This window comes from Xenopus tropicalis, chromosome 5, assembly GCF_000004195.4.
Source record: "Xenopus tropicalis strain Nigerian chromosome 5, UCB_Xtro_10.0, whole genome shotgun sequence".
Lineage (NCBI taxonomy): Eukaryota > Metazoa > Chordata > Amphibia > Anura > Pipidae > Xenopus > Xenopus tropicalis.
Genome location: NC_030681.2, coordinates 85,445,746 through 85,560,993, shown reverse-complemented (window position 1 = coordinate 85,560,993; position 115,248 = coordinate 85,445,746). Strand labels below are relative to the sequence as shown.

The following is a 115,248-nucleotide window of genomic DNA, read 5'->3' as shown; positions in this document are numbered from 1 at the left end:
AGCAAGAAAAGGCTAGGTGTCTTGTTTGGTAACCTGCGATCACTTCACAATGAAAATGTAAACAAAGCGCTTGCATGCTTAGTGCTAACGTCATGATGCCAACGTTATGAAGCAAGTATCGATGCACATGACACGATCAAGGCACTGGGGGACAGTGCGCACATGTGTCGCACATGTTTAAGGAGATGCTTTTTACACTGAGTGGCTATGAGATTTAGTGTTGATAAATGTAAGGCTATGCACCAGGGATAATGGAAAAGGAATCCTTGTAGATAATAAACCTACAGGCAAGCACTGCCAGTCAGCAGGCATGCTGGCTTTAGTTTAGTTTTTTTAGTTTAAATTGCTTTTAGTACCAAGTTGATCCAGGGACTGGAAGAATTTTTTCCCCTCTGAGGCAAATTAGAGAGGCTTCAGAAGTTGTTTTTTGCCTTTCTCTGGATCAACAAGCAGTTAGGCAGGTTATATATAGGTTGAACTTGATGGATGTTTTTTTCAACCTAACTTACTATGTAACCTCTCTTGGCAAGGAATTCCATAAAATAACTCCTCCTAATATTTACATTTTACAAGATGATCATAACTTGTTAGCTAATTTCATTTGATTCATTTATTGTAAGCTCTACGGGCAGGGACCTCCTTCCTACTGTGTCTCATACCACATGGTACTTATTCCCTGTGCATTTATATATATTTATTGTATTTATTATAACACTTGTCCTCCCTGTGTGTAATTTTGTATTTATAAAGCGCCCTTGTGGCGCTTTATAAATAAAGTTATACATACTTACATACATTTAATAACATTTTCTGATAACACTGCTTTGCTAAAACTAACATTAATTGACTTTAAAGAAGTAAATCATAGATATACCCTCTTTACATAGGGGGAATTCACAAAAGTGGAGTTAGCCTGTTTTTGGAGTAAAAGTGGTGAAAAAACTGGTGGAAAACACTTTCTCCAGATTCACAAACAGAAATCCGCCTAAATTCCGACTTAACCACCACTTTTCAGTTTTTGGTGAAAGAAAGACAGTTTACAGACACTTTTGTGAATTAGTCGTTTAGATGACATTTATACGACTTTTTACCAACATTTTTCCTCAACATTTTCAAAATGGAGGAAAGCTCAGTGTAACTTTTTACCTCATATTTGCATTGTTATGCTAGTTTTAGCTTAATAAATGAGACAATAATAACATTTTGAGTGAATATATTGTATACATTTTTATTTAAAGGAAAATTAAAGCTTCCCAGGCAAATTTTTAGTTTTAGCAGCAATGCCCCCTCTTTAATCACTTCACTGACACTTGCCCCAACTTATCTGTGCCCCTATAGCATATCCAGAACGACAGAGCTTCTTAACAGAATTGGCCACCTCCTTTAGCTGTGCCCCTTCTGTTCCCAGCAGCCATCTTGGTGATCAGCAAACAGCACATGCACACTGGCACTCAAACTGGGATATTGGGGTACAGGGTTGGACTGGCCCAATAGGGCACTGGATAAAGACCTGGTGGGCCCTAGTCCTGTTGGACCTCTTTTCACCGGCATGTTGGTGTGTGGGATGGATTGCTGTTGACCAGTAATAAGTAGGGGCTGGAGGAAAAGGTATTTAGACCTTTAAATCTTGTTACAGAAGTGGAATTACACAGAAATATAGAAAAAAATGATGTACAGTTTCCCTAGGCAAACTAAAATTACCTCTCAGTAAATGCCCCAAAGTGAAATGACAAATGGCATATGAAATGCAAAAACCTGCTGCTAAACTCATTATCCCAAGGCTCCTGTAGATGTGGGACTGGGTTTGATGGCAACAACAGATTTACTAAGAGCTAAAGACAAATGTATTAAAAAAAAAAAATGTCTGTAAAATGACAAATTCATAAAAGTAGAGATAAAGGTTTGTGAATAAGGTGAAAAATTCGACAAATCTATCTCCACTTTTAGTTTGTCTCAATATCAGCACTTTTTTGAATTCCCCCCATAGAGTGATATACAGCATAAAGATACACATTAGTTGATGTTTAAAAAAAATAGCTTCAACCAAATTCAGCCTTTTGGGGTTTTTTTTAAGTGTCTGAGGCCTTTCCATGAAACACAAATGTGCCTGTCAATGCTTATATTGTCTGTGATGCTATGCTAATGCTGTATATCATGTACTGGTATTTTTCTATGAGAAAGACAAGAGCATTTAGAGAAAAATATAGGCAGAGGTGAGGGGGAGTAGAAACTTAAAATAGGCAGTGTGTTTTTTGACATGTAAGTGCAAATCAAAGTTGTTTGGGATTATGTGTGAGCTAGGGTATATATTTTGGCAACAACAAATATTCAGTGTACAATACAAACATATGAACTGCAGATAAAATCTCAGTATTCTAAATGCCAAAAAACATACAGACAGCTTAACTGCCTGCCGATGAAACTGTGTGTGGATGTGATAGGGACCTTAAGGTAGTCATACACGTAGCAATTCCGATCTTTTGTGTGACCATTTTCATATTTAAAAATAAGAATTATTTGCTTATAATGGGTCTATGGGAGATGGCCTTCCCGTAATTTGGAACTCTCTGGATACGGGGTTTTTGGATAAGGGATCTCATACATGTACTTTCAAAACTAATGGCTTACATGAATATTTAAGCTGTAATTGCCTTTTTTAAAGAATAAGTACACCTTTTTCCTGTCTCTAAAATGACTCTAAATAGTGCCTTGTATAACATACCTTTTTTCTGCATTTAGTCTTGTGTAGATTCTATATCACAAGCAGCTTAACTTCTGCTTTCTTAGCTACTCTGTCCCCTTTTCTTTTCTAAACTCTCTTTCTCTCTATGGCTGTAAATATGGTCATAGAGGCGTCTACTGTGCATGCCTAATTGATTTCCATTGAAGCAGAGGCAGCAAGCATGCACAGTAGACACCTCTTTGACCATCTTCAGTCAAAGAGAGGAGAGCGCAGCAAAGAAAAGGGGGTGGAGCTTTACGCTAAAGCAGGGAGTAGCAGAGAGACCTGAGGGGGTGGAGCTTTACACTACAGTAGGGAGTAGCAGAGAGACCTGAAGTTGAGCTGCTTGTGGTGCAGAATCTATATGAGACTAAGTGAAGGGAGAAAGATATTTTATTCTGGGGGCTGTATAGCATATTTATAGAGGCTTTTATGATAAAAGGCACCCAGGTAAAGGAATTGTTTATGTAAATGATTGTGAACAGATTATAAAAACCCACCTTACCAATGTGATCAAATCATGCATTATCAGTTAATAAATTGCAGCTTTTTTGTAAGTCCAGTTAAGTGCAGTACTTTTCCCTTTTTCTATTACTGTTAATTTGGGTTAAAAAAAATGTAACCCCTCAAAACAAACCCCAGTGCACATAAATTACACATTACACAGACCTATCTATACACTAATTTTTTACATGCACCCAGGTGTAAATAAAAGTAAATAGTTTGAGATGGAGCAGTAGAGAATATATGTATACATTAATATAAAAAAACAAAAAACAAAAGATAAAATCTGCTTGACATTTTTTTTTTATTTGTGCAGAACAGTCATTAAATGTGCCCAAGAACAACTGCTGGAATGACCCAGTTTTAACCTGCTCATGCAGAGCAGATTTTATATAACAACAAACTGGTTTAACCACTTTTGATAAGAATGATAATTTATTGTTGCTATTTTCACAGCTTTTACTGCTCTCACTCTACAGGCAATGGTAAGTGTAAGGGAAATGTACTGATGTTTTATTGCAGTGAATAATTCGGAGTATAGTACAGGTATAGGACCCATTATCCAGAATGCTCGGGACCAAGGGTATTCCGGATAAGGGGTCTTTCCGTAATTTGGATCTTAATACCTTAAATCTACTAAAAAAATCAATAAAACATTAATTAAACCCAATAGGATTGTTTTGCATGCAATAAGGATTAATTATATCGTATTTTGAATCAATTACAAGGTTCTGGTTTAATTCTACATAGAAAAAGGAAATCAGTTTTAAAATTCTGAATTATTTGATTAAAATGGAGTCTATGGGAGACAGGCATTCCGTAATTCGGAGCTTTCTGGATAACGGGTTTCCGGATAAGCGGTCCGATACCTGTACTTTCTGCAATATTTTGTATAAATGCAGTTCTGTATTGTACACTTGGTAATTTAAACTTGCATGTCATAATGAATTGCAATAAACCTTAGGGGTCTGGACTGTAATATGAAAAGATTTTAGTTATTTTATTGTTTTAATTATTATATCCTGTATTTTCGACAAATATAAGAAATACATCTAACTGGCCAGAAAATAAAAGGCCTTCTTTATGCTTTCTAAGCAATAGGTGCCTCAGCCCTTATTTAACAGGGTCTTACCTTACCTGAGTAACTAATTAATTAATACATGCCTTTTCTTTTGAGAAATCAGTAATACTAATCTATACATATCAGCAATTTTCGCTGTGTAATTTTCGGGGTCCCTAAAAACTTTCACAGTGAACCTGAGCTTAGCACTCACTTTTGCCTATAACTACCTCCTAGTAATTGGTAGACATCCTGTTGATCATGAGAGGTTCATTGTGTAGCCACTAGGCAAGCTAGGCATCCAAGCACAGAACAGATGAGAATGAGAAAATGTGTAGTCAGGTAAATGGGGTCAAGCTGATTCCACATCTACAGTACAGAATCGTTTGGTCAAAACAGGTAAAGTTTAGGGCAGGCACTGATGAAAAAAAGTCGAAAAAGTGATGAAAAGAGTCGAAAATTGTAATCACAAGCAGATTAGAAAAGTACACTCATAAGGTAGTATGACTAGACCGATCACAAAGAGTGGAGATCAGGGTTTTTTAAATATCCAGTGAGCAGTCAGAGACAGTGGGCTCATTTATAAACACTGAGCAAATTTGCACCTGAGCTGTAACCCATGGCAATTATTTGGTTTCATAATTCAACCTGCCGCTGGCTGAAAAAAGTCAGTTACTGATTGGTTGCTATGGGTTACTGCCACTGTTCCCTCTAAGCTGTGTGCTCATGCGAGTGCATGCAAATTTTTAGACCAGCACACATTGGTGCACACAAGGAATTTTGTGTTAAAACATATTATTTTGCACTGCACACACCAGCTTCTTAACATAGTAACATAGTAAGTTGGGTTGAAAAAAGACATACGTCCATCAAGTTCAACCATAATGCCTATACCTAACCTGCCTAACTACAAGTTGATCCAGAGGAAGGCAAAAAAAACCCCATCTGAAGCCTCTCTAATTTGCCTCAGAGGGGAAAAAATTCCTTCCTGACTCCAAGATGGCAATCGGACCAGTCCCTGTATCAACTTGTACTAAGAGCTATCTCCCATAACCGTGTATTCCCTCACTTGCTAAGAATCCATCCAGCCCCTTCTTAAAGCTATATAATGTATCAGCCAGTACGACTGATTCGGGGAGGGAATTCCACAACCTCACAGCTCTCACTGTAAAAAATCCTTTCCGAATATTTAAATGGAACCTCCCTTCTTCTAAACGGAGTGGGTGCCCTCGTGTCCGTTGGAAGGACCTACTGGTAAATAAAACATTAGAGAGGTTATTATATGATCCCCTTATATATTTATACATAGTTATCATGTCACCTCTTAAGCGCCTCTTCTCCAGTGTAAACAGACCCAACTTGGCCAGTCTTTCTTCATAACTGAGACTTTCCATACCCTTTACCAGCTTAGTTGCCCTTCTCTGGACCCTCTCTAGCTCAATAATGTCCCGTTTGAGCACTGGAGACCAAAACTGAACAGCATATTCTAGATGGGGCCTTACCAGTGCTCTGTAAAGGGGAAGAATAACCCCCTCCTCCCGTGAATCTATACCCCTTTTAATACAGCTCAGAACCTTGTTTGCCCTTGCAGCTGCTGCCTGGCATTGCTTGCTACAGCCAAGTTTATTATCTACAAGGACTCCAAGATCCTTCTCCATTATGGATTTGCCTAGTGCAGTCCCATTAAGGTTATACGGGGCTTGCATATTTTTACATCCCAGGTGCATGACCTTACATTTATCCACATTAAATCTCATCTGCCACTTAGCTGCCCAGATTGCCAGTTGGTCAAGATCCTGCTGCAGGGATGTCACATCCTGGATAGAATTGACTGGTCTGCAGAGTTTTGTGTCATCTGCAAACACTGATACATTACTCATAATACCCTCCCCTAAGTCATTTATGAACAAATTAAACAAAAGTGGACCCAGTACAGAACCCTGAGGGACCCCACTGAGAACCTTACTCCAAGTAGAGAATGTACCATTAACAACCACCCTCTGTACCCGATCCTGTAGCCAGTTTTCTATCCATGTGCAAACGACTTCACTAAGACCAATAGACCTTAGCTTAGAAAGCAGTCGTTTGTGGGGAACGGTATCAAATGCTTTGGCAAAATCCAAATAGATTATATCTACTGCATCCCCACTGTCCAGCTTCTTACTTACCTCATCATAAAAAGCAATTAAATTGGTCTGACATGACCTGTCCTTCATAAAGCCATGCTGATTACTGCTCATAATGCCATTCTCCACTACATAATTTTGAATGTGATCCCTTAACAAGCCTTCAAATAACTTGCCCACCACGGATGTCAAACTTACAGGCCTATAATTGCCAGGCTGAGATCTTATTCCCTTTTTAAATATGGGAGTGACATTCGCCTTCTTCCAATCACTAGGTACCATACCTGATGAAAGAGAGTCTGAGAATATCAGAAACAAGGGCCACTGCAATTCTGCCCCTAGCTCTCTCAGTACCCGAGGGTGTATTCCATCTGGCCCAGGTGCCTTGTTTACATTTATCGTGTGTAACCCTTTAAGCACCATATCCTGTGCCAACCACTGTATAGTTGGAGCTGAGGCAACAGTGAAGCTATTGGGTGAGACTTGGCCCACTGGCTCCTCTACTGTATACACAGAAGAAAAGAACTGGTTAAGCACATCTGCCTTTTCTGTATCCGCTGTAACCATATTGTTATTATAACTCAATGGGGCCACACCCTCAACCTGCATCTTTTTACTATTAATATACTTAAAAAACTTTTTGGGGTTAGTCTTGGCCTCGGCCGCGATGCGCTCCTCATTTTCTATCTTTGCCTTCCGGATTGCTGTTTTACAACACTTGTTATAGTGTTTATATTCATTAAACGCAGCTACTGTCCCCTCTGACTTATATTTCTTAAAAGCTTTCCTTTTTTTCCCTATTAACTTCTTTACCTCAGAGTTAAGCCACATGGGGTGATTCTTAACACTTCTACTTTTTCTTATTAATGGAATGAATTGAGAACAGTAATGATTTAATATCATTTTAAATGACAACCATTTCTGCTCTGTATTTTTATCAGAAAACATAATGCCCCAATCTATGCCCTGAAGCGCTGCCCTTAAGGAGCTAAAATTTGCCTTCCTAAAATTCAGTGTCTTTGTTGCCCCCGTGTAAATTTGTTTCCTGCACCAAACATCAAATGAAATAACATTATGGTCACTATTACCCAGGGGTTCAACCACTTGCACATTTGCTATACGTTCTGGGTCATTAGAGATCACTAGATCTAGTATAGCATGGTTCCTGGTTGGCTCCTCAACAACCTGTGACATAAAGTTGTCGTGCAGCAAGTTTATAAACTTGTTCCCATTTACTGTCCTGGCAGTACTATTGCCCCAGTCAATATCAGGGTAATTAAAATCCCCCATTATTATCACTTGTCCCAAACTAGCAGCCTTTTCTATTTGCAACAGGAGCTGGGCCTCCTCCTCTTCGCTTACATTAGGGGGTCTATAGCATACCCCTACAATTAGCTTGGTAGATTCTTTACTATCTGTGAGAAGCTCAACCCATAAGGATTCAGCTCCCTCTGTTACCCCCATCACTTCCTCCTTAATATTTGCTTTTAAGTCGTGCTTAATGAACAGACACACTCCTCCTCCTTTCCTATTGCCCCTGTCCCTCCGAAACAATGTATACCCCCCAATATTAACAGCCCAGTCATGAGACTCATTCAACCAAGTTTCAGCAACACCAATCACATCATATTTCCGCTCCAACGCCAGTACCTCCAGCTCTCCCATTTTACCAGTCAGACTCCTTGCATTGGTAAACATACATTTAATACTGGTTCCGGCGTGAGAATGACGTGTAAACAACTTATGGGCCTCCCTGCCATTATCAGTATCCCGAAGCAAGTCTCCTCCCCCAATTTTCCTTACTATGCCCACTACCTCATCTATCCTGTCTACCACAGAATTTCCCGCTGCACCCTCCCCCCCCACTCCTAGTTTAAAATCTCCTCCAACCCTCTAGCCATCTTTTCCCCCAAAGCAGCTGCCCCATCATCATTGAGGTGCAGCCCATCCCTGGCAAAGAGCCTGTAGCCGATTGAGAAATCAGCCCAGTTCTGGAGAAACCCAAAGCCCTCCTCCCTGCACCAATCTCTCAGCCACGCATTAATCTCCCTGAGCTCCCGCTGCCTTCTTAATGTTGCTCGTGGCACAGGTAATATCTCTGAGAAAATTACCTTGGAAGTCCTCGCCCTCAACTTTGCACCTAGCTTTTTAAAATCGTTCTTGAGGACTTCCCCCCCTCCTCTAACTTTGTCATTGGTACCTATGTGTACCAAGACCGCTGGGTCTTCCCCAGCCCCTCCCAACAATCTGTCCACTCGTTCCACCACATGCCGAACCCTAGCACCAGGCAAGCAACACACAGTTCGGCATGTAGGGTCTTTGCGACAAATTACCCTATCCACCTTTCTAATAATTGAATCCCCTACAACTATAACCTGCCTTCCCTTCCTAGCACTACTCCCCCCACCTGTATTAGAGGTGCCGGCTCCCAGGGTGCTCTGAGAGTCAGCCTGCTCCATACACACCAGCTCAGAGCTGCCTTCCCCAGCATCTTCACCTAAAGCGGCAAATCTGTTGGTTTGTACAAGCTTTGAACCAGCCCCCCTACCCTTGTGTCCCCTACTGCCCCTCTTAACTGTTACAAATTTGTCTCCCTCATTAACCTCCACTGTCCCTTCTCCCCCCCCCCACTACACCGGCCCCTGTCAGTGGTTGCTCAGTGAGCCTCCTGTTCTCCCCCATGTTTGCAGCTGCCCTCAGTGCTGCCAGTTCCCCCCTTAGATTCTGCACCTCAGATTCCAAGAGGAAAACCCACCTGCATCTCTCACAAGTAAATGCTGCATGGAACTGCTGCTCCAGGACCACATACATGCGACAAGATGCACACTGAGTAACACCAGCAATCATACTGCAACTCATATTGCAACTGGGTACTTACAGTCTCCCGAGTGCAATCCCTTGTATAGTGCCTTTTAAGTTTCCAACGCCTTTTTTGTTTTAAACGCCTGCTATACACTTAAATTTACATGCAACACTCGCTAGCAGCTCCCAAACTCGCTGTGCAGTCAGAAACTTATTGAGGTTCAAACCAAACAGCCAAATGTCTGTTGAGAATTTACCAGATTTACTCCTCCCCCTTAATTAGTATGCTCAATCAGCCAGGTAGCACTTACAAGTCACACAGCAGTTAGTTAATTGCACTTACTTTCTCCTTTCAACCAGCACTCCCAGCATGCACAGTAAACCCCAAACGCCTTTTTTGTTTGCACACACAGTTACAAAAAGTGCTCACAAAAGAAATAATTTCCGTATGGGGACCATGGACATTTAAAGATAACTGGATTTACTAGTGAGAAAACTGTCAAGTTAATTTTGTAGTACTTTGTTTTGTTCCTTTTAATTCATCCTTTGGCCCCATAATTCACCAAATCTGGGACCACTTCTCTCCTTTTTCTTTCTCTCCCTCTTTTCTCTTTCTGACGCATACATGCTGTTTGATATGAAAATGCTTCACTTTGATATCCATTCTGTAAAAGTTAAAATGCAAATAAAAATTATTGAAAATAAATTATTTCATCATGCAGCCAAGAAAAAATTAGAGGGAACATTACTTACTGCCCATGTGAAAATTTGCCCAGCTTCTATAAATAAGCCCCAGTGAGGTGCAAACTGGGGTAGTTAGTACAATATAGTGACAGGGCTTTCCATTATGAAAAATGCATTCACATAGGGGCACATTCATGAAAACACGAGTTCGAATCCCGAATGGGATACATTCAGATTGGATACAATAATTTCTTAAGGTCGCAAATATCACAAATATGCTTACAAAAAAATCGTAGTAGTCACAATAATATCGTATTGTCAATCCGAAAGTCACAAAATTTTTGTACTGAACGATCGTAAAATGCAGGAAAACCTTTCCGAATTTGATCCTTCTGTGCATGATTTTGGAAGCCTCCCATAGGAATCAATGGCACTGTGCAGCTCCAACCTGGCCCAAGGAAAGTCACGATAATGAAGCTTGAATAAATCCGAAACTTTTGTACACGGCGTTGCACAAATTTTGTCACAAAGTACGAAAAAGTTGCGGAAAATACACTCGGAGGGTTCGTGGATTAGTAAATCTCCCCAATAGACAGGACCAACCCAGCATTTTCTCTGCAAGTGTTTTTACACTGGTTTTTGCAGTCTGAGTCTGACATTAGCCTTTTGGCTTAATATATATACTGCCCTCTTCAGCACTAGAAATGTGTATGTGTTTAGGAGGATAGCACTGCAATTTTACTGAAATTTTATGGTGGCATGGTCTGGTGGTTAGCAATACTACCCTAAAGAAATGAGAGCTTAGACTGCTCCTATTTAAACAAACAGTTCTTCATTTTATTGATATGCTTTTTTTGTTAAATGGGTGCTTATAAGTTAAATATTGTTCTCTTTTGCATAACTCCCTTTATTGCTTGTTTTAAGTTGCATAGTATCTCTGTCCATCTTATCTACTAATTCCCTAGCTTCTTTGATCACATTTGGATCACACCCCTTTGCGTAGTTACACATCCTGGATGGAAAGGGGTTGTATCTTTTTTTTTGGTTTTCTAGCTTCACCCAATCAATGGATTTGAGTAATAGGTGTTTTCTTATATTTTAACTGAAAACAAGATTCTTGTCAGGCTTCTTTTTCAAGAGCATTAATGCTTAGACACTGCTGACCTAAACCATAGCAGATATATTGTATGTATGTATAACTTTATTTATAAAGCGCCACAAGGGTACGCAGCGCTGTACAATCTTACAAAATACAAAATTACACACAGGGAGGACAAGTGATATAATAAATACAATAAATAAATAAATATATAAATGCACAGGGAATAAGTGCCATGTGGTAAGAGACACAGTAGGAAGGAGGTCCCTGCCCCGTAGAGCTTACAATCTAAGTGGTTTGGTAACATACAGGCACAAACTGGAAGGTAAGAGTACACCAGGTATGGGCATTTGCCCTTAAGCGCAGGACTAGGCAAAATAATGTTTTAGTGCTCCAGAAGGTAACTGCTGATCTTTTTCTTAAAGAGAGTGGGTGAGTGTTCCCTACGGAGGGATTCAGGGATAGAGTTCCAGAGGTAAGGAGCAGCGAGATAGAAATGTTTAAGACGAGAGAGCACAGTGGGTGTGGATGGTGTAAAAAGATGGAGGCTCTGGGAGGAGCGGAGGAGACGACCAGGAACATGCAGGGAGTCCAGTGAAGAAATGTAGTGAGGAGCAGAGGAGTGAAGGGCTTTGAATGTTAGCAGAAGGATTTTGTATGCTATCCTTTGCTTAACAGGCAGGCATGCAAGAGAGCTTAAGTGAGGCTGAACAGGTTCCCTCTTCGGAGAGAGCAGGAGGATCCTGGCAGCAGAGTTTAAAAGTGATTGCAGGGGAGAGAGGTGGGAGTCTGGGAGGCCGGTTAGTAGGAGATTGCAGTAATCTAAGCGGAAAAGGATAAGGGCATGTATTAGTGTTTGTAGCTGTTACTTGTGAAAGAAAGGGGCGTATCTTGCCAATATTGCGGAGGAAAAAACTGCAGGTTTTTGAAGTGTTATTAATATGGTTAGAGAAGAAGAGTGACTGGTCAAAGATAACCCCAAGGCAGCGTGCAGAATTTACAGGGTTGATGGTCATGCCATCAATAGTAATGGTGAAAGGAGGAGGAGGGCCAGGTTTGGGCGGGAAGACCATGAGCTCTGTTTTAGCTAGGTTAAGTTTGAGCTGGCGTTGGTTCATCCAGGAGGAGATAGCCAGGAGGCAGTTACCAATCTGGGTTTGAAAGTCAGTGGTTAGTGCAGGGGTGTCTAAATATATTTGGATGTAATCTGCATATAAGTGATATTTAAGATTGTCACATCTAAATTCCAAGTGAGTTATCAGGCCCAAATGTTTTTTAGTAACCAATTCCAGCAAATAGGATTTGCAGGGCTACTAGGAAGACTGTGACCAAGTAAAACGAATAAATTAATCCAGACCCACTTATTGCCTAACATGTACTGGCACCCACAATGTCCAAAAGTTCTAAAATCTGTCATGAGCCATATTGCATAGCTGGACTGGCAGTTGAGGATTGAACTGTAGGAGTTATAAGCTTCAGGCCTTCATAAAAAGGAGGCCCTGAAGTGACCATTTTGTACAGAATATTTTAAAATGCACACAAATCTATTGCAAATTGAAATAGCAGCATTCTGAAAAAGAAACGCCCTGCCCACGCCCTGCCCCCCAATGGCCCCTCCCATCAGTAAAAAGGACACACAGACCTTGGTAGCCAGGGCCCCCTAAAACAGTGGTAGCCCGGGCCCCCCTAAAACATTAGTAGCCAGCATCTCCCCAGCATCCTCCAGTTAACCCCCCTCCCTTTTCCTCCAGCTCCTCCCCCTCAGCATCCTCCAGCTCCCCCCCAGCGTCCTTCCCACTATCCTCCAGCTCCCACCCCCCCAAGCATCCTCCAGCTCCCCCTCGCTCCCACCAGCATCCTCCAGCTCCCCCCCAGTGACTTCCTGCAGTTCCCTCCTCTTGATATGTACCCCAGCTCCTCCCAGCATCTCCAGAGCTCCCCCTGCATTCTCCAGCTCCAGCCCCCCCCAGCGACTTCCTCCAGCACCCCCAGCGAATTCCTCCAGCTCCCCCCCAACCAGTAACTTCCTCCAGCTCCCTCCCCAACAGCAACTTCCTCCAGACCCCCCCAGCAACTTCCTTCAGCTCCCCCCAGCAGCGACTTCCTCCGGCTCCCCTGTGGCTTCCTCCAGCTCCCACCCAGCGACTTCCTATGGCCGCGTCCTCTAGATCTGTGCCCGGCTCCCCGCTGCATCTGCACCTTTTATATGGTTGTGCCCCGTGCGTACAGACGCACAGGGCGCAACCAATCAAATTTCCCGCTGCCCACCAATGACAGGGCCTGTAGTTCTTTAAAGGGGGCCCGAGCTAAAAAAAAATTGTATCACGGCCGGGCCCCTTTTAAAGTGAAGATATCCTGGGACAACAGTCTCCCCTGTGCCCCCCCTGATGGTGGCCCTGGGTCCAAATACCACCAAGAAGCTCAGAGTTATGTGTGCAGAGAAAGTAAAACAGTAAAGGTGTAACAACTACTGTAGCAAAATAAAGTTCAAGTGGTTCATGAGTTTCAATTAAAGAATTTGGCAGGTCCAATTTGCCATATTTTGGCTACCATGGTTACAGGAAGACATGTTAGTAATTTTGTAGGGTTGGCTATATGTAAAGTGTAAAATCGCTGGAGTTCAGGAAAAATTACTGCATTGCCAGAAAAAATGGTCAGCCAAGGTGTCTGGGTGCCCTAGGCCACCTGGCCAGACCCCACTGCACACGTAGTGAAGATGCAGGATGGAGTAACGAGTGGCAACAAGCAGGAGTGGGGGGGGGGGGCGAAGGTCTTGGCTATGGGTAGACAGCAAAACAGTTACATGGCTAGTGCCCTAGGCACATTCCTCTAGTGCAGTGCTGTCCAACTTCTATGGTGCCGAGGGCCGGAATTTCTCTAGCATACATGGTGGAGGGCCGCTAATGGAAGCCAGTTTTGACCACTCCCCTTTTTGAAACCACACCCACTTCAAACCACACCTATTTTATCACAATGGTGGTAGCACAGCAAAATCCCAAATGCTTGGTCCTTACTGAGGGGATATCAACCATCATTCATATGTGAAAGAATTATGTCATATTAAGATATACCCTTAAATTCCATATGCCTCCTCCTCCCCTGTGGATAGCACAGCAACCCCCATTACATAATTACACACCTTAGGGACCATTTAATGGCTATTTCCAACTGCTAACAAACTCCCACAACAAACCCAGGGGCGCTTCTGCCATGAGGCGAGTTGAGAAACTCGCCTCAGGCGGCAGAAGCGCCCCAGTTATAAGGGGCGGCAAAAAGCCGCTCCTGGTAACTTTAAGAGCTGAATTTCCGAGCAATTGCGCTCTCTGCACTAGCGATCAGACCGCCCTCAGACCCGCTCCTGCGCTGGAGAGGTAAGCGCTGGGGAGCGGGGGGGGGGGGGGGGCGGCATCCAGGAGCCGCCTCAGGCGGCAAGAGGGGCCCAAACGCCCCTGAACAAACCCCTGCCAGGTTCACCTCCCACAAGCAGCATAGGGCAAGCAGAGTATGGCACACACAGGCAGCACTCTGCCTGTCCTATGGTGTCTGTGTGTGCCATACTCTGCCTGTCCTACCCTGCCTGTGGGTGCCATACTCTGCCTTCTCTATGCTGCCTCTGTGTGCCATACTCTGCCTGCCCTACCCTGCCTGTGTGTGCCATACTCTGCCTTCTCTATGCTGCCTCTGTGTGCCATACTCTGCCTGCCCTACCCTGACTGTGTGTGCCATACTCTGCCTGCCCTACCCAGACTGTGTGTGCCATACTCTGCCTGCCCTACCCTTCCTGTGTGTGCCATACCCTCCCTGACCTATGCTGCCTGTGTGTGCCATACTCTACCTGCCCTATGCTGGCTGTATGTGCCATACTCTGCCTACAGTACCTATGTCTGAGGTGTGAAGAAGTGAACAATGGGAGTGATTACAGTCTGAGCCTGAGGTGTGAACACTGTAGGGGGTGAACAATGCAGGTATTAAAAGGTGTGAAAAACACAGGGGATTACATTTTTAAACAATACAGAGGGATTATATTAAACAATACAGAGGGAAGCCTGAATCTGAGGTGAGAACCATGCAGGGGGCCAGTTAATCTCAGTACTGATACCATTTAATGCTTACTCAAAGGTAAGCCATCAAAGCAGCCAGACAGGTGGGGGGCCACACAGAGGGGGGCCCGCGGGCCGCCAGTTGGACAGCACTGCTCTAGTGCCTATCCCTAGTTCCTGCCCTTCTAATAAGTAACTAGTGTGAATTGGAAAATAGTGAAATTTAATCTTGGCCACACACTAGCCCACACACAATTGCTGATTGATGCTCAAAGCAAATCTGACAAACAATAAACATATTTTGCTGTAGCTAGGTAAGATGATGACCACATTGGTGGCTTGAGGGTTGCATCTCTAAATCTCTGAACCCACCATGTCTGGAAGCAAATAGTCTGATTTAATCTGATTTAGATTCAGATGATCAGGTTGAATAAAGAGATTTGCATGTCATTGGATCATATCAGAGCCTTGCTCTATCTTCAGACCCTCAGGCTAAAGCAGAACTGTATTTTGTAGTCCTATTGCAAACATGTTCTCAGCAGTCACACCAAAATCTGCAAATTTTACATGTCCTGTGTAACTGAATGGGATATTTGATGGTTTGAAAAGTACTTGAAAAAAAAAATTACTCTTTTTAGGAAAGAAAAACTGGGAGGGAGAGAACAGCAGAAAACATGGCAGATAAACTAATTGCAACAGGAAAAGTTGTGCTGACCCTAAACATTTTTAAATTATAAAATGGCATACAAAATAAAAAACAGATTTGTATGCCATTGTGCAGTTTTGGTGCATAAAATGTTAATCTGCAGAAGAGCCTTTTGAACCTTGCATCCTCTGGTGCCCCCTAGTGTAAGATTTTTGACTATATATAATAATATAATTTTAATTATCACCCCTCTTACTAGGGTTCCGGTTCTTTTGAGAAGCAGACAAATAACCCACACCAATAAGTGTATATTAAAATGAATATATTGAGTAGCAAATCAATGGATTGTTACAATTAAAAGATTAGTTAACACAACACAATATATTTACATTATTTACAATTACAAATTAATCACAAATGAGGGCATCCAAGATGAATGATTTCTTACACTAGGATAATTATCTGAACCATGTGCAAGCTAGGGAGCATCCATTGGCATTCCTACGTGACACCTATTTACTAGCCTCATGAACACAGCACGTCTGGATGCAAACAGCACTGTACACCTACATGATATATTACAAATACAAAATGTGGAAGAAAAAAATCAACAACCTCTAAAGCCCTTTAAAGTTTCAATTACTGTAGTATGAGCACACACTTTCTTGCCTTTTTGGACTCTTTAGTGTCTGGTCGCTGCGAAACCCGCCTCAGGTGGTAGTGCCCCCAAATTTCCTTTTTGTAAACCAGAAATTAGGCTCTGCTAGGGCAGAGCACTAGTTTTGCATCCGTCCCCCCGGACTCCCTGGCCAACATGCTTTTTTCTGGGTTGGACTATATCTTTCTGACCATTCTGTGATTGTTTTTTTCTGTTTTTACTACCCCTTCAATCCTTGTTTACCAAGGATTTGTCATTGGCCCCTGCTCTTCTCATTCTACATCATATTTGTAGGTAATTTAAAGTCCAATGCCACCTTTATGCCAATGAAAACCATTGCCTTACTGCTATCTGATTCTGGATGCCATTATTAGCACTATTTATACATCAAACTGATTTCATTGTTCTTCTCCTGTACCCGATATTTAATTCACAGTTAAAAGGGCCCTGATACCCACAGCTTAAAAACTGTATAATAAAAGTTATTTGCATATTTTGCCTGCCCAACCTCTATGCCTTGGACACTAAGGCAGGGCAGTCAATTATTTTTTAGTCTCCATTCAGCTGGGCCAGAAGGTAGGCAGAAGAGGCACCTGCCTAGGGTGCAACAGTGGGTGGGCGTCAGGCAGGTACCTCTTCTTTTACTTACCCCAATTTCCTTGCCATTTGCCCCCTCCACACATCCCCCTCCAGCATCCCCCGCCATTGTCCCCCATGTGCACGCATAAGTGTGTTCGCTTGCACATGCACCCACGGGAGGGGGCGGGACAAGCTGGCTGGGTTGCCTAGGGTGCCCAGCCTGCTTGGCTCGGCACTGCCATTCAGCACTTCCTAGATGTCACTGTACTCCTTACATCCCCCTCCCTGCATACAATCTATAATTGTGTAGCCTGTGCATGGGAATGGACATACACTAGATTTGGGAGTCATACAAAGTTTGCCGTAATAAGTGTTAAAGAAAAACTAAAGCTTAAAGTGGACCTGTCACCCAGACATAAAAAGCTGTATAATAAAAGTCCTTTTCAAATTAAACATGAAACCCAAAATATTTTTTTTATTACCACATCCATACCCATTATAAAAGCATTATAAAAATCCCAGCTGTCAATCATATATTGCCTGCCCCGCCTCTATGCCTTAGGCATAGAGGTGGGGCAGACAGTTACTTTCACTTTCAATTCAGAACTTCTTAGATGTTGCTGCACCCCTCACATTCCCTCTCCCTCCTCATCATGTAATTATGTAACCAGTGCATAGGCATGAGCATCAGGTCCCTCCATACTGGCACAGAAACAAGATATAGGCAGGATGCAATGCCTGCTTTGATAAGTGTCCACAAAATGGCCCCTGCCTGCTTGCTGCAGTTGTGAATTCCAAGGCTGAAGAAAATAAGATTAAAATAATGTATATAGTGTAAGTAAAGTTTATTTTGCTTGCCAAACACAATAGAAACCAATTTGAAATTATTTTTCAAGGTGACAGGTCCGTTTTAAAAAGTAGGCTAGAAATGCTAAACATGACGTTTTTAACAGTGCAGATCTGTGCCTCTGAAGATGCCCCAGTAGCTCCCCATCTTATTTTCTGCTGCCACACTGAACATGCTCTGCGCTGCTTTCAGTTACTAAGCTTAGGCACTGATGCACAGTATATTGTATATACAGAATATAAATGCTATGGCTGATTATTAATTCAGATTTGCATTGCATGGCAGCTCAAAAACCAATGCCATTTATATCAGAATGTAATAATTAGCCTTGTAGCATCAGCTTCTATGACATATTAACCTCATCTTTTGCTTGATAATTTATGACGACCCCTAAGCTTAGTTTTCCAACAGATGCCCAAAGCACAATAAGCATGTGAGTGTCACAGACACTCGTAATAAAATCCAAGATGGTGACCACCTGTGTTGAAGGCCTAATTCATTACTGTTATAGAGATTTGGAAAATGTAGCCTGATGCAGGCTGAGAGACACCATCAGATTTTATCTTGTGGGATAAAGACGCAGCATGTAGTGTTCCCTTCTGACAGGCGTGTTGTGTCGGGTGGCAGTCCTTTCATGCAGTTTACACGTCAGATTTTTCTATTAGTCCCATTATATTTTGACCCATGCAAACACATCTACCTTGTAGGATGTATTTTGTTGATCTGACACATCCTACAAAATCTCCACTGTAGCTTAGCCCTAAGAGACAAAGAAAAGTATGTGTTAAAGTCTGACAAGTCTCCAGTTGGTCTATTTCAGCCAGAAACAATATAGTTACATAGTTACATAGTTACATAGGGTTGAAAAAAGACCATTGTCCATCAAGTTCAACCCATCCGAGTAAACCCAGCACACAACCTATACTAACCAATCTATACACTCACATACATAAACTATATATACAACCAGTAATACTAACTGTAGATATTAGTATCACAATAGCCTTGGATATTCTGCTTGTTCAAAAACTCATCCAGGCCCCTCTTAAAGGCATTAACAGAGTCTGCCATTACCACATCACTAGGAAGGGCATTCCACAGTATCCACAATATCTCAAACTTATTTTTCACGTATCTGGATTTGTGCAGAAAAGTTGGTACTTAACGTACCATATTTTGTAAAGCCTTATTTTCAGTGCTCACCTGCCCCTGTGTGGTGTTTGCGCATGCAGGGGGAGACGAATGGGGGGGGCCTTGGGGCATCCAGGTTAGAAATCCCGCACTGCCCTTCTTTCTGTGCTTCCATGCAGTGGAATGCAGAAGAACGCCACCGTAGAGGAGGAAAGAACCAAACGTGGTATTCAGAAACATAATTATGCAGTGTCGGACTGGCCCACAGGGATACCAGGAAAACTCCCGGTGGGCCCTGGTGTAAGTGGGCCCCCTGATTCTAACAATTTGGCCTAATTCATGGTCATTCACTATTTCTCTATGGGAACAAAGAGACTAAATATAAAGAATATATTATAGTATGTAAAGGTAAAAAAAACTATGAAAATATAGAGGTTGACTGAGAAGTGAATGAAAAATAGTTTGGAGTGTGGGCCCATGGTTTAGGATTTTCTGGTGGGCCCCTGGCATCCCAGTCTGTAATTATGTATGAAATCAGGTTTACTAAACTACTGGAAAAAGAACCTAATTTACACAATTCTTTGTGCATTACCGCAGAATTGCCTCTAGGCGGAGCCGCAGTATTTGCCGGAGTAGGTACTAAACCATTTGCTCCGCTAGAGATCGCTACAGACGCATTAAGGATCCATAAGAGGGAAAGGGAAGTTCACCCTATCTTGGTGGCAGACATACGCTTATGTATCGATCTCATGTATAGCTACTCACCCCCACACTTCTCTTGCTGGATAGGGAAAAGCACAGACACCATAGGCAGCGGTAACGCTTCTCTGTACAGATGTGCCAGCTTTCCAGGCTGCCCCGATGAGTGCTGCGCTGCCTGAGTGCATAGCAACAGGTAAGCTCCTGGGGATAATACGTGCCCTTATATTGTTGTTGTGCAGAAGTGAAAGTGCATTGTCAGGCAACTCCCACCCACTAACCACGCTGTTAGCGCTCGGCACCTGTGCGTCTAGGCACCAGCTTTGGGCAAGCTCTGCGTCAAGGGGCTGATTGGTGGCACCTAATCATGGAACTGCTGTTGAGAAGCCAGTCAGGGCTATTGGTGTTAGTGCATGGTGGTTCTGCTGGGCTTGTCTGTGTTGCTAATGTGAAAAAAAAATCATGCTTACGTATGGGTTTCTTCTAAACAAGTATCATACTAAATATATAAGCCGTATGTATTATGTATGTATTCTATTAGAATAACATTATTATATTAGTCAAGTGGAGCTGCTGATATAGAAGATTGCTTGTTTATATCTATTTGGGAACTGGGTTGGGTTTAGAGACTTGTTTGTTTAATAACCCAAAAATCTATCATTCTTAGCAGTGATATCCATTGACTGATGGCTGACTGAACCTTGCTCCAGTATCCTCTCTGGATGTGCACTGACTGCTGTGTGGGGTGTCATTTACATGGGTGCAGGCAGATTTTATGTTAGCATTTTTGTGGCAAATGTAAGCATCATTTGGCTTGTCTATAGTAATTGGTATAATGTTGCCTTTAATAGGAGTTGTACTTGTATTTAGGGCTTTCATGGCATATTGTAAGGGGGTTTTTTTGCCGTGTCTACTATTCTGAAGCATTCAAACACTTCCTGAAATCTAATCTTTCTAAGGAAGCACCAGATTTAACCACTAGATTCACTCACCTGACCACTTTGAACTTTTTCCACTCACCCTACATGCAGCTCACTGAGCACACTCAGACTTATGTATATGACTAGTTTTTCTGTTACCTGCCAGGTCTGTCACTTGTTTCATTTTACTTCTGCTTTCACATTGTGACTTTGCCATCCCAACATTTATGATGACAAAGTGGACACAATAGGCTTATATCGAACTGTTAAAATGTTCACAATCCAGATGTTATCAGAGCCAACTACCAGCTTCAGTTGATTATGTTGGTGAAATGTGTTGTAGAATCACCATTTGAAACCAAATTGGTTAAACCGTGAAAAGGGCAAAGTAACCCGGTGTGTGTTATCTTTTGTTATCCATAATATACTAGACTAGACTAATAGATGATAACTGTACATTGGTTGACCAGATTTTGCTTAATTATCTTTTAAATGTATACATCCAGCCTATTAGCTTTACAGTAAAGGTATCATTATTCCTCCAGTATAGCATTGCTCAGCATTATAAGTCAACCAGAGAGATGATGCAGGAAAGTATGCAGTTAGTTTGCACCCACCTTATGTTTTTTCTAATGCTGCTGTATTTTATTACGTTAAAGCATTGTCTGGTTTTCTTTACTGAGAATGGATATTAACTATATACTAAACCCCCTAAAAAACGTAGGTCTCTATAAAAATTTATCACACAAAATAGCTTATACGTAAAACCCTGCTTCATATAAATATACCATTTTCATACAAATTTAGTTTTTTAGTATTATGTGCCATTGGGTAATCCTAAACAAAACATTGCCATTTTAAGAATTAAGGGCCGCCTCCTGGTATCATATATATATATATATATATATATAGTATTGTTACTGGGTGTATAGTTTTCCTGTACCTGACATCTCCAAATGGGCTCAACTGGGAGTTAAAACATTAGGCAGTGTAGTCTCTGGGGGGGAATGTAAAAATTATGACATGATAAGGCAAGAGATGCGGCCCCCCACCAGATATGAGGTTTAGGTATCTGCCTGCAGTCTTTAATGTGCAATTTCCCACTAGGTCAATAACACTAACTGAAACAACCTTAGAGGTCTGCCTACATAGGCAAGACCTAACTAAGCCATTATCCTGGCTATATGCTTAACACTTAAAAACAAATATAGCTAGAAAGCGGTATTTTATATAATGAACTTACCAGGATATAGGTTCAGCCTCTCTTTTCCTTTAAGCTTTAGTTTTCTTTTAATACAAATCCTACATATAGAGATAATTAAGAATAAAAGTAGTAAATTGGCATTGTTTATTTAAAGGTCCAAAATTGTGGGCTTGTTTTGCCCCTGCCCCTGCTTACCCTCCAGGGTGCTAGTACCCTGTTGTTCCCCTGTATAGAGGAGAAGGAAAGCTGCAGCTTGTATAAACAGGGAGACAATAACTTCCTGCTGTTCTTTTAGCTAAACTCACTTTAGTTTATTGATTGTGTCTGTTTTTTACTGTTCCTTAGTAAGATTTATGGTTAACTAAATGTTACACCAATTGTGTTGTTTAAATCTTTTCCAATAAAGCAATAATAAATTAATTTGATTTCATAGTGGCCCCCCCAAATCCCTAAGCCTCTGAAGAACAGTGCCTACTTTTTATTTCCAGGTCATCTTTTGCTTCTCGTTTTTGAAAGGAAGGAAAATATTATTTTATAAATCTCACCAGTTATGCTACTGAACAAACAAATGTATTTGCAGATGGTTTAACTCATGTGGGTTTGTACATACCACAGCCTTATACAGTTTGTTTAACTTACTAAATTCTGTATTTTAACACTCTTCATGAAGTTAACACAGTAATTTTATATGCTGTACATTAGTTTAGCATACTAACAAAGTGTGCCCAAATTAAATGAGAACAAAACTGTTTATTTTTATGACTATGAAGATTTTCATTTATGCAGGTCATGGTATATCTAGTATAAATAATTCTAAAGCAACTGGACTTGTTAAGTAATCATTGAAGACGTTTCACTACTCATCCAAGCAGCTTCTTCAGTTCGATGAAATAGATGAGTCGATAAGTAGTGAAAGGTCTTCAATGAGTTCAGTTGCTTTAGATTTGTTTATTTTTATATGTTTAAGCCCCTTCAGAAGCCCCCCCCTTCCCAACTGTACCATTTACCCTGCCGAAGGCAGCCCCTCTGCCTTATGATTAGAAAAGGTAGGGCACTGCAGTAGGATTGGCCACTGTCATGTCTAAGTACGTGCTGGTCAACAACCAGGACTAATTGCACTGGAAGTCAGGACCAGATTGGCTTACACTGTGCACATTGCTGTTTGGAGATCTCAGATGTTTTGTGAATTAAGCTACTGAAAATTTAAATTTTTTTGTCCGTATATTGCAATATAGTCAAGATGGGCAACTATGTCACAAAATGTATAAGGCTTATGTTGTGTGAGGCGCAGCCTTGGCTTTTCTCTATGTGTTTTCTCTGCAAGCCAAATGTGGTCCCCTCATGTCATTTTTACTGGCCCGGCTGGCAAAATACCAGCTAGGTGGCAACCATAGGTAAGGTCTGAGGACATGTTAGGGAAGCACTACCAAAGACTAGTGATGGGCAAAATGTTTCGGCAGGCATGGATTCGCGGGGAATTTCTTTGTTTCGCCATTGGCGCCATTTCGCAAATCTTTTGGTAAAGCGAAACAGGACAGATTCGCTCATCACTACCAAAGATGTGCTCTGCACACCCCTACTCTCTGTTGCATTAATCTCTCTCTCACATTCAGGTTATTAGCCTGTGTTCAATTGTATTCAAGAGATTAGGGGTTAGGTAAGAAAAGTTTGCCCTGGAGCAGTAACTCGTAGCAACCAATCAACAGGTAGAATCTACTGGTCACCTGTTTGAAAGCAAACATCTTATCGGTTGCTATGGGTTACTGCTACTGTTCAAACTTAGGGGTAATGTAATAAAAGGCACTAAGTTTGCCCAGGAGCACTAACACATAGCAACCAATTAGCTTGAAGTATTTGCTGTCCACCTGTTTAAAAGCAATCATCTTATTGGTTGCTTTTGGTTACTACTCATGGGCAAACTTAGTACCTTTCATTACATATGGGGGTTAATGCCTTTTATTACTTATGGAGGCATGTGTTTGTAATCATCATGACATGTCTAAAAAGCAGATTTGTGGGAATAGCTACCAATGGATCCCATCAGAGTAAAAGGATTCAGTGCGCAAACTTGTAGATGTAAAGAATACTCAGTCCTGTTCCTAGGGAAGCTATGCATCTGCATTTATTTGTTTGTGGGCATACAAATAAGTCATCTTGCATTAGTGCTGCTCATTCTTTGGGGTGGTGACAATACAATGATTGGGTGGGAGATGCATTGTTTTAGTGGAGTCTATATACTGATACCTAAACTACCATCACAAAAGCCTTTATGTTTCCCCAAGTCATCCAAGCCACTCTTAAAGGCATTAATAGAGTTTTGCCATCGCAGTATCACCCAAAAGGGTATTTCTCAACCTCATTGCCCTCAATGTGAAAAACCAACTAAGCAGCTTCAAATAAAAGTTCTGTTCCTCTAACCTAAAGGGGTGGCCTGTGGTGCTTTGATTGTCCCCCACTATCTGTCTATAATGTCCTCTTATGTAGCTGCCCTGCCCCATACAGTATGTACCTACATAAACCCGACTGAGTAAAAGTGAGCTCCCATGCCTGATGGTAAAATGCAAAGCTGTGCAGTTGGGTTTGTGGCCACCATAATCACCATTATTTACAAAGTAAATGGCAAGACAGAACAGTTGACATATACAGACAAACATTTCACCAAAATAGATGCACAGTTACAATTGTATGTTAATGCCTTTAAGAGAGGCAGAGAACTGAGAGATGGTGAGGTTAATCAGCGTGGTGGAAGTTTCTGTTGGTCAGTATAGTAATAGAAAGTGCATAGTGAAAGATGGAAAACCATTAGGTAGTGAATGTGTAAGCGAAGAGTAAGGGGTTTAGGAAGATGGTCAAGTTTCTGAGGGCATAGGTTATGGGCTTAAATTAAAAGGTGAAAAGTTCTGGATGCTGTAGTAAGAGGTAATGAATGAGGTGGAGAAAATGATAGACCACAGGTTTATGTCTTATGGTGTACTTGGTCATTAGAGTGGTAATGTTTGGTAGTGCAACTTTGTTATAAATGGGAACAAAAAAAAGTGAATTCTATGCAGGTTACTGGCAGAGAGGGACAGTATTTATGTAGCAGGAGGAAAGGTGTATACATTAGTTACCCATTTTCAATTATTTTAAAATATAGTTGCTATTGAAAGAATTATAAATCTTTACTTACCATTCTCTGCACCTCACTGACCACTTGTACCACTGAAACAATGTTGTATTAGTCTTCGCTTCTGCAGGCCAAGACTCCTTTCCCACAATACATTGCACGCTTCTATGATATCCCTTCTTTACAGGTCTTTTCACCACAGAATTATAAGGCACTGGGGAACTGAAGCATTGGCTGGAATGGAGATGACTACTAGAGAAAAAGAGGACTGAATAAAAGGTACACAATAGTTAAAGCGGACCTGTCACCTTGAGAAATAATTTCAAATTGTTTTCTATTGTGTTTGGCAAGCAAAATAAACTTTACTTACACTATATAAATTATTTTAATCTTATTTTCTTCAGCCTTGGAATTCACAATTGCAGCAAGCAGGCTGGCACCATTTTGTGGACACTGTTATCAAAGCAGACATTGCATCCTGCCAATATCTTGTTTCTGTGCCAGTATGGGGGGACCTGATGCCCATGTCCATGCACTGGTTACACAATTACATGGTGCGGAGGGAGGGGGAATGTGAGCAGTGCAGCAACATCTAAGAAGTTCTGAATTGAAAGTGAAAGTAACTGTCTGCCCCACCTCTATGCCTAAGGCATAGAGGCGGGGCAGGCGTTACATGATTGACAGCTGGGATTTTAAAATGCTTTTATAATGGGCATGGATGTGGTATTAAAAAAATTATTTTGGGTCCCATGTTTAATTTGAAAAGGGCTTTTATTATACAGCTTTTTATGTCTGGGTGACAGGTCCACTTTAAATAATGACACTTTTATTTATGGGGTAATTCAAAACAGCTCTCATACTGATGTTTTTAGGCTAGGCAGCATTTGATAAAAAGTAATATGACTTTAAAGCTTTGGACCACTAAACACAATAATATTTTTCTCAAATTTAAATATGCAAATTAAGGTTAAGTCTCTGTTTGCCTGAACTTTTGTGGAAGATGCAGTATTGAGCCAAATTGAAAATTCTCTACATTTTGGGAAAAAAATGGCAATAGCATCTGAAAGTATATTTTGCACACTGCCTATGCCTATATGATCACTTGTATGTTTATCCAATGATGTTCTTTGCACTGCTGATCATGCCTACCGATCCACTGAATGATTGAAAATGTGTTGAATCATTAAAATTAATCAAGTGCTGCCATTAGCCTATCAGTGTTGTTACATAACCATATTACACTTTTTTTTTCCACCTCTTTTTTTTCTTCACATCATACCAAACAACAAACCCTAATATAACTGTTATCATATTGGATAATTAAACTTTTAATTTTTTTGAAGTGGAAAGTTTTTTGAATAAGCTTTTTAAAAATGAGGAAATTATTGGAAATTTATAGCTTCTCTTTTTTTTCTAAGGCAGTTTAGAGTTTTGTGCATTTCTATTGGCAAAGTGGGTTTTAGTGCTTTTTTGGGATCAGTTTAGAGTACTAAACACATCAATGTGGCAAAACAGCAGATCTTGTGTTAAAAAGACAGTTTGACAATTTTAAACATACGTACAGAACTCCAATGATATCACTACCATCTATGTAGATTGGACAACCCTATATTAGTCTCAGCCAGTGCTAAAATACCACGATAAGCTAAAATATCTATGATCCAACAAGATCACACCATAAATAAATGGTAATGGTGGGGCAGTAAAGCCAAAATGGTTCTACAGGTGGTCACCTTACATTTTGGTAGTGAAGGTCCTCATGGATGGCTGGCTGTTTGTGTAATGTAACCTTCATGGTGTGTGCATGGTAAATAATAATACAAATATTAGTAACTAAAGACAAACTAAATCACTTCTTTAGTCACTATTCTAGAAATGCAATGCAGGAAGGCTGACTTGGTTCTTATGCCATCTGATTGTGACCTGGGGCTAACCTTTGCCATTCCCCACAGCTCAAGCTTCACGATAGTAAGCTCTGAGGACTGTGTCAGGAATCATCCACAAGTGACTCTGAGCAGCAACAAAAGTCATCAAGTAGAAAGAAAAAGTTGTAAATAAGTCATGCGATGCTTGCAATTCATGCAATGCTTGGAACACATAAATGATGATGTTTTACCCTTCAGCATGTAGCATATTTATTGGAACTGCAGATCCAGATACGTTTGGTGAAATACAATCTCCTTCCTTTTGGAAAAAATGTTGTTAATGTTTTTTTCTATAATTGCAATCATGTAATAAGAGCTTAGTAGGCCTGCGGCTGTAGGTGCTGCCTGAACAAAGACCCTACAGTTTACCAGTAAGTATGGAGAGATGACAGCAGAGGACATAAATGATTGCCACCGCACTGCACACAAGACTTCTTTGCTTCATAGGAAAATATTTCAGTAATTTAATTATTTTGCAGAATAGGAATATATCCAAGTTACTTACACTACTGATCCCTATCTTGACAAGCAAGTTATTTACACATGCTTATTTTTCCAGGTCTCTAGTTTCATGTATAAACTTTCTTCTCTTGAGAAGTTTTAGTTGCTTGCAATAGTAAGCTGCCATAGTATACTAACTGAAGTTCTGGCAGGGAAAGAGAAGACCAGGAACCTATTGTGTTTTGATAGACATACCTTGTGTATAAACATAAACAATTTTTTTTTTCACAAAAAATTTACAGGCAAGTCTAACCAAAGTAAAAGCTGGTGCTGGGGGATTATGTAATTAGAGGTGCAAAGTTTACTACTAATCTAATCACCTACAGTGCATTTCATTTGTTGCTATGGGTTACTACACCTGGGCAAACTTAGTGCCTTTTATTACATATGGGGGCAGAAAAAAACACTGTAGCTCTTGCTGTTTGCACATATGCAAAGATGAAACAATTTCACTCTTGGGTCCACTTATTAGGTCATATAAACACAGCGCAGCAACATTTTTTTGGGCATGCCCATTTTTGCGACCACACCCCCTAAATACCACTACCATTTGACTAAATTTGGCAGGTTATTTAAAGTTTGAACACATTTCTGGGTGTTTTGGGGTCCTGTTTTATGTGTTATTACAGTTTTGCTAAAAAAAAGTGAAAATGCCTTTTAGGGCTCTGGCACACGGGGAGATTAGTTGCCCGCGACAAAACTCCCTGTTCGTGGGCGACTAATTTCCCCGAGTTGCCATCACCTGCCATCCCACCAGCGAAAATGTAAGTCGCCGGTGGGATGGCACACGCGGCGGCGCGATTTTGGCAAATCGCCGAAGTTGCCTCGCGAACAGGGAGATTAGTCGCCCGCGAACAGGGAGTTTTGTCGCAGGCGACTAATCTCCCCGTGTGCCAGAGCGCTTAAGCTGCAAGTCTCAGTTCCCCCAAGAGACCTCTTAAGCTTATTAGTTACAATTGTATCTCAGTGCAGGGGGCTTTTTACCTTTCTGGGCTCTCTGCCAAAAGCCCACTTATTTAATTAAAAGGGAGAAACAATGTTTCTAAGTGCAGGTGACGCTTGTTAAGTTTTCTGGGCTCTCTGCCAAAAGCTACTTTTAATTAACTTCAGTGCAGGAGATCAAAGGGAAATGAGGGACATTTCAGTAAGAATCCTGGACTGCGGGTTGAGCTGTCAAAAGAGGGATTGTCCCACGAAAATTGGGACATTTGGGAGGTATGATACAGCATAATTCTGCTAATCTTTTTGGTAGGCAGATCATATTTTCTCTTGAGATGTACAAAATAAAAGGCAGACTGCAAAGTGCAAAATATTGGTGCGATTGCCACAGGTCTCTGATCTTTGTTTAAGAGCACAGAGATGCCAGCAGGAATAACAACACTGACTGCTTTTATTAGCATTGTATTCATGAGTATTGGGCAGGGTGAGGCATGTGGACATTGGGCCCCCCCCCCCCCCCCCCACTGATCCCCTAATTTGTGTGTCATGCAGACAAGTTAGGGAGTGGTGGCAGATGCAGGCAGCAGCTGGGTCCTGTACATGCCGCCTGCCCTATGACCCCTATGCTTGGGAAGTTTGCAGATTTCAGCCAAACTGGCTACTTGTGGGCCAAATTCAACAAACATTCTTAGAATCCTATGGGATAGCAGTCAATCTGTTTGGGCAAAAATCCAGTCTGCAGAGATGGAAAATATTGCTGAAACTTGGTACTTGTTAACAGTTGTAATGTCATGATACACACAAAAAGAGAAGATGTTAATTGCAGAGTTTATTAACAAAACCTTAGCTCTGGTCTAAATGGCTGCATTACTAGAATAACTGCATGTATAGGTCTCCTCACTCTCTTGCACCCCCTAATGTCAGCAGTGCTGTACAACAATACACAGCCATACATTGAAAGAACATAACATATCCAGGAAGGCCTTCTGTTAAATACCACTGCACATGTTTCTAATACCCAAAACTGCAGTATAAGACTCAACAATCAACTTGTGCATTGCTTATTTATGTTTACTGTGATTATTCTACTTACATACATGCAGTATCTCTGAACAGAAAACACTCTGGGATGTCGAATAGTTGATGTGCTGTGTATGTATATGCTAGAAAATAATGTTGTTATTGTATGAGTCATGCTGTACCTGTGTTTTAATGTCCATTAAGTATTTCATGTTTCTGATTTCTTTGTGCTAGTGCTGTTTCTAAAAACCAGAACAACACTTCATTCCCTCCTGACTGTTAAAATCCTTTTTGTCTGCCATTATAACAGTTTTACTAGCTAACTGTTCTTTTCTGTCTAATACTATATATAGCTAGTTAAGAATATCAAATTTTAGATTATTTTAGAAACTAATAGATGACTAATAGGGTACAACACTTAACACATACATATCGACATGTATGGGATGCATTATCCGGAAATCCATTATCTAGAAAGCTCTGTATTACAGAATGGCCATCTTACATAGACTCCATTTTAACAAAATAATTTTATTTTTATTTTAAAATTTTCTATGTATTGATAAAATAGTTGAAATACGCATAAAAACTTTTAGCAAGCACTTTCCCGCTTGCCAAAAATATCCGCCCTATGCCTAGTCTGCCATCAGCCTTAGTAGACTTAAGGTATGGAGAGCCAAATATATATATAAATATGCTCTGGAAAACATATGTAGGGATTGAACTTGATGGGCTTCTGTTTTGTTTTTTTTGCAACCCAAATTATAGTTATTTTGGGCTGAAAAAAGTTATGTAACTGTAGGTCTTTTTTTATGTTTATTTTAGATTTTGGAATAAATAAACCATAAATTCTGTTTTGCCTGGATAATTTTAATAGTGATTTATTTGTTGATTCGGTGTGATTCCATGTGTGCCTCGATGAGATGGAATTTCAAGTTATCCAGAAATAACAGCAATTCTTCATAGAGAAGGCGCTGCTTTGGAAACCATCCTCGTACACAATAGGGCCATATGAAAGCCTTCTTTGACATGTAAATCGGAGCTGCCTTCTGGCCAGCTTGTGTAGGATTAATGCTTTGGGTACCGCAGATGTCCTGTTGTTGTACTGTTTGCAGCCTCTGTGTCGAAAGGATATCTTGGTTATATGCTATCTGGAGCTTTTGGTGCCAAAACTCTACCTCTGTGTAAGTAACATTTATTTACTCTATTTCATGGAACAAGCAGGTTTTAGAATTGTAACTTACCTTACTTTGGTAGCAGTGTGGTATGCAAAATGTTATGTTAACATTTTGGGCTGGTTGCATTTTATCTTTGTAAAAAATAGCATATTCTGCCTCGAACATACCTAATAGCATAGTTTATATCCTAAGATAGTGAAAAGTGAGACTGGTGCTCGTACATTCTTCACAGAAAGGCTTTTTTATTGAAGATTAAGTTCAGTTAAAGCATTATGGAGAAAGTAGTATTTCATAACCCAATGAGGTTGTATATTGTATGACAGATACTACTAAGCACAGAAAAGGGGTACCTTGGCTTCACAAATTAAGTTTAGAAATAGAATTAAATATTACTGAAAATTAGGTTCACTCCTCCCTTTGAATATTTATTCTGGCAATGGGTTAGCAGAATAGTGCATCTGATTTGGGTCTTAAGCCAAATTCTGACTTAGTGGAGTTTTAGCAGAACAAGCTTTTTGTGTAGAAATCCCTTATGGGTGGTTGCAGACACAATAAATTATTTCCTTTCCTTTAATGATCTTGGCAAGGATTTTTGCTGTTTATAACATAAATGTATGGACAGTATGGTACACTGAGAAATGCATTGATTATTTTTTGGGTTTCAGCCACTGCACTGCACAGGATTGAACTCATTGTTTGATTAATGGATTTATTGACCAATTTATTGTCTATTGAGGCAGTTGCCATTCAGAAAAACAACAGAATGTGAGACTGTCCCTGAGTGTTTCATGCATTCATGCATGTCTCATATGACCTATGGGGGCATGTGTGCTGGTTTGGGGGGTGGACCCTCTTTTTTATTTGAAAAATGCAGGGTAAAAAATGAAAAACATAGAATTTATATGGGATAATATATCCCCCTACTGTGCATTTCATGAGTAAGGCCCAAGGTGTTCAATAGCCAATGCTTTTGGTGTGCTCGGGCTCAGATTTGTGTATGGACCACCTTCCCTCTTCACCTACCACCTACGGGTGGGCGATATCGGGAGAATCCAGGGTAATTCGATCGTTTGGCCCTGGGACCAAACGATCAAATTATAATGACGGGCATAGGCAAAGTCAGTCTGGGAACCACATCAACGAGCCGATGCAGTCCCCAATCCGACTAGATTTTCTTACCTGCCCGATCGAGATCTGCCCGATTTCAGGCCAGATATCGGTCGGGCAGGCCCGTCCAAGGGACCGATATCGGCAGCTACTATCGACCCATGTATGGGGACCTTTACTGGCCTTCAGGGTCAGCTTTTGAAATATCTAGTAGAGCAAATAAACTTCCACCTTCAATCACAATCACACCCTAATCATGGACCTTTGATCCAGTGGCACAGTAATTTGATTTTAAATCATGTTTATACATGGTGGAAAAAAAAATTCCCCCTTAACCGGAAGGTACCAAGCATTTCGGATAATAGAGTAAGGCATTTATTTGCTGAAATGTTTGTTGTCTGTGGTTTTGGTTTAGGGGAACATATATATATATATACATATATTGTATATATATACTGTATTTATATTATACACAAAGAGAAATGTGTGCATAGGAAGCCCAACCTGAAGCGTCCAATCTCAAACTGCAACACTACAAGAAATATTTTGGCAGCTGAAGTCACAATTTTGGCATTCCTTATCCATAGTGGTTAATTAAGAGCATAAGTCAAGGAATGTTCAACTTACACTTCTCCAGATGTTGCTAAGCTACAAGATAGAATCCCCTGACAATCATATGCAGCATCCCACAGTTACATCGAATAATGTACACTAAATTTAATTTAAATTGCTTTAAGGCTATAATGCCTTTCCTGCTTACCTAGTTTGTTTATGCACAGAAGTGAATGCTTATCATCCTCCTAAAAGACAGTCTTTGTTTTTGAAGGTCATGTTAAACTCTTCTGATCTATATGATTGCTTTAGAGCAGTAGTAAGCAGGTTGCTTTAATTTAAAAAATGATACATATTACTAAAAATATATTGCGTTCTCTATGTTCAGAAAATTCTGTGTTTATTTTTTAGAGCTAAACAGGCAGGGGTGCTTCTGCCATTAGGCGAGTTGAGAAACTCGCCTCAGGCGGCAGAAGCGCCCCAGTTACCAGGGGCGGCAAAAAGCCGCTCCTGGTAACTTTAAGAGCCGAATTTCCGGTTTTTAAACTGGAAATTCGGCTCTTCTAGTGCAGAGAGCACAATTGCGGCATCCAGGAGCCGCCTCAGGCGGCGATATGTCCAGAATCGGGCAAAAAGGGAAACTGAAGCTACTCCATATTTGGTCCTTGTGAGGTAGATATTTAGATTATCAGTATACAGTTCTCTCCTTTCCCTCTTTGCTGTGACTGTTTTGTTAGCAGAAGTCCATTATGCAGGGGGATTATCTGTCCACTGGTATAGTTATGTGTTGGTTACAAGAACCATGACGGGCCCCCTATGCCATCCTCCACTAAGGAACCAGCACCCACATAAAGACTGCACACTCTGACTTATCTTAAAGGAGAAGTAAAACCTAAAAACAAATGTTTATGTCATATTTAATATACTGAACTTACTGCACCAGCCACAGTTTCTCTATAACAGTAATGATTCAGGACTTCCGAGTTATGCACAGGGGGTCACCATCTTGGATTTTGTTAGGAGTGCCAGTGACACTCACATGCTCAGTGTGGTCTGGGCAGCTGTTAAGGACCACACTGGTTCTTACTGGAGGTTTACATATCATAAAAGCTGATGCTAAATTATAATTGTTTAATTCTGATGCTAACTGCACTGGTTTCTGAGCTGCCATGTAATTCAATTTAAATTAATTACCAATCAGTCTTTATTGTGACTTTTATATTCTATATATAGAGTATTTTGACAGTCAGTCCCTAAATTTGGCTAAATGACAGCAGCACAGAGCATGTGTTGTGAAAGAAGATGAGTAGCTACTGGAGGTATTTTAGGAATTGAGTCATTGCTAATGACTGTGGATGCTTTGGCCTGGTACCAAAACTAAAAACACATACCAGCATTTCTAGCCTACTACTTTGTAAGCTTTAGTTCTCCTTTAACTGTCGGATCATCCAGGAGCATGTATTCGGGCGAATCCGAATCCTTCTGAAAAAGGCCAAATCTTGGCTGAATCCCGAACCGAATCCTGGATTCGGTGCATTCCTATTTGTTTAGTAAACCAACCCAGCGTGCAAGTTAATCCACAGGTTAACCCCTTACATCACTAGACTGTAATTGTCTTCAAGGACCGAAATTTTTTTTTAATTTCCCTGTTTAGCTCAAGAACAGATTTTTTTGTGACTTTAGTGCTGCCTAGTATTTGATGTTATACACTACAGCTGTGCTTTCTTCATGCCATTTCTGCTGGGTTACTTGTAAAATACTGTAGCCTCATATTTAGACATTCTACTTATTAGAATAGATAGGGCACGTATCGTAAAAAAATAACATACATATGTGTGATCTGAAATCACAAGATTTCCCACCTGTTTGTGACTCTAAATGGGTCCATTCTAATGAACTGCGGTCGACAAAATGTAAAGCCCATCTGACCCTAACGCACCTGCTCCAAACCAAGACACCTGTATTTATGTACCTGGCCCTCCCCATCCCATCTCTGACTTCACAAATACAGGCTGCTGGAGGTGGAAGCTGGGCAGAGTAAGGATGTGGGTGGGGAGGGCACAAAGGAGAGCTCAGCTTGATCTCGTACATGACCCACAAGTACTGTTTGAAGGTGAGCCATATCCCACCTGACCCATGGGTAAAACTGCAGGTCCTGCAGGTTTCAGATCGGCCCACACATCACTAGTCCATTGTAGTAACTTCAGTAACTTTATCTAAGAGAAGACCCTGAAAATTACACTGAAAATGAAATAATAGGTTCACCCAAGAACAGTTTTTTTAACATAATGAAGGTAATTCGGAGTCTCGCCTAAAGGTAAGTAATGCTGGGCCGGGGGTGCCTTTGGGTACACTTTTAAAAAGAAAAAAGTTAATGGTTAATCCGATGGATTTTATGGGAGTGTGTAAGTATCACTTTAAGGCCTATTTTAAATAGAGAATGTACTGTGAGATCTTTTCCTAATGCACTTTGTTGCTTATTTGTCTACTTTAGTAATTAAATCAAATTCTTCTGTGTCAAATAAGGTTAAAAGAAGATTATTGCAGGTTAAGCTTGAGTTTAATGCTAATGTACAGTGATATCAGCCTTACACTTAGCTCATGCTGACAGAAAGCTGTCAAGATGGCGTGAAGAAATATTGAAAGCGTTATGTTCTCATCCATATTTATGTGATATAACGATTTAGGTGCTTCACACATTGCCATAAGATAAAATATGCTGTATTACGTAACCTATCCCATCAGACTTTCATCTTGCCTTTCAGTAACCATGGATACTAAGTGGGATACCTGCCACAGGCAGAACTAATTTGTTGTCTGATAATGCTGTCTGCTAGACACGCAGAGGTTATGTGAGGGCGTATTGTACTCTATAAAACCACAGGTTGTTTCTTAGTTTAAAAAGAAATTACAGAATAAGCTGTCTGTATTGTCCTTTCAAAAGACCCTTCCTATGAGGTTCAGACACTCTTCTGTGTGGACGGGAGAGGGTGATGTTCAGGAGCTGAACCCAGAGTGAGAGGAACAGAATTTTCTCTGCATTGGGATATTCTACCTGGATATTGGTTCATCATCCCTGAGCCAAGATATTATTTGTTAATCCAGTAGGCTTCAGCAATACAAATAAATCCAAATGCTTCCCTCACTGCTGTGGATGAAATATAATAACTTTAGCAGAAGCTAACAGGACTGTGTATGTCTACAAATAAGTATGTAGTCCTACTATCGGCTGTTCCTGTTATTCAATTAATATAGGGGTCACTGACCCCAGAAGACAAAAAAATTTTATTTCTTACCTTCCTGTTCAATCCTTTGCATATTCATATTCCAGTCTCTTAGTCAAACCACAGCCTGGTTGTTGGGATAAATTAGACCCTACCAACCAGATAGCTGCTGAAATACCAAAATGGAGAGCTACCAAACAAAAAGCTGAATAAATGAAAAACCACAAGATCAATTGCAAATTGTCTCATAATATCAATATCTACATCATACTAAAAGTAAAAGTAAAGGTGAACTACCCCTTTAAGTAAAAACTCAAACCAGATATTTGAGGTTGCAGGAAAAAAAGTCACACACCAGCAAGAATCACCTTGTTCCATTCATTTTTAATGAGGCTGAAAAACATAAATGTTTAAGGCTGAGAGCACATAGGGCGTACAGTCTACATCTCTCCCCCTGCATTTTGCGCAAAGACAGAGAGAAGCAGATCTACACCTGTGTGTGTTGCTCCACTGACAGGTACAGCATTTGCCCGAGTGCAGATACATGAAAGCATGCATTCTCAGGCTCTGTGTAGTTGCAAACATGCCAAATCTGTGTCTGTCAGAGGAGCTACACACAGTAGCATATAGGAGCAGATCAGCTTCTCTCCTCTTGTACAAACACAGGCCAAATGAAGCAGACCATAAGTCCTGTGTGTACTCAGCCTTAAAATAAATGAAAACTGGATGAGACCATTCCAGTTCACTTCAATAGACTCTTGCTTTTACTTGCTAAGTGTTTCTGACAACCTTTTCTTTCTTTTCCTTAAAAAATCCCTACTATTCAAGGTTTCAAAAAATACTTGTGCAAGTGTTTTATCTCAAATCGAGAAAAAACACAAACTTGATTTTTGACAAATCTGCCCCTTAGTGTGAGAGTTGAATGCCTATATGTTATAGATATTTTATATAGCAAAATGATTGTTATTTGCCTTATGTATAATGTTATTAGTATGCAAGAAAGAGAAAAGTAATAAGAAGTGCAGTAGTTTTTTATTAAAAAAAAAAAGTGATATTCCTATAGGAGGCCCCTGATTAAATTCTGAAATAATAAAAAAAAAGGAAGCGTAAACGTCCCTGACCAAATCCATGGTTATTCTCGTTCAGTTGCCCTTAAGGGCTCTGGCACACGGGGGAGATTAGTCGCCCGCGATTAACTCCCTGTTCGCGGGCGACTAATCTCCCCGAGTTGCCTACCCCTGCCATCCCACCGGATGGCAGATGCGGCGGGGCAATTTCAGGGAATCGCCGAAAAAGACTCGCGAGTCTTTTTCGGCGATTTGCGCGAAATCGCGCCGCCGCGTCTGCCATCCCGCCGGCGACTTACATGTTCGCCGGTGGGATGGCAGGGGTAGGCAACTCGGGGAGATTAGTCGCCCGCGAACAGGGAGTTTTATCGCGGGCGACTAATCTCCCCCGTGTGCCAGAGCCCTAAATGCTAGTTGTTTATTAAGAAATGCTTTTTACAGGATAGAACCATCATCATCATTTATTTATAAAGTACAGCAAGTTACGCAGTTCTTTACATTAATGTATAACGAACAGAGGTCTTACAATAATTTAGCAAACAAGACAAATAGAGTAAAAAAAAAAAAAGTAGGATCAGAGAGCCCTATGTGAAGCACTTACAATCTTAATAGGAACCAGTGAAGCTAGACAGTATAGTCGACTTTTACATAAGCTCTCCCTTCCAATTCAAAGAATGCTCTGTAAAGGTGGCCACACATGTGGTGATTTGCGATCAGTACAATCAGCCACACACCGTCAGGGCTGAAACAGGCAGATAAGGAGGTAGAAACAATAGGATTTCTACCTCCTTCTGCCGATTCAGCGCTGAAGGCAGATTTTGCTCAGGCGCCTTCTATGGCGCCCGCTCAAAATCTTTTAACTGGCCCGATCGGGGGGTCCGACCGATACCAACAGCTTCCTGCGATATCGGTCGACTCGCTGACTTGCCATACACGCACCAAATATCGTACGAAACGAGGTTTCATACGATATTATCGGTGCGTGTATGGCCAGCTTAAGGCTAATGCCAGACACGGCTGATTCTCAGCCTGCAGATAAACACAGACTGAGAATCAGCCCCTACACTGGCATCAGCCTTTCCCTGTGCCTGCTCCCAGAGCCAATGCTTCGACCCAGGTGACGGCACATGGAGCAGATTTTGGAGGTCCACCACAATGTCTCCAGGAGCAGGAACAGGGAAAGGCTGATGCCAGCAAAGGGGCTGACTCTTGGCTAGTGATGAGCAAAAGTTCTTGGTAGGGATTCGGTTTCAGCATTCAGTGCATTAGCATTTTTAACTCTTCCTGATCCTAAATTACCATATGCTAATTAGGATTTGGTTCGGGATTCGTCAGAACCCAAAAAAGTGGGTTCTGTGAATCCCAATTTCTTGCCAGGTTTTGCCATAGACTCCAATGGCTGTAAAAAAAGGTTTCACGGTACCATATATGGTCGCCAAACAAAAAAACACAATGGCAGAAGTGATTGCAGTTTAGTAAACTGGCTCTGGAGTTATTTCTGGCACAAGTCATTATCGCATACTATTGTATTTTATTAAACAGCAGTATGTAAATGGTCTATGATGTCTTGTTTGCGCCTCCACTTAATAGAATTCAAATGCTTTCTGGGTGCTCTGCCAGAGATAAGTGTAGCTCTTGCCTAGGATTAGCCTGGGCTATTAATTATTTTTGAATGAGCAAAGGCAAATAATTGTTCTCATAATCCATTACAGACTGTTTGTTTTCCTTTGCTTAATGGGGGGAAATTAGTGTCAGCTGCTGTATTAAGCATGTTAAGCCCTTATCATGTAAATTCCAATTTGTTTTCTTTGCTTTGTTCTTTCTTTCCTTATTCTGTATTTACCAGTGTACTCAGCCTCTCTTCTTACAAGCATCCCCCAGTGAAGCTTTGTTTCAAGATTTTACTGGAAAGCTGGCTTTGTAGTGGAGAGCTTTCCCAAGGTGCACTTGGATTAAGATGAGTACTTGAGTTGTGGAGGATGCCTGCAAAGTGTACACATTATAGCAGGGCCGGTTTCTAGTAATGGCGTACCACTGTTGCTACAATTTATCCTTCCTTCTAGCAGTGTAGAGACACCAACCTGTTTTTAAAGATTTTTTTGTGCCTCTTGGGCACCTGGCCATGCCCCTGATCATGATTCCAACTTTACAAACTGTTACTTGCTTTTTGAGGTAATTTGGGTATGTTTTTAATGCTTTTCAATGGTTAACTGTAATTCTGATGCAACAGCCAACGAGTAACTGTGCAGTTATTTCATGTGACCAGGCTAAAAATCCAAATTCGACAATTCAACTTGCAGAGTTCATATAGAAGTGAGGGAGTGAAATAGGGTAAGATTCTGTATGAGTTCATATGTCTTCTAGTATGCGTGATAGGTTCTTAGATGAGAAGCTTGAGCCATTGAGTCCCAAAATGGCCCCCCGCACCGGGGGCTTTCTCCTGGTGTAGTTGGCATAGGACTCTCTGGGAGCATTGTTTGGCCAAAATAGTATTTTACAGTGATAGGTGACCTTTAAATAACCAAAACCATAATAATAATGTCTGCTGAAGTAAATCATTATTAAGGCATTGGCCCCTCTAGGTTCGGCATTAAAGGAGAAGGAAAGGTAAAAATCACTGGGAGGTGCCAAATGTTAGGAACCCCCCAGTGGGTTTAGTTGATTACCTTTTACCACGGGCTGGTGCTCTTGTTAAGAGCACCAGCCCGTGCTCACCAGCCTGTGCTCATTGCAGCGACTGTCTCCTCTTCCTTCTTTCTTCTGAATCCTCAGGCCGACGCATGTGCAGTAGAGTGGAAAAGGCGATTTTTTTGTTGAGTTTAGCTTTTTACTCTACTGCGCTTGAGCAAGTGCATGAAGACAGAAGAAGGAAGAGGAAACACTCGCTCACAGGTACCCTGGGCTGTGAGCGAGTGGGTAAAACGTAAGCGATTAAAGTCACTGGGGGTGCCTTACATTTTGGCACCCCCAGCCTTTTCTTCTCCTTTAAATCAGATGCCCTGAACTTGAGGATCCAAACTTAAGGATCCAGTTAGTCTCTCTGTGCATGATATTAAGTGCAGGCTTCCAAGATAATCATAAATGGAAATTTAAAGCCTTCTTGTTTGATAAAGTAAAATAACGGGGAGATTATTGAAAACACATAACTAAATAACCTGCCGACCTGTCGTTCTTTGTCTCATTTGTGCTCTTTGCCTCACTGCCACAGAGTAAACTTCACTAAATAGTTTCTTTAGTGTAAATGATTCGAAGCATATAATGTTGTGTCCCTATAAAAACATCTCAATAATGATCATGTGGAAAATGAATTAGCCATGCAAAAGCTGACGTCATCTCAATGGCTAATTGAAAGTATACTGAATGAAGTAAATTTCCCAACAAAACCTTGTGTAGATCGGATAAAGAAAGTTTATTTTGCATATTGGAGCGTGACGTCTCTTTAGGTCTGCATAGCACTGAACTGCCTTGTCAGCAACCAATTACTTGGCACTCTTCCATGTTTTCTTTGTTACAACTTTATTAAACTCATTTTTTTTCAGCAGCATTTGACACGAAAAGCATGTTTGTAATATGAACTGCAGAAATCTCTGATCTCTGCAGCTGCCTGCTGTTTGTGTAGCTCAGATTTACTAATATTAAGATATTCACTTGACTCAATTTGATCAGCTGTTTGGTGGATACTCCCATCATGCTCTGGCTGTCTGCACACAGACTTGTCAGCTTTTTTTTTTTATTTGCCCCATTTTCCATTCACCTACAGTTCTACTCTCTGCTAATCTAACACGGCAATCTGGAAGGCAAACATAGAAAACGAGGAGCCCATTGTGGCAGAGGCTAAGACTAACCCCAGGCAGCAGATTCAAGGGCAAAAAAGGTTTGATCTGTATTAAAATGGGCATAGAATTGTGGGAGGAGGGGGTTATTCTTCCACTTTACAGAGTGCTGGTAAGGCAGTTGGGGTCATTTACACTGAAAAAGTGGTGATAAGATGAACTTTGTATAACTATATAAGGGGGTCATATAATAATCTCCCTAATGCTTCATTTATAGGTAGGTCTTTCCAGCAGACATGAGGGCACCTATTCCAATTAGAATAAAGGAAGTTCAGTCTAAATATTTTGAAAGGGTTTTTTTTACAGTGAGAGCTGTGAAGTTGTGAAATTCTCTCTCTGAATCAGTCGTGCTGGCTGATGCATTAGAGAGTTTCAAGAAGGGTTTGAATGGAGTGAGGAAAGTGCGGAAATACAGGGTTATGGAATGTAGCTCATAGTACAAGTTGATCCAGGGACTGGTCCAATTGCCATCTTGGAGCTTGGAAGGAATTTTTCCACCTTTGAGGCTAATTGGAGAGGCTTCGATGCCTTCCTCTGGATCAACTAGCAGCTTGGCAGGTTATAACTTACTATGTTACTATGTTGCAAATTTATAATGAATGTATTTTGCAAAGTTGCTTTAGAGTTATATTGTCTTTTTATTAGCCAGACTTTTATAGTATTCCTTTTGCTTTCTTTATGCAAAATTATATATATGGTTCCCTGCCTTATAGTATTCTAGAATTGTACTTGGAATAGTTTTATGGTTGGTGGAGTATATAATGAATTATCAGAAGCAGCACAGATGAATGAATGGAGCCCTGTAGTGCACAGTTCATTCTGAAGGGAGAGTGAATGTATCCCATTCAGTAAGAAGTTTTTTTAACATACAATAAATACTAGCATATAAAGAGAGTAATAACTTGGAATCTCAAGCCAATTAAATTTTCTGACACTCAAATTTCACCCACACATATTTGGTTAAACACATAAAAAAGATCAGTGAATCAGGTCTGGCCCCGTTAGCTTACCCCCACACCAGTGGTTTTCAGTGTTTTCCGTTCAAGCCCCAATTTGAGGTTCCATATTTGGTTAGGGCCCCCTAGCTCATAACAAAGTTACAGATATGTAAAAACTTTTATATTAGCCCTTTATTTATAGTTCCAAAGATATTTAGAAAAGTAATAATAAAACAGTACCTCGTACTTATTGGAGGCAATAATATTGGGTTTATTCAATGTTAAATGATTTTCAGTAGACTTAAGGTATGGTGTTTCCAATAATCAAAAGACCCCTATCCAGAAAACCCTGTTGAAATATTCTGGATAACAAGTCCCATACCTGTTTATATGTCAGTCACACATATATAGGAGGATACACAACATGGCAATGTAATGCAGGATACCATTCTGAGATTGCTTTTATCAATTGGAACACTTGCTCCAACATCACCTCCACAACTATTTGTTGGGAGCACTGGGTTTGGTATGCCTAACATCACTTTGTGGAACGCCAGATGCTATGTAAAGTGATTTAAAGGTTGGTGCCATGGTACTTTTATATCCTTCAGTGTGCAAGGAAGTGAAACCAGCATGCACATCATGGTGTCTTGGTGTGCTTGCTGGATCAATGCATTTGACATGGAGGCATGCATATAAACTTTTAGGTTTTCAGTCTTACTGAAATGCTAGGGCCTGCTAGGGAAGTGATGCTTGCTTAATGCTTGGTTGCCCTTAGGGCTCTGGCACACAGGGAGATTCTCCCCGAAATGCCATCCCACCGGCGAGAATGTAAATCGCCGGTGGGATGGCATACGTGGCGCCCGATTTCCCCCAAATCGTGGAAGTTTCCTCTCAAGGCATATATTATAGTGTGCCTTCAATAAAAGCCACGTTGTTCCATATGTGGGGCTCAAGTTATGTCCCTGACCTGGAGGTATTCTGTTAGTATCCAGTATGTAGGATTTATGTGGCTCGTAAACATGATGGAGGCAAATAATTTTTTTGAAACAATCAAATCCTAAATGCTTGTTTCTTGAGATAACAAAGTTCTTACATAGAGCCAGGCAGAAATCTGTGCCAGCATGCTTCTGCATTCTGGCTCACATCTACACATTCCATGTCTTTGAGTACACCCCAAAGTTTTACTAATTATTCTGTGTAAAGTTGGAAACCATACAGAAAGGAATTTCATATATACCTCCCACACCCTTCTTTCTGGCAGTTTATCCATGTATGAAGTGTTTTGTTTTTCATTTGTTCCTTTCAGTTTGTTCAAAGCATGTATCAATCTCCTCAACAGAGGGCTCATTTATGAGTGCAAGAACAGTTGCAGTTATGCAAAAATAGATGCAGCCATTGCGTGCATTTACTCCACTCATTAATGGTATTTGCATCCAAAGATGCTCCTTGCTCTTCCCTGTAGTTGCTAATATGAAACATAAAGTGCAGCTCTTCTTTAAAGGAAAACTATACCCCCAAACATTGTAGGACTCAATAAAAATAAATCGCATAAAACAACTCATATGTAAACCCCTGCTTCATCTAAATAAACTATTTTCATACATTTTCATAGTAGTATGTGCCATTGGGTAATACTTAATATAAAATTTTAAGTATCTAGGGCCAAACCCTGAGATCATACAATTCACGGTGCACACAAACAATCCAAGGGCACACATACATGTTAGGTCACATTGGCCAATTAATGGTAAAAGTTCTGTCTTTTACTCCCACACTACTTCCTGAAGAGTTACATTATTTCTGGTCATATTATCTCTGAGGGAGCACCCAGCCCATCAAAAATGGTGGCTCAATGTAAAAGATGTAAAAGAGCAATGTTTATTAATATATATCTTCAAGTTTGATATAAACTATCTGTGTATAAATATATATATATATATATATACTGTATATATCTGTATGTATATATGTTTATATAATTTAGTGTGGGGGTATAATTTTTCTTTAAGCAGTCATGGGATAACGCACAAGCCCCTTGAAATTCTACATGCTATCCATGCGTAATTTAAGAGCAATATCCCAAATCTGGGAGAATATGGCGAGTACCTATAAGCATCACAGACAAATCTCAGATTTCATTAGCCTCTTTTCTGTGCCTTACAGTTACTAAAGGTTAAAACGTTGTCATTCATTTAAAGGAAATAAAATGTTTGCCAAAGCACGCTGTCTTTGGTATTTTGCCAGGAAAAACAGAGCAATTGGTCAAAATCCAAAATGCCACTCATACAACAACTTTTCTAACAAAAGTGAAATAGAGATTCTGTGAGGATTTTATTTTTCAAACTTCCTATAAAAAAATAAATGTTTCCTACTGTTTACTTTATACATAATTCCCTAAATAAATAAAACTGTCTTGTTTATATTTCCTCTGCATATATAAATTCTAAATTTGTCTTTTTTTTAATCTAAAAACAGTGTGCATTGGTAAACTCCAATTTATGTATCACATATAGTACTTTTCAAAATAGAATAGGTATCAATTAGATACAGTTTCATTATCTAAATTAGAACTCATTTACTAACATGGGCATCACAGTAGTAATTCTTTGCAACCAATGAGAGATTTTCTTTCATATATAAGTTAAATATTGTACATTAAAGTGTACTCACACTTTGTTACATTCTCTACATCTTGTTCCAATAAAATGTCAAATGACAATGCATTGTGAATTACTTAATACAGTCCAGAGACACTTATAGTACAGGAGTTATGTCCTTAGACTCTGGAGTACAGGGGGTGCAGATGTGAACACCCCTTTAGTGTTCATTTAGAGAACACATAGGGGCAGATTTACTAAAACTCTATAATTTCTCATTTTTTTTTAATGTTAAAATTTGAGCAAACTCATTTCCTCGATTGTCTGGCACTTACTAAAAGAAATCTGATCTAAAAAAGTCTGTGCGAGAAAAAGTAATGTCACGGGGGTGGGGCTATGTCAATGTCTATGTCCTAAATTGGGAAACCTGGCAGGAAATTTTACCCGGACAACCCTTCCGGAAACCAGGCTGTCCGAGTCAAAACCTTAGTCATAAGGTAAGAACAGGACCCCAGTTTGCCCCTACATCCTCCAGTGCCCCATAACTTGTGTGTTTAAATGACAAGCAAGTTAGGGGGCGGGTTGCGGAACATGCCCCCCCCCCAACCTGCCCCTTATGAATACAGTGCTAGAACGCTGTATTCATTGGGGGCATACAAGTATTTTGTGGAGCACAAAAATTGAAGGGGTAGTTGACCTTTAAGTTACCTTTTACTGTGTTTTATATATGTGTGTTATATTTTGCAGTTTTATTTGTTTATATTTTCCCACTTTGAAACAAAGGTCACTAACAAAAAATAGATTGCTCCATAAGTAGTACCCTAGCAACCTAGCATGCGTGAACCCCTCCAACCCCCCACGCGGCCGCGAGCGCGCTTGCACAAACATTTAAAGTCCCATACGGAGCAGTGGGGTGAGGTCCCCATTGCTCCATATGGGAGCCCCTAATTTTGTGCTGCCCTAGGCCCGGGCCTTTGTGGCCTCACCACAAATCCAGGCCTGCTTTCTCTCCCAACAATGCACTGGGGCATCCAGCCAATCGGGTTCCTCCCCAGTCTGTACCCGGGCGGGATGATGAGAAACAGGGGAAAGAGTTCTCTGGTCCCCCACATACGTCATACTAAAAGCTGATCTAAAAGTGAACTACACCTTTAATTTAAATAGACAGGCCACAATACCCTTAAGAATTGGCCTGTTGAGCGTTTGGGATAACTTTGCTTTACCCAGTTACAAGCAACCAGTCAGTATACTGACAATACAACCTTTGTTGTTTGGTTATCAAAGTCGCAGCACAAATGCTCATTATGGGAAAAACAATATCTGTTTTATCAGGTGTAGCAACATATAAGAAATATAAGAAAACAGAAAGTAATGGCTGATGACACAAGTGCACCAGCATGTATATAAACTTAATATGGTTTTTTTTTCATGGAGAAAAATCAGATTTATTAAAGCATGCATGAGCTCATTAAGATATTGAATAAATCAGTTTCCATCTGTTTTTGCATTACACAGTGCTTAGCCCATGTGACTGTGTGGGAGAATGATTAGGGCTATTTTATCAGAAAGCTCTCGTTCCTTTAGTGGCACATCATGTTTCTGGGCAAGGCAATTAATAGGTCCAAAGGTGGGCGACAAAACCCTCAGAATTGTTTCCATTTTATTTAAATGGCAGTCTTCTACAATTGTTGAGAAAGAAATTGGGAAATGCAGCTGGGGAGCATTCCTGAGTGTTTTCTCGTCCCTGAAGCTTTTTTCTGCTCTGAGACAAAATGTCATTGCTCTTATTTATTTAAATAAATAATGTTTTTTGATTTCAGAAACATGACAACATTTTTTTAACATTCTCCTGAGATCTGTTGAGATCTAAATTAATTGGAAGGTAATATTTGCTAATAGGAAAGTGCTATTGCACCCAGGAAACGCTGCACCATCCTGCACTGAGGTTAAGATTAAAAGCCAGGTCTCTGTGCAGAGAGCAGCATTGGGGGCGCAGGCCAGCCCTGTCTTTACCGCCTGCCATGTGCTTCTTACTTGTCCTTATTAATGCCACATCAGTTTTTCCAATTAGCCAAATAACAGTAGAGATATTCCAAGAATTTGAAGAGCTATTTTTCAAGCTTGAAAGGTTAACAAAGCACAGCAGTGTAGCTTAAAGATTATAGAGCTCATTAACAATGCACCAAGAAGTGTGCAACCTGCAAAAATTCCACACTCGGCCAGACATGTAGGCATCCCCCTCCAGCCCCCTACCTTGTACATCATTCAGAGGTGCAAATTAGGGAATGACAGGAGGTGCAGATTACCTCTGGGCTGAGCTGCACCTTCTGATGCTGCTCTCTGCTCTTAGCACTGAATTTTTCTTCCGGTGCAGAGAGCAACAACCAGCGCCGGATTTCATATCCGAGCACCCTGAGTCCGCCCCCATTCGGCCTGTATTCTTGCAGGCCTTAGTGCTTCAGCACTTGCACTCCTAGGGAAAGTAAAATTACACAATTATTTCCATTTAGCCATGTATTAGTCTCTTACATGGCTAAATGGAAATAATTGTGTAATTTTACTTTCCCTAGGGGTGCAAATGCTGAAGCACTAAGGCCTGCAAGAATACATCCCGAATGGGGGCAGCCTCGGGGTGCTTGGATATCAAATCCAGCGCTCAAAGGGTTTGACAGGTTAGCATAGAACAACAGCACAACTTGAAGGCATATGGAGACTATTTTTCATTTGTAGTATTTCATCTGTCAGTAAACCCCAGATTCTGTGCTCTGTAGACAAGCCATGCACATACGAGCAATACTGACAAAACAACAATGTGGCAAATGTATAGTGGCCTGCCGATCCTGACCAATGAACATGTATATATACAGTGGAGGAAATAATTATTTGACCCCTCACTGATTTTGTAAGTTTGTCCAATGACAAAGAAATGAAAAGTCTCAGAACAGTATCATTTCAATGGTAGGTTTATTTTAACAGTGGCAGATAGCACATCAAAAGGAAAATCGAAAAAATAACTTTAAATAAAAGATAGCAACTGATTTGCATTTCATTGAGTGAAATAAGTTTTTGAACCCCTACCAACCATTAAGAGTTCTGGCTCCCACAGAGTGGTTAGACACTTCTACTCAATTAGTCAACCTCATTAAGGACACCTGTCTTAACTAGTCACCTGTATAAAAGACACCTGTCCACAGAATCAATCAATCAAGCAGACTCCAAACTCTCCAACATGGGAAAGACCAAAGAGCTGTCCAAGGATGTCAGAGACAAAATTGTAGACATGCACAAGGCTGGAATGGGCTACAAAACCATTAGCAAGAAGCTGTGAGAGAAGGTGACAACTGTTGGTGCGATTGTTCGAAAATGGAAGGAGCACAAAATGACCATCAATCGACCTCGCTCTGGAGCTCCACGCAAGATCTCACCTCGTGGGGTGTCAATGATTCTGAGAAAGGTGAAAAAGCATCCTAGAACTACACGGGAGGAGTTAGTTAATGACCTCAAATTAGCAGGGACCACAGTCACCAAGAATCATTGGAAACACATTACACCGCAATGGATTAAAATCCTGCAGGGCTCGCAAGGTCCCCCTGCTCAAGAAGGCACATGTGCAGGCCCGTCTGAAGTTTGCCAATGAACACCTGAATGATTCTGTGAGTGACTGGGAGAAGGTGCTGTGGTCTGATGAGACCAAAATAGAGCTCTTTGGCATTAACTCAACTCGCTGTGTTTGGTGGAAGAAAAATGCTGCCTATGACCCCCAAAACACCGTCCCCACCATCAAGCATGGGGTTGGAAACATTTTGCTTTGGGGGTGTTTTTCTGCTAAGGGCACAGGACAACTTATTCGCATTAACGGGAAAATGGACGGAGCCATGTATTGTGAAATCCTGAACGACAACCTCCTTCCCTCTGCCAGGAAACTGAAAATGGGTCGTGGATGGGTGTTCCAGCACGACAATGACCCAAAACATACAGCAAAGGAAACAAAGGAGTGGCTCAAGAAGAAGCACATTAAGGTCATGGAGTGGCCTAGTCAGTCTCCGGACCTTAATCCAATAGAAAACCTATGGAGGGAGCTCAAGCTCAGAGTTGCACAGAGACAGCCTCGAAACCTTAGGGATTTAGAGATGATCTGCAAAGAGGAGTGGACCAACATTCCTCCTAAAATGTGCGCAAACTTGGTCATCAATTACAAGAAACGTTTGACCTCTGTGCTTGCAAACAAGGGTTTTTCCACTAAGTATTGTCTTTTTTTGTTAGAGGGTTCAAAAACTTATTTCGCTCAATGAAATGCAAATCAGTTGCTATCTTTTATTTAAAGTTATTTTTTCGATTTTCCTTTTGATGTGCTATCTGCCACTGTTAAAATAAACCTACCATTGAAATGATACTGTTCTGAGACTTTTCATTTCTTTGTCATTGGACAAAATTACAAAATCAGTGAGGGGTCAAATAATTATTTCCTCCACTGTATATATATATCATCTGACTGTAGCTGAGAAGGGTGGGAGCTACAACATGGACCTGGCCACTGCTCCTGTATAAACTATAGTTCCCACCCTTCCCAGCTACAGTCAGGTGAAACTCAGTCCCTTGTTAAATATATATTGAAGCACTATAATTCTTTATGAATCAGATAAAAGTGAGTGTGGGACTGGCCGAATCAGGGGTGACTTTGACAGAGTTGGCCAGCTTGAAGTATATTGCAATATATGGACAACAAATCCCTGTTTAGCTTAAAGGAGAAAGAAAGGCAAAGTCACTTGGGGGTGCCAAAAAGTCACTTGAGGGTGCCGACCGCTGGCATTTTCAGAAAGGGAAGCAGGAAGGAAGAAGCGCTGCGCTCCAGGTACCCCGGGCTGGTGCTGTTTTCTCCGTACAGGGGCACACAAGGTGTATACACAAGGTGTATAATACAAGCTATTTACATATTGTGTATACAGAAAATGAACATACGCAAAGAAATGCCCATACAAATATCAAACATTGTGCAAAAACTATACAAGGATGAAACACACAGTGGGGATATAGAGAAACATGGTAGAGTAAAAACACACAGCCCGTGTCCTTTTTTTTTCCTTTATATATTTTTTTCTTTTTTCCTTTATGTTTTTTTCCTTTATATATTTCTTGTAATAATGCAAGTTAATTAAATAAGTTAATGCGGTTGGAGAAATGCCGGTGTCAGCCTGCACTGGTGGTGTAATTTCAATTACCTTTTTGGGCTTGTCTTCCATTATTTGCTCAGCACCCCCTTTGATGTTGCTCCCAGTGGTCTCAAAGTAGAGACACAGTTTTACTCCAAGCAAAGCCACCTGCAGTTTTGCAGTCCACATGCACAGCTCCCAATTGTCCCTCTTTTAACAGCTCAGCCTGCAGTCCCCGATTCTTACTGAAAAGTCCCTCATTTCCCTTTGATGTCCTGCACTGAATACAAAAAAGATACAAATTTAATTAAAAAGGAGCTTTTGGCAGAGAGCCCAGAAATCTTAACAAGCTTCACCTGCACTTAGATACATTGTTTCTCACATTTAATTAAATAAGTGGGCTTTAAAGTCCCATATGGAGCAGTGGGGAGAGGTCCCCATGCTTGCCCCTACATTTTTGCTGCCCTAGGCCCGGGCCTATGTGGCCTCTCCACAAATCCGGGCCTGGATACAATTGTAACTAATAAACTAAACAGGTCTCTTGAGGAAAATGAGACTTAAAGGCTACAGCTTTAAGGGCAATTTCAACTTTTTTAGCAAAACTGTAATAACACATAAAACAAGACCCCCAAAACGTGTTCATAACCTGCCAAATTTAGTCAAATGGGAGTGGTATTTAGGGGGTGTGGTCGCAAATGGGCGTGTTCATACAACTTTTGCCATGCTTAGTGCTGCATTTGTTTTTGTCCCTCTTTCAATTTTCAAAATGTTGGGAGGTATGCACATAGGGCTACCAAATAGCCTATCACAGCCCTGATTTGCCATCTTCAAACCTTTTTTAATGCTTGTGTGGCTCACCAAAACTTTTTACATCTGATTGTGGCTCACAAGTAAAAAAAGGTTGGGGATCCCTGCTCTAGGCCTTAGCTGTCTGAGTACTGCTGCAGCCATTTGGACAGCCCTGCTTCAAAGGCATTCTTTAGTGGTCACATTTTCTGCACTATTCTTTATTCCCTGGCCTAATTGTTGAGACTGAATTATCAATTTTAGCTTTTCTAATTTGTCAGTAAGTTATATATTAATATTTCTAGACTGGCAATGTCAGCAGGCTGTGCAATACTTTTATAGCTGCATGTAAGACGATTTATAGTCAAACTTAGAACTGCTGTACTCTTTTACATTAGCCTCTGAGCAGATAACTTAGAAGATAACTGAAATGCCAAAACAGCAATTTGACAAATGAAAGATAAAGATCTCTGTAGTGAAATGCAATCTTTATAAAATCGATTAATCATACTTACAGCTAATTAGATGCACTTAAATGAAATTATATGACTTACTTTATTAAATGAAGCAATGTAATATATGGAAGAGAATTGTTAACCATATCCCTAAGACCTCATGTAATTTCATCTCTCTACAGAATTACATTTTTTGTTACTATTCATTTAGAAGGTCAGAATGGTGCTTGTTTGCACTACAGCAGATTTTAAAGAATAATTTATCTGTTTGTGTTATAGTTCTAGTTGATGGTACAAATACTGGACAAGGTTCTCATAATAGGTGAAAGTTTTATTGCCATTTTGTAGCTGTTGACTCCTTCTGCTTCACCTTGTTTTAAGAAACCCTGGCCAAAAGGTATGTTCTGTATAAAACTGTGTAGGGAATAGGAATGTGTTTCTAGCAAACTGAGCTATTTGCATTTTTATTAGCAGCTTTAGAATTATAGAAAAATATAAAAAATAAATATGTACTGAGAAATCACACCTACATTTTATCCGAGGTTTCCTGCTTTATCTATACATAACTGACCTAAGATAGCATCCTAGTGGAGACTAATTTAAGTCTTAAACAGCCCATGCCATCTACTATTGACTAATGGAGGCTACTGACACTTCTGATACAGACTGTTTTTATTTTGATATAATGCATCAGAGAGGCTTCAGGTCAATAACCACCTGTTCAAGCGGGGTTTCCCCATCCAGGCAAAGGGGCGGCATGTGTGGGTTTTTTTTTTTTTAATCAGTGGTGGAGAATTTCCTCAGTGCCATTAGACTTTAATCAAATGATGACATTTGAGGTGGAAGACCCTGATACATCAAGTTTACTAAAAGTTCACATCAATAAAGTCTGTGCACCCTGATCTGTATCCTATAGATTTTGGATATATTATCTAGAATGCATGGAACCTGGGTTTTCCTGTGAGGAGGTCTTTTTGTAATGTTAGTCATTATACATTAAGGCAACTAAAATCATGTAACCCTTTCCTTGCAGTAGATTCTAGAATTGCCAGTACTAACACATATTCTAAGGTTCTGGATTACATTTTATTTAGTGCTGGGTTGTAAAGTGCCTGGAAATAAAAACAACAATCGGCTTCAGCTTCCTCTGCCCCCTTTCTGTATGTCTTATCTCTTTCCATCCTGTAATTGCCTCCAAAGTCTCCCGACTTCATTGCCTCCTCTTGTCATCTTTGCTCACAACTTGACCCTAAACCTTCTTCTCTGCTTAAACACTGTGCTGCAGAACTTACTCATACTCACATCTTCAATTCTTTCTGGCTTCTGGAATTTTCCCCTCTTTGTTCAAACAGGCCTGTCTTAAAAAAGACTATACTGGACCCGTTCTGTTTTTCTAATTACTGTCCTGTCTCGCTTCTACCGCTTGCCTTCAAAATCCTAGAACATATTGTGTTCTCCCGTATCACTAATTTTGTTAACATTCATAATCTGTTGTACCTCCTGCAGTCTGAGTTACAAATCTTTGTTACCAAAGCCAAAGGTCACTTCTCTATACTAATCATATTCGACCAATCGCTTGCATTTGATATGGTCGACCACTCCCTCCTAATGCAAATTCTGTATTCAATTGTGATCCAGAGTGCATCTTGGATCTCTTCTTACCTTTGTAACCAAACCTTCACTGTCTCTTATGCTAACAAAACCTCAACTGCAGTTCCACTGAATGTAGGGGTACCGCAAGGCTCTGTACATGGGCCATTGCTATTCTCCATCTACATACCATATTTAGGAGATCTCATCTACTCCTTTGGCTTTAATTATTATCTGTATGCTGATGAAATCCAAATATACTTTTTGACCCCTTAATTAACAGCTGAAATCATGACTCAAATCTCTAACCGTCTCCTAGCAATCTCCAGTTGGATGAATCAATGCCACCTCAAAGTGAACCTAACAAAAACTAAACTGATCTTCTTTCTGCCTAAGCCTGGTCCTACTCCCCCTTTACTATATCTATTGTCGACTCGGCACATTGTTGGGGGGGGGGTGACTCTCTCTCCTTCTCTGACCATATTAACACCACTGTCAAAACCTGTTTCTGATGCAATATTGCCAAAATCCATCCCTTTCTTTCAACTGTAACAGCTAGGATGCTAATGCATGCTCTCGTTCTATCCCGACTAGACTACTGTAACCTGCCACTAGCTGGCCTCCCCAACTCTCATCTATTCCTCCCTACAGTCTGTCTTAAATACTACTGCCAGAATTATCCTCCTCTCATTAAGGAGAGTTCAGGCCCTTCCCCTGCTAAAGTCCTTATCATGGCTTCCCATTAAAACAAGAATAACTTACAAACTCCTTCTCTTAAACTTCAAAGTCCTCCATTCCTCTGTGCCTCACTACATCTCTTCTCTTGTGTCTCCATATGTTCCTGGCCGGCTCCTCCGCTCCTCTCAAAGCAACCACTTGGTGCAACCCTACTTCTAGTGCTGTCTCCCGCCTTAAATCTTTTGCAGTTCCCCCACAGTGTCTCCCACTGTAACCTGCACTAATACCCTCCTATTTGTGTCCGTATTTTACTCTCCCATTTAGATTATACGCTTTACAGGGCAGGGACCTCCATCCTCTTGTCTCTTTGATTCTTAACTTATTGCAACTGTACCTTATATTTATTTGTATTTATTTTCATACTATCTATTATTTTAATAACCCAATGTTGTGTTAATTTATTGTTTTACTGTAAAGAGCTGTGTACATAAGTAGCGCTTTATAAATAAAGATATACATACATACATACACTGGTGTTCAGAGTGACTAGTGAGAACTTATCTTATCTTTAAAAGGAGGGTGAGTGGTCTGTAAAAGGCAAAACTCTGTCAGTCAGCTGTTAGGAAACATGGGAAACATAATGGTTTGCATTTTCTAGCGACAAGGAGGGCTTTCATGTGATTCACATAAGAGTCAAGCACAGGGTGTGATTTGGCACCATTGCTAAAGGAATTAAATCATGAGTGCCATCTGTGCAATTGTCCTTAATGGACATTTGCAGCCGTTAAGTAAAGCAACCAACAATAGGGCTTAATAATGACACAGAAGGCAGGGTGCAAAATGCCCAAAAAGGGGTGCAATTCCAATCTTTTTTGTTTTTGCACTATGCAAATTGCTCCTAACCTAAATTAATTTTCACACATCTATGGCAAGTGGTAAGTGCCAACAGTGCGCTCTGCACAAGGTGCAGAGTGGAGCCAGATTCCAGAAAGAGGTGCCCTCTGCATAAATACTAAGGGGCCTGCTATTGTGCCCCTTGTGCTCTTTCCGTGGTCACCATAAATGAGCCCTAATATCCTTAAATTAGCAAAATATCAGTTACTGCATTTCTTTCTTTTTGTGCTGTTTAAAGAGTGTTGTAAAGAGTGTTGTATCTGATTAATTTCAGCTTTATGTAACTGGATCACTGAAAGCTGCCAAAAGGAAAATTCTTCTTTAGAACATGACAGGACTCACAAAGTATGACAAGTAGGGCATGGCAACTAAGCTTGGCTTCACATTAGAATAAAGAATACTTTTCTAAGAGTTACGATGAGAAGAGAAACACTTCATAAACCTTTTAAAAGTTATATAATATGGAGTACTAATATAAACTGGTTACTGTTTGAAAAGGTGTATATTGTATTTTATGTTGATAATGTTGCAATGGGAAAAATATTTACACCAGCACACCCTTACCTCCTCCAGAGAATTACTACTTGGTGCACAGCCTAGAGAGTCGGCACTCTCCACACAGTCCGGTCAAAATATTTCAGCCAGCACAGCAAGTAAAGTGCAAGCAGGGCTTAGCCCTTCGTCAGGCATACAGACACACAGCAGTGCACATGATTAAATAGTCACAACATTAACATATGTGATTGTTTGGTTGATATATTAACCTTTAAAACACTCTAAAAAACTTTATCAAAATTGTGCAATACATGACACAAAAATTTGATGAATTATATTATACAGAATTAACCATCCTTCCCAGTATTCAGTGTCCATAAGTGAAACCTCCATAAGCAAGGCATAATTCAAACAATGGGTATAGATCTGCAAAAATGAAAACTTCTGCAAATGGTATTGGTAAAAAACTATTTCCAGTTTAACAATGAGTTTTATTTGCAGCGCCAAGGCTGCGCAATGGGTGCTAACATGGCACCCATCTATGCCAATACATTTATGGATTTTATTGAAACTACACATATCTTGGTGGGTGAATATGCTCAGTATATTCATACCTATGTAAGATATGTGGATGATACTTTTTTAATCTGGACAGGTACAGCCAGTAAACTACATGATTTTGTGGAACATCTCAATAATGTACATACTACCATAAAATTTACGTTGGAGTTTCATCCTAATACTTTTTGGACGTAGATATAATGTACATGAATAATGAATTTGTGACTACTGCATATTGAATAAACACGCAAGGGCTAAGCCCAGCTTGCACTTTACTTGCTGTGCTGGCTGAAATATTTTGACCGGATAATGTTGAATTGCCATTTCTGAATAAAATACATTTCTCCAAATGTTCTAAATGTGCGAGTTTTAGAAACAGTAAGCCCTATTTTAAATTGCAAGGCAAATGCAGGGTAGTAAAATGGATGCAATATTGAGTGTGTATTGACACCATTTATGGCAGAGGTTCTCAAACTTTTTATGCATGGGGCCAGTTCATGGTCCCTCAGACTGTTGGGGGGGGCGGATTTATGTCCTCCCCCCATGTCCTCATACTATGGCCCGCTCCCCACTGCTTCCTTCAGCTCCCCCCTGCGTCCTCCCACACCCCGCTGCTTCCTCCAGCTCCCCCCTGTGTTCCTCTTGCTCCCCGCTGCTTCCTACGGCTTCCCCATGCGTCCTCCCACTCCCCGCTGCTTCCTCCCACTTCCCCTGTGTCCTCCCACTCCCCCCTGCGTCCTTGTGTCAGATCATAGTGGGGGCCGGGTAAGTTACCTTGGGGGGCCATATCCGGCCCGCAGGCCGTAGTTTGAGGATGCCTGATTTAGGGCTTTTACAGATTAGTGTATTTTACTACGTTCCACTGCACTGGTAAGGGATCCATTATCCGGAAACCTGTTATCCAGAAAGTTCCGAATTATAGGAAGGCCATCTCCCATAGACTCCATTATAAGCAAATAATTCTAATTTTTAAAGATCATTTCCTTTTTCTCTGTAATAATAAAACAGAACCTTGTACTTGATCCCAACTAAGATATAATTATTGGAGGCAAAACAATCCTATTGGGTTTATTAATTTTTAAATAATCTTTTAGTTGACAAGATATGGAGATCCAAATTACAGAAAGATCCCTTATCTGGAACCCCCCAGGTCCCGAGCATTCTGGATAATGGGTCCCATACCTGTTCTGTATATAATACAACATTTTTTAATGGGCTGACAAATTCTGCATGTCAGGTTTTTAATTGTTACTGGAACCCAGAAGGTTTGAAACACAATAATTGCATCTCTCTTTTTGGTTTTGAAACGAAGCCTGAGATTAGAACTTTAGTTACAGTATGACTGCACAGAACTGCACAGATACCATTGATGTGTGTATTGTTTTACCTACACTTACTGTGTTTGTTTCTTCTTAGGATAAAAAGATGGCATAAATCCTGCTCACTGAATGTGTTCCATCCCCCAAGCCTGTAACCTCTGCACTGCTTTGGGAACTGTGTTTATGAATGAACAAAACACCTGGCCCCAGCTTGCCCTGAGAACTTCTCTACTAATTCATGAGCCAGCAGGATGTGGCCGCTGTGCTTTCAGAACGCCTCCTTGTAGCTGCATACAAAGGCCAAGCGGATAATGTGGTGCAGCTTATCAACAAAGGTGCCAAGGTAGCAGTTACCAAGGTAACAGGAAAACTTTTTTTATGTGGATCCTGTTAAATAGTTTCTCATCCATTGTGTAATGTTCTAATCAGAACCTAAGGCGTAATTTCTTTGCTTGCCTGCGTGCATTCCCAAACTGTCATACTTTCTCTTTTCTGGGAAGTGAAACCAGGCAAATAGCAGGGCAGCCTGTAGTTGGCAGATATAGAAGAAATGTAATAGTAGATGTGAGAATGTGGTATTGCAAGTTTTTAATGGATTATGTTGACAGCATTTCCTTCACTAATCCTAATTTATAGAACTTTGCTGCTGGTTGCAGTGCAGATTTCCAATAATGAATACAAACGGCATGCCCTTTCTGTCAGAATAAGTACAAATCTGTACTTCACATGGAACAAAATGCAACTGGTGCGGCTAAGTACCTGCTTATTATCTGGAAAGTGACTCCATTCCATGCAAAGTAAAGTTTATACTCACCTTACTTCCTTACGTATGGAAAATTATGTGAAATTGTTTCTATTGGAGCCAGATGTAAAACTTATGATGGCATGTAACTGCAGTGATAAGTTCCTTAAAGGAAGTAGTACAGTAGTACAGTAGTAGCCAATAATAATAATACACTAAGGAGCACATTTATTAAAATGTGAAATTAGAGCTCACCACAGAGCTCCCATATAGATTGTAAGCTCTACGGGGCAGAGACCTCCATCCTCTTGTGTCTTTGACTCTTAACTTATTGCAACTGTAACTGTATCTTGTATTTATTTGTATTTATTGTTATACTTTGTATTTATCTATTATTATCTTATTAACCCCCTGTTTATATTAATGTATTCTACTGTACAGCGCTGCGTACATAAGTAGCGCTTTATAAATAAAAATATACATACATACATACAAAAAAAATACCCATTCTCTATTTATTCCTATGGCATTTTTAGAGGCCTATTTATCAAATGATGATTTCACCCATTGATAAGTAAACTTCTAAAAATACTATAAAAATAAAAATAGGTTAATTTCTGGGGGGGTGAGCTCTGATTTCACACTTTGATAAGCCACCCACCTACCCCCTCAGGAGACATATTGTGTGAAAATTAAAAACGCCCCAGTCCATTACATGCTTTTAAATATAGAAGGAATGTAAGGCTAAGTCAAAACGCAAAAAAAAGTGCCAAAATGTTAGGCACCCACAAGTGACTTTAATTGCTTACCTTTTACCCCGGGCTGGTGCCCCTGTTCAGGGCCGAAACTAGGGGTAGGCAGAAGAGGCAGCTGCCTAGGGCGCAACGATTGGGGGGCGCCAGGCAGTAGCCTCTCCTGCCTACCCCTAGTCTGCAATAAGCTTTGCGTCGCTGTGCATCGCACATCACTGCCGAACCCCCCCCCTCTCGTACTGCGCATGTGCGTCAAACAACAGGGGGCGGGGGTGCGCGGTGCAGGGGCGAGGTGACCGACCGGGTAGCCTAGGGTGCCCGGTCGGCTCGGCCCGCCCCTGCCCCTGTTAGGAGAAAACTGCACCAGCCCGGGGTACAAGGTAAGTGATTAAAGTCACTAACATTTTGGCACCCCCAAGTGACTTGGGCTTTCCTTCTCCTTTGAAAAGTAGTGTTTCAGGTTGATTTATTGAAATTTTTCTCCCACCCATCAGTCCCACCCACTTCCTGCTACCTCCTTTCCCAGACTGTGCAGGAGTTCCGGTGGCACTCATAGCTCGCTGCACTGTAGGATAGGACTACTGTACAGCATTGTGTACATAAGTAGTGCTTTATAAATAAAGATATACATAGGAACCAATCAGCAGCTAGGCTGACCTGATATAAACCTGTCTATGCTTCTGGCAGGGACTGTTAGGACACGCCCACCCCTCATTTGAAACATGGACAGGGACCAGGGAGAATCTATAAGGAGCTCCAATAAGGTGGTCTCTTTTAAAGATAATATTCATGTTTGGCAAAAAAGTAAAACCACATATTCATTATTGCCTACAAGATTAGGGTGACCAGATCGCTTGCCAATTCTAGGACACATCTAAAAAATCCAGCTAGCAGAGTTGAACTGATTGTAATTTATTTTGAATGCAATCAGTTCTGCCCTGCAACATGTACTTTTTAGTTATGCTACTTTAAAACAGCACACTATTTCTGAAAGGATGAAAGTACAGGTATGGGATCCGTTATCTGGAAACCTGTTATCCAGAAAACTCCAGAATTACGGAAAGCCCGTTTCCCATAGACTCCATTTTGATCAAATAATTCAGAATGTTAAAATTGATTTTCTTTTGCTCTGTGATAATAAAGCAGTACCTTGTAATTGATCCCAACTAAATCCTTATTGGGCTCAAAACAATCCTATGGGGTTTAATCAATGTTTTATTGACTTTAGTAGACTTTAGATTATGCAGATCCAAATTACGGAAAGACCCCTTATCCGGAATACCCTTGGTCCGGAACATTCTGGATAATGGGTCCCATACCTGTATTTATTTAGGAAGTCACTATTGTTAAGCATACTAGCCATTCAGTATGGCTAGTAATTCAGAATGCTTGGATACTTCATATTATGCTTAATTCTCCATGCATTAAGGCTAATTAAAAATAATGTAAACATATGATAGTTTTGAAATCATTTTGAATTTAGGCATGCTTAGTTAACAACAAATTTAAAATACAGGTATAAGACCCATTATCCAGAATGCTCGGGACCAAGGGTATTCCGGATAAGGGTCTTTCCGTATTTTAGGTTTCCATACCTTAGGTCTACTAAAAAATCAGTATAGTATTTTGCATCCAATAAGGATTAATTATATCTTAGTTGGGATCAAATACAAGATACTGTTTTATTATGACAGAGAAAGAGGAAATCGATTTAAAATTTTGAATTATTTGATTAAAATGGAGTCTATGGGAGACAGGTTTTCTGTAATTCAGAGCTTTCTGGATAATGGGTTTCCGGATAATGCATCCTGTACCTGTACTTTCAAATGAATTACAAATGTCACTACATGGCACATTTATAATCTTATGCGTGCAATGGACATGTCTTTTGTTCTATGTTACAATGTAGATTGCATAATTGTACTGTACTTGCAGATGAATAACATACAATTAATTTTTAGAATTTAAGAATCTGTTTTAAAATAAAATGCCACAAGGCTAATTTATTACTGCAAGGTGCAAGTATTGTGCCAAAATGTGCCAGTAAAAATGGCATTCAGTAAACTCTTTCTGTTTACTCATCTATATTTTTGCTGTACATTACACAGTACACTTTAGTGCAAGTGATCTGTGTACTTTACACCTATTTTGAGCAGGCAGTAATTCTAGGATTTCTTTTGAATGTACCAATAAATGCTACTACTAGTGCCAATTAAATAGCATGCAAATGTGATAATTGAATTTAAATGCTCTGGCATGCACACAGCAATGCCTTCACAACTATTGCCAAGTTTTCCAATGAGGTGCTGGACGAATGCCGCTGCAGATTTTCTCTTCAAAGTAGTTATGTTGAAATACTGGGGAAAGACATTGTGGGTAAAAAAAACAGGGCAATTGGTGACAGTGCTTTGCTCTTCACTCTACATCGGCAAATAAGCCCTTACATGTTTCTATATCCTCAAAAGAAAATATTAATTTTATGGTTTGTTTTAGAAAGCAGGATACACCATTTATTATTCAATTCATTACTTGCTGTTGTGGATTCTAACATAGTTATATGGGGTTGAAAAAAGACCAGAGTCCATCAAGTTCAACCCTTCCAAGCAAACCCAGCACACACAACCTATACTTACCAATCTATACACTCACATACATAAACTATATATATAACTACTAATACTAACTGTAGATATTAGTATCACAATAGCCTTGGATACTACGCCTGTTCAAGAACTCATTTTAACAAGGAATACAAAAGTACATAAGAAAAACTATTTTAGCAGCACAGCTTTTCATCTCTGAAGGCCAGAAAGCATGAATTATTGTGGCAGAGTAATTGTGTTTTAATAATAACTGAAGACATTACTTACAATCCAATGGGAGTCACTTATGTGTGTATTAGTTGCTTTGTACCAGTTATGTAACAATAACAGGAGTGCAAAATGTCTGCAGGGTATACATATTTACCATATAATTATTATGCCAATTTTTTTCAAAAAACCTGCCTGAACACATATCATCAAAATGAACTGGCGTATTTGTGACCTAAGGGTACTCGCCGACCTGCCTACTCTCTGTTGCATAGGAACGGTATAATTCTTATTGTGGTGGAGTCACCTGAAACCAAAGTCTGGCGAGTCGCCAAATGCTAAGAAAAGAAAAAAGTCAGTGTGGCTAAGTCAGCCAGAGTCAGCACGCTCACACTACAACTGGGATTGTATGTTTTGATCAGATAGATCTCTTCCAAAACAAGCATGCCTGTCATATTTGGGGCTGGGTGGGAATTGGAGGTCCTGCATATACAGTAGGTTGCCACCTTTTCTAGGAAAATATGTTAAAGCTTTTCTATTTTGAATGTTTTTATTGAGGTTTCTAACAGTTGGGAATATAGTGAGACATCAAGTAGATCAAGGTTACACAGCAGCTGTATCTGAAGTATAGGTATTGGATCCTTTATTTGGAAACCCCTTTAGAAAGCTCCAAATTACCCGAAGGCCATTTCCCATAGACTCCATTAAAATCAAGGTTTAAAAATGTATTTTTTCTCTGTGTTTGAATTGCAATACAAGTGTGAGATCTGTTATCTGTAAACCCATTATCCAGAAAGCTCCTAATTATGGAAAGGCTATCAATTTAAATCAAATAATTTGCATTTTTCGTGCTCACACCTCCAAAACTGAATTTTGGCACCACTCTCCCTACCGGGTCGAATTAAGTTATTTAAAATGGTGCCCCTCCCTAAGTTTTTGTACGCCCTTCATAACTCACCTATAGCACCACAAAATCAGTGGTTTACCGATGTAGACTCTATAATCTGGAGATTTCTATGGGCTGGAGACCACCCGCATATTGGCCTAGCACTCTCCGTCCTTAAGTTCTACTTTTGGGCCAGTCAACTAACCTTTGCACTCTGGTGGCTTGTCCCCAAATCAGATAATCCCTCTACAACCTTAGAAGCTACAGCACTGGGATCCTTAAAAGCCCTAGCCAAACTACTTTATAGGGGCCCTTCTTTCTATATGACCACAAACCCGATGGTTACAATAACGCAAATCCTCCAGAAAGCCCTTAAACATGTTCACCAGGCATGACTGGTATGGTCCCCTTGGACGCCAATCTGGGGAAATAAGTCCCTCCCTCACTTTAATGAATTATCAGATGTCTCTTGTTGGGCTACCAGGGGATTAAAAACCCACTATGACATAGTGTAAAATTGGGAATTAAAATAGTTCCAAACCCTTAGAGTTAGTCACCATCTGCCACAGGCTATGTTCTATATACAGCTCAGCCATGCTTTCAGATCTCATTTTCCCACAAGACCAATAGAAATGGTGGACTCTTCCCTAGAGGTATATCTAAGGAGAACTAACCTAATCAAACCAGTAACTTGGCTGTATACCATCTTTTGACAAGCTTGCCCAAACCCATTAGCTAAAGCACAAGACAAATGCTTATTATCTCATCAGAGCCCAGTTGTCAGTAGATTACGCTGGAACTAGACTTGTATACCCTTTCATCATTATGGGGTGGAATATAATCTGACATTTTCTGCTCTGCTCCTGTGGAAATTTATATTTCTTTAAGAACATGCAGTCATGTCACTTGACAGTTACCATAAAACGTGGAGATTTTCATTGCTGCTAAATTAACAGAAGCACTGTAGTATTGTACTTGGGATAGTGGTTTACATGACATATATCTGAAAAATCAACTCTTTACCTACTGAATGTATGGCCAGCTTCTATCTAACTTGTAAAGGAGTAAAACAGGGAGAGCTTCCTTTGTTGAGGGGCAGGCTTTTTGGGATCTTCCAGATAAGGAATCATTCCATTATTTGGATCACCATACCTTAAGTATCCAAAAAAATAATTTAAACTTTAATTAAGCTCAATAGGATTTTGCCTACAACAAGAAGAAATTATATCTTATAAGAATTAAGAATAAGGTACTGTTTTATTATAACAGAGACAAAGGAAATCATTTTTAAAAATTAGACTTATTTGCTTATAATGGAGTATATGGGAGATGGGCTTACTGTAATTTAAATCTTTCTGGGTAAGGTTTGAGGATAACAGATGATCTCATACCTGTATGTTAATTTGCCACAGTACTAACAGTTGAACTTACCTTTTAAAACAAAAGTTTGGATCAAAAAGATACAGGTGCTTTGTATTAGTATATTACTATGCTGCAGGTTGCTATGTGCCCCCTTTCTCAGGATTGCCATCTGAAGAGAAGTGCTCACCTTGCTTTGGCTGAAGTCTCCATATTTAGCCTTTATATATTACACAGATGCATTTATACAGTACTTTTACAGAGATTGTTCATCGTTCACATTAGCCAGGAGTTTTCTGGTCCCTTTCACAGCATCATAAAACCTTTGGGTTCATTTCATGAGGAGCAAATTAACCTGAATTAGGGTTGCACTGAACCCAGGATTCAATTTGGGCTTTGGCCAAGATTCAGCTTCAAATTTCTGCAACAGGTCGTAATGTTAAAAATATTAGCATCAGTAGAAAATACAGGGGAAATGTTTAGTGTAGAAAAATGTCACATTTTTTTATTTATCCTCTCCATTCTTACAACCAGAAACATTTTCCAGAAACTACCAGGTGTTTAAAATAGCAATTCCATCATATTACACATTCACTGTCATCTCTTTTTTTATTACATCCGTATTTGGCAGTACAAGTGTAATGTGCTAACATGCATTTTAGTCCTTAAACTGACAAGTGCTATCAGCAAAGTGCATATCCTGTCAATAACACTTAACTGTGTATGATATTATGTCTATGTAAAAACTCCACTCCTAGCCTGATACAGGCGGCGTAGAATGTAGGGAACAATTTAAACATCTATCTATGAAAGGCTTCATACCAAAACAGTACCACCATGATCTACTGCAAGAATTGTGGACCTATAAATTCATAATTCATTCAGAAAATGTAAGGGCATTGTCTCCTAATTGGCAGCTTTCCTGGTGTGGTAAAGGCCACATTTATCATTGCCTCAGGAGGAAGGGTTGAAGCACTAATGGGGAGTCAAAATATACAGTACCTACTTGATTGTTTAAATGATCTGCCCATCTCCGGATGTGTGCACCAGCAAATTCCAGTACAAAACATAGGAAATATTCTAACTAAAATGTTGCATATTGATCACTTATAAATGGGTACTGGCTGAGAGTTCACACAATGTTTATTTCTGCAAGAATGCTGGATAAAGAAAACATAATATTCAGTCAACAATGGAGGTTTTTTTCTTTTCTCTAAGTGATTTTTAAGCTGATTTATCATATATTCCAAAGTTAAATTGTTTTTCTATTTGATGCTAGATGATAAATGCTAGATGGGCTGCTCTAGGATGCCATAGAGAGTCACTATTTATTGGGCTGGGGGAGGCCTGTTAGGGCCTCTGGTTCTTGAAATGTCAGGGTCTATTTTGAAGCCCAGTCCAGACCTGAAACATGTGTTAATTTGCTTTTTACTGAAATACATGGAATGTTTGTTGTTTATGGAAAGACTTTATTATGCTAGATCTCTGAATTTTAAATGATTTAAGAGTTCCTTGAGGATAAATGGAAACCATTTGATTAAATTAAGAGGTTTACAATACTAACCTGCATAGGCAAAGTCACTTGGGGGTGCCAAAATGTTAGGCACCCCCAAGTGACTTTAATCGCTTACCTTTTACCCCGGCTGGTGCCCCTGCTCGGAGAGAACAGCACCAGCCCGGAGTAGCAGCGAACGCTTCCTCCTTCCCTGGTGCGCATGCGCAGTAGAGTGAAAAGCCGAACTTTAACTGAAAAGCCGGCTTTTCACTCTTCTGCGCATCCGCCAACCACTGGCATTTTCGGAAAGGGAAGCAGGAAGGAGGAAGCGATGCGCTACAGCTACCCCCGGCTGGTGCTGTTCTCTCCTAACAGGGGCACCAGCCCGGGGTAAAAGGTAAGCGATTAAAGTCACCAAGTGACTTTGCCTTTCCTTCTCCTTTAAGTAATGTATTTCTTTGAGTATGTGCCTCCTGTGGGCATCCACAAATCACTCTGTGCATCTGACTGTCAGAGTGGTGTTGCAAACGCTGTGCCTTAGAATACAATAATGCTGCGCTTCTATAACCTTGTCAGTAACACAGTATAATACTGTTTTTCAGACTTCTGTTCTTATGTCCTTTGGATTCTTGAAGCTTAAGTTGATTTAACACATTTGCCTCTTTTTACATTTTTACAGATTTTATACCATTATTTTCTGGTCCCTGTAAAATGGGGTTTCTATTATACTATACTTTGAGTTACAGCTAATAATTGGCCTATGTTATTAATGCATTAGTTATAGAAAAGGTTTAGAGAGAGTTTACCTTTAAGTTATAGAATACCCAATTCTAAGCAGCTTCTCAATTGGTCTTCATTATTTATTTGTCATAGTGTCATAGTTTTTTAATTTTTTGCCGTCTTCGTGTTAACTCCTTGCAGCTTTCAAATGGGGGTCACTGTGCCCAGCAGCCAGATCACTATTGTTGCGTGAGGCTACAGTTTTATTGTTATTAGTAATTTTCATAATTTTCATGTATTTTTTTATTCAGGTCCTCTCCTCTTCATATACCAGCCTCTCATTCAAACCACTTGCTGGTTGCTAAGGTAATTTGGACACTGGCAAACAGATAACTGATAAAATTCCAAACTGGAGAACCGCTAAGAAAAAATTGATAAAACTACAAATAATAAAAAATGAAGGCCAATTGCAAACTGTCTGACTATTACTCTCTGAATCATACTAAAAGTTAACTCAAAGGAGAACATCCCCTTTAACTAAAAATAATTCAGGTGTTCTGCTTTTAGACTCACCAAGTCTAGTTAATATGATAGCAGTGTTCACAGAAATACCCAGTTTATTTAAATTACCTTTCTTCCTAACAGCATGGACGAACTGCATTGCACCTTGCAGCCAACAAAGGGCATGTTAACGTTGTCCATATCCTAGTGAAAGCTGGCTGTGATCTGGATATTCAGGATGACGTAAGTAAAGAAGATTATATCTTTTCATCTCATCTTACTATATTGAAATTATTATAACTAAATGCGTTCCAGAGCAATATGTTGTAAAAAATAAAAAATCTGTTGACAATGAAGCACAGTACAAATAAATAATTTTCTGGAACTGTGTTTTACTGATTCACCACATCTTTAAGTTTATGTTCTGTTATTGTGTCGTTATGTGTATCTGAGACTTTAGTTATGTGTTTAGTAGTGACGTGTATTTGATATATCTTCTATGCGAGCACAAGTGGGGATCAACCCTACATATTTATTGCATCACTTTTTGGGTATTGGGGCCATTTCAAAATGAGCCTATTAGGAAAGAGAAAACCAACACAGTGAAGCCAGTGCAAGTTTTTTTTTAAGATAAACATTGCATTATGAAAAAAATAAACATGCGGGTGATCCAAACACCATTTACCATATGGAAAATCCTAACGTCAAGGAAATCCACCATGTCTTGAAACATCAAAGCAAATATAACTAGAGATGGTAAAAAATTAAGACCGGCAACAAATGATTGGACTCAACCTGGTCCCCCCACCAAATAATCAAAATATGATGTTAGGATTTTCCGTATGGTAAATGGTGTTTGGATCACCTGCATGTTTATTGTGTCATAATTCAATGTTTATCTTAAAAAAAAAACTTGCACTGGCTTCACTGTGTTGGTTTTCTCTTTCCTAATAGGCTCATTTTGAAATGGCACCAATACCCAAAAAGTGCAAAGCAGTAGTAGATGTTCTCCATATTTAGGATAAATAAATTCACACTCAGAAGAATCTATAAATAAATTTGCATTTGAAGGGGTCACGTTAGAGCCCATTGCCCAATTATGTTCAAGTCAAAATTAGTTACAGTTTAGAACATATATATTCAGCAGGTGTATACAAGCATTATACACTATTATCCCTTTGAATGAGGGTATAAATTACATACATCAATGGGCTTATTTATCAGTTTTCAAATTTGTGAATGAAAGATTTCTTCTAATTCGCAAAACTTGCATTTCAAATGCTTGCTTATTTATTAATAAGGAAAACTCGTTAAAATAAATTTTTGACTTTGCAAACTCGAATAAAACTTAAAAAACTTGAAAATCTCGAATTGAAAATATGGCTTAACTTTGCCTAGGACAAGTCCCATTGACTATTTCTATATAAACTCACAAGCTTTAAGATGGCAACAGTTTACATTTGAATTTTCAGGTTTTTCAACCATAATTTGAATTGTACAAATTTTAGCTCTGAAAAACCTGAATCATGAAAAAAAAATCAAACTCCAACATAAATCTCCCTAAAAGTCATAATTTTGCAACTTTTTTTGAGATTTACTATGCAACAAAACAGCTAAAAATCTGAATACTACAATTCAGTTAAAACGTGCCAAGATCATGTAAAGGGCAATGGCAGTCTACCTTTCCCTGAAGGATCCTTCTTTGCTTCAGGTTTGGATTGGGATTGGGTTTGGGTTGGGATTTTTGATGTTGGTTTCTTGTGCGACAATTCAAAAACCAAAGGTTTTTGTGGACAAGTTGTAAAAAGCTGAGTTTTGTGACTTTTCAGACTTTATCAGTTCAGACTTTTTAGTATATTTCAGAGATTCGTGGAATTGGGCATATTATTGAGGGTATAAAGGTCCTTCTGTACAACCAGCTAGAAATATCCTTTGCAAAGTACCTTTCTAAATCACATTTATTTTTTATTCTAGCAGTGCCAGTTGTGATGGCCGTTACCCCTCTGTTCTCTATTATTGTTCTACATGCTTAAATGTACCTTTGCATGAGCTTTAAACACTTGTTCTAGTACTTTCTTTTTCTTTCTCAATACAGGCCTTTTGATTCTTTTGTTGTTGTGAACCTTGTAACTTGGGATTACACTTGTGTTATTATGTAACAGGTGTGTAGTAACGGCTTCTTTTTGTAAGACCTCTTCCCTCTAAACTGCTTTTGTTGTGCTGCCTACCAGTTTCTGCCTGGAGATGTCATGTCAATAATGGTCTCCTAATGAATAAAAACACTGCACATTGGGATATGTCAAAAACATACGTAAACGAAGGGCTACAAAAAGAAGAATATAGCTAAAATAATCAGTCCATCGAAGGAGTACTCAAGGGGGACCCAATAAGCATGAATTAATCCGTTAAGATATTTGTATGTGTAACTGTCCCAGCACAGTGCACAATGAAAAATTTTCAACTTCCATGTTTATGTGATGAAAAGTCACAAGATTTTAAAGATTTGGACTTAGTTTAGCCAGGACCATGGATTTGGCTTAATCCTGCTGAAAAAGGCTGAATCTTGGCCAAATCCCAAACCGAATCCTGGATTTGGTGCATCCCTAATTTCGTGGCTTCAGGAAGCATTTGAGCATGCACGTGATGTTGCTTCTAAAAACACAAGAATGTGCGTGATATCAATTACAGGTATCACCAAAAATTTTCAGCGCGATGCAGAATCCCCCCTAGAAATGAGCATCTGGGGTTGACAGCTCTGCATGCCCCCCTCATGTTATGAATTCTATTCGAATATGTTCGAACAGGTTATGATTTTGGAACAACTGCAATAGAAAGTAAAAAAAATTAAAAAATAAGTGGTTATGCGGTAGAGTTGTTTCAGTTGATTGAAAATGAGAGATCTTCTATTTTATGCAGATGTTTCAGTTCTAGGGTTGCCATCAAGTAAAATACCAGCCAAGGCCAGGGCGGGTATTACTAATTTACCAGCAATGTACTTCTATCCCTTCTTCTAATGCTCCCACTCTATCCCAAAGATACCCACCTACTCGCTAAGAGCCCTTTGATTACCCAGTGATACAGTGAACCCACCTGTCCCTGCTGGTATGATACAAGCCAGTAGGTGACAAATCTATTTAGTTCCTCTGTCTTGGTGTATTTATTAAATATTAATAATAAAAACTGTTTGTTTGAACCTATATAAAAACTTTAACAACTAATGATAATGTTTGTAAATTCGTATATATTGCAATTGCAGTAGCGATCTTTCAAAAAGCTGAGTAAGAAACTTTTGAGTGAAAAAGTACTGTTTAACATTTAGGATTGGAAAGCTAAAGAATAAAATGCTGAAGTAAAAATATTTCCTTGCTTCCTGTCCCAAGCAACTGCACATTACATTTTTTTCAGCATGCTTTTGGTTTATCTGCATTGTGGAAAGATTAGCTTTGTAAGGATAGATGTGCAGGTTTCTTACACAGAGAAGAGACCATTTTAAAAGGGCCAATGTCCAATTTATTACAAATTCAAGTGGACATCCTTTTCAGTTGACCAATCAAAACAAATGATTGGCACTTTTGGGATATAACTTACCACAGGATATTTCCCTCTCTAGGACTAGTCTCCTTCTGAAATTCACAGTTGGAAAAACAATGTACCATTCCAAAGAGTCACTGTACCTTCTCAGGGTGTTTTTTTTCCAGTCTTTTTTTTCACTACTGGCCTTTTCCCTCTCTGCTTCATGCAGATTGACAACTCCTCTTGCTCCACCCTGGACCAACAGCTATGTCTTCAGATCTTCCAGTTGATTTAAATTAAGGGGGGGTCTGAAATTTCTGTGGGATGCTTCTGTCAAAAGTCATACCATACCAGATAAAATGTCTGCTGGTAGGCCCCTTTCCTGGAGGGACCTGGGCAAATGCCCCCTTTGCCCATTTATTAACATAACCTGGCAGTAAGTCTCTGCACTGATTCTGGAATTCTGCTTGATATCTTAACCATTCTCTTACTGCAGGGGAACCAGACAGCCTTACACCGAGCAGCAGTTGTAGGAAACAGTGAGGTCCTTGCACTATTGATACAAGAAGGTTGTGCTTTGGACAGACAAGATAAGGTATGTAAATATGCACAGGGGGTATGTTTGATATATGTATGTATGTATATCTTTATTTATAAAAACAACAGGGGGTTATTAAGATAATAATAGATGAATACAAAGTATAACAATAAATACAAAATAAATACAGTTGCAACAAGTTAAGAGTCAAAGACACAAGAGGATGGAGATCCCTGCATTTATAATTTGTTAAAAGGTTTGCTTTTATAATTTGTTAAAATATAACTACAGGTATAGGACCCGTTATCCAGAATGCTTGGGGCCAAGGGTATTCCGGATAAGAGGTCTTTCCGTAATTTGGATCTTCATACCTTAAGTATACTAAAAAATCAATAAAACATTAATTAAACCCAATAAGATTATTTTGCGTCCAGTAAGGATTACTTATATTTTAGTTGGGATCAAATACAAAGCAATGTTTTATTTTTACAGAAAAAAGGGAAAAAAAAAAAAGGAAAACCCGGTATGTGTATGGGATTCATTATCTGGAAACCCTTATCCAGAAAACTCCAAATTACAGTATGGCCAACTTCCACAGACTCCATTTTAATCAACTTACGTTTTTTTCTCTCTGTATAACATAATATAGTATAATATATATAATAATATAGTACCTTGTACTTGGTCCCAACTAAGATATAATTTATCCTTATTGGCAACAAAACAATCCTACTGTGTTTATTTAATGTTTGCGGGGAGATTAGTAGCCTGCAACAACAATGATTTGTCGCGGGGCGACCAATCTCCCCGTGTACCACTGCCCTTAAGGTATGGTAATCCAAATTTAGGAAAGACCCCTTTATCCAGAAAACAGGTCCTGAGCATTCGAGCTAATAGGTCCCATACCTAATCTACATATCCCTTGTTCTAAAATGCAGTCAAATGTTTGGTTGCTAGAGTCTGGGAATCTAGCAGTCAAATGGATTTATATTTCAACAGGAGCTGCAGAACAATTGATTTATATATACTGTATATATATATATATATATATATATATATATATATATATATATAATTATAGTTTATATAATTAAATAAACATAGAAAATGTCCTTGTTGTTTAGAAAAAGGTAAATACCTCCTTTAGCTGAATTTCTGTATTTCATTCAGTATATAGATGGTTAGTTACTTGGAAATGTATGTAGTTGTAGGGTTTTATTTAATACTCACTCAGTATTTAGAGCAGCAGAAAAAGTCTTGCAATGGATAAAACTAGCTTGTGATGGGAGTGAGTCATTTAATGTAATTATCTCTACAGGATGGTAACACTGCACTGCACGAAGCATCTTGGCATGGATTCAGCCAGTCTGTCAAACTGCTCGTTAAAGCTGGTGCTAATGTGCTTGCCAAAAACAAGGTGAGAACTATGTCAGACGTCAGTCATTTCTCAGCAAGAGCATGTGAGTTTGCGTAAAGGGTTGCTGTCTTGTTGTACAATTAGCTTGGGGTCCTGGAATAAATGCTAGGGCTGCTTAATTACTTTATCTGTCAGCTTTACAGAACCAGTTATTTTTATAGAGTGTCTACTATTTATTCATTACACACTGTGGTATGGCTCATCTTTCCTACATAAAATGACACAGTTATTGTGCAGAGTCTGCCTGTGATTCTTCAACAATCCTTACAGGATTTAAGTTGTATATCCAGCCCAATCGAATGTTGAAATTCCCAGGATTACTGCTATGTCGGGGCAAAAACTTGTAAGTGTCCTCTGCATTTTATAGAATTAGTTTAAACTCAGCTAGCCACAATCAGCTGAGGTGAAGAGCCCACAATTTACGAATAGTGTTGCCACCTTGTGGCTCATATTATACTGGCCTTCAGTTTGGGGTACATTATCAGTAAATTTGTAATACCAGCCCTGGCTCTAGTTGGTGTTTTAATGGCTAGGCCAGCCAAATACCGCCCAGGTGAGGTGGGCTGTAGGAGCAGTGCCAGCATTGTGTCACTGTATGTACTGCCTAACCTACAGAGGCAGCATAGGGCAGGCAGAGTATGGCACACACAAGTGAAAGCTTTTTAGTGTTCTCTTGCATGTGTTTTATAAATTGTATTCACAAGAAACCTTCTTAGATTATTAACTTGTTATCGACTTAAGGCAGGTAATACACCTCTGCACCTGGCTTGTCAGAATGGCCATTCTCAAAGCTGCCGGATTTTATTGCTTGCGGGATCTCGGGCAGACCTGAAAAACAATGTGAGTAAATGTACTCATTAGCAACTGACAGTAATATTTCTTGCAAATTAAACTAATTCTTGCAGATTATGATAACCTACTTGCCTACAAAAAGTTTCCACATGTAGTTTTAGCTGACAGATAACCCCACATTGTGAATACTGCTAGCTAGCACAGGCTGGAATTCAAAACTAGCTTTCTTTTACATGCTTCAAACTTGCAGTTGCTTCCAGCTGTAAATTATCATCTGGCACAAAGTAGCATTATCCCCCAGAATTCCAACTGCATGTGCATTTTGTCTCAAATCAGACGCAATTCGGTCATTCCTGTGATATTACTTAAAGAAAAAAACATGAAAAGGTCACAGAAGTGACAAAAAAGTCCTAAAGAGTATTTTAATATTATACAGTAAAAGTTTCCCAGGCAATAGTTTAAAGTATTTAAAGGATCAGAAAACCTTAAAAAAACTAATTGTTCAGGGTGCTTTTCTAAACACTATTGCAATTTACATTATTTTGTTTTTAAGTTTTAGACCTATTCATGTTTTTATTAACTGCCAATATAACTAACTTTATACCAACATTGCCACCTGCTGGTCAGTTCCTGTAACTGTGCAGATCTTATGTTGCTCAGCTCAATAGGGAGATGTTAAATGGTTTAAATTACTGTTTTCCTTCTGAAGGTACATCTCTTTGTTTGGGATTGTACAGTTATAAGAACTGACCAGGAGGAGATGCTGTTCATTATATTATAGTGACAGTAAATAATTAAGTAGCTCTGAAAAAATAAAACATAAAAATAATTTATGTAAATTGCAAATGGTTTAGACCAGTGTTTTTCAACCTTTTTTGGGCAAAGGCACACTAGTTTCATGAAAAAAATCACGAGGCACACCACCATTAGAAAATGTTAAAAAATTTAACTCTGTGCCTATATTGACTATATATAAAGTAATTCTCTTGAATAGGAATCAAATAAACACAAAGAAAGTATTTTCCGGGACATTTTCTCCACAAACCCACCCCCCCACTGATTTTTTTTTTTTTTTTTTATACACACAAAAATTTTATATTATATATATATATATATATTATTATTAATTGTTTTCTTACATGTCAGGCTGCGGCATCCAGGGGTGTCCCGGGATTGTCCTCCGGTGGGGAGTAAGGCGGCTGTGCATGGGCCTGGCCCCTGGTGGATCTGGTCTGTCGGGGCAGGGCCTGGGCAGTTGCTCCCCCCGGTCGGGTTGTGCCGGGCAGGATAGTGCTGCCTCTCCTCTCTGGTTGCTCTGCCCTCCTGGATCCGATGCTGGATGACGTCACAGGCAGTGACGATTTCGGAAGTGGAAGGTGTCCCAGAGGGGACCGGGGGAGTCTTGTCTTCACCTACGGCACACCAGGCAACATCTCGCGGCACACTAGTGTGCCGTGGGACAGCGGTTGAAAAACGCTGGTTTAGACAAACACCTTGAGCAATTTTACATAAAATTTTTGGTTTACTTATTCTTTAAGAAGAATTTTACTGCCTTAATGCAATAAGTTACTGCAATAATAGTTTCTCAAAAGATAAACTGAGATTTCACAAACATGTTGTATTTGCAGGTGGGAGATACCTGTTTACATGTTGCAGCACGCTACAATCACCTTTCTGTCATCAGAATACTTCTCAGTGCTTTCTGCTCAGTCAATGAAAAAAATCAGGTCAGTGTGTTTGCTCTCCTGCCAACTTTTCCGTGTGTCAAGTGAGAATTAAAATAATGTTTATATTCTTTACAAACATGTGATTTGGAATGAGTGGTAACATTAACTAGCTTAAGCCTTGAAACATGCTTTATAATCAAAGATGTCATTCAATCTCTTTGAAAAACTATTAGGCCTTGGGGCAAAATGCCAGTGGTCATTTTTATGCACTCATCTTAAAATTTCTTGTAAAAAGTATTAGCCAGCATTAGATAGCCATGATTAAGGAAAATCTAATTGACAGTGTCTACTTTGTGGTAATAAATAGGCTGGTGATACTCCACTCCATGTCGCTGCTGCACTAAACCATAGAAAAGTTATCAAAGTTCTTCTTGAAGCTGGAGCTGATGCAACTCTCCTTAACAATGTAAGTGGAATAAAGAAGATTCAGTTTTTATTAATGCTAAGTCCCCAAAATCTCACCTAGACCTTCTAGCACAAATCTGGTAAAAATAATCCCTCAGTCAACCATGAGGGTCATTTTAGGTGATAAGGCTACCCAACCAGCCCTCTAAATTATGCTATCAACCTGTGATTTTAAAAATATTAAAGTTATTAGTATTAATAGTTAATTTTTTTTGTTCCTAATAAACTGAAATGTAATTTGCCGATTGGCATAATTAGAAGTTCACATACTGAAATTAAAGCATAATTCAGGATACCTTAGGTCCCTCTGAACTCCAGGGGACTCCTCCCTTCTCCCTGGCAAGAATACCTTTCCTCCCTATTGTTATGTCCCTGATCATGCCTTGCTTTGTGTAAGTCCTTTCAATTCTTCGTATGTCTCTTTAGGCTGGTCAGATAGCTTTGGATACAGCAAGACACCACAATAACTCAGATGTGGCTCTTCTACTCACAAAAGCACCACAGGTATAACAGTTTGCCACTTTTCTCATGTCTATTTTCAGATAATGGTTATTCATTAGGATTCATCTCATTCTCATATAGAAGAGAGAAGGCCATAAAGATATACAGAAAGAAAAATAAAGAAAAGAAAGTCATAATAACATCAATCCATAAGAGTACAGCATATCTGGGAAATTGTACACATCCTTGGATTTTGTCTTTTTAACACTTATTTATTTTGTTTTGGTGTGAAAAAAAAAATATTTTATAGGTTTTGCGCTTTAGCCGTGGGAGAAGCTTACGGAAGAAGAGAGAGAAGCTGAAAGAAGAAAGAAGGGCTCAGTCAGTACCAAGAGAAGAACTTGGAGAAAGTAAGGTACGAAGTAGGGGTAACTGTAGTAAACCAAGGCATTGACATTTAGAACATACAATTTTTTGGAGTCCCTGCTATTAGCAAGGACTTGGTGCTGTAACTGTGCATAGCATATATTTTATCTCTGGGTAGCCTTTCACTGTACAAGTAATACAGTAATTTACTTATATAAAGCATGAAAATTCTTGAGTATACTGTATGTGCCTAATGGTACTACTGCAGCAATTTTATAGTAGTATAAGCGATAGTGAACGAAACCTTTAATTGGCACTGAGCAAATAAGAGCAGTATATTAAAAACCCTGTGAAAAAAATCAGTGTTGTTGGATTGTTATTAAGGGACATTTGCTCAGGATGTGTGGATAAAGCTAAACTACTGCATATGGCTTTAAAAAAAAAAAAATAATAAAATAAAAACTTTGAGAAAGGCCCTGGCGGGGACGAAACATCAGTCTCCCGCAATAAAAATTTACATTGATATTATGTAAGTCCTGTTATTTAAGTCCTGAGAAGTGCGAGATTTTCTTCATCGGTGGTTATGCATAATCCTTGACTGCACCCAGGCAAAGTATTCATTTCATATATAAATAATAACAAGAGAACTCAAAGAAGGGAGAAAGGTAAGAGAAAGGTGAAAGAACAGAAAAGAAAGGAGGGAATAAACCATGATTAATATAGCAAATTAATTGTTCATTTAGTAGAAATTGCTTAAGAGGTTCATATAAGTTATCCTCAATTTCAAAACATCTATACAAGGTGGATTCTGCTTGCCTCTCATATATTTGGTAATTAAGATTGCTTATGGCTGTTATTATATAATATCTACTGTCCCAAAGCTGAGGGATGTGGTCTCTTTTCAGGCCAGTATTTCAGCAGCTGATGATACTCACAGTAGTGATCATGCAGCTTTCAAGCAAGGTGATGGCAAGGAAGAGCATCAAACTTCTGCAGCAGGTTCCAAGCAACGGAAAAGCAGAAAGCCTAAGGCAAAGGAAAAGGTATTCTGTGTTTTTTGCGTTTCTTTTAATATCATCTTGTTTACACAGTCATGCTTGTGTGCTTTTATTAGGTACGTGGATCTCGCTGTAAATGAAAACTACCTATGTTTATATATATATATATATATATATATATATATTTATATATATATAAACATACAGAGAGAGCAAGGGAACAGAGTGGAGCACACCTGTCACCAAAATAACAGCCCTGGGTGCAGGACAAAAAATATACATATAGAGAAAGTATAAGTTTGTCCCTGAAGAAGAGCACTGTTTGTACTCGAAACGTTGGAGTTATTTCAATAAACTTTTTTCTTTTGCAAGTCCCTGAGTGTGCGGTACTCCATAGATATAAAATGGCACACCAAGAATTACGTCAATTAACAACCCTACAGGCAGCGAGGGAAAAAACAAGACACATTTGGTCACATCATTTGTACAAACATGCATAAGCCAATTCGCCCTGTCAAGGCAGTGCCCTTTGTGTCAGTTTGAAAATTATGTGTCGACATCTGCTATTTGACCCTCGTAAATACTGAGCTATTGGGTTGGGCAGTCCTTAAAGGGGTAGGATTAATGGGAGAGCTAACACTAAAGGATATACAGCACTAGAAATTAAGAATATGTTGTGTTATGTGTGTGTTATTCAGTGTCAATTTATTTAAAAATTATAAATAATAATCCTGTGGCTGGCCAGCCTACCTTACAAATTCATAAAACCATAAAAAAATATCAGAGGGCTCCTCTGCCAGAGACATGCAGCTCTCTCCTCTCTCCTGCTCCACCCTCCCTCAAGAATGCTAAGAAATCACTCTCCCCCCCCCCCCCTTAGGAATGTGGATCTGAGCCAAGTCTCGGTACATAAGTGAGGCATTATGGGAACTTTTTTTACACAGCTCAGCATTTTTTCTACCTGTTTGGCCTCTGATCATCTGAACAGGTGAAATATGGGGAGACTTAATGGCACTATTGAGAGAACTGAAGGTATGCCTGCAGCTTAAGATTAACTCTTTATTAGCCTTTCCTTCTCCTTTAAATGTATGTAATTATTAAAAAGGAAATAATAATTTAGCAGCAATTAATCATTAGTGGCAGCAATTGTAGACTGAAGTGACTGACTTCCCATCAGTCTATGAAAGCAGATAGTTATAGGCTACTGAGCAAGGGTGTGGCTATGAATGTTTTATAAATAGTCCATAATTTCCAAATGGGCATTGGGCACTGCAACAGTTTGTGTACTTGGAAGTGAGTAAAAGGACATTATATTTTGGGGGTGCTATAGCGATGATGTCCTGATCATTTGGGAAGGAGATAAAAGGTTGTTTATCTCATTTGATTAATTGCTGCTTTGTTTGGAAAGTGTTGATTGATAAACTTCTTTTAATTAATCATCCTGCGATTAATTTTTAGACATGAATTATTATGGATATTAAGTATATTGAATTTCTATGGTAGGCTGGCCAGCCCTAAGCTGCCAGACTCCATAACTCCATACCCACAACTATGCATGCAACTAAGTTACAAAACCAGTTTTTCTTAAGCTCTGTTTCCTTTATATGAAGGTCATTTTGTCTCCAAATTTAAATCCTTTACGCCACGTAAAAAGAAACTACTATGGAATCCTTAAAGGTCATGGAAAGCCCATATTAATAGTTTTGTCAGTCAGGTACAGACCCCTTTCCTGCACATAATCATTTGTGATTGTTTCGTCCAGTCCTTTCCACGCTTCCATAATTTATGCAGTGACATCCTCAAGATGGTCTCTGCACATGTCCCAGTATATTCCACTCTTTCTTATGTACTGTATCTCTGTAGTTAGAATCGGCGCGTCGCCATAGCACCCAGATGCAAAGGTTGCTATTAGCTGTGGGTGGACATTTGGGAGGTTACTTATTTCTTCTGCTCAATCCGTTCTGCTTCCCTGGGAGACACTACTGTGCAGAATCATGGGTCTTTGTCTTGTCTAAAACTGCAGCTTCATGGGTGATTCAGAATAGACAAGTCAGCATTTTTTTTCTCGGCATGATAGTGCTGCTTGAAAATGACTGCTGTTGGAGGGGATTACAGAGCACTGCTGAAGTTATTAAAGTAAGTTTTTTCATATAGGAACAAATTTTTAGTGGGCTTTCTTTGTCCTTTAAGTATCTTGTGTTCTCTTCCCTCAGATTTCTGCTCTCTCAGACCCCACATCACCAGCAGATCAGCAACTATTATGTGGTGCCCAGCAGTCCTCCCATAATCATAAGCGAAGGAACAAACATAGAGGTCCCTCTCCTCCATTCCCTCCCCATGAAGCCAGAGCATACCAACTGTATACCTTGTACAGGGGCAAAGATGGCAAAGTAATGCAGGTATCTGATCTTGTAACATAATTAACAAATGCTGTAAAGAAACAAAATCCGCTATATACGCCACTGGTGTTGTAGCCTTCATCATGATTAACCCTCAGAGTATAAACCATGGCAGGCATGTGGCATTTCCCATTCCATTTGAAAGGAGGGAGTGAAAAATTGCAGCATTTTCCCCCCATCCCTTGGAGTAATAAATCACGAGGCAACAAAACGCTGCAAATCTCCATAGTGTCAAATAAGAAAAAGTTGTGATTTGCTGCCTATATTACATTACATATACATGTTACGTATTAATGTTGTACAGGTATGGGACCTGTTATCCAGAATGCTCGGGATCTGGGGTTTTCTGGATAGGGGATCTTTCTGTAATTTGGATCTTCATAACTTAAGTGTACTAAAAATCATTTAAATATTGAATAAACCCTGATATGCTTGTCTTGCCTCCAATATTGGTTAATTATATCTTAGTTGGGATCAATTACAAGGTACTGTTTTATAATTACAGAGAAAAAGGATATCATTTTTAAAAATTAGAATTATTTGCTTATAAAGGAGTCTATGGGAGATGGACTTTCCGTAATTCGGAACTTTCTGGATAACAGGTTTCCGGATAAGGGATCTGATACCTGTACTAATAGAAACACTTAAAAGCACATCTACGTCTACCACAACCTCTAAGGTCTATCAAAGAAGGTTAAAAATAGTAATAACAACGAAATCTAGCTTATGCTTTCTAATAATTACAGTACATACTGCCTCAGTGCAGCCCAGATGGAAAGCATGATATAAATGTATAAAAAAAAGCATAGAATATCGCATTATGCTTTATTCATGGTAGTTATTACAGTATATACTTAACTGTAATCAAAATAGACAGCATAATAATAGTTTAGTATATCAAATCGTTCAGTTAGCAAGCTATTCCCAAGTAATGAAGTCGTTTCATTTTACCGTCTTTTACTTCATTACTTGGGAATAGGTTGCTATCTGAATTTTTGGTGACTTTTTCTGTGTCAAAAACCCTGACCCAAAAAAGTTGTGGGATAGTAAATGCCCCCCCCATAATGTAATAATATGTTTTGAAACAGTTACCCAAGTTTGGCCCTCAGTTCTCCTGCTGATTTGGCTGAATACTTTGAGACTCAAAAAAATTTAACACTAGTCAACTGTCCTCAGCCTGCCTGCATCCTACAAATCACACAATTCCCTGCACGCATGATGTCAATAAGGAAAGGAACATTGCAGTGCAATGCATTGTGGGTTGTGTAGTTCCTGCATGCTGTCTGTAAGCTGTGGAGAAGTTATTACAATTTGTAATATCAATGTTTTAGTCCCTTCTCCCCTGCCAGGATTTTAAATGATGCAGAAATGTTTTGCATAAAAAAATTGGTATTTACTCATACTTTTTAAAGGAACAGATTATAGTTATAGATATAATAGGGGTTTCAGTGTTGTGTGGAACTCTTTAACTAATTTTGGTCTGGCAGCTGGAGTTACCCATGAAAAATGTAAGGAAATAAAAAGTTACAGAAAGAGGTGGGCGTTCCAATAAATAACTTGTTGTACTTTATTGCCTATAGGCCCCTATCAATGGGTGTCGGTGTGAGCCACTATTGAGTAAACTAGAAAATCAGTTGGAAGCCACCAAAGAAGAGATAAAAGCAGAGATTGCTACTGTGCAGGGCCAAATGAATGCAAAATTGGGACAAATGGACAACAAAACCCAGCACCAGGTAATCTTTGTATCTCATTGTCAGGGTTGGAAGAAAGTTTCCTAAAGTAAATTTTAGGACCTAAAATTAAATTTTCTGCTGGTTTTGTAGCTGCGGGTACTAGACAAGCTTATGTTGGAGAGGATGTCTGCAGAAAAAGCAGAATGTGTCTGTCGCCTACAACATCATGCAGATGTACAGAAGAATGAAGCGGAGAAGCGGCAGGTATAGAGAACATTTGTTTGTTTTTAAAATTGAAAGGCTCCAAACAAGTTTTCAAATAGTACCCTCTACTTTTTTTCTGAAAACTACAATAAGGTCATTTCTTTCTTTTATTGCCATTTTGTTGTGTTAAATGTGCAATGTTCAATAACAACTCAGTTATTAAACACTCAGTTCATTGTTCAGATTTGATCCTTGTAACTTCAAATAAAACATCCTACAGGGCAGACCTTTCAGTTGCTACTGTTCTATTAGTGTTTTACGCCACCATGTACTGCAGTTGATCCTACTGAATACTGTTTGACTCCATTTTCTGAGTTGCTGAGCTGTTTTCTTTTATGCAGTTATGGTATTTCCTCTTTCTTAAAAGGTATCTGTTGTAAATGAACTCAAAACGTGGTGCATACTAAAAATTCAGAATCTGGAGATGAGGTTTTCTGGCGATGCCAGGTCAGTGAAGGCTAAATCCATTCCTTCTACTTGTGAATCCACTGATCAACCCATTTCAGAGAGTCCCAGCAGCACCAAGGAATGTAACAGTACAGAATCCTCAACTCTTCCACAGTCTTTTGCACTGCATTCCTGTGTCACCTTTCAGACCAGCTTGCCTGATGAGCCAGGAAGGACTGACGCATTCCATTCAGAAGAAAGTAACAGAAAGCAGCAGTTGCCACCTCAGCAAGAGCTGAATCTTTGTCCAGGTAAGGGAGCCGAATGGTATCTTGCTAGTGCAGCAAACATTTAAAGAGTGGGGATGGTGTGCCGCATTAACAACAGCATTAGTGCCCAATTTAATTGGTGCAAGTCATTAGTGGTTATTGATACAACCTGCTAGGAGAAACTTGAAACTAGTACCCCATCCTTGGTGGTGGCAGTTTCAGGGTTCCCTTCAGTTAATGCACACTTGCAAGTATTTCATCCAAGCAGGTTGAGCAGTTACATTTATTCTGGCTGCAAGTTTTATTTATAGTCACAAGTACCTTTGTCTATAACAGTCTGTTGTAAATTCTCTCTTCAGCCACAGACCAGATTCCAGCTGCCCCTCTAGCAGTGAGGCCTAAGGAAAAAGGAAGTGCCCACCCTGCCTTAAAAACACAGCAGGGACAGAATTCATGTGATCATCTTGGTTCCAGAACTCGACAAGTGAAACTTCCATCCATTTCGAAACCCTCAGCAGAACCTAATAAAACTGAAAAGCAGTGTATCAATCTCATGGACCGAGGGACTCAGACAAGAAAGTGTGCAAAAGTTATTCATGGGAGGCAAAAAGGACAAATGCCTGAGCCGCCAAGTCAACCGCAGCATTCTCTCCCACAGGCAAGGGACACATCACAAGCCTTGGAAATCACTCAATATTTCTTTGAGGCAGTTTCTACTCAAATGGAAAAATGGTATGAGAGGAAGATAGAAGAAGCCAAATCTCAAGCAAATGTAAAAGCAGAGGAGGATAAAGCTGCCTTGCAGCAGCATATTGAGAGTTTAGAGGAAGAACTAAGAAAACTGAGGACTAAACTTCAGAAAGAGAGCTAGCATCAACTGTTTAGAGTGAATGTATTCTAAACATGCATGAACCAAGTGTATTATACTAAAGCATACCCCAGTTATCAGAAGGACTAATTCCCTTTTGCTGTCTGCATAGTGGCTCCACTACTTATGTGATATAAATAATTGTGTTACATGGTGTAAATGTAGAGTTAAAACATTAAGTTAAGCTTTTCATGCTCTAATCGGTTCAGATTTAAGAATAATGCAGTACTGCATTTACAATTGTGAAAATACGAATAAGAGAATGCAAAAGTATATCTATAAAATCCTTCAGAATGTGTTTGCATTGAATCAGTTTATAAATAGTAGCATGCTTCTGACATTGCTTTGACAGCTGGGATATTTTGTTTTCTACTATTGTTGACTTTCAGATACATTTTTTAAGTGCCATTGAATCATCCTGTTGGGTATTATAGACATATATATACATACTAGCAGTCATAAAAACGAACATGTGTAGCTGTATAGATACGTTTAATGTCAATGTGATTACTTATCTTACACATAAGCAAGGCATGGTCATTCAGGTCTGACTGACATTTCTCACCATCCCATCGACAGTTAAAAGGTTGTCAGGTATAGCTGAGAATTGTAGTTCTACAGTCTATTACAGGCTTATGTACTATCAACAGTTACAGGCTTATGTACTATCAACAGTGAATTTTATATAGATAATTCCAGTGTATGCATCTGTTTCTGATACATTCCTCATATTGACTGATATTTTTATTTTACTAGATATTAAAGTATAGTTGTTTATATTTGTAAATAAACATACCAGGGCTGATATCCTAACATAGGTGCTAAAGTGCACCAGTATGGTTACTCATAGCAACCATCCATTAATGGTTCTGATCAACCTACTTCAAGTTAGAACTGCACTGGTGAAGTTTTGCACTTGTGTGAGTAAATCAGCCCATCATGCAGTTTCAGAGAAGGTCGCTTGGTAGAAATATGTCACATAAGGATATTACCATCTTGTTAATTGCTTGTACTGTTACTTTCCTAGTCACACAGTGGTTTTCCAAAGTAACATGGTAGATATTAGGTTGGAAAAAAATAAAATTAATCTGAAACATTTAACTGTGTAACAATAAAAAAACAACAATTCGCGGATAAAAGTGGTTTTATAACACAAATTTGTCACTTTGCCAAAATTTAGATTTGTTTACTGCTAGCTAATATCATCAGCCGCATAGAAAATTAAAAGTATACTTATTCACAATGTGGCCAAAAGTATCTGGGTACCTGCCTGTCCAACTTCTCATTCCCAAACCAAGGGTATTCATATGAAGTTTGTCCTCCCTTTGCTGTTATAATAGCCTCTATTCATCTATTCCACTACATTTTCTAACATTTTTGGTGAGATTTGTTTTCATTCAGTGACAAGAACCTTTGTAAGGATAAGCACCAATGTTGTGAGGCCTGTTAATTGGCATTACAGTTCATCCTACAAGGGGCAATAGTGTTTTTTGCCTCTGACCACTCATAAAAAGCTCCAATTTGTTTCCAAATTCTGCAGTAAGTGTTCCAACATGCAATTTTACATGGGGAGTTTGAATACTTTTGGCCATACAGTATTATATATATATAGGAACAACAAACAAATGGTTGCAATGCACTCCCAATATAAGGGAAAATGGCCTAGGTGTATCCAAGAGAAATGAATATCCACATGAAAAAATGGAGCACTCATACTTATGAATGAGTAAAAAAGTTTTCATTAGTTTTTCGCTGTTTCAGTCCTCCTTAGAGGACCAAGACGTAATGAGAAATGTCCTCTCAGCAGGACTGAAACATTGACAAACTAATAAAAACTTTTTAACTCATTTTAAGTCCCATAAGTACTCAATTTTTTCATCAACACCTGTGCAGTGCTGAGTCCTTTTGGTTTTCTATTCTTTGTAACTCTGCCTGCACTCCTCTCCTGCAACAAATGCCAGGTGCAAATCAGACAGAAAATGTTGCCTTCTTTTACTCCTACACACATAAAAATAAAAAATACTCTGATGCACACTGGTCTTATATTAAAATACAAAAAAAGCATCCTTTATTTGAGTCAATGTTTTGTCACCACATAGGGGTGTCTTCCCCCAGGACAACCAACCTTGTTGACTTGAATAAAGTAAGCTTTTTGTATTTTGATATAAGACCAATGTGCATCAGAGTATTTTGTATTTAAATATATCAGAAAAAAAAGAAGCCAAATTGGCCAATTATTAGTTTCACTATCATAGTGGAGGCTCACATTCAGATTAACCTATAGTGTTATTGATTAACCTACTGTAAGAAACTATACTTTTGGTCAGTATTTATTTGTCATGGCCGACTCTCACACTATTATCTCCATATTATAACATTCCATATATGATACAATATAAAACTGATAAAATACAAACATAATAGGACTCATTTAACAACAGGGGGTAAGGATCTGTGATTTTTTCCACCATGCACTTGGCTGGTATGTCATGCAGCATAAGCATTATTCAGTGTGGGTTGAGTAATAATTCTGGGTTAAATCTATGATTGTTTTCCAATTTGGGAGCTTGGGGTTTGACATGGAAGTGTGTTGGTATGTTGGTATGTTGGTTTCTAGATGAAAAATGATGTGTAATAACATCAAATCTGCTAGATTCCATCTATGGTTTAGATGATTTCACCCCGCTTGATTTTAATATCTGGATGAGGAGGTACATATTGCCTTGTTAACCAATACTGTCTTACAGAAAGTGCATTCTTACCTTTCTTGTCATCTGTGCAATTCAGACTACAGTTACATGCCTTTTTGTATTCTGCAACATTACCTCAGTATTTATATGGATTATATTTAGAGTGTATTATGCCTTGTGCTGCTTCATTTTAAATGTAATAGTATTTATTAGTTTTTATTGCATCTAGTAAGATTTTGTTAGTACTAAAATAAATATTACAATCATAACCATAACATTTCTTCCTTAAGTCTTTTATGTGTTACTGACTTTTTACTTCTAAATGTTTATTTTTGCTTTTATAAAATAACAACAAATGATATACAAGGAACAGACAACAGCAGTAAAATACTTTATAGGTATACAGGGTCGGACTGGGCCGCAGAGACACTGGGAAAAATCCTAGTGGGCCCTGGCGGCCCAGATCTGACCCTTGCTGCGCTCCCTCTGCCCGACCGCTCCTCCCCTGACGCGTTAAATTTGCATGCGGTCAGGGGAGGACGCCAGGTGGGGGCCCCTGCGAGGGGTGGGGTTAGGGGATGTGGCCGGCGGGGGCACCTGCAGGGCCCCTGGGGCGGGAGCCCCGGTGGGCCCTGCACCCCCCAGTCTGAGCCTGTATACAATCCTTTATTTAGTATACAATCCTTTATTTAGTCATCACCATATAAGAGACATTGAAAGGGTCAAATTGCAGGTTATCACATAGTCTTATGTACCCATTATATGTGTGTTTTAATACAGCTCTGACCTGCCTATTAGGAAGTTAGATTACCTGGACACCGACACCCCTATGCAATAAATCGTCAGGGAGATTTTATCCAAGTTGCCCATGTGTTTTCCAATTTCAGTGGAGAGCCTTGGGCAATATATGTAAAATTAATAATAAGTATTTTGTTGACAAATGCTAGACATTCTACCAACTGGAGTGGAATGGGGCTTATCCAATTCATGATGATTAGTGTGTTTTGCATAAAACAGTACTGCTCTAATTAGGTTTCAGTGATCTAGTTTGTCGACCAAGCCCAAGTGTCACACTTTAGGGTAGTGCAAGTTGCTCATCTAAATAATGCTAATTAGCTATGTGAGTACAATGTGAGCAAAACCTCAGTTTGGCAGTTCACAGTATGGCATTTAGGACATTCCCATACCCATGATTTTAATTCTAGGTATTATAGGTATAGCTGTGGGAGCATAGCGTTCCATTTAGCTTTTGCCCTATCACAGAGGTAGGGTGATGCTCTTAGAATCAATGTGCATAATTGTGAGAGAAGTTTCTTGGTATTTGAGTCCCACAGTCTGGCTTCCCATGAGGCAATTCTCTTTTGTATAGTTATGGTACCGGATTGGGCTTGAAAAGCATGCCTACTGCAAGTACCTGTATAGTTGCAAATTTGTTTTTTCCAACATTTGAGTGTATAAAATAGAATAAATGTGCCATCTATTACCTCAGAGAGCTATTTTACTCACTGAGAGACCAATAATGAAAATCTGTTAGTTCCCAGAAATGCTGAAGGCTGGAATTCCTCCAGGGAGGTAAATATGGGGAGCTTAGCAGCGGGTTTCTGGTTTTCCATAAACCATAAAGCAGTGGTACAATGAGGCTGTGACCAAAAACTTCATATAGACACTCATCCATTATCAATATATATAGGACATTAAGACATTTTATGTATTAAGCTACTAAGAAATGCCCTCCCCTTTAAGGAACGCAGGGACTGTTTTTCCATATATTGCAATATACTTCAAGCTGGCCAACTATGTCAAAGTCATCTCCAGTCCGGCTAGTCCTAAAATTTCATCTGATTCATTAAGAATTCTACTGCTTCATTAAACATTTTACAAAGGGGCTGAACTTAAAGGGGAGGGCATATCCCAGTAGCTTAATGTACAGAATGTCTTAATGTCCTATACAGATTGATAATGGTTGAGTGTAGAAGATCTCTTGTTTTAGTCAATACTGTTTTCATTTTAGGCCATAATAGGGGTACTAAGTACCTCCGGCAGACTAGGCATGTCTCCCTTGGCCCTGTAATGGCATTACATAGTGTTTCCAGGGACCTCTCTACATTCCCATGTGGTGCCGTAAGAGGATTGTCTGGGTCCTGATTATACCAGTTTTGAATATGTTAGTTAGCAATGTAGTATAAATGTGTGTTTGGTAGGGCTAAGGCATCTGGGTTACTGACTTGAATATTAGAAAAAATAGGGAAATCTCAGTAACTAAATTGAGGGAGTGATGGAGGGTAAATATGTACCAAGGAAACGTTTGCCAAAATTTAATGATTAATGAATGACCCTCCTATTTGTTTTTTGTTCACAAAAGACATTCTCACTGAGAGAGCAAAGATGCAGTGATACAGGTTTCCTGCTCCCCTTCTCTATGACGAACCATGGTCACTAATTTGCACATGCATAGAACATGTTACGTGCATGCACATTCAGAACGTGGCCTGCAAATGTCCCTGTGCAAGTGTTACTTCTAGAAATCTTGGGAGCCAAGATAATAGCCATGATTATTGATTTAAGGGCTTGTTTTGATTGGTGCATTTTATAATATAACGTAATTGCACAAAATAAAATGTAGCTCTTAGTAGGTCCACTATAGGAAATCTTTGGGCTGCATAAAGTTGTTTATCTGTACCACCCCTCATGAACACAAGCATTTAGTACCAACATTTTTTTGTAGGACAAAAGGTTGAATTTGATGAATGTTTGTGTCTTTTTTAACCACAGATCCCAGTTGTGGCCTTTTTATTGACCACCTCTGGGATCCTCTGACTGTAGCTCGGAAGGGTGGAAGCTACAACAAGGAGCTGGCCACTGCTCATTTATAAACTATAGCAGTCAGGTGATCCCAGTGGCGCCAATAAAAGGGCAACCATTTGGGAGTTTTAACCTTGAAAGCAAGCAAGTTGCAGTTAAAACGTTGTCCCTGTAAAAAACAAAGCAGTAGAATTCTTAATGAATCAGTTGAAAGTGAGTGCAGAACTGGCCAGACCGGGGATGAATTTGATATAGTTGGCCAGCTTCTATATACTGCAATTTGGGCAACCAATCCCTGTTTTGTTTGAAGGGGAGGCTATTTATATATATATATATATATATATATATATATATATATATATATATACACTTATATATTGCTAGTGGATGAGTGCAGGATTACTTGTCTAAATGAATTTTGTGGTCACTCCCTCATAGCACCCAGACTACTGGTTTAAAATTTAGTGGTGTGCACAACTTCCCCTTTTATGCTATATTATCGATATAGATATCGATATAGATATGAAACGATACAAAAATTTCTGAAGTCAAAGTCTTATTTTATTCCATCACAAATAAAAATATAAAACAAAATTTACATTAAGCAATGCTTTTAAAATCAGTTTTACTATCAAGCACAACCTGTTTCAAAACAAAACTTAACTACTAAACATATACCAAATGTGAAGCAGTAATTACATCATCACTAGGCACCAATTAGAGACAATGTCATAGTGTCCAATGCAAGACAGAGAACTTTAAGTCTCTCACTACCATCTGGTGGAGTTGCTAATGTGGCTAATCTTGCAGGGATCCAACTAGCACAAAGCATAGAAAGCATACAATGTGGAGCCCTCAGCTCAGCATATGTGCACTACATACTGCTATTGGCTTGGTGCTCTTGACCTTTTTCCAAGCATTCACAGTTAAGCATGCACATTATATACTGCTACTGAATCAGCACACACACTGACCAATGGGACTGGTTAAAAACTTGGAGTGGAGGTAAGATGGCACCACCACAAGTCTAACTTGAAATTTTCTATTACCAAATGGTCTCACGTGGATGCTGCATTAGCATGCCATCGAACTGATTTATACAGCATATGGATTTTATAAGTGACTGGCATTAAAAAGAAGAAAAAGGAAACATAAAAAAAAATATTTTTAAGCTGCTGCAACGTGTAAATTTAAATAGTTAATATATACAGTGTACAGATAGGGTTAAATCAATGCAAAAATATATGCAAATATGTTAATATTCTTCATTAGTAAAAATACATTGTTCAGGCTTAGGATGAAACATATACAAAAACATTAGATTGTCCTTATTGATCTGTTATAACCTCACAAATACAATGTGCCAGGAAGGTATTTTACTACACTGCATTATGTAGCCGTCATATAATGATCAGAAGTTAATACTGGGAGCAGCTGGTTATATGATGAAATATTAAAGCAAACAATTTTCCATAACGTAGTACGTTACATCCTTCGGTTCCCACATATGATGCAAAGGACCTGCACATTTACCAGCTCGATCATGTCAAATCTGGCCAAGAATCTTGCTGTAAAGCACTGAGATGTGGTCGCATCAGAGGTATTGTTATGTACTTTGTAACCATGATAACAGTACAAAGTGTGCCCAGTTGTAGTAACCTATAGCAACCAATAAAATGCTAATTGCAATGCTTTAAGTGCCTTGACACATAGCAATTTTTGCTCTGCTTAATACATAACCCCAACAGTGTTGCTCATATCATAAGGAAAAAATGACCAAGCAAGAACATTTAGTTAAAATTGTCATTTGCTGGCTTCTTTTTCTGCTATAGCTTGTGGAAAACTGTCCATTACGGAATATGGTTGCCACCTAGACATCACAGTTTTTCAAGGGAGCTGTCTGGGTCAAAACCTTCTGCCTGGTTTTTAACATTCTAAAAACCAGGCAGGTTTTGACCCAGACAGCTCCCTTGAAAACCTGTAATGTCTGGGTCAAAACCGGACAGGTGGAAGCCCTACGTAGGAAATATAACAGGAATTTGTGTGTAAAAGTGTGTTAAGTATTCAACATTGTTGGGCTCATTTATTACTGCAGCTGTAGTTTTGGTTACAAAAAAAATTGATGTTGTTTTTGCTTGCATTGACACCATTCATTTAAGGTATTTACCGTATATACTCGAGTATAAGCCGAGTTTTCCAGCACTCAAAATGTGCTAAAAAAGGAACCCTCGGCTTATACTCGAGGCAAGTGGTAAAGTCAGCCCCATATTACCGTTCCTACCGGCTATCCGTTGCTCACGCACGCCACATCTGGAAGGTGGCAGGTTTTCATTCTCCCGATCAAACCTCATAGTTTCTTCACACTGCGAAGTGAGCGCAGCCTTGGCAAGGGAACCGCCAAGGGGCGCCGCCACCCCCCACCTACCCCCTGTGCACGCGTCATGACTGGAGGCAAGTAGTACAGGGAATTAATGAAGCAATCCGAGTTATTGGTTTATGTTTAGGGGAATGTAAGTAATAAAGACAGCCCCGTATTACCTTTCCTACCGGCCATCGCACGCCGTGCGTGCGACGTGACGTGCGTGCACGACGTGGCGGCAGGAAAGGTAACGAGGTAACGGGGGTGGCGGCGCATCTTGCCGGTTCCCTTGCCAAGGCTGCGCTCAGTTCGCAGTGAAGAAAATATGAGGTTTGATCGGGTGAATGAGCAACCTGCCACCTTCCAGATGTGGTTCAACTACAACTCCCAGTATCCAGGGTGCTAAGAGTTGTAGATGAACATCTGGACGGCAGCATGTTCTACAACCTTACTCCTATGTCAGACCTCCGTGTCTCAGGGAGTGCAAAAATATACGACTCTGCCCATTTACATTTGTTAAAGCTATTTTTATAGTGCAGATTTATCTTTTATTAAATACACGTACTGCTCTTGGGGATTAACATTGTGTAATCTAATTCAATTGCTTTAAATCACTGATGGTGCCTATATTTCATACACAACTCGTGCTGTTAAGGCATCAGCAGTGTCACTTTCAGCCATTAAGAATGTACTACATTTGTGCCTACATGAAAGTGCCTGGTGTTGAAGAGGGCAGTTTTGGTGATCCAGCGAACATAACACCCACCAATTATGTAGCTCCATCATGAAAATATATACACCCCAGATGTCTTATACAATTTTAACAAATTCAAGGAAATTGTACCAAATTCACATGGCATGAGGGAAATGCAATTTGGCCAGACTGCATAAGATCTAGGTGTGGAATGTGTGACAATCATTCTCGTCCCCAATTAACAATAAATAAGAGCAAACAATAAATAAGAGCATTCAAGCAAGGGAGGTAGGGAGGTAGTTGTCTGCAAATCTCTATATATTAGACTCTGTGCCAGGCCATCCACAGTGAATTGTTGCAGGATCTGCATATTGTGTCGGCTTTCCCTTTCTCTAAGTCTGGTGGTAGTACATGTAGGAGAACCAGTGCTGGGGATGGTGCCAGGGGGATGTCCAAGTTGGATTTTTGTGAGCTCTGGTCCCTATGAAACCACATTGTCCGGCGCTGCCCTTACTACTCTGCCCTTACTACTCAGACACAAGCTAGTGTGCAGGTGTGTGTTAAAAGAAATGGATGCCTAGGCTTATACTCGAGTCAATAAGTTTTTCCAGTTTTCTAAGGTAAAATTAGGTATCTTGGCTTATATTCGGATCGGCTTATACTCGAGTATATACGGTAATCTGAAACACACTCCTGGTACTTGTTCCAAGGACCATTTATTTGGATGGATCAGGTGTAAGTGCACTTACTGACGCTGGGCAACCCTGAAACTTTCACCCTAGGGTCACTGTAGGCTGCATCAATAGGTGCAGCAGACTTGCACCTAAAGAATCACATGTAGATGTCATTTTAAACACTGGAAATGGCCCAATCCCCGCTCTAACAATGATTAAAGCAATTGCATTATGTTTGGCAATTGCACATCTTTTAGTGCACTGGACACAATAGCAGCATGCACAAATTTGCTCACAGTAACTACAACTATGGGAAAAAACATAACATTGTGGGTAAAACAAATTGCGTCCTTATGTGAACACTGTACTCGTGTTCATAAATAAGCAATTATGTGAATTTAACCACAAAGACAGGAGTATATATGAATTAAAAGGAAGCCTAATTAAGCTTCAGGACCCACATTATTATTGTTAAGTCCCCAAATTATTTGAAGCACTGCTGTGTCCATATTTCTAAAAATATTTTTTTTTGTCTAGAAAAGATGTTAATTAGGATTCTTGGACCTTATTACTACAATTCCTTTTTAGACAGGAGTTCATCAGCAATGCAACATGGCATCACAGCTTGCATTAGGTCACTACTAGACTAGAGTTTCATTTTTACAGGGTTACAGTCTTTGGCGGTGCAAATATAGTCACAGGTGACGTCAGAAGTCCACAAGTCAAAGGTCATTATTTAGTATAATGATGTCTGTGTTAGCACTCTGGTCAGACTGAGATGCAACAGTCATTACCATGGAAACTAAAGGTATCTACTAAAATAAAATGACCATGGTAACAGTGTTTGTAGGAGGTCACAAACTTGTAGCCTGACAGCATTATATCAAAGTTACTGTGATGCAACAACTGGTGCCATGAAGAGCTTTGGTTAGTCTAGTCGAAGTATATCAGAGACACTGTAATACAACAGTAACCATGAAAGTAGTGGATAAGACTATTCGGGGTATAATAGAGGCACTGTGATGCAGCAATAATTACACTGGTAATTAATGAGATCACTACTAGAATAGAGTTGTAGTCTAAAGGTCCCCGATTATAGCTGCCGATATCGGTCCCTTGGACCAATTCGGCAGCTTATTGGCCCGTGTAGGAGCAGAACCGAGGGGCCTGGCCGACCGATATCTGGCCTGAATTTGGGCAGATATCGATCGCCAGGTTAGAAAATACAGTCGGATCGGGGACCTCATCGGCTCGTTGATGTGGTCCCCGAACCGACTGCCCCATTGTCGCGTGTAGAATTCGCCTACAAGCCTCCCTGATATCGCCCACCCGTAGGTGGGGATATCGGGTGAAGATCGGGATCTGCCTGTGTATAGCCAGCTTAACAGATGTATTAAATGTACTGTAATACCATGGGAACTGAGCTTATATAGTCTAAGTAACCAAAATAGGTCAGTCACTGAGCTGCAACAATAGTTACTATGGCAACAGAGCTTGGATTAGCCTAACCAGGGTACATGAGAAAACTGTGATGGTACAATAGTTACTATAGGAACAAACCTTCGGTTACATCATAGGTCCTGGGGCCAAATTATGAGATCATCCTGATTTGGTTTACTGCATGGGTAGCCAAACCAGGCAAAGATCTGCTTGTTTGGTGATTTCACATTACTTGATCCATCACTTACTTGTTGCATGGGTACCAATATATTGATAAGCATCAGTGTTATTCATAGAACAGCAATTTGTTATTTTGTACACAGAAATGGAGCAAAAGTTTTCAGGGACCATATTCAAAACAGCCTGCAAAATCTGTATTTCTAAGGGTGAAGACACACTGAGCTACTAGTAGCAGCTACTAAACTCCAGAAAATACCCTGCCATAGACAATATTGGGAATTGCCTCTGCTAAAACACGAGACAGTTATCAGTAAATGATCAGCACTCCCTTTTAGTAGCAGTGACAAGTAGCACCTTGTGTCTTAAAATTGCAAAACAGAGGCAAGCTTGGATCTTTTTGCACATGCCACAATGACTAGTTTTTGTTCCTATTTTCCAAAGTTTGTTAAATAGAATTTAACTGTGCATTGTATATATTCCGCAGTAGTTGTTTCCTACACGATTAACTAAATATGTAATTTGGGGGTGCCCAAACTTTTGCATTCAACCATAATAACATTTCCACTATGCCTTATATAGTGCTGACATGTTTTATATATATATATATATATATATATATATATATATATATATATATATATATATATATATATATATATATATATATATATATATATATATACATAAATTCAAGCATTTCTGCATTTTCAGATGCAGACTTTCAGATCATCATCTTATCTTTTGTCTCACACACTTACCCTATTTAATATAACTGCTCCCTCTAACTCTATTAGTTTTAACCTCTCTTTCTTCTGTGCTTCCTCTGATCCTGAGTTATTGGTAAATAACTACAACTCAATTGTATCATCAGTAATCAACACACAACGCAGTTGGGCCCACAATCTCGGTCCTTTGCTCAAATCTCAGACACTGTGTTCCTGAGCGCATTTGGAGGAAATCCAGTGCAAAAAGAAGACTTCCTCTGCTATAAATTTCTTATGGGGTGTCTCAGCGTTGCCCTATCCCAGGCCAAGCAAGAATACTATAATACACTTAATTCATAAGTTCAACCCACTACACTTATTTTCCATATTCAATTTGCTTCTTTATCCTTTACCAAATGAATCACTCATATTTGAACATACCCCCTAGAACTTTGCTGACTTTTTTAAAAGCAAATGTGAAAGCAAATTTTCCTAACCTTAAGATAGCGACAATCTTAACCTTCCTAACCTTTGTAACAGTCTGAAGTTTCTCATCTTCTCCGTTCCTATCCGCCTACAGCTTGCTCACTGGATCCTATGCCCTCATCATTACTATTTACTATACTTACTCATATATTGCTCTCTGGCTTTTGGTTCTATCGCCTCTCTATTCAAACAAGCCTGTGTCAAGATCATTCTTAAAATGGCTACACTAGATCTCCCCTGTCTATCTATCTATCGTGCTGTCTTTTTCTTAACCCTAGTTCTAAACTCCCGGAATGTCTTGTCTTATCACTTATATGCAGATAACATCCAGATATTTTTAGCTATCTCTTCATTAACAACTGATGTTGAAACCCAGATTGCTAACTGCCTCCTGACTCTCCTCCTGGATGAACCAACGCCACCTCAAATGCAGCCTAGCTAAAACAGAGCTTATGGTCTAACCTAGCTCTTCTCCTCTCTTCACCATTACTATTGATGCCATGACTATTAACCCTTTTAATTCAGCACGCTGCCTGGGGGTTATCTTTGACCAGCCCCTCTCCTTCTCTAACCATATTAATAACACTGACAAAACGTGCTGCTTTTATTCTACAATATTGCTGAGATATGCCCCTTTTAAAACACTAATTCATGCCCCTATCCTTTCCCATTTAGATTACTGCAGTCTCCTACTAACCAACCTCCCGCCTCTCTCAATCTTAAACTCTGCTGCTAGGATCCTCCTGCTTTCTCCTAAGAGATAGCCTGTTCAGCCCCAAGTAATATCTTTAGCATTGCTGCCTGTTAAGCAAAGGAAAGCATACAAAATCCTTTTGCTAACATTCAAAGCCCTTCAGTCCTCTGCTCCTCACCACAATCCTTCACTAGTCTCCCTGCACGTTCCTGGTCATCTCCTCCGCTCCTCTCAGAACCTCCATCTTTTTACACTATCCACACCCACTGCTCTCTCTTGTCTTAAACCTTTCAGTCTTGCTCTCCTTACCTCTGGAATGCTATCCCCGAATTCCTCCGTACAGAATACTCACCCTTAAAGAAAAAACTCAGAATTCAACTTCTGGAGCACTAAAACAGTATTTTGTCTAGTCCTCGAGTCAACACTTTACCTTTGTGTGGTCTTTTAGTGTAAATAGGGCATCTGAGTCTACCATATTACATGTGGCACTACAATGGCTTATATTACTTTCTAGCATTACAAAACAGCTTGCATTGCATTTAAATGGACAATAAAATTACAACCATTTTATTTAAACAAATAGGAAGCAGAGATCCCCAACCAGTTGTTTGTGAGCAATGTTGCTCACCACTTCTTTTGATGTTGCTCCCAGTGGCCGTAAAGTAGGTGCCCAGTTTCAAATTTCTGGCTGGGAGACAAGTTTTGGAAGCACAGAGACACAGTTTCACTCCAAGCAGAGCCTCCTGCAGGCTAGCAGCAAGCCCTTATTTAGCATCCCCAATAAACTTTTTTATGCTTTGTGTGAATCACCAACACTTTCTATATCTGAGTGTGGCTCATGAGTAAAAAAGGATGGGGGTCTCTGATAGGAAGTATCCAGTTAACAGACCTTAAAGGTCAGTGATGGCAGAATTGTGAAGGGGTGTGAGTAGCAGCGGCAAACGGTCAGATAATGGGTACCGTCATGGACTTCAATAAAAGCATAAATACATACATACATACATACAATGGCCTGTATATAATGTGTTTTCAAAGGGTCTAGGGACTTTTCAGCTGCTTTTTTTTGGGGGGTCCAAACTACAGAAAGGGTGAGACTGGAGAATTACTATAAGAAAACAGGGTATATAACCTGGTTATGCAAAAAATAAAACTGGACCCCAAAAAAGCAAAACAAGAGGTATTGAAGGTTCCATGAGGTGGTTGTGTGACACTTCCAATAAGAATGTAGCATGCAGCTGTGTATAGAACCTGAAGCTGTAACTGCCCTCACCAAGCTTTCCACGGCAGTGATGTATAGGGGTGCTTCACCCATGAGGCAAAGTGAGAACTTTACCTTGCCTCGGGATATGGCAACAAGCTAGAGCTGCGAGCGTAACTGTACAGCTAGGACTAGCAATGCCTGCCTTCCTCTGAGGTAAAAATGGAAGACTAAAACATCAGAAAGTCCCAAGTGTGGCATTAGACAGAAGGCTAGAGAAGTCGGCAAAATCCATCGGCTTTCTGTTAAAATTTCCATCCACCAGCTTAACAAACTGCCTTGAACCACCTCACTCCATACAACAAAGTACATGTCACGTGGTCTATGTGCGCTCCTTGAATCTTTTGTGGTCGCGCCGGTGATGACGTCGCCCTGCACCCGGAAGTGTTTGGTTGCGCTGGTACCGTCCCCACGTGTGTAGAAGTAGTGGATTTTCTTCTGCTGTTACGGCCCGAGTCCCGGGCTCCGTACTTCCGAACAGCGGGCATGGAGAATTTCCAGCTCAGCTTGTACGGACTTAGCACAATTGCTCAGAGGAGCGGTGGGGAGCTGAACAAGTTTCTGTCGAAACAGGTGAGGGTAAGATAGAGAGAAAAAAAAGAAGGCAGGTGATTGATGGGTATGATTAATACTTCCAGCCCGGGGCGAAATGCAATTAGCTATTCATTTATTACTTAGCTAAACATTTAACTATTACTCAACGTTGTGGTTGTTAATGTCGGGAGTTCTGATGAGGTTTCAATTAAATTGTCAGCCCTCCAATTGTGTGATTTCCCAACATAGACTAATTAATGACAATCGTAAGTGGCATTTAGATACAGTATCTTGGGCTAGGGTCTTTTTCGTTGGGCTGTGGGGTATGGTTATCTATAATTGTTAATCACCCTTTAAATGATACTCAATGCAGAGTTGTGGATACATTTTTAGAACACTGTAACACTTTTACACATACACATACATATATTCGGGTCTGTTATGAATTTGTGTTTAAGATGATTAGTATATCCTTATCTATCTACAAGCTTTCATTACTAATTCACTAAAGGGCTATCATTATTTGATTTAAGCACTGTGCTATAAAACAAATGGTTAAAGGGGTAGTTAACCCAGATCAATATTTAGGGGCTGATTTACTAAGACACGAATTCGAATCCGAATTGGAAAAATTCCGATTGGAAAACGAACATTTTGTGACTTTTTCGTATTTTTTGCGATTTTTTTCGGCGCCTTTACGACTTTCCCGTAAATTGTCGCAACTTTTTCGTAACCGGTACGACTTGCGCGAATTGTCGCGACTTTTTCATAGCCATAGCAAATTTCGTGAATTGTCGCGACTTTTCCATTGCCATTATGCCTTTGGAGAATTGTCATGACTTTTTCATTGCCATAATGCCTTTGGAGAATTGTAGCGACTTTTTCATTGCCATTATGCCTTTGGAGAATTGTAGCGACTTTTTCATTGCCATTATGCCTTTGGAGAATTGTAGCGACTTTTTCATTGCCATTATGCCTTTGGAGAATTGTAGCGACTTTTTCATTGCCATTATGCCTTTGGAGAATTGTCGCGACTTTTTCATAGCCATTACGACTTTCGCGAATTATCGCAACTTTCGTATTGAGAGCTCGAAAAAGTCGCGACAATTCGCGAAAAAGTCGCAAAGTACCGATCATTACGAAAAAAACGCATTCGGACGCTTTTCGGACCTTCGTGGATTAGTAAATGTGCCCCTTAGTGTGATGGAGACAGTGATGTTTGCACTTGGTCTTAATTTTTCATATTTGTAGGTTTTGGGGTATTTATTTAGCAGTTCTCAAATTTGGACTTTTGAAAGCAAATGGTTACTATGATCCAGTTTACTATAGCAACCTGGTAGTGGTTTAAATGAGAGACTGGTAGATGATAGAATATGACATAAATTGAATAATAAGTAAAAATACAATTGTTGCCTCATAGACCAATAATATTTTGGCAGGTCAGTGTACCCCATTTGAAACTTGGAAAGAAGCAGATGAAATTAAATAAGTAAAATAATATACATTAAATAATATACATACATACAATAAAGACCAATTGTAAAGTTGCAGGACATTCTATACCATGCTAAAAGTTAAAATAAAGGTGAAACACTTCTTTCACTGTGCAGTTCATATTCAGATTTACTTTTAGTAATGATATGTTTTTGTACTTTGACTCTATATCTGGTTGGAAATGGCAACAATAAGATTAAAGTTCATTTTCCAAACAGGAGAGCCAAAGCATAACATGAAGGTGAAAAAATGAAACAGTGTTGCAGATTGCCTTAAAATAGTGCTGCCTAAATAGAGGCTGAAGGTGCATCTCTCGTGGCAGTAACTCTGTGCTGCTAACAGCAGAAATGTCATTAAGGGCAGACGCCCTTTCCTTGTGTTAGGGACTCCTGGTCAAGACTTTTCCTCACCTGTCAGGTTCTTGCTGAAATGCAACAAACACCATCAGTGCAACGTCTGGGTGCACTGTGTAAAACTATATATATATATATATATATATATATATATATATATATATATATATATATATATATATATATATATGATAAAGCTTTGGATCTACTTTGTGTGTATGTGTAGCCCTATATAAAGTTGTAGTTAAAAAAACAAAAAAAAAAACACCTCAATTTTGCATTTCTACAAACATTCCAGTATTAGACCAAGGTTTTAAATTTTTTTGGTTAAAATATTTTACCCACTTTTATTAACCCATCACTAAATCACTATGTATGTAATTTGTATGTTGTGTTAGGGCAACATACATTTCAGCAGGTATGTGAAAGCTTGGAGGAACAGGGATGAGGGAAGCAAAAATTTGTTGCGGTAAAGCCATGGAAAATGGACAGTTGCTGCAATGATATGTTTTTTTTTACCCGTCCTTACTTTTCCTGCCTACTTAATAAATGAAAGTTGAAAGAACCTTACTTTTCAGTTTGAGTATTCATAGAAATGATTTAAACAATTGCAAGGTAAAGTGCTTTTCATATAACAAAGCAGCTGAGTTTTACATCAGCAACAGCAGTGGTATATTTGTATATTATGGCAATTGAATGTTACATTGAACAGACAATTTGGTGTATCATTTGTATTTCAGAGAATAATATTTGAGCAATAATGTATAATAAATGTTTTAAAATTGTTTTTCAAGCTAATACATCTGTTCTTCAGTATTAAATATGTCATTTTGAAAGCAATTGCAACACATTTACTAACTTCAGAAACACTGGAAGCAGTATTGTTTCTTTAACAGTGCATATGCTGGTAGTAAGGAATGTGTTCTTAACTGTAGCTGCAACATCTTCTATGTTTTGAAATAAATAATTGTGGAAAGGAGAAAGCTTTATTTAAAAGTTGTGTTGCACATAATAAGGGTATGTTCATCAGCTATATTGACCCTGCTGTCATTAAAACCACTGGAGTATTTTTTAAGATTGCCTGTTGTTGAGATCGGCTGTATTTCAGAGATAGTACTGGGTCCCACAATGGGAAGCACTCCATAGTGACACCCCCCTTCTTCCCTTGATGGGGGAGTCTCACCCTACCTTAGTTGATTTTCCTTCTGTTGCCATGTACCAGTGTTTTGCTCTGATAAGATCTAAAGAAATCCGAACAGGCCGTCCTAAAGGCAATGGCACCCAGTAAGATTTGTTGTCCATGGTAAATCTGTGCTATTGCGCGCAATAAATCTCCCGAAAATTGCCTTGCATTGTATAAAATTAGGATTGCAGCAAGTAAAACATATTACTTGCGGCGATACAGTTTAATTGCCGGAAATTGCCTTTTTTTTTTTCTTTTCTTTTTTTTGCATTTTCCCATGATTATGCAAGTAATATATCCTAGTGTTAAGAGATTTTCAGGAGATCTGTCACCAGCAGAAGCACCATTGCCAGTTGTTGTCAATGCATAAATGGGCAGAGAGACATAAATGAGTAATTTGAATATTTCTGTCCTTAATTCTTTGAGGAAGGGTTAAGGTCTCTCATGGTACCTCAGAAAGTTAATGGCATTTCTAGCATTAAAGTGGACCTGTCACCCAGACATGAGAAGCTGTATAATAAAAGTCCTTTTCAAATTAAACATGAAACCAAAATTCATTTTTATATTAACACATTCAAACCCATTATAAATGCATTTCAAAATCCCAGCTGTCAATCATATATGTCAATCAATTACTTAAACTTTCCATTAAGCACTCACATTCTCCCTACCTTCTTACCATCTAATTGTGTAGCCAGTGCATGGGCAAGGGCATCAGGTCCCCCATTCTGGCACATACACAAGATTTTGGGGTGATACAAAGCTTGCCTTAATAACAGTGGCCACAAAATGGCAGCTGCCTGCTGGCTGTGATTGTATATTCCCAAGGCTGAAGGAAACGAGATTTATATAGTATGTGAAGTTAATTTTGCTTAACAAACACAATAGAAAATAAATTAGAATTAGTTCTTTGGGTTACAGGTCCCCTTTAAGAAGGGCTTTTAGTTTCTTTGATTTGTATCCTCGATGTACAGATTACTAGGTTTATATCTTCTTGGAGTAGTCTTATTCTGTACTTCTTTTCAATTAATCTACAGTAGTTAATAGGTGTATAGATATTTTTCATAAGGATTAGAAAATTTTTTTTGGTGCATCCTGTAATATTGAATTTTCAGTATAATGGGTTTCCAGATAACATCCTATACCTGTATAGTTTTAAAAAAATTTCTGACTTCCAGCATTACATCACCAAATTTCCAAAGCATCCCTTCAGAATTTGAGTATGTTAGATTTCAAGCCAAACAATTCCACTAACAATTGGTTTACTAGTGGAAACTCCACATTTTTGGAGAGAGCACATTCTATCAAACCCAGAATAGGTAATTTTGTCCTTTTACTCCAGACTGCCCACTACAGGCACTTATCTACCACAGGTCATTAGGTACAAACATAGCACATTCTAAACATGAATTCCAACAGTTTACTGAACATTTTAATGACCATAGGTTTACCAAAGCATCTGGCATGTAGAGGCCCACAAAATGACAATTGTGCATATGAATTATCATGACTATCCTTTCAGATACTGCAAAATAAAAATATTTACTGCATTTTATATGGGGTTAACCCATAAAGTCAATTCCCAGAAAGCTGTATATTTTTGGAATGTCCACATTCTACTGAATCCAAAATAGTAAATGTCTTTTTTATTCTAAATTTCCAAACTGTAAAGCTTTCCTAAAGTTTAATAACATTTCTAAAAATGGTGTTGAAGTTTGCGTTTTGCAGCATTATATCTCCAACATGTTATTGCATACTTAGATAGCACCTCCTAAATATAAATTCCAGGGATCTTTTGTACAGTTTGGTATCTAATTTTCATAAGTTTACCAAAGTGAGGCCCCTGAAATATATCATGTACATTCTAATGTCATGGCTTATATTTCAACAACTTCAAATATATACTGCCTGTTTAAAGCTGAAACAAATTATGCTGACCACAGAAAACCACATATTTTGTAAATCTAGAATGATTAAAATGTATTTCTGCTCCAAACTGCAAAACTTCACTAAAGTTACCATATGAATCCCAGGGGACATCTTATCAGTTTGATGGCCAGAATGCATAAATTTACTAAAGGATATGGTGCATATTTTCTTACCCAGGAATTCAACCTCTGCATGCAGAGCACCCTGACACTTTGTATTTTTGGAAAGTATACATTTTCTTAAATCTAAAATTGGCAAATGTCTTTGTACTTCAAAGGTCCAACTGCAAATCTATAATAAAAAAAATGAAACAAACAATAATTAAAGGATGAAAATGTGAATATGTATGTGGGGAGGCTAATGTGTGCAAAAAAAAACCAAAAAAAGCCCAAAATAGCATTAGAAAATGCATGTGTTTAAATGCATGTCTTACCTTTCTTGGAGCAGGAGGGCCACTGGCAGCAATGAAGGCTCCCCAACCTGCATCAGGAAGTGGGGGGAGGAGCAGGCAGCTGTACTGAAATGCTGAAACACCAAGCATGGTTGTCATATGTTTACACTTTGAGGGACTTTATCATGATGTGCAATGTTTGTCTTTTGTCAAACATGATGTTTAGTGTTATGGCCAAAAGAATCTTCAGAGCCTCACATGTTCCTTTTGGTAACTTTTACCCATAAATCTGTCACCGGTGAAGCACCCCTGCAGCTTCAAAGTTTTCCCAGACTACTTCTTCATGGATAATGCTGTGATAGTGACTCTCCAGAAGTTGGACTTTTCTGATAGATGTGTATTTGTAAGATAGTGTAATCATGTAAAATAAAAAATAAATTACTGATTTCATGTTCTGTGACAAAAGAAAATGAAACTTTTCAACAGAATAAACATTTTCATAGACACTGCATACTAAAGCTAAAAAGTACATGGTTAACTACCAGTAGTTTAAAAGCATGCTGCAAACAGCACTGGATTTGATAGAAATAAGTTACTGATTTCACTTGCTGAATGTAAGTAGAATATGCTGGCAACACAAAATAGAAAAGATACCCCCTTCCCTAACCCCCCAACCCCCTGACCCCAACTTTACTCTCTCTATCTTTCCTCCCCTTCGTGTTTTATATGTAACCTACCTTATTGTAAAACAAACAATAAAAACAAAGTTTAAAAATTAATAGAAAAGATAATTCAGCAATAGGACCTATGATCCAGAATACTTGGTAGCTCAGGTTTTTTAGGATTTGAATTACCATACCTGAAGTTTCTGATGCATTTAAACATGAAATAAACTTAATCGGATTTTTTTGCCCGCCCTGTCTAGTGATGTCAGCCATGGGCAGGTGGGGTGTGGATGTTTAAATGTTTATGGTAATCCAGGCCAGAGTCCGTTGAATATTTTTTGAAGTGTATAACTAGTAAGGCCTCACTGCTGAGCATTTTTTTCCACCCCCGGCCCTAAGAAGAATTTTATTGAGACATGCAACTAGAAAACTTTTGAGGGGGCATGATTACATTTTCTGGCTCAAGCAGATAATTAATAGCCAGCAGAGGAGCATGGTGGGCCATGAAAAAATCATGCTGGATCGCGCAATACTTCTTACCAGGAGTTTTTAAAAAGGCAAAATTCTATTTTTATCCTTCAAGTTAATGTCTTTTTAAAAAAATGTTTTCTTTATTAATACAATAATGTATCCATTCTGTACTCTGAATGTAATATAGCATATGTTTATTAAAGTGACACTAAACCTAAAGCTGTCCCACTAAAGACAGTATCTCTCCAGCTGTTGAAAATTGCACATTGAAAACTATTCACCAATTAGAATTCTACTGACCAAAAACTGAATTACAGATGCAAGAGAATTCATCAGTAAGAATGCTGATTATGAGCACTATGTCAAGCATCTTGCAGTTATCTTTCATATAGTTATTGTGACTACATTATATTACATTAAAAAAAGCATTGGGATAAAGGACAGACTTGTTTAGTGCTGGGAAACTGATCCTGTGACTGGAGCTGGAAAATTAATCAATTTTCAATCAAGTTTATTTTAATGTTTTATGAATTTTACAAAGTTGTACAACACATGGAGAAAGCTTTGCAAGTATCTGTATATATTGGTCAACACAGGAAAAAGTTGCTGTACTGCAATTATCAGCATGCCTTATTACATTACATAAACATTTATTTATAAAGCGCCAACATATTCTGCGGCGCTGTACAATAAGTGGGTTTCATACATTTGGACATACAGAGTAACATATAAAGCAATCAATAACTGATACAAGACGTGAAGAGAACCCTGCCCAAAAGAGCTTACAACTTATCCTTGATAATATGTTAAGTATGCAGGGATTTGTTGTCAACAACCACAACTAAGTGGACAGTGCAGTGCAGTAGGATTTATTGGTAAACTAGTAAGAGGAAAAAAAATTTACTTTCAATGGAACAGAACTGCATACCTCCCAACTGTCCTAATTTTGGGGGGACAGTCCCTGTTTTAACAACTCAGCCCCCAGTCCCGGATTGTTATTAAAAATCCCCCATTTCCTTTGATCTCCTGCACTTGAACACCAAAAAAGTCAAACCGAGACTTAAAGGGCAATTTCCCATTTAGTAGGAAAATTCTAAAAACCACATAAACCAAGACCCCAAAACCTCTAGAAATATGTTCAAACTTTACATAAACTGCAATATTTTGGAAAATGGGAGTGAGATTTAGGGTGTGTGGTCACAAAAACTGGTGTGGTTCTAAAGCGCAGATAAGCGCAGAATGTCCACAGGTAGCAGTAACCAGACAGCATCAAATTGAATGGGTTATCAATTGGATTTGGGTGGGTTTAATTCTGCATCTCAAATAAGCATCAGGCACCCACATGAAAGCTCTTTAATCATACACAAATAAAACCCATATGATCTGAGGTTCAAAACAAGTATGTAGTATTTGTCATTGTTGATATGGTTTTAAGAAGTAATTAATAAACACTCCTAAGGTAGTGAAAACAACATCTGCTGTCATACAAGATAATTACTATATGCTGCTTTCCTGTGATAAAATGCTAATAATAAAGTCATTGGCTTGCCACATTAAAAACAATGAAACCTCTTTGTAGCCAGCTATTTACAGCAGATACTAATACCTATCAACCTTATGGTGGCCATACAAGGATTAATAAAAGCTGCCAACAGTTGGCAGTTTATTGGCCTGTGTATGGGCTTACCTGAAAATTGACCTAAAGAAAAATCTTCAGCACACCGCTTTCATACTCTCAGAGGGTGCTTGACTTCCTCAGCCGCTCCCAAGCCTTTTTCCATGTATCTTTGCAAAGGGGAAAAAGCACACCAATATGCTGGCAATGTCACCTGAAGAAGGGGTTACCCCCGAAAGCTTGTGCTGTTTGTTTCTGCAAATAAATGAGTTAAAGGCATTGCAGGCATGTTGGTGTGCTTCTTCCCCTTTGCAAAGTAACCTGCAAATTGGGCAGATGTTGCTTGGGCAGGTTTTAAAATCCCATCAGGGTGTGGAGCTCAGTGGCACATTCATGTGGTCCTTGTCCTGACGACCTGAATCCCGTCAACATGGCCTGTGGGTTATATGATTGGATCAATCCCATTTGGCCTTTTTTGGTGGGCATATCAGTGAAAGATCTGCTGATTTGTTGACCTAGCCAAACAAGTGGATCTTAATGTGTATGGCCACCTTTAGCCTTTTGTAAGGCAGAGTGCATCAATATAAAAAACAGTAGATTTTAAAACAAAATTCAGTGTTCCAAGTTGAAGGTCCTAGAAGTTTGAGGGCCTTAGCTTTAAAAATAGTTCAGTTTAAAGGAAATGTTCCATCCACACGTTATTGCCTCCTGTGGTTGCTTTACCATTGTTTTAGTGTAATATAAGCTGAACAAACTCAATATAAGTTATGCTTGGTGTGTAATTCTGCTTCTCAACATTATGTTTCAATCTTCTTATTGGCAGTGGCTTTTTTTTTTTTTTTTCTTATACAACCTATTTGCAACCCTGATTTCTGAAACTATTACTGTCATGTACTCTTAATTCATTTGGTAAAAGGATTTTTGCTTTTTGCTCACAAGACCTGTGAAAAATTTGTCAAGGGATTATACTGCAAATCTTTTGATTTGTGGGGAAACCATGCATTGTGTGTCTGGATATGCAATGGTGTGCTCTTTCTATGTAATAAAGATTGAAGCTTGAACATGCTCCTTTCAACGGTCGTTGTTCCTTTAGATTTTTCTCTAACTGGGCAATCCTTCCCTGTTCCCTTCATTTAAATAGTTTTGCATTATTTAGAGCTGTATAACCTAAAGTCTTTTATCCTTTGTTTCTTGCAGATATGGAGTCCCCAGGACAGAGAAGCTATCCTCAACATTTTAGCCCAGTTGTTGCTAGACAAGGAGTGCACAGTGCTCATTGGGCGACAACTTCGACCTTTGCTTTTGGATCTCTTGGAGAGGAATGCAGAGTCAATCAGAGCTGGGGGCCAGATTAACCATGATCTACATGAGAGACTTTGTGTGGCAATGAGCAAGTTGATAAATTGCTATCCCGATGTACTTCCGTAAGTAGCAGTTTTTTTTTCTTCTGTTTTGTTGTTACCCAGGAACATTCCCCCTCTGCAAATGTATCATTAAACCTATGCAAATTCAGGTAAGCTGTATTGCAGAACCATCCTGTTAATAAATTCAGATATGCAAATATGTAATTTCTGTGTTTATGCAGTTTAAGTAAATAAAAGATGAGCGTTATGAATGGTATTACTTTAAACAGCTTAATAATGGAGTAAAAATGTAATGTATGTCATTGCAAAATATATTCTAATTTTGTGGTCCTCGCATACATACTGCATCGTTCCTTCAAACACACAATACGCTTCTGTTCTCAGGGCTTGTATAAATCATAAAAGGGCTTGTAAAGTAAAAAAATAAGTATGTTTACGAGCTCTCCATTAAAAAATAAAGCTGTCTTCAGTATCCTTTTAATAAAAAAATGTCTCCCATTTTCATAAACTTGACCTTCTAACTGTGATTCCTCCCCTTAGCTACTGTTTGTAAATATGCCCCAGTAGAGGGTATGTTCCTATACGTATGATAATTTTTTATGTGATCAACATTTTCACATTACCAATACAATGCTGACCACCAGTTAAATATCATATGTATTGATTTATGTTTTAGGTTTGCATTAAGATATTTTCAGAATGCCTCACCAGTTTTCCAGAGGCTCTTTTTGGAGAGCTGTGACTCTGGTGCTGTCCGATATGGACGAAGACGCATGAAACTGCGAGACTTGATGGAAGCTGCTTATAGGTTTCTGAAACGGGATATGTTCTCCTTTCGAGAGCTGTGGGATTGGAGTGTCTGTTTGCCTCTTCTTAAAAGTCATGATCTGACTGTCCGGTGGTTAGTCCTTTTTTTTTATTTCTAATATTCATACCAAATCCTGTGTGTGTGTATATGTATCATCTGTTTTACTTCTTTGTTTCTTTTTGTTTGACGTTAATGTTCAACCTTATGCAAGGACACGTAACACTTACATTCCCCTATCCCCCCTATTATTAGTAACAATGAGATTACACAAACAGTTTATTTTCCATTAAAAATGTATATTTTTTTTTTTACTTGTACGTACTCACATGTATGTGCATTGTATGTATGTTTAAAATCCAATGCAAACCAACATGCACTCATCAGACTCCAGGACAGCGGAGAAAAATTTCAAAAAAAGCTTTATTGGTGGTAAAAACCTAACGCGTTTCGTGTGACACCACACGTATTCATATTCATATATAAATACAAAATGCATTAGGTTTTTACCACCAATAAAGCTTTTTTGAAATTTGTGTTGGATATTGAAGTTGTGTCTCTCTTTGCCATGGGTCTGAGGCATGGCACCCGGGCCATAGAAAGGAAGCGGTGAGTGAATATCTTGTATTTCGTACCTACATGAGGTTATACATTATTTGGAACGGAGAGTGAGAGAAAAAAATTAAGTGAAGGGTTCGGGAATATTGTGTTAAAATGTCTGATGTTTCTTTTTATAGGTACACTGCCCATTGCTTGTCATTGGTTACCTGTATGTCTGATGCAAATAAACAGATATTTCTGAAGAAAATGTTCAGCACAGATGAGCTAATTAACTTCAGGCTTCAGTAAGTAACGTGTATATGCCGTTTAATGATTCAATCCTTCACAGTTGAGGCAATGTAATGGCCAGCTGTGTGTTTTTTCTTTCAGGTTCCTGGATGAACTGCAGAACCAAAATCTGGAGCGAGGTCTATTGATGGCTAACCAAGAGAAAACCACGTGGCAGATAAAGAAATGCCAGCATTATACACAAGGTCAGATTGTGTCTGGCGACCTTTGTTCAAGCGTTGTTCCAGTGTGTGGCATCATCCTACCTAAAAAACAGTCGAAGGGACAACATTCGGTAAAGGAAATGTATTAATTTATAAGAGCTTTATACCCTATAGTTAAATAACTTTTAACAAAAATTATATGTATCTCTGTACCTTTGTAACACTGTTTTTATAGGGCTGAAATTAAAGATATTTAGTTTTGCTTTAATATTCTGTCTTCTGTCTTTTTGACTATAGGGTAACCAATATTTGTATTTTTTTGTTTGTATTTTTGTTATTTCTACATTTAATTTATAGGTTCCTTATTAACTAAATTTGTTTTGTCTAATATACCAAAATAATTGTATTTTAGCTGGGAACAGCAATATTTTTTATTAATAGTAAAGGATAATAAGGCTTAGCAGCTGATGTAATGGAAATGAGAAATCTGGTGCAGGAAAACAACCATAACATTGTTAAAGATTGTGTAAACTAAAATGTGACGCCCGCATCCTTTTAAAGATTATTTGCTAATCTTGAGAACATTTAAGGTAAGTCAACTGCAAGTCTGTAAATAAATTTTTTTCTATTTTCTCCAGGAGGAGAGTATTAGCCAGCTTGTGTTGGTAGAATCTACTTGCAAAAACCTTCATAGCCTTGCACTAGCTGTCTCCTACCAGAATCCTGTGCTCTTGGAAGGACCGATAGGGTGTGGAAAAACTGCTTTAGTGGAGTACTTAGCCACTGTTACTGGACGCCACCAGCCTCCTGACATTCTAAAGGTTCAACTTGGAGATCAAACTGATAGTAAGGTATATATAGCTCAGGCCATTGGCGAACAGTTGTCACAGTTTGTCAGTACAAATAAAAGATTTTCAACGCAATTACAGGAAGTGTCTTGGCGTGTTTTGACAATAATAAAAAATATAACTTTTTTGTTATATTGCCACGGAAGCATAGTTGCCACTTACCTTAATAAATATGACCATTCTACTATGGTATGTTAATCTACCAAAAATATATTTTAGGTTCAGTTTAGGAAAGAGTAATAGTGGTTATCTATTACTAGTTACAGAGAAATAATGTAACTTATACAGAGCTATGCAGTATTGGCCATTTATGACATAATTCCTATGAAATTAAGCTGATCAATTTCATAAGATTTTGAATTTAGGTCCAAAATGCTTAACTCTGAAAAAAAGGCATGCAGTTGTTGCCAATAGATTGTCATTGCAGGTGATTACTGTAGAAGTAAAATAAGGGCCAATTCTGAGCATTTATTTCCCATTTTCCAATCTATTATAAGGGATCCAAATTTTAAGTAACTTTCTAACATACATTTGTTAAATTCTTTCCATTGTTTTAAAGATATTTGAAAATGTAGTTGTAGTTTTAAAGTTGTGTTTGTTTATCCCTTTCCATTCTCTGGTTCTGACCCTGGAGTCAAAACCAAAGGAGCAGAGAGCATAAACGACCAGACAGACACTGGTTTTAATAGCAGTTACATTTACAAATTACTGTAAAACCATTAAAATGTTTATTTGTTTGGAATTACATTCTCCCCGTGCAATTGCCCTAATAGAGTAGACAGATCATAGTGGTCTATATAGATCCTATATATGAAACACTTTAACACTTTGCTTACAACACTCCAGGATTTTGAGCCTTGTGCTAGTGTAAACAGATTGTGTCATTGAAATAACAAGGTTATGAAAGCTAAGGCCTCCACGCCACAACAGTTTTAAACTATTTATGTTATTAGAAGTGCATAAATTAAGATATGTAAGGGACATTAGTATGAGGATCCTTTCAGAGGATATCTTAGGACATCTAGTTTTTTCACTAAAATATGCGAGATGTTACAGACCCTTTCTCTTTTTTTTTTTTTTTTTATATCTAGTAGTTATCATTTGTTACTTGAATTTTCTTGTGTGACATTTTTTTTATGAGAATTGTACAAGGTTTTTGTATTCTTTTATGGTAATACAATTTAAGATTTCTCAATGGATTTAAGTAAGTTTGAACAAATATTTGAGCTTTCGGAATTTTTTTGGATTTTATTTTTTTGGAAGATGATATACAGGTATGGAACTTTTTATCCAGAATGGTCAGGACCTGGGTTTTTCTAAAAATCATTTAAATATTGAATAAACCCAATAGGCTTGTTTTGCTTCCAATAAGGATTAATTATATCATAGTATGGATCAAGTACAAGGTACTGCTTTATAATTACAGAGAAAAAGGAAATCATTTTTAAAAATTAGAATTAATTTCTTATAATGGAGATGGCCTTTCCTTAATTCGGAACTTTCTGGATAATGGCTTTCTGGATAAGGGATCCCGTATTTATAAATATCTACAAATCTTAATCTGTGAAAGTTTTTTTTTGTCTTGATAATTAATAGATCACCAATTTAGTGTGATTTAATCGGTGTATGGATATGGGACATATTATCCAGAATGTTTGGGACCTAGGTTTTTCCAGATAAGGAGTCTTTCCATAATTTGGATCTCCATACCTTTAGGCTACTTATAAATCATTTAAACATTAATAAAGCCCAATAGAATTATTTTGTCTCCAATAAAGGTTTATTATACCTTAGTTATGATCAGTCATAATATTGGTATATTATTACAGAGAAAATGGTAATAATGTTTAAAATGAGAATTATTTGAATAAAATGGAGCCTATGGGAGATATTGGGTTTCCGGATAACTAATCCCATAGCTGTATTTGAAGGCAATTAAATTTAAATAAAATATGAAATCAGTCATTAGTATTTATTCATTTTTGCAACTGTTAACATTTCTTAAATTGCTATGTGTTTTCTCGCCCTAACCCAAAGCACAAAGATGAGAAATAAAGGCCCACATTTACAATGCTAACCCCTTTACCAGATGGGCTCACCTTAGGGAATGATCAGGAAAGAAAGGCAATTAAGGAAAAAGGGGTAGCTCACAAGTAATTTCACTTGTATTCTATTATTGAATAAGCAATTCATAGCAACTTTTCAGTTGATCTTCTTTTTTTAGTTATTATAGTTTCCAACTTTCAAATGGGGGTACGGACCTCTGAGGCCAAAAAATGATGCTCTGTGAGGCTACAATTTTACTATTATTGTTATATTTTATTACATATCTTTTTATTTATGCCCTTTCTCTCATATATTCCTGTCACTCACTTAGACCACTGTTTGGTTGCCAGAGTATTGGACCCTAGCAACCAGATAGTTACTGGAGTTCCAAACTGGAGAGCTGCTGAACAAAAAGCTAAATTATTAAAAAAAAAAATAATAATAATAAAAATGAACAATTTTATATTGTCTCAGAATATATACTCTCTCTCTATATTATACTTAAAGTAAAGGTGAAAAATCCTTTTAACTAAAGATAAGCAAAGTAACACATTTAGAATTGAGAACAATGCAAGGAAAATCACTACAGAAAAAGTGGTTTTCTTGAGATTGCAGGGGATATGCAATCAATCAGTATAAAAACATTCATTAAAAGTTTTCAATGGTTTTAAACGTATTTGTAAATCTAAAGGTCCCCATACACGGGCCGACTATAGCTGCCGATATCGGTCCCTTGGACTGATTCGGCAGCTAATCGGCCTGTGTATGGGCAGAACAGAGCGGCCTGGCCGACCGAAAGTGGCCAGATCTCGATCGGCCAGGTTAGAAAATCCAGTCTGATCGGGGACCGCATCGGCTCGTTGATGTGGTCCCCGAACTGACTGCCCCATAACCACAAATGTAATCCGATCGTTTGGCCCCAGGGCCAAACGATCGGATTATTTTTTTTTTAAAATTACTTGCTACCCGATATCGCCCACCCGTAGGTGGGGATATCGGGTGAAGATCCGCTCGCTTGGCGACATCGCCATGCGAGCGGATCAAATAGTGGATGCGCACCTTAACTGAAGTTGAAAGCAGTATTTATCTCCTGTATGTACTCTGGGTCTGACTATCTAGGAGTCAAGAATCCTCTGACTTTTACTCAACTAACTTGCAACATTGTTTTCGGAGTCAGGGCCTGGAGTGCAGAGAATGTAATCAGTTCTTGCTATAAAATAGTGTAGTTTTTTTGTTAATCTATAGTACATTTAGTCCTAGCTCAGACTGCAAGAAATTGGATTGATTTGTGCTGTTACTGATGCCACTGTCATGTTTTGGTCATGGGACTGATGGAGGCAGTACAACTGATAATACATATAGAAGCTAATTTTTATTGTTGCCTTTATTCAGACAATAGACAAAAATTATTAAACTGAAGGAAATAAAGCGAAGCTGTGAATTCTCTTCACCCACCTACTGACATAGTACATTGGCAGATAAAGTTTTTTGTTTGGACTAGTAGCAGTCAGACAGAATCACAATATGTTTGTTAAAAACAAATGGGCAAAACTGATCACCCAAATCTGTGTATGAATGACCAGCTTTAAAAATCAGTGTGAATGTTTTGATCCTTGTTTTGTTCTTGAAGTTTTGTTCATAAATATAGAAAAAAGCATCTCCAAGAAATGGAAGCTCTTCCCTTTAATAAATGTTCTGCACCATTATATGAATAAGGTACCCAAATCCAAAGCCACATACAAGTCTGTACAAGTGAAATTTTTTTTAATTAAAATATGTTCTATAAAAGTAGGTGGCAGAAAACTATAGGTAAACTTTTTTTTTTTTTACAAATAAAATTAATTTCTAAATGGAGAGAAATATTCTTTTAACAACATCCACTTTAGGTTAATCAGGCATTCGTTTTTACAGTGCCCCAATTTTATTTATCCAACAATTCACTGTTAGATGTCCCAGACAAAACTGCTTATTCTGATGCTATGGTGTATAATATTTACCCTTTTAGATGTTGCTGGGAATGTATCGCTGCACAGACATTCCAGGGGAGTTTGTGTGGCAGCCGGGAACCCTGACCCAGGCTGTTGCCAATGGACATTGGATCCTTTTGGAGGATATTGACTATGCACCGTTGGATGTGGTAGGTAGTCATCTTTTGCCAATCTAAATATTGGAAGGCATTCTCGAATCAACTTTATTGTTATCTTATTATACACATTAGAGTACTGTAGGTAAAACAAATTTACTTTCATATGTGTTTAAAGTGTTAAATAGAAAATGACTTACTTTTCAGTGAAAATATGTAATAAGTAATTATTGTTGGATAATTCAAATTAACTTTTCTTTTATTGTTATTTTTCATGAATCAGTTTTTATGCTTTTGTTTTCCTGTAGGTTTGCCTAAGGTATAGCCTCTAATGGTATCACTTTGCCAAAGTGTAGTGAACTCACTGTCCTCCATTTATTATAGTACACAAGTAACTCACTGTTGCTTTTAACTTCTTATAGATCTCAGTGTTGTTACCTGTTCTGGAAAATGGAGAGTTGCTAATGCCTGGAAGGGGAGATTGCATAAAAGTAGCTCCAGGATTTCAACTCTTTGCCACCAGACGGTAGGGCCATACAGTCCATTGTATTGGATATGTATTGTTTCATTCGCCTTAACAATAGTAAACTGTTTACAGTGGTATAATGTGTGCTGATCTGTTTAAATGTTATACAGTAAAAATTTGTAGCATATGGCTGTTGACACTCACCTGTTACAGGTAAAATGTGTTAATTACCCATATAAAGCATATGGGCACCCCTGTGTGGAAGCAAACCTTTTAACAGTCCCCTGATTTTTAGCTTTCCCTCATTTTTTTGTGGTCACACAATGAATTTTCCTCAATTTCTCCCCCCCCCCCCTGGATTTTACACCATTTTTTCTGGTACCCTGAAAAATTTAAACAGGTTTTGCTGTGTTTCAAATCTGTGGTATTAGAATTCTGAAAATAATTTTACTTAACCTTGAGCCCTGTGTGAGCCTTTAGGTCATTAGAGGGATCGTTATAGAGATTGCTCCAGAAGTGCTTACTCTTTTTATAGAAATAAATACTGGAGGTCTTTTTAATGAAGCAAGTGCAAAATTCGGACTCAAATTCATCATATACCACCAGACACCATATTTTTTACTCGCATGTAATGTTTTCCCCAGAATTCAACTGTAACTGCAGACACCCACAAAATGGAATGTGCCCTATGGTTATTTTGCAGAACTATATTTGTGTGCAAATGACATTATTTGTGCCGATTTGGCCCTGTACTTTGCAGTTGCACAAAAGTCATCAGAGGAGGATGAATGGGTGCATTGGTGCTTGTGCCATAATGCAATAATAAAGGGCCATTTATAGGCCCAGTTACTGTGACAGTCGTTAAAGCACTCATTTTTGCATTCATTTTACCTCTTTAAGTTGCATATGTGTAGAATTACTTAATTTTTTAAAGGGATTCTGTCATGATTTTTATGGTGTGATTTTTATTACTAAATGACACTGTACAATTCAAATAATTAATTCTATCATTTAAATGTTATTATTCAACCAATAAACACATATTTTAGCAGTAATTTTCATGTGTAGGCAACTATCTCAGGACTTTTTGGCTGATCTTGTGCTTTTAGAAAGAGCCAACAGTTCACAATGCAATTGTTTTCTGCTAATTAGCTGTTGGAGGGGAAGGGGTGGCGGGTGATATCACTCCAACTTACAGTGTAGCAGTAAAGAGAGACTGACAGAATCCCTTTTAAATTTCTGGTCCCTTAACTAAACTCCCTGTGTACTTTTCTACCTAGTACATTCTAATTAAAATAACATACATATTATTATTACATTTAGACTGTTGAGCTCTAGTTCTGGTGTGTGGTATCGTCCACAAAACACTCATGCTTCTTTACTGGACAAACACTGGACCAGAATACATCTGGGTAACATGAGCAGAGAAGAACTCAAAGAGGTAAAACATAGGTCGCCCAAAAGATACTGATACATATGTATAAACAGAAGCTTCATGCTTATGCTCTTTCCAGGTAATTCTGAAGCTCTATCCTAATTTGGAACTTGTGACGGACAGACTACTTGATATTTACATACAGCTGACTGGGGATAAACATTTAGCAATGTCTGATTTAGAAACAGAAGCTGAAGCACTTTTACAAAAGCCATTGGAACAGAATGTGCCAAGACCTAACCTTGAAGGTCGAGGGTTATCATTAAGGTAGGACATAAAGTCAAGTTATATACATGTACACTGAATGAAATGTGATATGCTGTAAGAAAATGGAAATAATTTCTCAGGCTGTTGACCTTCATTATACTGCTATTTCTTATTATATAATAGTTATTTTTGCATGCTGAGGGGTTGGAGTCTTGTGATACCTTGGCTGATACATACTCAGAGGCTGTTACTTAATTCCACAGAAATAAAACAAATAAGTATGACAGATGCTCCGATTACACAAACACAGTTCCTATGTGGACATTTAGGGGCATATTTACACACTATAATAGATATGCCTCATAGCTTCCTTGACTTCCAGTTACAGCTCAACATGTTGCTACTTTAGTATTTCTCTTGCATTCAAAAAAGGAATATTGACAGGATATTAAAGGTATTGCTGTCCTTTAGGGCAAGGGTTCACAGAGCATTGGCTCTGGTGCGTTTAGCCTCCTCTGCCTCTCGGTATAGCTTTATTGATAATCACAGCTTTCACGCGCTTGTAGCTATACGGAGTGGAGATTGGTCCAAAACGTGAAAGCAGGTCAGTGACCCTCATTTGAAAGCTGAAGAGTCAGAAGAGGAAGACAGCTAAATTACTTAAACTATATATATAAAAAAAAAAAAGCTCAGTTGAAAAGTTGCTAATAAATGGCCGTTATATACTAAACAAACTATACTATAACATACTAAAAGTTAAATTAAAATTGAACTACCCCTTTAAGAGCAAGCAAGAGAAATTTTCCTGTGTAGTGAGGGGGTGATTAATACAGGTATGGGAACTGTTATCCAGAATGTTTAAGACTTTACTTTTCTTTTTTTTTTTCCTTTTGGGATTTTCTGGATAAGAGATCTCTCCAAAATTTAGCCATTTAAAAATAAACATTTAAAAAAAGCCAATAGAATTGTTTTGTGTCCGATAAGCATTAATTCCAATCTTAGTTGGGATTAAACACAAGGTACTGTTTTATTACTATGGAGATAAAGGAAATCGTTTTTTAAAATTAGAATTATTTGCTTATAATAGTCTAATTCAGAACTTTCTAGATAATGAGGTTCAGGATAAATGGTTCCATACCTGTATCGTGGCAGTTTTTATTATTTAAGTATTAAATTGATCATTGTAATATGAATGGAGGTTACTTGATTTTTTTGCATTGATTTGTTTCTCTTAGGGATTTGTTGAAGTGGTGCAACAGAATTATACACAACTTTGACAGCACTGCCTCCAGCACAGCACTAAATATATTTCATGAGGTAAGATGGAGTTTTCCATTGTGGGATATACCTAAGGTGACAAGTATTCAGGCAATTCATGTAAATTCAATAGGTTCACCAGAGTAGGATGACAGTAACTTGTACCTT

At 38.9% G+C, this 115,248-nt stretch overlaps 2 protein-coding genes across 2 annotated transcripts in view; both read left to right on the top strand.

Annotated features, from left to right (window-relative positions):
• The first annotated feature begins 19,742 nt into the window (after nt 1–19,742).
• ankrd6 (ankyrin repeat domain 6) lies at nt 19,743–83,926 on the top strand. The gene is given in 17 exon segments (NM_001112901.1): nt 19,743–19,793; nt 55,737–55,997; nt 65,049–65,147; nt 68,914–69,012; nt 70,274–70,372; nt 71,114–71,212; nt 72,793–72,891; nt 73,199–73,297; nt 73,723–73,800; nt 74,048–74,152; nt 75,009–75,146; nt 77,315–77,500; nt 79,081–79,233; nt 79,324–79,437; nt 79,805–80,135; nt 80,453–81,848; nt 81,880–83,926. Coding segments are annotated over 15 exon segments (2,331 nt in total). The 5' UTR covers nt 19,743–19,793; nt 55,737–55,877; the 3' UTR covers nt 80,965–81,848; nt 81,880–83,926.
• Nucleotides 83,927–93,879: 9,953 nt separating this feature from the next.
• The window catches only part of mdn1 (midasin AAA ATPase 1), a 126,650-nt gene continuing 105,281 nt past the window's right edge, over nt 93,880–115,248 (top strand). The window contains exons 1-11 of the mRNA XM_002940316.5: nt 93,880–95,515; nt 104,775–105,001; nt 105,618–105,842; nt 106,484–106,591; nt 106,677–106,869; nt 107,377–107,589; nt 111,638–111,769; nt 112,138–112,241; nt 113,505–113,622; nt 113,696–113,883; nt 115,059–115,140. Coding sequence (XP_002940362.3) covers nt 95,429–95,515; nt 104,775–105,001; nt 105,618–105,842; nt 106,484–106,591; nt 106,677–106,869; nt 107,377–107,589; nt 111,638–111,769; nt 112,138–112,241; nt 113,505–113,622; nt 113,696–113,883; nt 115,059–115,140 — 1,677 coding nt within the window. The 5' untranslated portion in view covers nt 93,880–95,428. The remainder of the gene's footprint in view (nt 95,516–104,774; nt 105,002–105,617; nt 105,843–106,483; nt 106,592–106,676; nt 106,870–107,376; nt 107,590–111,637; nt 111,770–112,137; nt 112,242–113,504; nt 113,623–113,695; nt 113,884–115,058; nt 115,141–115,248) is intronic.